Source organism: Xiphophorus couchianus, chromosome 6 (assembly GCF_001444195.1).
Source record: "Xiphophorus couchianus chromosome 6, X_couchianus-1.0, whole genome shotgun sequence".
NCBI classification, from domain to species: Eukaryota; Metazoa; Chordata; class Actinopteri; order Cyprinodontiformes; family Poeciliidae; genus Xiphophorus; species Xiphophorus couchianus.
Window position 1 is genome coordinate 27,804,295 of NC_040233.1, and position 144,179 is coordinate 27,948,473.

General features: G+C 41.4%; 2 protein-coding genes and 4 long non-coding RNA genes across 11 annotated transcripts in view; 4 read left to right on the plus strand and 2 right to left on the minus strand.

Moving 5' to 3' along the window:
* Window positions 1-3,105: 3,105 nt before the first annotated feature.
* Window positions 3,106-89,606, minus strand: adcy8 (adenylate cyclase 8 (brain)). Of its 3 annotated transcripts, none has more exons than XM_028020158.1 (18): window positions 89,402-89,606; window positions 51,535-51,684; window positions 43,201-43,331; window positions 42,917-43,028; window positions 42,612-42,739; window positions 38,639-38,797; window positions 36,634-36,904; window positions 28,786-28,983; window positions 26,051-26,151; window positions 25,224-25,425; window positions 23,929-24,018; window positions 22,003-22,175; window positions 20,642-20,720; window positions 14,129-14,287; window positions 7,802-7,948; window positions 6,763-6,855; window positions 6,393-6,507; window positions 3,106-5,500 (listed from the first exon to the last, which is right to left on the minus strand). In XM_028020158.1, exons 1-18 carry the CDS (start codon window positions 89,495-89,497, stop codon window positions 5,001-5,003), a joined length of 2,904 nt encoding a protein of 967 aa, XP_027875959.1. In that variant the 5' UTR covers window positions 89,498-89,606; the 3' UTR covers window positions 3,106-5,000. The 3 variants fall into 3 exon arrangements, with proteins under 3 accessions (XP_027875959.1, XP_027875957.1, XP_027875958.1); XM_028020156.1 differs by lacking the exon at window positions 89,402-89,606 and adding an exon at window positions 77,034-77,939; XM_028020157.1 differs by lacking the exons at window positions 28,786-28,983; window positions 89,402-89,606 and adding an exon at window positions 77,034-79,887.
* On the plus strand, window positions 53,638-55,859 carry LOC114146361 (uncharacterized). The gene is made up of 3 exons (XR_003595885.1): window positions 53,638-54,172; window positions 54,247-54,339; window positions 55,813-55,859. It is a non-coding gene; the product is annotated as an uncharacterized LOC114146361 (long non-coding RNA).
* LOC114146358 (uncharacterized) lies at window positions 89,393-96,046 on the plus strand. Its single transcript, XR_003595882.1, has 3 exons — window positions 89,393-89,524; window positions 93,330-93,448; window positions 94,460-96,046. It is a non-coding gene; the product is annotated as an uncharacterized LOC114146358 (long non-coding RNA).
* Window positions 96,047-100,226: 4,180 nt separating this feature from the next.
* Window positions 100,227-105,070, plus strand: LOC114146362 (uncharacterized). The gene is made up of 3 exons (XR_003595886.1): window positions 100,227-100,611; window positions 102,156-102,554; window positions 102,925-105,070. It is a non-coding gene; the product is annotated as an uncharacterized LOC114146362 (long non-coding RNA).
* Window positions 105,071-117,657: 12,587 nt separating this feature from the next.
* On the minus strand, window positions 117,658-121,374 carry LOC114146363 (uncharacterized). The gene is made up of 3 exons (XR_003595887.1): window positions 120,584-121,374; window positions 119,108-119,315; window positions 117,658-118,416 (listed from the first exon to the last, which is right to left on the minus strand). It is a non-coding gene; the product is annotated as an uncharacterized LOC114146363 (long non-coding RNA).
* Window positions 121,375-124,584: 3,210 nt separating this feature from the next.
* Window positions 124,585-144,179, plus strand: part of efr3a (EFR3 homolog A (S. cerevisiae)) — a 67,974-nt gene continuing 48,379 nt past the window's right edge. The window contains exons 1-2 of one of the 4 annotated variants that reach the window (XM_028020180.1): window positions 124,585-124,813; window positions 125,009-125,144. In XM_028020180.1, the coding sequence (XP_027875981.1) occupies window positions 125,135-125,144 (10 nt within the window). In that variant the 5' untranslated portion in view covers window positions 124,585-124,813; window positions 125,009-125,134. The remainder of the gene's footprint in view (window positions 124,814-125,008; window positions 125,145-144,179) is intronic. The other 3 variants (XM_028020179.1, XM_028020182.1, XM_028020181.1) reach the window with 3 other exon arrangements.

Here is a 144,179-nt window from a genome sequence, read left to right on the forward strand (position 1 = left end):
ACAACAGCTAAAATCTGACGCCTCCATCTTGTTTCCATTCGGTGAAGAAGGAAGTTGCTCTCAGTGTCTTCAGAGGTTTTTGTGTCGTTTCCTTCGGTGATTCTTGGTGCAGCGCCCCCACAGGCCAGGAGGGGAACAGGTTGTGACTCAGGGCAGTGAAAAATGTCAGGAGGGAAAACAGCCAGAAAAAAAGAACCTGCATGGCAGATTCACAGTTTTTCTCCACAAAAACCAACATGTCATCATTTCATTGACTTCAATCTATTACAAAAGCATTTCTAAAGTAACTTCATGTTTTAGTTTTTTCTAATGAAGGACAGGACAATTTACAGTTTACTGCCTTTAGCCATCGAGCTTGACATTATAAAGATTCGTTGTTGGTCCCATTTGTGCCTCAACATCTGAATTCCTGCTTTACAAATGGGTAAAATTCAGTCTTTGAAATTGGGATATTCTTCTCTGACTCCATCTTCTCGCTGTGATTTCCTGCTGGACAGTGAAATCTGATCCAAAACCGTTTTTCTTTCTCATTAAATCAGTCTCTGTTGCTATTCTATGATCTGCTTTCTGACGTTCAGAGATGCTTCTGCTGTGGATCTCAGTTCATCTCAGATGAAGAAGATCTGGGAAGTCGCTGCAGCCAAACTGAAAACAGCTAATAAAAAAATCTGTTGTGTGAAAGACAGATGGGGCCTGACAGGAAATGTAATGGCTGCTCCATCTGTTTTATTGATTTATTTTGGTTTAAGTTTGCAGTTGTTCCAGATTTAAAGTTTGATTTGTAAAGTAAATGAAACCACACAGAGAGAGCCGATCTGTTCCAGGAACCGGGCAGAAAACCTGCAGGTCGGCTGACCGGAGGATGTTTGAGGCCAGCATTTGCTCCTCGCAGCAGCCAGCAGGAGGTCATTTGTCAAACAGAGAACAACGGCTGGGAGGATTTAATGGGAGGATTTCCACTCTGCAAAGTATCCGAGGTGGAGGATCCACAGCAGAGATTTTCCACTCACTGTGGGAACTTCAAACTGCGGACAAAACATTTCTGATCGTCCGATATGAGAGACGGTGGTTTTTAAAGCTCAACTGATGCTTTAAGACTAAAATGGTTTATCCAACGTTTCTCTGTGTTCACTTTATCATCATTTTAGATTTTTTTCTCCAGGTTTTGATGCCTGTAATAGTTTGTCTGAATGTTTATATAACAGAATAAAAATGGCTGAAGTTTCTTTATACAGATCATTTAAGATTCAAGACAAACTGATGTGATGCATTTTCTGTTAAATATTTGAGTTTTTTTACAGAAATATTTAACTATATTGTTTAATTCATTCTTAACATATTTATATTTTAGTTTTGTTTTATTCTTATCAAAATCTTTATCTCTGTGCAAGTGCAAAACATGAAGTTAGTCCCATAAATATGAAGAGATAAAAATTAACCCACATGATGACAAACCATCTGTTACTGAGGGTCTGATTTTCACTCTGAGTAAAAACCTTTTGTTTTCGCTGATGTTTTCTGATGTTTACACAGAAAATAAGATGAAAAACAATCAAATGTAAAGATTGCTTAGAAAGGCCACAAAATAATAAATGTAGAGACTGAAAAATCATTTGAATATTTATATTGCCACATATTTTCCTTTCAGTTTTGTTGACGTCTCTCTGAGGATCTTTGTATTTTTTATGTGTTTTCTGAATCTCTGACTGCAGGATCTTTATGTGTTGTTGCCTGATTCTAATATTTTTATGTTTGTTTGTTTGTTTGTTTTGACTCATCTCAGTTATTTTTTTCTCATATTCAGCTCTTTCATGCAGAGTTTTTTTTTAAATCTTCATCCATTTTCCAGCTGCATTCAGCGTCTTTGTGTTTCTCTATGGTTCCTTCACATTGTAATGAAGTTCTGGACAGATCCTGGATCCCTGCCGGATCCCTACCGGATCCCTGCCGGATCCCTACCGGATCCCTGCTGGGTCGGTTGTTGGTGCCACTCGGCGTCGGGTTCTGATGCTGCTGCACAGATCCAACAGTGTTTTTTCCCCCTCCATTCCAGCATTTATAAAGCCAGTAGTAAAGACACAAACACTGCAGGCTCAACAGGCCGGCGTCACCATGGCAACCCCATCCTCCACATCTGCCTTTCCTGCTGTTTCCTCCTCCTCCTTCTTGTCTAACAGAAAATCCATACAGAGGGGAGGAAAGAGAGGAAGAATCAATTCCTCCTGGAAGAAGCTTTGTGTTTGTCTCTGCTGCGACACTCAGATGCTTTGATTTCCTGATTTACTCGTCACTGATGTTTCTGTTATCGGTCTCAACAAAAGGAAGTAGAAACCATTGATTTGTAAAAATGAATAAAATAAAAATAACTTTCCATCTGTTTTCACATTATTATTCGTGTAAACGCGGTGAAATAAGAGCTTAAAGCCTCAGACTCTTCAGCAACATGAACGTTTTCTGGAAACCAGGCGACGCGTTAGCCTGACTGGATATCTGCTGCCCCCTAGTGGATGGATGTACAAACTACAGGCCGCACCTGGTTTACAACAGTCACATTAAAAAGTTTTAGCAGGAAGCTGCTGAAATGTTTCTTAACCAGGTGATTTTCTTCAAAGAGCAGGAGAAGTTCAAACCTGGACAGAATCACCTTTAAAAGGTAATAAAGTTTATTTGATCTGTCCAGAATAATAACACAAAAGTTTTAACTTGTTGCTTCAAAAAACTAAAATTTCCTTCAGAATAAAATCTTTCCCGTTTAAACTTCCTGTTTACTTTTTGGTCCTCAAGTTTCTAAAATGAAAGTTTTATGTTGGAGAAACAGCTTGACGGGCGACATCAACACAATTTGTTTTAAACTGTTGGACACGTTTAAAACCAAAATAATAATTATAGCGCTGCAGGAATAATTAAAGCATTTTAATGATCTGAACACTGATTATAGTCTTTAAATGTTGCTGCTTGTAAAACTTTTATTTTTGTAAAATAAAGTTGGAAACTCTTCGCTTTTCTCACCTTATTTCCTTCAGATGAATCAAAGTTTATTTTCTCTATTTATTTGCTACAGTTTGAATGAAAGAAGTGAAGAATCAAAACCAGCAGACATGTTGCTTCTATAAAAAATTAGACCCCTTTTTATTGTGTTCCTTATATAAAAGAAATACAAAAAAGAAACATCGACACACCGGGCAAAGGTCAAAGGGTAGGGGTCAGGTGTGAACGGGTCCGACGCAGGTGAGATAAAAATGGGAAGGACAGCAGGAACGTTGGGGAGAGTCCCGGATAATCAGCCTGGAGGACGGAGGCGCGGCGCCACGTCCAGTCCTCCCAGTCCTCCCAGTAACACATCCGTTGAGTTTCAGTTCTACAAACATTCACAGAAAGCAGAGCTGCTCAGGACGAAGATCAAACCTCATTGGCTGGATTAAACCGAAGTGGGCGGAGCTTGTAGAGAACGTGAACACGGCGGAGGAACGTTCAGTTTTAGACATTCATGATAAAAACTTCAAAATAAAAGTCTCTTCTCCTGGATGTTCAAACCGCCGTTTGCATCAGAAATACTTTAATAAAACTAAACATGATTTACATTCATTTTCAACTGAAAACATGAAATAAAGTCGTGAGGAGAAAGAAAATCTCCAACAGTTTGTTGTAAAAAAGAACAAGTTACAGAACCGACTTCAGCAGCAACAACCTTCAGAGGACTTTAACTGTCTGACTGCAGCAGCTGCAGCTCATGCACACATTTGTTTTGTGAGGTCCTGGACTTTGACTAGGCCATCACGGCAGATTGATAAGTTTCTTTTTTAGTGATCTTGCTGTGAACAGTCGGCTCATTTCCCTGCTGATGACCCAGTTTGGGTCAAACCGATCTGACCTTTAATTCTCCTGTTACATTGGTACGTAGAGGAGGTCAAAGTTCATTTAATGGCTGACCAGGCCACCAGCAGTCCTCCACCAGCTCCACCTGCTGGACGGTTGGTATGAGGCGTTTGTGGTGAAATGATGATGTTTTACCAAATATTGCCACTTTAGGACAAAAGACTAAATATTTTTAAACCTTACTCATACTTAGTTCACCGAATGTTTATCATAATGAAGCGATAATCCTGCCGTGTGTTTAGACTGATCCGGTCCGCTCTGAACTAAAATCGTTGATATTCAACATGTTGGATCGTCAGGGCCCGATATCGCAGCGCGTGGCGTTCCCAGAGGTCAAACGAGTTCACAGCCTGCTGAATGTGGCGGCCAGCCAATCAGAGGGCGAGGCGACGGAAACGCCGAAGACAAAATATCCGCCATGATGCACCAGAAGGTCCGGCGGACGTCAGAGAGGTTTTATTCTCTGCTAAATATAATCCATAATCTGTCGCCGTTGCTTCTTCCTAGTCGGCCATGTTTGATACGGAGAGGTTTTCAGAAATTCCCCATCTGAATGTTGTCTGTTGCTGGATGAACTGTACGACCAAACCTGTAATACAGTAGATATTTTACTGTCATGTTTTGTCTGTCAGGTTTTGAAAATGTTAAAATCTGGATGTGTGAACCAGGAATTGACCAGTTGCTGCTTTTCCCTCGAACTGTTCTGCCTCTGAAGAACAATAGACTCAGAGTTCAGACATCATAACTCTTCCCAGACTGACGGGCATCAACAACCCGGCATAACATCAACTCACAGAATCAACAAACTGCCAGAGTTGCTGTTTTCTAGATGCATTTCTGCTCATGGTGATCATTAAATGAAAGGAAATGATCAGATTACCTGATCATGTTCATTCGACTCTGATGGAAACTTTCTTTTCTCCTCATGACTCTGAAAAGCCCTAAATCAGCCAAAGTTTAACGTACAATTAGCGCTTTACTGTTTCCAAACATCGGTCCGAGTTGAAGACCGATGATCGGACGCTTCACCCACCAAGGTTTAACTCCACCACAGACGGGATCTGTGCCTTCGGAGAAGTTCTGCCTGTACGGAATCAGCGTGGAGCCAAAACTCTGCGGGCGCCTCAGGACAGATCCGTCTTATCCGGAGCTTCGGCGTGATGGCCGCCGCCCACCTCGGCCCCACCGGGCGCCAACAACGTCCTGCGATTGTAGTGGTGGTGGCCTTTCATGATGCCCGAGTTGTTGTTCTCGTTGAGAATCTGCTTCTGCTTCTGCCGGTTGAGCGACTGCACCAGGCCCAGCACCACGGCCGCCAGAGAGTACTGGCCCGTGATTTTGCGCGGCTGCAGGATGAGCGGGTTGGGCTGCACCCGGCCCAGCAGGAAGTGAGTTCGGATTTTGCCCTCCTGCTCGCTGATGCCCTTAACGTAGATCTCGCCGCGGTACTCGAAGGCGAAGCCTCGCTCCTTCAGGATGAGGAAGGTTTCCTCGGGAACCTGGATCTTGCCGCTCACGCCGGTGCTGTCCATCCGGCTGGCCAGGTTCACCGTCTTCCCCCAGATGTCGTACTGCGGTTTCTTGGCGCCGATCACGCCCGCCACCACCGAGCCGTGGGCCATTCCTGAGAGAGAAACAACTCACTGTGGAATCTGGTTTTAAAAACACCAACATTTAAAATAATTAACAAGTTTCATTCCTTCAGTTGTGAAATCAAACGCTATGGAAATCCACTTACAGGTTATTAAAGCAAATAGTCAATTAATTTAGATTTTAAAGGAAGATTTTCCAGTTTTCTTAAAGTTTACTCTGCACTCAACACAAATGCTAACATGAAACATGAAACTCTGCTGAGCAGATTCCTTTAATTTAGAGTAAATTCATGTTACAGATAACAGATATATTATACTATATTAGGTTTAGAGATGCAAACAATCAACTTAATTGTCTTTTAGCGATTTATTAGATTAAAATTTGTTTCAATTGATTAACTAATATTGTCCGATTTAGAGTTGTAGTTTGTCCGCCATCCAGCAGAGGGCGCCGCCCTTACGCGGAATCAGAGACAAAGATGGCGGAGATATCCCAGAAAGGAGAAAATAAACGGTCCAAACAAAGTCCGGTGTGAGAGGCTAAATGCATTTTATGCGGTTTGAAATATAAAAACTCAACAAACTTCTGAGCTTCACCGCCATCTTTGATTCTGCAGGACGGAGAAACTTTAACTCCAAAACCAAAAGATACTGATGAAGTTTAACAATCAGAGAAAAAACTCACATTATTATTCAGTCAGTATTTAATGCCTAATTATTAGCATACAATAATGTTAATGTTTTTAATTCAGTGTATTATGAATAATATACCCCTTTATGTTATGGAAAGACGCTCCTTTTGATATAAAAGAAAACTCAGATTTTTTTAAAATGGCCTCCTTATAATTAATCTATAGTCAATCGATAAGATCAATCAACGTTAGAGTAACTCATTAATCCATAACTTCCACCAGATCTTCTCACCGATCCGCAGCTCGAAGTTGTTGAAGGAATGCTTGTTGATCTCCTGGATGCTCTCGTTCAGGGCGATGGCGAAGTCGGCCAGCGCACACAGGTGACCCCATTTATCTTCACATTGCTGTGGAATCAGAGAAAAACGTCTGAAAGCTCCAGCTTGTTTCAACAGGATCTTTCACTCTGACTTCCTGTTTACTTAAAGGCCTTCAAGTTTCTAAAATAGGATTCAGGGTTTTATGTTGGAGAAACAAACTGACAGGTAACTTTACTGGATTAAAACATTTAGCTGTTTAAACCAGAATGAGTAGAAATAATGACAGCGCTGCGAATAATTGGAGCATTTTAATCCAAACGGCTGGTAAGTTTTGACCTCCACCTGTTTTTCAGGCGACAGACCAGAGACGGCCATGTAGGTGCTGCCGATGGTCTTGATCTTCTCGATGTCCTGGAAACGGTCTTCACCGAGCAGCTGCAACAAAAACAGCGTCCACTTAGCTTTAAAACAATCTGAGACACAAAAACACGTCTGACTGAGTACCTGCTCTCATCTACGGCTCCCGGCCTCAGAGACAAACCCAGACGGTTCTGTTGCCTGAACCGTTTCTTAAACATGACCGACTAAAGCAGCAGCTGCATGGCTAAAGAACTGATCTGTCCATCCATCAGATTCTTTACTTCAGGCAGGGATTTATCTCCCAACTAGAAGAAAACTTCCCTCTTCCAGTCATTTCCAGTCTGTGAAAAATCTTTCCTGTATTGATTCCTCTGCAGTATTTCCTCCTCAGATTCTCATCCGTCACAGAGACGGGAAGAGAAACAACGAGAGCAACATTTATCCTGAAGTAGCATTTTTCCTGTGAAGCCAGATCCATCAGAACCACCAGAGACCCTTTAAACCACAGGAGTCAAACTCCAGGCCTCCAGTCGCTGTCCTGCAGGTTTTAGATGAGCCACAGGTACAAAACACTGGAATGAAACGTCTTCATTACCTCCTGGTGTAGATCAGATCTCTGGAGCCTTAAAGGCCTAATTATTCTGTTCAGGTGGTGCAGCAGAGGCTCATCTAAAGGTTTTCTGGACAGCGGGCCTTGTAAACATTTAAATTCAACCTGATCAGGAGAGAAAGGTTATACATCTAAAACTTGTTTTTAAATTTTTGCTAAACTTTTGCATCTTCAGAGTGGATGTAGAACAGGAAGCAGTGGATCCCTGTGGTGGTTCTTTGCCACCTGCAATAATTAGTTTTTGATTCCCTGCAAACAGAATCTGTCGTTTCTGCAGAGAAATTAATGGCTATTCAAGTATTTTCTAAAATAGGATGGATGTTTTATTTTGTATCCTGAATGAGTGACGGTGTTTACGTCTTAGAAAGTTTCATTAAGCCCAACAGACGGTTTGAACTTTCAGCTCCTCACCTCGTCGAAGTCGGCGATGATTTCGTTGAGCAGCCGCAGACACTCGACTCCCTGGTTGTTCATCTCAGTCTGGGAGTAAAAGTCGGCGAAGCCGGGGATGGAGGCGAACATCACGCCCACCGAGTCGTAGGACTGGGAGTACAGCTCCTGAGGAGACAGCGACACGACGAGGACGTTGAAACACGGCGGGTACAAGACGTTAACCCCTTCAGAACCACTGAGAACGGATCACCGGTTGAGAACAGATTAATAAATATGAGCAGTGCACAAAAGTATGAAAGTTTTTCTTAAGGTCTCAACATTTCAGTCAGTTTGAGGACTGGACTTTGTGTGCTTAGGATCATTGTCCTGTAATTGAATGGCATAGCCACCGTATGTCTCCATGCAATCATCATGTGAACTTTTAAAATCAACGAATCAACCAGGGTACAGAGGATGAATTCACCACATGTTGACGCTGCGTACGGCTGAAGAAAACTGGAAGCAGAGGTTACAAACTATCACGGAGAAAACATCTCAGAAAAATGGAGTTTTCCTCTCCAAACTGGAGAGTTTGATGCCTCTGGTAAGGCACAAATCAACCACAGGATGAATTTATCCGTTTGTTTCTCCCCTTCAGCGCATTAACTGGTTTTCAGAAAAGCACAAAAGGCCTGAAGCATAAAAACTTTAACAAACTTCAACATGCTGCGGTCCTGCCGCCACCATGAGGAGTTATAACATGTAGTTATGCAGAAATGTTTGGATTACTGTAAGGTCGAGGCACAGTGCTTGACCTTTGCTATGATGTGTTGTGTTTTCTCCAAACTGGTGTTCAGAATGACAGAAGAATGTCTCTATGTTGGTCTCTTTACTCCAGAAATCCACTGGTTCATTCAGATCCAACTTCATGATTTGTGCTGCTGTATTCAAACCTCTCAAATAATCCAAACATTTTCACTCCTTTGCAAATTTTCCTGTTTTAACCTCAAAGATGCAGATCTGGGAACATTAGCAGCTTCCCTAAATCTTTTTCCACCTGTGGATAATCCGTCCGCTCAGTGAAACTCAGGTAACACCTTCCCAGGTTGATGTGCAGCAATAATTACCAAACTAGTCATTGCTGATAAGTTTTCACCCGGCCGTTGCTGTGATTCATAATGAAAGCAGTGGTCACACATTTTCCATTTTGTTTTCATTTGTACTCCAGAAATAATGACAGTGTGGTTCTGTTGCACAATTATAATGAGATGTAAATCATTTTAAAACCCAGTAAAAACCAGATGAGCTTCATTATATCCTCACATGAATAAAATAATTTGCTCTGATCAAGCAGAGCATCCTCCTCAAAACCACTGATTAATAAACCACACAGTGCGGTGCATCCTTTCCTCCACTAGGGGGCAATGTTAGCACGTACCAAGCGCAGCGCAGCAGGTCTGCAGACATGAAGCAGCACATCCTTACATCCCAAATGTCACATTCAGTAATTCATCATGGCCTTATGGTAGTATTGTAATAATGGGGTGATAAACATTAACATCCAGCCACAGTTCAACATTTCAAGTTAATAATTCAGGAGACGCTCCGTCTGTCCGCAGGCTGCTCCCATTCTTAATGAAATTACACAGTTGTGAAAATGGGCCTCTGACCTGAATGGAGCTTCCTCAGCAGCTTTATTCCAGCTAATGAGCTCAGACAAACGTCCAAACTTCAAACGGAAAACTTGGTTAAAGTTGAACTAATTGAATTTCTTGGTCTTCTGCTGCGTTGCTGCGCAGAACGTCAGGCAGCGTTTTAAGGTTCAGTCGGGGTTCAGTCCTGCTGCTGACGCCTCTTTAACACGTTTAACTCTCTGGGCTTCACATATTTGGTGGAAAGCATCAGAGGTGGAGGGAGAGACGGAGGAAAACCAGACACCAAATATTTACAGAGTCGCTTTTATGCTCTGCTGTTTATTCCGACTTTAGAGATAAAAGTTATGCATTTTAGTTTCATGGGTACAAATGCCACTCAGTCTTGTTTTCACCACTAACCCTAACCCTAACCCTAACCCTATCCCTAACCCTAGCATATCAACACACACTAAATGTCACAAAAAACAATTTATGGGTTGGATCCTGGCTGAAAATAAATGGTTCCATTGATCCGACCAGCAGAGATTTATGATCAACATCAAATCTATAACCTGCCAATAAATGTTTTTGTCATTTTTATGTCTCTTAAGGAAATATAAATAAACATTGTTCACAATATTTCCAAGGTTTTCCTGCTGTGAGCTGCCATTGTTTCTATTTCGGAGCAGAGGTGACGTCACACTGTGTGTGTGTTAGAAAGCAGTTTCTGAAAACAAAGTTTGAAATAATAACAATGACATGAAGAGGGAAAAACTTATCTGTTCAGAGATTCATGTTAGTAATACAGACAGTTAGCATTGCTAACCATAAATAGCAATCTCTCTGCAAAACGTCTCCATGACAACAGCAACAAAAATAAAACTTCAGGTAAAACCTCTGAAGAAATCCAAAGAACAACTTTGAAAGATGTTAATAAGGATTTTTAGGACACGTTAAAAGTTCCCAGGAAGTTTCTCTACTTGGAAGAAAAGAATAAATAAGTCAGAGTCACAGAAAGTCGAGTAATAATCCAGATCTGACTCAGATTAAGCTGCTTTACTTTGTTGCTACAGCCTGTAACAATGAAACGTCTGCAATCAGCGTTTAGCCAAACTGAAATGTCCTTAATCAGGAGAAGAGAAGCAGAAACTCCAGACGTCTTCAAGGCGTTCTGCTGCAGCGGAGCCTGAATCACAGAACAATAAACAGTCTGATTGATGCTGCAGCAACTGATGGGGAGCCAAACGCTGCAATGCCATCCTTCATACCGAGCAGCGGAGGGAGGCGAGGTCGCCTCTGCTACCTGAACTCACCTGACCACAACGATTCACCTGCCAGAAATCCCTCTGCACAGGTTTCCATCCAACAGAACCAGGCAACTGGGTCTGGATCTGCAGATCATCTGGATCTGCAGATCAACTGGATCTGCAGATCAACTGGATCTGGATCTGCAGATCATCTGGTTTCCATCCTCCCTCTGCTGATGGAGACGTTTCCCACTAATATTCATCTCAGCTGGCAGCTCATTAAAGGGAAACTATTCAAATGAGATGCCGTAGTTTAATTATCCTCACAAGTCCTATTAACAGCAGTTTGGTTTTTTTTAGCTTTGTTCCAGAATTAAATATTGTAGCTGTAGATTTGTTGGTCATTAGAATCACAAAACACTTCCCATAATTACCTGCATCCCTGGTAAAAACCACAAGAAACCCACGTTGAGGAATAATTTTACATAAAATCATCGGTAACAACGTTGTTGACTGGAAGTGAGACAAAACTTTAATCTCTCCAGCTCAGCTGAGACGTTTTTACAGCATTTATGTCTCAGATAAACATGATTTTGGTGGTTTGGTCACAGAAAGTTTTGTTTTGTTTCACTCCAAACCGATCTTGAGTGTTTGCTGCTCGTTCTCCAACACACAGCTCCAGTTAAGGTCCCAGTTAAAGGCCCAGTTAAAGGCCCAGTTAAAGGCCCAGTAGTGGTGAGCAGATCCACAGGTTTATGTGTGAGATGGCGATTCGTGGCCAAGCGTGTGCCTGAGCGGAGCGGGTTTGGTCAGGATGAAAGATGCTCTGTTACAGACTTTATCACTTTGTTGCTACATTTAGTTTTTACTTTTCTGACTTTCTATCAACTTTTATTTTCAGAAATGCAACAAAAGTAGTTACTTTGTTCTGTTATTTTAGACTTTAATCATCTGAAAACATCAGTTGCTCTGCAGTAACGGCGAGTATCCGACAGACATAAACCGAGCTGCACCACCAGCAGTTCCACCGTTCAACCCACAGTGGGCAGCAATGAGGCAACTTCAGGCAAAATTCTGCAAAATTAAACAAATTTACATGATAAGGTCATGATTTGCATAGAAACATAAATATAGAACCCTTAAGGACATTTATTCAGCAAAACAAAAAGAGTTAATTTGCAGTTAAATAAGAAATAAAGTGACTTAAGAACTGTGTTATGTTTGATCAGGGCCTCCTTGGTTTATGATTTTTAAAGACAAAACAACATTGATAATCAATAGCTTCAATCAGCGACTAACAAGTGACAGAAAGGTTTTATATAATCTAGTCACCGAGATCCAACTGGACCTGAATGGATCCAACCTGCTGCTGATTGGCATCATGTCATTAACATCAAATCAAAAACAAATCAGGCTGAAAACCCAAAGCTCAGCCAATCCAGACAGCTGGCAGGAAGGAGGCGATCCGAACGCCGGGATTCGTTCAGGAGCAACGAGGCGAGCGAGTCGGCACCTCAGGAAAACGGGACGGGATGTGACCCGGATTCAGTTCAGCTGCTTCAGCTTCATGTTTGGATTAAAACAGGAAAAATCTGTAAAATAAACCTTTCAGTCTAAAGAATCCAAATCTGGCCTCAGATGTAGAGAAACACCTGATTCAGCTGTGAGATTATAATTAAACCAGGTTCGACCTGCTGCTTCCAGAGGAACGGAGAGGAAAACTACCAGCCTGATTAATGATCAATCACATTAATTTCCTGATCAGCAGCTCTGAAGGTTAATAACCTTACAGAACCAACAGTTTCTGCTCATCAATCTGGGAAGAGTCAGAAACTGAAAATCATCTCAACAGAAAATATTCCAGCAAATTGTCTCAAAGTCAGGAGCAACGACACAAATAAAACCTGGAGCTCCGATTTAAAATCTACAGACGATCAGATTAAAAATCAAAGTTCAGGACAGAAAAAAGGCCTGAGGGCTTCGTCTCTCCTCAGCAGCTGAAAACATTTCAGCTGAAACGCCTCACACCAAACCCAGCAGCAGATCTACAGGAAAATGACCACATGTTGGAACGGCCCAGTCAAAGTCCAGACTCAACCTGATTCAGATGCTGCTGTGAAACTTTCAGAGCAAAACTCCAAATAATGAGCTGCAACTGGAGATTTAAGAGAGAAAAGAGGATGAGAGCAGAGAGGAACGGTTCAAACTAAACCAAACTGCTGTCAGTTTGTGCTGCTGTTATTGTAATTATTATAAATAAATGTTTCCAGATTCTCCCTCACATTTACAAAATCAACTAAACATCAACTTTGCTGCTAAACCTTCTACTTGAAATTGTAAAATTGTGACGGCACAGATTAAATGTTTGCAGCACAAACGTGGCACAAACAGCTGACTGACAAAACGTTGTTTGTGGATCGGCTGGTTGACCTTTGGTGACCTCTGGAAATATTTATTAATATCTTTAAACAAAAACGTTTGACACGTTTTGTTTGGAGAAAATGGAGGACTAAACTCATTCAGGCTGGAAATGTTTGTGACGAATATTAATATTCATATTTCTCTGCTCTTTGTAATGAAGTAGCTGTTACTTTAAAAGATTTAAAAGGAATAAATAGTTTTTTTTTTAATCCTTCTTGGAGTGAAATCCAGCCTAGCAGAGGACAGAGACGGGATGTGGCTGAATGTTTCTGGCTGAATCAGGTTTGATGTTTTATTCATCCAGTGTGTCCGTCTGTTTCTGTTTCCGTCTGTTTCTGTGTCCGTCTGTTTCTGTTTCTGTCTGTTTCTGTTTCTGTCTGTTTCTGTCTGTTTCTGTGTCTGTTTCTGTTTCTGTGTCCGTCTGTTTCTGTTTCTGTCTGTTTCTGTCTGTTTCTGTGTCTGTTTCTGTGTCCGTCTGTTTCTGTTTCTGTCTGTTTCCGTCTGTTTCTGTTTCTGTCTGTTTCTGTCTGTTTCTGTGTCTGTTTCTGTTTCTGTGTCCGTCTGTTTCTGTGTCCGTCTGTTTCTGTTTCTGTCTGTTTCTGTTTCTGTCTGTTTCTGTCTGTTTCTGTGTCTGTTTCTGTTTCTGTGTCCGTCTGTTTCTGTTTCTGTCTGTTTCTGTCTGTTTCTGTGTCTGTTTCTGTGTCCGTCTGTTTCTGTTTCTGTCTGTTTCCGTCTGTTTCTGTTTCTGTCTGTTTCCGTCTCTTTCTGTCTTTTTGTTTCTGTCTGTTTCTATCTTTTTGATTCTGTTTCTGTTTCCGTCTGTTTCTGTCTTTTTGTTTCTGTCTGTTTCTGTTTCCGTCTGTTTCTGTTTCTGTCTGTGTCTGTTTCCGTCTGTTTCTGTTTCCGTCTGTTTCTGTCTTTTTGTTTCTGTCTGTTTCTGTTTCCGTCTGTTTCTGTTTCTGTCTCTTTCTGTCTTTTTGTTTCTGTCTGTTTCTGTTTCTGTCTTTTTCTTTCCGTCTGTTTCTGTTTCCGTCTGTTTCTGTTTGTGTCTGTTTGTGTTGGACCTCGTTGTCGCGGTCCTTCTCCAGGAAGTGGCGGGCCACGTGGCTGGGCAGGATGTTCCTCAGCATGTTCTCGTTGTGTTCCCGCAGCTCCTTCATCTCGTTGATCTCCTCCTTGGCCTGAACGCGCCACAGGAAGTCCAGCCGGGCCGTGTACTCCAGCTGAAACCACAAACCGAGTCAGAAAACCTGCAGGTCCGATCAGAACAAAACACGAAGCCTCGACGTGACAAACGGCTGGAAAAATGAACCACCTCGCATGGAAAATATTGAGCTTTTTTCTACTGTGAATGAATTTCCATAAACTCCAGAGTTTAATCTGCGCATTTAGAGAAGAAACAGTGACAATAAGAAATATCAGAAAACAGTTTTTAGAAATAAATCTACAAAAATGTCACTGATGTAATTATTAAAAATCTGTTTAAAATAAAAAAATTAAATAAAAGCTCTATGTTTTGTTTTGGCCCCTCAGACCAGGTCAGCACTGTAAAACAGAGCATGGCTTAACTTAAGTCTACTGGGTAATTATCTTGGTTTTTAGTCAGAAATCAAATTTTATCAAGTTGATTTAACGAGAGACAAAGATTATTTTAAGTTCTTTAATCTTCATTTGAGTTGTTTTAACTTTTTACTGTAATTAAAATTGAACTGAAAACTGTCCTCACTTATTAAAAAAGCAACATTTTTATATTTTCACTTATATTATCCAGTTGAAATAATGACTTATGTGAAGTTAGAAGCATTAAATTATATTTTAACTCACCTCAAGCAATCTGAGTAAACATTGTTCTCAACTATTGCAAACTGTCAGTTTCCATCAATGCCGAATATTTCAGCTGTTTCTCATCCAAGTTTATAACTTTTAATTAGTAAGGAATCTTCATGCGAGGCTAATATTAATAATAATAAAGTGATTTCTTCTTTTCAGTATGCAGATGTTTTACAGGCCGTTAAAAATAAAACTCCAGCTGCTGAAGTTTAGAGAATAAAGTTGGCCTGAGCTTCCTGACGCGTCAGCTGATGAATTTGTTCCATAAAAAGCTGATTAGAAGTGAAGTTCAGGGCAAAGTGTTATATAAATGAGATGATTGAATTCACAGCAACAGGCGGGCAAATTAAAATATTTAATCACCTTTGCGGTTCAGGACTATTCGATCAATCTGCTGTGCAGCTGAAGTATTTTAAGAGGTAACTCAATTAGCTTTTTTGAATGAACAATTAATACAAAGTCATATGAATAAATTAGAGCCAAACAAGCGGTGTGCGCCTGCAGAAGGGAGGGATGAGGAAAGTCATCAGCGAAGCTGAAAAATGATTTCCAGGGCAGGACGATAAGCCTGGAAGGATTTCTGCTCTTCTTCTGAGGCGGCCTGATTAATCAGGGAATCAATTAGTCGCCTAATCAGGAGAAAAACTTCATCCAGTTTTCTGTCCAATTAACGTTCAGCCAGCCTGAGTACAGCAGCGTCCGCTGGAAAGAGAAGCCAACAGCCGACACAAACTCTGCACAGCAAATCAACTTCCACATTTCAGCATCGAGAAATATTTAAATTCAACTTAATCACATTTCAACTGTAAACTATGATGAAACGGTTTCGATTCAAAAACTATTTTTGCTGCTAAATTATTGAATAAATAAATATTTGAGCTCAATAACAAAGATATTTATTGTTTTTAATCTGTTATTAAGGTTAGTGCGCTAATGCTACATGTTTAGCATTGAGATGCTATTTTAGGCTAGCGTAGCTTCACTGACAGGCTAGCTCCTGTTAGCACAACTTGACCACAACATTAGTTTTTTACAGCGTCCAATCAGATCAGTGGAAGCAGAAATTAAACTCATGGAGCCGAGAGAAACGATCAAACGTGCGTCAGTTTTACAGGCGCGCCAGAAACAAGTGAATATAAAGGTTCTGGCCCGATCTTCTGTATGTAAAAAAAAAAAAAAATTTCTTTTTAAACATGTTAAAATCTTTATAAAATGATTATTATTTATAAATTAAAGGCTGATGAGGCTCAGTCTTCATGGCCGTCTCAACTGAAACGATATTAGTAAAGAAAAGTATTTTCCCAAAATGGCTGCTTTATTTCTAAACTCTGTTATTTTGCTGATTAGTGGAGCGATATTCAGAGAGAAAGAAGTCTTGATTTAATATCCAGAATTTTGCTTTTTAATGAAAAATGTAGACAGTGTTTATTAAAGTTACAAATAAACAAGTGTTAAATAAATGAGTGTGATCGATGGTGTCAGCAGAACCCACTCCCAGCTGGTCACAACCATCTGCTGCGCTGCAGAGACGTTCACCGTCTGACTAACGTCTCTTCATTTAGGATTTCAGATGAAGAGCAAACAGGTTGACGTGTTGGAGACAATCTTTACTGCCAGTTCATTTGTTTGACAAAACACGGAGCCAGACTCCACTTAGCAAAGAGCAGCTGTGCAAAACATTTGAGACGAGGCTTTAAACAATAAATGTTTAAAAATGGGAGTTAGTCAGCTGATTGGGTCTTTATGGATAATAAAGTTACCTGGAGAATCCAGAACGCAAAGAAACATTTAGAAGATGTGGGAAAATCTCAGCTCTTCAATCCGGATTTAAAACATTTCTCCATTTGTTTGCCTCCATCAGAAAGAGGATCAATTTAAAAACATTTCTATGAACAGCAAACAGCCATTTTCCTCAAGACATTACCGGCAAGTCTCACGTTTCTCAAGGAGAAAATCAGAGTTAAGAGTCTGTAAGTGAAGCAGGTTGTGGAGGGAAAGGCTTTAATTGGCTTCTGATCTCCTCACAAACAGAATCACTCGAGTGTCGCTTCAACAAGGCCCTGAGAGGCGGCGCAGCTTTTCCTTCTGCATGCATCTGTTCCACAATCAGCAGCAGTACGGCGCGTTTCCAGCCACAAAAACACTAAAAACCATCAAACTAATTACAGAGCAGCAGCGATGCTTCTGCAGAGAGCGGTGGTAGACCTGAGCTCGTTTTAATTTAAACAAAATAACATTTACTCCACATTTTCAACAGTGAAACTGACTGTAAATGTCATCATATACAAAATGGAGTCATAAAAGAGTCTCTTGGATGTTTAGAAAAATCCTTTCTTCATGCAGAATAAGATGCATTATTACTGATTTACTTTTATTTGAATTAACTGTAAATTAATTTCTGATTGGCTGAAAGTCTAATTCTGCATTTCTAAAGAACTCAGATTGGATCCAACTGGATTTATTTCCAGTCAAACGTTTAGTTTGTTGTTAATTTGTTAACTAAATTGACATTTTTCTCAGTCTGAATGGATTTAATTGAATTTTTGGCCGTAAAACTGTGAGATTCATAAATTTCAGATCTTAGGCTGTAGTTTAGCAATAGACGCTAATTAGAGGCTAATCCTAAACTTAACACCTTGGAAAACATTCATTTGACCCAAAGTTTTAGGAAAGTAACTCTACCTGTGTCTAACAGGTTGATGATCCAACTTCACATTGAGCAAAGAGCTCTGACTGTTATTCAGCCAATATCAGAGAATCCAGCTGGATATTTATGATGAACGCTGACAGAAAAGCTGCAGATGTTTCTGTTAAAGTCGGTAAAAAACAAACGCGTCTTTCCCAGCCTCTGTTAGACAGATATTACTCTAACCGGACCTGTTCATCAGGACTGAAGAGGTTGAACCAGACTCTGCTAACTGAAGCTTCCTGCAGAGAGCCAGGCGTCTCCTCCATGCGCTCCGTTCCTGCCTGATGCGGCGAGTCGCAGGCCTGCGCTGGGAGCTGTCATTGTCTCCGGCTTCCCAAACAAGTGATCGAATTGACCCAGAGAAAATCGATGCTGTATGACTTCAAATGCGGCTGCTTTCTACTTTCATGAGGCCACAAAAGACCTTCAATTACGTCTCCCTGCCCAGCTCTCCAGCCGGTGATGAGCCGCCCCACTGCATGATCAAAGGTTGCCATAGAGAGAGCATGAAAGCAGCGGGCGACGACAGTTTCCTCACGGCCGCGGAGCCGGACTCCATCAGCGGCAGATTGGTTCATGTAGTGCATCAGGCCGATGAAATGAGCCGGCTTGTTCTGCTCCGGTTCCTGTTTACGGCGTGAAGATAAAAATAATATCCAGAAAGTCGTTTCTGTACCTGAACGGTTTACAGACAAACTGCTGCTCAGGGATACGGTTTAATTTACAGACTACGACGTACATCAGTGTACTTACAGCCAGAGGCCAGCAGAAAACCCAAAAACTGGAGAGGAGCAAAACTTAAACATGTTTTTACTCAAGTAAAACTAAAACGTAGAAATCGCAAAATCGTGTGCTGTGGTGGCGCAGGGGGTTTAGCACGCCCCACGTTTGGACGAGGACGTCGCAAGTTCGACTCCCGGCGACCTTTGCCCCATGTCCTCCCCTCTTTCCTACTATCGCAAAAAATATGAGCCACTAGCCGCAAAAACTCTTCGGAGAAAAAAACTGGGAAAAAAAATAAATTGCAAAATGACTCACGTCAGAGTAAAAAAGTATTTGGTGAAAAGTACTGAGATCAAATTATCAATCATTTAACATTTAAAAATTACATCAAAAGATGGATGAAAATGACAATAATTCATATAAGTAATAAAAAAATCAAATCAGGCAAAAATCAATAAAGAGAAACTTATGAAACTTTCACCAAACTGCAGGTTTGTGTTTGTCTGGTGAATTTCTGGTTAAAATCTGTTTGTTTTTTATTCAGAATCCACAATTTTTACTAAGAGAAAAAATATTACAAAATAAAATCACTAAAGTAAAAGTAAAAAGTAATTTTTTCAAAAAAGTAACTGAGTAAATGTAACTGGTTACTGCCCAGCTCTGCATGTGATCGATCTAACATGTCTGCTTCGTGGAACTGAACTGAAAACAATTATTATTATTCATAATTATGAAATGATGCTGATGTTAAAAATGTGCTGATTTCTCCCGATCAGAACCAGAACCAGAACCAGAACCCATCCTGGCTTCTCTTCTGCTGCTGCTTCAGTTTTCCGGGGTGCCACAGGGTTCTGCTTTAGGCTCCCTGCATCCCTGCAGTCACACATAAGCCTGAACGTTGGGCATCCAATGTTTAACAGGAAGTTTGAAGGGAAGTAATCCCTCCCAGGTATTTGTAATCAGAGTACTTGGTAGGTCAGACTGAGCAGATGTTCACCAAGGGAACAGATAAATTAGAAAACAGCATCATTTTTACTGTCTGTATTTAAAACTAGTTGAATTTGAATGACTGCACAAAATGTAACGTCTGTGTTTTAATGGTTGAACTAATTATATAGCAAATAAAATAAATATTTATGCTTTTATTGGCTGTTAGCTGTTATCATTGATTAATGAATTTATTCACCTGATCAGTTTCTCTTTCTGGACTGAATTAATTTATTATTATTTCCTAATCACCTGTAATTATGTAATAATGCTACATGTGTGCAGACTGAACTTTTCTGCCACCTTCAGGAGCTCAGAGGAATAAATCATTACCGATGTAACGTCCAAACTTTTAATTGTGAAAAAGTATGTTAGATTACTTTATGCTTTTTAATTTAATGGTCTGGTAGATCTGGTAATTTGTGGCATGATGAAGCTTTTTTCTCTTTCTAATTAGCTGCAGCACAGCAGGAGATGTTTGTCTGAAAGGAAAATGAATCGACTGACTTTAATTTGGTTGGCGGCTGCAGCACCTGGAAGCTGGAGCTGAAATGAAGCAGCGGAGTTCAGAACCACCAGGAACCAAAGGAACCCGATCGAATGAGGAGATGAACTGATTTTCCATCTGCAGCTTCATTAAAGCGTTGCTTAACGAGTCTAATCACTTCTTTAGGCCTCATGCTGAGGGAATGAAGTCTTTAACTGCTTCACTTTATGGTTTCATTTTGTTCCACACTTTAACTTCCACTGGATAATAAAATGAAGTGAATCTTTGTTCCTTAAACTCTGCATGAAGCGTAAACATGATTTCCTCCCTGGTTGGTTTCATTTCCATCGCGGTGAGCCCAGATCGTTCAGGTTGTCCTGATCGGCTCCACTCTTTCTTCTCCTACTGCTCTCCGATTTACATTATTAGTTGTTATTTAAACTGCTAACTTTCTGTTTTCTCAGCTTTTTCTCTCCGTAGAAGATGCACCTGATTGGCTGAGGCTCTTCCTGGAAGATGCCATCAGCTGGCCTGTTCTGCTGGAGGTTTCCTCCTGTTTTTCCTCTCCACTGTCGCTACATGCATGTTTGGTGTGAGGGATTTCTGTAAAGTCAACGACTCAACACAGCCGACTGTCTCCTGTCGCTTCGTCAGGAGGAATGAGCCTGCTGGGCTTCCTTAGAAAGAAACCTTTTCATCTGATCTGAATAATAAACTGAACTTATTTAATTGTCTGACTGAAATAAATTGAGATAACTTGTTGTAAATTCCTGTCATAAAAACAAACTCAATTGAAAAAGTCGAATCTGATCTTTAAAGTGAAAATGCAGAGTTTGTGTTTTGGAAATGATCCGGTTTTACCTGCTGACCATGGTAAAACACGGCGAGGAGGAACATGGCCATCAGCAGCAGAGACGTCTCTTTGGTTCCCAGGAAGTTTCTGGTGGAAGGAGAAGAAAAAAGTAAGATGCTTATTGTGTTTTTCCTTACACTCTGCAGGAAACATCCGACAGAACATATTACAAATGTCACGTCGTAATTTAATCTATTAAAAGATTAAAGTCATGCAACAAAATCCCATCAAAGAAAAACTTTGGTAGAAAAACCAATCACTTCATGTAAAGTTATAAACTGCAGCAAAATGTAAAAGTCAAATCTTATGAAAAAACTTGAGACAACAAGTTTGTTTCCAACTGAGGATTATCAGCTCAGATGTAGAAACTCTCAAAATAATAAATGTTTGAAGTGTTTTTACTGGTTCAGAGGCTAAAAACAGGAATCAGGTCTGAGACTCTGAGGTTTGAGTTTTTATGCATCGTTGAGTCAGTGGAGGTTTTATTCACCGCAGAATTTCATGATTCAACTGCCACACAATTGACAAAAAACCAAAAAACATCTGCAAAAACAAAACAACTGAAGCTGATAGAGAGCAGAACGTTCCTCTGGTCCTGGAAACCAGAAAAGAGAAACACAACGAATCATTCAAATTAAAGTCAGGAATCCTTCTTTGTGCTTTTTGCTTCAGATATGAAAACATTTCTGCAGAAATCGTCTTCATGTTTCTGCCTGGAGACGTTTTACACATTTAAAGGATATTTAACAGAAATGATTCTGACTCTGGGTTGAAGTGATGAGGACTGGAGGTTAATGAGGAAACTGTTAGTGTGTTTTTATTTAATTGCTTTTATGGTTTTTGATATTTTAAAGTCCTGAGTATTAAGCCACTTTTAATCATGTTATATTTTATAACTATTGTCAAAGTTTATATCAAATTTTCTGTTTGTCAAGAAATCTGACTCATTTTACTGTAACTAAATCTACCTAATGGAATAAATAAACCTTTAAATATCAGAAATGTAAAGATCTTAGAGGACATTAATCCAGGCTGCCTTTGTTTTTTCAATTTTCACATAAAAATAATGTCAGACATTTAATCCAGTTCCTGTCAAAGCCTGAGTTATCATCAGCCTGGAAACATTTTACTTCAAACTCTGTCGGTTTTTTACATTTCTGCTATAATTTTCTTACAGTAAATATCAAATATGATCAATAACAAACCCTGAGAGATTCATATTTTTGTTCATTTGTAGACGTGTGACTGTGGATCTTTCACATGGATGTGAAGACAAAATGGAAATTCAGAAACCAAATCAAGTGAGGCATCCAACATGGCCGCCACGACAAACGGTCCGGTCGGAGCTCCAGCTGTGCAGACGACTCACTCTGTGTTGTGGTGCACGGTGTCGTAGCGCACAAACAGCGAGGTGTAGAAGGCTTCGGTCAGCAGGGAGTAGATGGCGATCATCAGCAGCAGCACGGCCAGCTTCAGCACCGAGTTGAGCCGCAGGAACACGGCGCAGGTGACCATGGCCAGGACGCCCGTGAACACGAAGTACTGCGAGACAAACAAACACGTTTAGATGCACATCCATGATCCCAGCAGGCAGCGGCAACGAAAACATCTGACAAAATCCAGCCAGGATGCAGAGCCACAGCACTGAGGGTCAAACAAAATGAGTTTTATCTGAAATAAAAGTTAAAAAAAAAACCTGGTGAAGTTAAATGAGTTCCAGATTGTGATTTAATGGTTACTTCATAGTTAATTAAATGTGAATATTAACCAGCTAGCAGCTGGTTTCATATGAATTAGAGACTAAACTAATTGCTATCTAAATAATGACCAGAAATTAAATTCTCCAAAGTCACCAAACAGCCAATTATCAGATTTATTTACATTCTAATTAAGTAGAATAATAAGGAAATAAAACTAACCTGGATTTGCTAAATACTCATAATAATTAAAAATGTATTAATCATGCTTAATAAAGAAGTGTTTGGTTTCAGTCAGTGAGATTATCAGGAACAAAGGAGAAAACTAATTAAATATTAAACATATGTTAATAAATAAAGTAAAAAGAACAAGGAAACACCTGAATCTTTTTATAATCACAAATTAAACATTCATCAGAATTAAGGATTATTGGTTTGTTACTCCTCTGTTAGGTGAAATATATATATTATCATATATTTGTTGTTTCCTTTATAACAATAGTGTTACTTATATGATGTTCCTTGATTGTTTTCTTTTCCCTAAACATAAAGACAGTTTCTGTATGTTTTGATCTACTTTATAAGAGGGCCTCCCTGAAGAGAAGCAGTGATAACCGAGCTCACGGGGTTCATTGCTCACCAGGACTTCTTCTTCCTTTGAACTGTTAGATAGCTGACGAATCGTCGCCTTGAAGATATACGACCTGTTCTGTTTTTACTCTGTGTTCTAATGCAAGATAACATGTGTTTAGTTAGTGATTGTCATTAGCACTGCAACTAAAATGCTTTGTCCCCACCCCTTTAGAGTTGCAGTGCTCTCTGTGATAGGGACTCTGAAAGTAATAAAAAGAGAAGAGCGGACAAATGTGTTTCAGAGCGGTCGGAGATTTGTAACTGTAAAAGAATTAGCTTTTATAACTCTTTTATAATGCAGACACAATTCTCTGGAGGTTTTTGTTTTTTTCCTTCAGATTCCTGAACCTAAAATTCAACTGAAGATCATTTTAAACTTTCTGCATATAAACTAAACCTCCCAGTTTGTCTCATAAGTTTTCTGTTATTAATGTGAACTCTGGGCACAAACTAAAATAACTTTCATGAGCTCCTGATGGAATCCCCAGCTCCTCTGGCCACAAAGCACGCCCCCTGCTGAGCCGTAATAAACCAAAACTACTAAACTGCCCTTTATTTGAGAAGTTTCTGCTTTGCCTGCTTATGAAATATTAAATCCAATATCCAGTATTTTTTTTATTTGTCTGCAGCTAACAACAGACCCAGTGTGTGCACAGAGCAGGTCGGACCTGCGGAGCCTCAGGAGGAAATAAGTTTATGATGTATACATGCAACAACATGAGTCAGCCGAGCCTGCGGCTGTGAAACGAGCCTCGTTATTGGCTCCATCAATCAGCTGCAAACTGTGAGAGCAAAAGAACATGATGGATGTTTTCCACGTGACGCCCTGACGGCGCCGTCAGCTGCCGCGTCCGAGGCGAGACCTCCCTCGGCTGCCCGCCATGTTTATTTCATCGCTGACGCAGAGGTGAGAAAGCACAACAGACGGACCGGACCGCAGAACCGACAGCTCATCTCGTTGGTACCTCTGGGTAGAAGCAGATGTCCGGGATGGAGACAGACTCGTTGTACGTCTGGTTCCTGAAGGTGTTGGACTTGTCAAAGTCGCACCACAGCTGGCAGAGACACAAACAGGGCGGATCATTTCAACGAGCAGAATTACTCCGACTCAGATCAGCTGAGAAAGAGGAGAAATACTTTTTATCAACAATCTCAGTCATTGTGTTCGTTTTGCTGTTAGAAATATTTACTTGCATTAATGTTTTTGATGCACTGAGGAGATTCATTCACTCGCCTGTAGGTGGAGACAGATCAATGGTTTTATTTCCAACCATAAATTTATTTCCACCTCTATCTGCTTAAATCAGGTCTCTGTTTTTGAGTCATGATGGTGTTACTACTTTCCAATGTGAGTCTTGTTTTTGAAAACAGCCCAGGTGGTGAATGTCTACCATTAATGCCTGTTGATGCATATTTAACACATACCAGGAATAACACTGGAATCACTTCCCCATCGTCTAGTTTTCAGTAACGAAGCTAATTTGGATAAATAATGTATAAACTACCAATGTTGTATGTGGTATTATAGACCGCTTTTGGTTTCCTGATAATTTTTTGACGGACTTTTGGACTTGTTCTCGTCTCATTCTCAGAAATTGAGGACTCGAGGTTTTATTTCATAAATTACCAGAATGTTGCCCAATTTACCTGCTAACATTCTTTCATTAAACATACTGATTTAAATCCCAGCAACATCGTGTTTCAGTTGCCGCTGCCATCCAGCTACATAAATCAGAATATTTTTGTTAAACTTCCAGGAGAAAAAATATGGCGACTTGTAAATCCTGCAGTCCTTCTCTTTCTGAGACTTTGACTACATCTACATTCCTCAGCAAAATTATCCATATCGTTTAAAAATGTCAACTTTTGGCCAAATCTGTGTGAATTTAAAATTCATCAATGTTTCAATTAAAACACCAAAAAATGTTGTTTCAAAAAACAAAACAGTTTTTATGTTTAATATTATGCTGAAAAATTTAGAGACATAGAATGGCTTATCTAGGATTGATATTTCTATTAAGAATAGAATAAAGTAACTATCTTTAAACATGAGTTTTACCAGTTGTTTATTAATATAAAAGCGTTTGAATGAAAAGTTGCAATCTGCAGACATTTGACTGCAGAAAACCTTTCAGAACAAAAGACACAATTTTTGTCTTATAGGCAAACAGTCGATGGTGGAAATAAAATCATTGTCAGGCGTGGAAAATCTCAAAGCTAGAACAGAAGAAATTTCCTTTTTCTTTTTAATCACTCTTACAATGTTGATCATTGCAGCGAGGAAGTTGATGAGGATGGAGACGAAGATGATGACGTTTCGCGCTGCGTACGTCTCGTTGATCCAGCAGCAAGCTTTCCTCAGAACCAGAGGCAGACACTTGTAGTCCTCCGCCGTCGTGACCAGAACCAGGCAGGAGTGGAGAACGATGAGGACCGAGAACTGGATCACCATCGTCACCATTCTGCACGCACAAAAAACAGATTTAACTAAAATACTGATCATTTTAAACAGTTTGTGACACTTTAAGAGGGTCATATCTGAAGAAACTCTTCTATGTTCAGATTTTAACTTCAGAACATGAGAATCCCTCTGAGGGTCAGAAAAACAGGAAACAAAACCATTATCCAGCATCTCATTCCATTTCCTGTCCTGAGCTGCTGAATGAGCAGCGTTGTTCATAACGAGCTGCTTCACCTGGAAATGATGCAGAAAAATACCTGAAAACTGAAATCAGATTTTCTCTGAGTGAAAACTTCAACGCTTCATCTGAGCTTGAAAAGTTAAAAATTCGCTAAAGATTTTGAGATTAATCTCTGAAATCTTAGACAAAACATTTTTTTAATTTCTGACTTCCAAAAGTTTAAACTGTTTTACTTTTGAAACTCATAAATTTCCATGATCTTATGGTGGAAATTTACTGTCGCTAATACGGTGTTGCAGATTGTACAATGTGTTTAAGATACATTTGACAATTTTTTGCTTTTTTTTTTATCAGGGTAGGATAATTATCCAGTTAGATTTTTCTCTCTGAGTCTTATCGGTTTCGCCGCGCTGGACCATTTGTTGCTTTTTTGACGTTCCCTTACCTGGCAGAGGGAAGCAGGCTTTGAATAGCTGTGATGAAGATGAGCACGATGAAGGCGCAGACCAGGTTGGACTTGAAAACCTCGTCCCTCATCTGTGAGTACTGCACAGGGACAGAGAGACGAAGACGAAGAGAAAAGGAGGAGGAAGAGGAGGCGAGGGGGAGAAACAGGTTTTCAGACAAACAGAGAGGACTGGACGAGTCAAAATGTGCCAAACACACGGATGCACTGCCACAGATGCATGCGACTCGGTCGACCACAAGCGTTAGAGAGAGACAGGAGCTGGTGGGTTAGCCGTGGGTCCTGGGGAAGCTGACAGACACCATGCTGGCTGTGAGCGTTTCAGATGTTAGCCGAGACGCCAACAGAGAGTGCTGAGCAAAAATAAACCCTAAACCTGAAACATGGACTAAAGTAAGATGCAGGAAAATGAGTTTATTACATGTTTTTATTGCCCTTCTAATTAACAACTAAAAAATAAAGAGCAAAAAAGCAAAGACATTAATTTGGTGCCTTTTATGTTTTGCCTTCTGTACTTGTATTTTGTCAAACAGTAATAAACTAAACAGGAACAGAAAATGTATTTTCTGTTGATTCAGATTTTGTATTCAGAATTTGATAAATGTGGCTACATTTGTATTTAAGAGTCACATTTTTCTTTAAGCTAGTTATCAGGAACAACTACATGGATCAATACATTTACTAAATATTTTTAAAAATGCATTTATTTTCCTACAAGGGTCTAAATATGATGACTGATAAATAAAATTTTACTAAAAATAGATAAAAGTAGCAAAAAAACAAAGAAAAACATTTTAAAAGTCGCTAGCTAAACTATGCTAATTAGCCACAGCTAAACTTTAGCAAAGAAAATCGTCGAACTAAAAAAAACTTTCTTCTTTGCAAAACTGTCAAATAATAATATACTTAAATTTTCTGCTAAAAAAACAAAGGCCTGTTTTAAAACTTCAGAAAAATGTCTAAACATTGAGGAAGGTAAATCTGTAGGTTAGCCGTTCCTGAGGGAAGCTAGGTAGCTAGCACAGTATGGCTAAGATTATTTGCCCCTTTCCACCCCAGGGACACCTGCTGCCCCAAACACCTCTGTCTCTTTCTTCAAGGGTGCTGGGAAATTAGCAAGAGGATGCTTCACGTTCGGTCACAACTTTGGCAAAGAAAATAAATTAATTAAAGAAAAAAGAAATAAATAAATCATAAAGAAGGATGAAGGGAGCCAACACCAAATCACTGCACATTTACTGAGGAGGTTTACAGGTTAATCAGATAAACAAAATAAAAGTATTTAACTTAAGGTAGTTTTGGGGGATGGTGATAAAACACAAGTATGGAAGCCAATATGAACTCGACAGCAACAAAAACAAAACGGGAAATTATTAAAAAGATGTGCAAAAGGAGACTGCATTCAGCAAAGAAAAAACATTCATACTTTTTATTTATACTTTAATTCTTCATGATTAATGATCACAGAATCACCATAACAACATTAGATAATCAATATACTGATGATTTTCCTGATACGTCCTGATAAAACAGCTGTCTATTTAAAAAATATGTAATAAACAAACTGATTATAATCTGTTAATTAGCGTTTTTAACCATTAAACTACTGTCCTGAATTTTCTTATTACAAATGACAAATGTCTGTTTACTCAAGTCAGAATAACTGCAAATTACTAACAGCTTATTGCAAAAGCTATTCAGAAATTTTTTTTTTTTTTTAAATCACCATCTTTTTACTGGTTATTACTTTTACACTTTTAATAAAAATTCAATTTCAAACATTCAGGATTTGAAGATAAAAATTGTTTTAGACAAGGCTGATGGTTTTTAATTTTTTTTTACTGAATGCAGTGATCAAAAGATAAGACAAGAGAAAAATAAAAAATTATTTAAAAATGAAGCTGAACTGGTCAATTTTGTCCACAGAACTGTAAATTTCCCATAGTTCCATGGTACGAACGTTTTGGTCATGAGTAAACTGAAGGGCCGTCAATAGACTGTGGTAAAGAAAACAAAACATATCTGTTCTGTGATTATTAAAGTTAAAATATGAGTAATAATTTTTTAGGTGAACCTAAAATAAAAAGGAAAACTCAGAAAATCTGGATTTTATTGGGGTGAATTTTTACAGGCCAGTTTTTCTGTATGGAGTCCAAAGTGTGCCACTGAAATCACAAATTTATTATTTTATTCTAACAAATTCTAACCTAAACAAAACAAAATTTATGCTAAAATATCTTAGTATGGAAATAACTTCCCTCAAAGCAAAACTTCTCCAGCTTTTGTTTTCCGTTTGATTTATTTGGAATACAGAAACAATGTTTTTTCTTTTTATAGATTAATATTTGTTAGTGGTTCTCAAAGTTCAGATAAAAATGATTGGATTTGTTTAGTCATTACTCAAATACTTAATTTGTTCTTTTTTTAATAAAAAGTGACCAGTTTCTATAATAGAACAAAGATTACTGATGGCAAATTTATTTATTTTAACCCCAATTTTTAAATTTGACGGCTGTCCTCGTTTGGTTAGCTTGTATTTATTCAGGGATTCATGCAAAAATGGAGAGACTAATAAATAACCTCGATGTAAGTGCCTTTAGCTTACTCATGATTTAATAAAATTGGTGTCATTTTTTGGTTTTTAGAAATCTCAAAAGTAGGTATGAGGAGGGAGAGAGAGGAGAAAACATGGATCTATCTCAAACCCCAGCTACCTTCTCTTCCAGGCTGGAGTCTTTAAACATCAGTGAGAAAGGCTTGATATGCTCTCTTCTCAACTTATCGCCACTCCGTAAGTCGATGGCACTCTCTATTCGCTTGTTAATTTCCTCAGGACCAGAGTGGACATGCAAAGCTTGTGCAAGATGGTTTGGAAGCAGATTTATCGAATTTCTCGTTAGGGCAGCCAGAGTCTAGAGGGAAAGCACATGCACATAGAATGAACCTGCTTGTCCCCCGTTTCCGTTTCATTCAGGTTACAAATGAAAAAAGAAACAACAGACACACAATTGGTTACAAACACAAAATTAAATCAAAAAGGAGGAAAGACGGGAGACCAAAATGCAACATGAGCTGTCAGAGCGACAGCTCAGAGCAAAACATGCAGATCCCATTCGCTCCGGCGGCGCGCCGCGGCCGTGTTAGTGGAGACAGAGCTCAGAGTAACGCACACACCGTCAGAAAGATTAAAACACAATTACAGGGCTGGAAACCAAAATCATCAGGCAGGAAACGGAGGAAAAAACAGCTCAGATAAGAGTCCAGATGCAAAAACTCAAATTAGACTCTAACAAGCACAAATTTCCCAAAAAAATTAAAGATTTTCAAGTTCATCTGGTTTAATTTAATCCCTTCCCATCAAACTTTTGGAAACTAAGAAAAATACAACAAGTACCTTTGACTTTTTCCTCTATTATAAACAAAATCTAAAATATTTTCACAAGTTTAAAGCCAAAGAACTGTGTGAACATACGAGGAAAACCAGGATGCTGGTAAAGATTTGACCTAAGTCTGATGTCCAAAAACAGCAGCCAGTATCACTAAATCTAAGTTATCAGGTAAAATTCAGGTTAATTAAATCAATGATTCCTCAGGAATGATCATCGTTTCAGAAACAGTGCTTCACCAACTGAGTTAAAATTAATTTATTTATGACCAGACAACAAAGTGTGAATAGTTTGAAGAAGAAATCTGCACCAATAATTAATACAACTTGAAGTTGTTCACATTCTGTCACAAAACCTCACAGTATTTTGTTCGAGACGGTGCATTATTGGTGCTTTTTGGTATTATTTGTTATATTTTATAAGTTAAGCTAACTGTGTTGGCTAGTTTTCAGTTTCATGGCTCTGGTAAGGCACAGATCCGCCAGCAGATGGCAGCGTTCGCTACATCAGAGCTTATTTCGCAAACGCATTTCCATCTATTCTTTAGCGGTTAACTAGATTTCAGAAGAGCTAAACAAAATTAAGAAATGTTGCCGTTTCTAAAGCAATACTTCAAAATACAAACATAAAAACATTAAAAAACGGCTCATGTTTTTCAGCTATAAGTTTTCATTGTTTACTTTGTTTTCACAATAAATGCTACAAAATAAAATTCATAACTTTCTATAACATATCTACTAAAATTTATTGTAAAGTGACCAAGTGTAAAGAAAAATGGTTGAATATGAGAATATTTTTGTAAAGAATCGTAGATCGTTCCTAGCATGTGTCAGATCTCCATGCGGTGGTTTTTCTGCTTTGAAATGAAAACAAAATCATCCCTGATGAGAAGCTCAGCAGGTCACAGCAGCGACAGCAGCCATTTCCTCCAAACCGCTGCAGCCGCAGCATCAGGTTACAATCTGGAGCGTCAGAGAGCGGCAGAGCAGCCGGCCGTAAGCTGTGAGCGGAGATGGAGATGTTTGGAGATTCAATATCTCTGAACAAAGCGGCGTCTCACCTCAGCTCGCCTAATGCGACACGTTAACACATGAGATCCATCACGCTCAGATAGATCATTAAAAATTAATTTTCAGGCTCCACATGCATGGCCGTCCCCCATCAGTCCTGATTAATGGACGCTTTTGGCCCTTTGTTACCGGCCGGCTCCACTATCGCCAGAATTACACGCTAATGGAAACTACCTGGAAATAATAAACGGCCACGATTCAGACACTTATCACTCAGAGCCGTAAGATCCGGAGCTGCAGGGAGATTCCCTCACATCGACACGATCCAAAATGAGACAGAAACAACGATTCTCACTGCCGCCAGCATCACTGGGCCGTCAGTTTACAGATTTAACTGGAGAAACTGGCAGGTATCAGTCAGTCAGTTATTTGCTCATCCTTTGAGTTTAGGAGTCTTTTTATGGCTGAGTGAATTAATTGGTTTGTTACTCAGACCAAAGACAAACTTTCATAAAGTCTGACAAACTATTTAAAAAGATCACCAAAATAATATAAAATGTTAAATAAATGCCAGGACTCAAATAATTAATCTTCATTAATTGATTAGTGAAACAAACATCAGTTTATTTAGTAGCTGATTAATTGTTAACTACAGACTCTAAAAAGCCGCCTGTTGAAAGAGCAACAGATTCTGAACAGAAATTAACACAAAACTGTACAGAAATATACACATTTGTCATTTAAAATAAAAATAACTTCTTAGAACTTCTCTAAAAAAGTTTAACTTCTTCTGGTTCAGATTCTGTCAGAAAATCTTTTGAATAATCGTTAATCCAAAGACATGGTTTCTAATTGATATTTTCATAGTTATACCTTCACTATTAAGTTGTAATTTGTCACACAGTATTATAATGAAGAGGTACAGAAATTTTCTTTTCTATAGATTCAAATTGTGTTTTCAAAATTTGATCAATTTAGCTACATTTGTCTTTCAGTGTCACATCATTTTGTTAGCTTATCTTCAAGCTAGTTAGCAAAAACAACTAAGTAGAAAACTTGATAAAACTGCTAAAAATAAAAATTCATTTTATAATTTATATTCTTCTCAGGGTTTAAATGTGATGAACTACAATGTTGTTAAAGAAGCAAACTGTAAAAACAAATGAAAAAAATAGCTAGCTAAGCTATTAGCCATAGCTAATCAGAGCACTGAGCTTTTTATCTGCAGATCCTATAAACGATCAACCGTTCACTGAAGGATTGACTGTCAGAATAATTTATTACTACGTTCAGTTGCAGCTGAATTAAATCCATTTTCATGGTTGTTTTTTTTTTGTTTGTTTTGTTTTTTTGAATGAACAGATGATTGTAGCCGATCTGTGAGCATCGGAGCCGTTAATCACTGCGAGCCGAGCGGCTCCAGGCGAGGAAGACGAGCCGAAGCTGCAGTTGAACCGGAGCGAAGCTCTGTTGCATATGAATGAAGATCAAGTGGCCTGTGTGTCAGACGATTAGCATATCTGGAACCCAGACAGCAAACACACGAGGAGGGTCATAATGGAGGCCGCCAGAGGAGCCGCCATGACACGTCAGCCTCGTCACGGCTTCGTCTCACAGCAGCGCCAAGCCACATCTGACCGAACCGCTGCTAGAATGCAGCCCGGGTCAGAACCGGGCCAGAACCGGGCCGCCGGCACAGCTGCTGCTTCTATCTGGAAACATTAGAACAGGTTTGGGTCGTCTGTGTTTTGTTTTGAAAAGTCTTCGTGAGTCCAGTTTCCTCACGGTTTTCATTTGGAAATATTAAAGAATAAATACAAAAGTTTCACTTTGGGTCATTTTTCCACAAATGTTTGTTTGGTTGCTGTTGGTTACCAGATCAGAAGCGTTAAAAAATGGTACTGAGATCTCCAAGGAAAACTGAACATCACAGAAAAATTTCAGCATGGAGGAAAAAAGGAAACACTATTCTTAGTAATCTGAGCTAAAAAGCTTTGGATCTTGGATGTTTCCTCGTCCATCTATCAGGACTCCCATCCGCCGACCCGCTTGGCCCAGATCCTCCAGTAACCATAGCTACAGTCTGTCTGTCCTGTCCAGGGTCTTCGCCTGTCCAAGTCCTTAAATCTAAATCGTATTTCCAAATAAATATGAGAAGTTTCAAACCATCAGTTTGAAAGAAACCATCAGCATGTTCATCATCTTAGCATCAAGAGAAAATACAGATGAAAAGTTTTTTGCATGGTCAAAGACGCCGTTCTGTTAGAGCTGGACAATATGAAAACTTATCACGATATAAACGTCTCACATCAGTTGATATCGATTATCGATCCACTAGTTTTTTGTTGAAAATATATTTCATATTTCGGACTGAGTGAACTTTTCTTTTCTGTTTTATCCACAGTTTTCACTCCGTTGCTTTTAAAAATTAAAACTGTTGTGTTTTTTAAGCAGTTCTGTGCACAACCTGAAAATGCTGCGGCGCAAGTTACTCAGCAGGCTGTTGCTAGGCAACCAAAGAGTGAGTGAGTTAGTTAAAGTCACCAACCTAGCCTAGCCAGCCATGAGAGACTGAGAAGCTAAAGTTTTTCCTCTGCCTACATCACCCAGAATGCTTTGCAGTTCTGGATCGGAGTTCAGTAAAATTATTGACTATTCTATCATACTATCTATATCTCTATTGATATTATATATCTGTTGTGATATAAATGGTTGTTGATTTGTCTGAAGCTGAAGCTCCTCGTTACTCGCTTCACTTGGAGTGTTTCAGAAGCGAAGAGGGAAATCCCCTCAATCTAAATCAGAAACTGAAAACATCTGCAACAGACCTTTGAACATCACCCACCGCTAACTGAATCTTTCAGCTTCTGCTCACTTCAGAGGAGAAACTCGGCTCAAATATGAAACCGTTTGTTTCATCGAGCAAAGTGTTCACGCCCACTGCGACGTTTTGACCCACCATCTGCTGTCTGCGATCATCTAGACGCTCGGAATCCAAACATCCAGTGAAGCGGAGGATGTGACCTCAGGAAGACGCCTGGCCTCGGCCCAGAGACGCCGCCGCAGGGAAACGGAGGGAGCGGCGCTCCGAGTCCGGCCGGCCTGATCGTGTTTGGCGTGAAGGTCCCTGAGAGAGGATGGAGCAGAAAGGCCACCAATCCCAGCAGGCCTGATCAAAGTCAGACTGCTGAGCTCTGCGTTCGGATTTACTGCACATAAGCTGATCTATGTGACGCAAAAATAACCTCCATCTGTGGGAAACAGCAGCGCTGGACGTGGAGATGAAGATGTCTAAAAATGTGACCATGAAGGTTAGAATGTGATACGTTTCCAGCCTGCAGCTGCAACAGGTCTCCTGTGGTGCTCTTTAAAGGATCGCAGGCAAGCAGTTACATAAGCACGAGCCGCCGCAGGCGCAGCAGGAATAATGTCGCATAAAGTGAACGATCTTGACATTTATTAGGCAGATTGCCTTTTGACATGTGTATTTCCAAACATGTCTTGATGGACTCTCCTGACGCCCAAACATTCAGCTGAGCTCCGTTCACAGATGAAACCCGGAGGACGTCTCCCTGCAGCGCTGCAGAGGTTCTGGTGATGAGCTGAAGCTCCATGGCAGTGAGGAGCATCATGGCCGCCAGCAGGTACGCAGCGGAGCAGGGAGCCGGCGCCGAGCTGCAGGGAGTACAGGCTGCCGGACTCCTCAGTCCGTTTCTGAAAGAATCCTCTGGATGTGCAGTCAGCCCCACAGGAACCAGCTAACAATGCTAACACCGCTACCAATGCTATCACCGCTACTACAGCTACCAATGCTAACAGCGCTACCAATGCTAACACTGCTTTCACCGATATCAACGCTGTCTTTAAACATGAAAAAATATTTATTCTTATATTATATTTACATTCTTTGTAAGTGGGATCAGTTTTCTCTGTACTAGCTCTACTGGCAGATTATTTAGTAATATTTAATAGACATTTTTCCATATCCGACATAATCTACCAGTGGAATTAAACCTTTTTCATCAATATTGATGAATTGTTGACCTAAAAGAAGCTCCTATACTAAAAAGTCATTTGTAAGTTAGTTTGAAGTGTACTGAGATATTTACACTGTAAACTAGATTTTGTGTTCTTGCAAAGTGAGCACACAAGTTCAGTCCAATGGCCTCAAATGGCCCCCGGGCCGCACTTTGGACACCCCTGACTCAGAGCCTTCTTGTTTTTACCACAACGTAAGGATTTATTTTGCTGTTCCGTCTCCAGAGTTTCCTGCTGCTCTGCTCAGATTTTCCAGCTTCCTGCTTGCCGGCCGGCGGCCGTCACTCACCTGGCCTGACCCGGACAGAAACACACACCCTGCAAGCCGCTCTGCGCCGCATGCGCTGATGCAGAGACGTGAATCACACGGACAGCGCGGGGGGAGGGACCTGTAGGAGACGGGAAGCCGCAGGAGAGCCAGATACGGCGCTGCACAACTCCTCAGCGGAAGCTCTGATATTCACAAGTCAGGCTTTTGATCCGACAGGCGCTTTATCAGGCCAACAACAGCAGAAACAATATTCCTCTGAAGCTGGAAGCCTGACAGGCTGGAAACTACACAAACCTGAACAAAACACAATCAAATCACAGTTTACTGCAACAAATGCTTTAAAGCCAGAATATATTTACTCATTACACCTGGAAAACATTTCAGATGGCAGCAAATAGTCAGGATTCCAGTGAATAATCACAGAGACTCACAAATAGAGACTTTGAGACTCTGCAGGCCTCAGTTTCTGAGTTTCATGACAGGACTGTAAATAAATGTGACTGTTTATGGAGGATTGAATGAAAGTCAAACCTGCAAACCTCAGTAACTAACACAACAGTGGAAAACAAAAACACAACGATGTGAGAGACTGATAAAATCTAACACAGATCTGAAGAATCTACAAAACTAAAGAAACTCCAACTGATGAAACTCAATGATGATCAATAACCATGAAATATTACTAATTATTATTATTAATTGTTTTTATCTTGTAACCAGTTTGCTATTTTTTGCTCAGGTCCCTCTTGAAAATAAGATCTAGATCTCAACGAGGTTTACCTGATTAAATAAAGGAATATGAAATATTACAACCTTTAGTTTTAGCGCCAACGGGATCATGTAAATGGAACAAAATCAGATGCAATCAGATTGTTTTCAAAGTGTCTGCATTTCATTCAAATTTGACATCAATGCCTTTTAGGATTTCTCCAAAAACAAAACAAAAATAAAACATGTATTTGGACTCCATGCCACTCGGTGGCAGTAGTGCGCCAATCCGTTGTATGTCTGCTGCCAATAAACATGAGACAACAAGAAATCCCTTTGCTATTGGAAATTTCACATATTCAACCAATAACTATTTTGTTGCTTAGTAACAGAAAAGTTGTGCAAGTAACAGCAACTTTTGATGCTGTTGCATCATTCAGCAGTATGAACAAACACACAAAAAACATTTTTAAAAATCTGAATTTAGCATCAAGAGGTGCTGTGTGAACGCAGACACACGTTTTACTCCGATATGAAGCATGTAGCTCCGTTCTTTCACAGAACTGTGACTAAACACCAGACAGACTCGATGGGTGGCTCGGTTTTTAATGTTTTTACAGCTCAGTTGGTGAAGCAGTCTGAAACAGATCTGACTTTGAGGATGTTTAAGGTGATTAAATTACTGTTATTAATGAAACTACTGAACTACATCAGTAGTTTGATCCTCCAGTAAAAATCAGCAGATTTGTTGTTTCACACGGATGATTAAGACCAAAAAGAAAGAGGAAGATGTTAAATGACGCTCGTCATCCTCACACAGGCAGGCCGACACACACACGATGTTACACCTTCTCCACACACACACACACACACACACGCACACACACACACACACACACCCACACACACACACACACACACACACACACTGTCTGTTCAATCCGAGGAACTAAAAGGGACAAAACAACCAAGACAACCCAGAAGATCTCATGCACTGCAAAACTACGGCCCGTCTCCTCAAACAGCGCCGCCCTGCAGGAAGGGTGGTGCATTTCTCTGCTTTAGTTTGACAACCTGATTGAAGCCCAATAGTTCGGCTGCAGGACGGGCGTTCTTTCTCAGTGTGAAACAGAACCTGGCGGATCTTACGTTTTGGTTTCCCACGATGTTGTCGAAGGGCAGCTCGGGGCTCCAGGACGCCTCGTTGAAGGTGGCGCTGCTGGCCCGGCGGTCGGCCGAGCTCGCCGCCTCCTTCATGATGTCCTCTGGCAGCGTGAGCAGGCTCTCCTCCGGCTGCTTGACCAGGTACGTCTCGATGTTGTGGCGCCGCAGGAAGTCGTTGCGGTCCTTGCCGTGACCCTCCTCCACCTCGTAGTCGCCGTTCAGACAATCCAGAGCGGCTTTGGAGATGTGGATTCGTCTGAAACATGACAGAAATATCAAACAAACATCACAGTTACATCAATATGTTGGATTATTTATATAAACTATACAAAATAAACACAATCCTTTTAATATCATCCCTTTTTAAATGTTGAGTGCCAATTTATAACGATGCAAAAACATGAAATCTTACCAAGTATTTTTCCAAATTGTACATTTGAAATAAGACAAAACTAACTTACCAGTAACTTTTCAGAAGGATATAGGAGCTTGTTTTAAGTCAATAAAACTGGCAGATTAGTTCACCTATAACATGTGAAAATGTCCTGTTATAAATTAAATATATACATAACTTACTAAATATTTATTTAAACATGTCATTAACTTTTAAACTGGAAAGAAATACAGAAACATTTGATAAAATATAGGCATTTTCAAATTTCATTTAAAAAAATAATATAAATATTTCATGATTTAGTAAATAATTTTGTGAAATAATTTAAACTCAGTGGGTGGGACTAAGGGAGAGCATGACGTCTGATTGGCTGCTTCTTCCATGTTAGTTCTGACTCTGAGTTCAGTAATATCACTGCAATGTAAAGAAAAACTTCAATAATTTAATTAAATTAAAGTCTATATATCGGTCTGAAATATCTCTAATAAGTTCACAGTAGAGCGTTAGCTGGTGTTAGCTAGCGACTGAGCTAGCTAACACCGCTAGCTATTGTAGCACAGTGAGCTCTCTGAGATATTTCAGAACAAACTAAAGACATAGAGACTGGTGTTGCTCCAGAGTTTGTGGTAAATAAATGATTAATTTATTGAAATTATTTCCATACTTCCAGTGAAAATATTGACCCAAAATCGTAGCAAATATGTAAGAAAGTGACTTGACTTGAAGCAGCCAATCAGACGTCAGAGTCTCCCTTTAGCCCCGCCCACTGAGTTCCATGGGTTCCATAAGTGAATTCATGATGTGCTTCAGCACAGGAACATAGAATAATTCATTAAATTATTACCTAATTACAACTAGTTTTTAAAATGAAAACATGTATATAATTTTATATTGAATAAATTATTTCTGTATTTATTTTGAGATTAAACAAATAAATGACACATTTAAATATTTTTGTATTATTATTTGTTGTAATTTGGCACTATTGGCATTCCGTACAGAATAACCAGGGAGCAAACAATAAGCTCTTCAATAGTTTAAAGTCACACTAAGGAAATACGACAGATTTTAACGGGTCTCCACCCAAAGCAGCCAATCAGTGACCTGTGCAGGTGTGAATGAAGCAGCCAATCAGTGACCTGTGCAGGTGTGAATGAAGCAGCCAATCAGTGACCTGTGCAGGTGTGAATGAAGCAGTGTCAGGTCACTGGCTGAATGTTGCTGCAACCAAAGGTCAAGTCCGCCGTGTCGCTTCGCCGGTTACAGCCGGCGTCTGAAGTGTTGGATGTGACGAAAACATCACATCCAACACTTGGATGAGCCGCTTCTACTTTCATTCATCTCATGCAACAGATTTCACTGAAGAGCAAAGGTCAGAGGTCACGATCCGGCTCAGTGGCAGACGCTGTAGGATGTTCAGAAACTAAAACCTCTCTCTCTCTTTAGGCCAAACAGGAAAGTCGAAGAGGCCGGACGATGGCGGCAGTAAAACTGCCTGTTATTGTGTTTTGGGTTGGATAAACACCCCCCCCCCCCCCCCCCCACACACACACACACCCACACCCACACCCACACCCACACACGCTGCTCCCTCACCCAGGGATGCCTCCGGACTCCAGCTTGTTGGCGATGTCCACGTCCCAGGACCAGACGTCAAACTGCCACTTCCTGAGTCCCAGAACGCCGCACAGCACCGAGCCGGAGTGGATCCCGATCCGCATGTCGATGTCGTGTTTCGTACGAGATCGGACGTATCTGGACGAGAAAAAGTTTCATTATGGTCCGACTCTCCAGTCTCACGTCTTCACCCACCTGCAGAGTCCTACATTCAGAACCACATATCCACAAATCTTCAAATGAAAAAATGTTTTTGCTGCTGAATTATTGATTAAATAAACATTTGAGCTCAACAAAGACTTTTAATTTAAATATTAAAAATAACAGTAGGAAAAGGTTTTTTTGTGATTTTAAAGAGGAAACAGCAGAATTATGGTTCTGATCCAACCTAATGGATCCAACAGAGACATTAAACATGTTTCTGGGTGTAAACTGAAAAAAGCAGAGGAACGTTGGTCTAGTCCAAGCAAAGCGCAGCTGAAGAACTTCCCAGAATGAGTCAGAATACAACTAAAAAGTATAAAATTAATATTTTCTTCTCTTTCTGCAGAGTTTTCCTGCTTTTCTACACCTGCTGGTATTTTTGATCAGATATGCAGCTGTGTCATGAATCCATTTTAAACTGTATAGATTATACAGTGTACATTGTATAAATAAATGATATGATTGACCTAAAGTGAATAATGTTTCCATAATATTATGCTGTTATTTTAAGCAATATGGTAAGATATATAAGCCTTGTGCATTAATGCAGCAAATTAATAAACATGAATGTGACCTTTGGTGGGAGTGAAGCCGACAGCCCCGCCTGCCACACGCTGTTCAGAAATAAACACAATACACTTCACGCATATCTGCAGCTCTTAAATAAAACGGCTGAAAAATGTTCACAAATTTGCATCTCATTTCATAGTTTATTATCTGTGAAGAGAATGAAAGCAGGACTGAAGGCTGATGCCTTCACCCCACGCCTCATCGCTGCAGCGGCAGGTGAAATGCATCCTGGGAAGGTGAGACAGGTGCTTAATGGCAGCTGCAGGATATCAACAGCAGCAATCTGCAGTTTGACGGAAAGATGACGCAGGCGAGGACGGAGAGGAGGAGACGGTGTGATTGATGCGACACAAAGCCGACCAATCAGCTTCGTCCTCGCTGGCTTCACTCATCCTGCTGCTGGAGCAACAAAACGCACCAATCTTACAGCTTATCCATCACTAATCCCTCTTTTCCCGGCCAATATACGTTCTCCTCTTCACCCTCAATGTCACGCAGAAAGAGAAGCAAGAGGTCGACATCCAGCAGCAATAAAGACGATTATTGAATTAGAGTCGTCAGCGGACTCAAAAGCTCAGAGTCCAGAGTCGGCGAGCGTTTTCTGAGGATTGGAGGAGTAAAAGCATGCTGGGATGTTACTTCTGCTGCGTGCGTTCTTCTCCTTACCAGAGGGCAGAAGGATTTCTAAAGCTCTGCCGAGCAAAACTCACTTCAAAAAGTCGAGTTTTTTCTACCGTCTAAATTACAAAAAGCTTTCCTTCAGGTGGAACAAGAGGCAGACAGGAAATACAACAAAAGTAAAGAAATTAATTGTTAAAGGGGACAAATGTGCAAAATACACATTTTTCACATTTTTGTACTTTTATTTGGATTTTTTCTAAAAACAATCAGCCGGTTTTTGGTAATAGGTTTATGTTTTCTGGTGTCTGTTGTTGACTCACCATCCAGAAAACACTTGCTGCATTCTGGATGCAGAATGCATTGGTTGTGCAGGAGGCTCCACTTCTGCTTTTCAAAGGTTTACAATTGTATAACTATGCAACAGTTTGCAGGCAGTGTAGTGCTGAGTTGGGTGGGCGTGGCCAGCAGCAGATTCTTTGGATTTAAAATCACAGAGGCCCTAAAACAGCTCTAAAATTTCATTATCAAATTATGATGTTGTGCAGAAAAAGTAATGAACAGGTTTTGTATAGGCCATTGACCTACTCTCACCTGTTTAAGGAACAACGTCACCTTTAATGAAGACGAGCTGCAGTGAAACACTGCATGTCCTGATTCTCTAATTCAGTGATAGAAACTGAAATCAAGGAGCTCTTCAGATCAGAACCAGAGGTTCTGTTTAAATCTGCTTCTGACATCAGAATATAGTTTAAAATGAAATTGAAGTAGTCCTGGGACTTTAAGGTGGTCATTTTCATTAATTTAATTCCATAGATTTATTGCATCAAATATATTACAGAATAAATAATTTTTTTCTACATGAAAATGTTCCGTCCGGAACGTTTGTGTTGATGTGTTTCTGGTACGCCCATAAATTTGACGCACAAGTTACATCTGCTAACAAAGCTGCTCCTCTCTGAGCACTGGGGTTCATTTCTGCTTCTAAACTGATCTGATTGGTCGCTGGGAAAGACTACTGTTCTGCTAAAAGGAGTTAGCCTAAAATAGCATCTCAATGCTAACCATGTAGCAGCTAACGCTAATGTCAGCGTCCACATTTCTAAAGAAGCTCCATGAATAATCTGCAGCTCTGGAAAGCTGAAAGATAGAAAACACTTTGCTGCAATCAGATGGTTTAATGACCTACATGATGCATTAAAAACAAGATTAAAAACAATACTTTGATGTTGAGCTTATAAGTCTATTTATTAATTAATTTAGCAGCAAAAATGGTTTTTGAATTGAAAATGTTGCTTATTTTGTTGACGTATAGTTTGCTGAAAAATGCAATTAATTTAATTGACCATTAAAACTTTTAACTCCCAGTGCAAGTTAAAATCTGAACAATCTGCAAAAGCTTAACAATCTGAAACTAACACTCTCATTCCACCCGTTTACATGGAAATGTGCAGAAGGCCGTGTGTGTGTGTGTGTGTGTGTGTGTGTATGTGTGTGTGTGTGTGAGTGCGTGCGCAGAGCGGCTGAAAGGCGCACGTGTTTTTTCCAAACGTGTTTTTTCCAGACAACAGGAAGGTGGTTATTATAATCTGCTGGTGTATCATTAACCAGCAGCTCAGAGCCAGACCAGTCGAGGTTAAAACACTTTGCTTATAAATGCCTCACAATTACTTGCATGAATTATGCAGAAATATTTGCATGTAAAGTAGAGTTTGTTTTCACCAGTGTTAATATTTGTTTGGAGCATTTCAGGGACAAGTTCCTGTTTTATTGTGTTTTCAGCTGAATTTGGCTCAGTTTGTCCCATTGCTGCACATTTAAATTTAAATTAGCCGTTTATTTTCTATTCGCGCCCCAAAGCGGCTCATTTTTAACCGTTAATTTGTCTCAGTAAATATTTTAAATAATCTATTTTTCCAGCAATGCAGCTGCAACTTTCAGGACATTCAAGGTCTTAGCTGAAGTGAGACAGAAATGGAAAATATTTTTTTTCCTATTTTAAGAAAATTATTTAAATGAAAGCATAGCAACAATAACAAATGAGCTTTGATTGAAAAGTTTCTGTTTGATGTAGATTATTAGATGAATGATTTGTTTACTTTAGGAAGACTTTATAAAAATGGCAGTAATTTAATCTCAGGTTCAGGTTAAACGCTTCAATCATATTCGCTCTGGATTTTAACCAAATGGTTCATGTAAAACAAAAATCAAGGCTTTGAAACGACCTAGTTAAAGTCCAGGTTTAAATCCAAATCAGCTGCTGTGCCATACAGTTAAACAAGCTTTTCACGGTTAAAGGATTTTTCTCATAAACTGAAGACTTTGAAGACTCAGCATGTTGTAAGGCATTTGAACAAAATCTAGTTTTTCCAGAAAAGCAGAAATTGGATCAACATTCAGGAAATCCTTCAAACCTTTGGCTGGTTAGTATTTTGTCCTTCAGGTAATCTCTCTCTTTTATTCGCTCCATCCTAAACCCTCCATCACATCATAAACAGTAAATCCAGAACCAGTCCGGCTGAACGCAGTGAGGGAGCCGCTGATCTCAGGTACGTCTCACCTGATGGTTTTGAGCATGCTCAGTCCCATCTCCACGCAGCAGTGGGCGTGGTCCGGTCTGGGCTCAGGTAGACCAGACACGCAGTAGTAACAGTCTCCCAGGATCTTGATTCGCAGACAGTGATGCTCCTGGGAAGAAAATCAGATTCTTTATGCAAAAACATGACCACTGGACCCAAACACAGAGGGAAAGGGATACATGCGAAACTTAAAAAAATAAAACTCTCTGAGAATAATCTCAGTTTTCAACAGATTATGTTACCTTTACCCAAAATCTCCTAATATTTTCCTGGTTTGTGTACTTACGTGAGCCAGACGGTCGAAACGTGCAAAGAGTTCATTCAACATTCGTACCAGCTCCTGGGCGGACAGCGTGGTGGAGAGGTTCGTGAATCCTTTAACGTCTGCGAAAAGAATGCTGAATAAAATACGGAAATGTCACTTTCAGATCCAGGTTAGATAGAAATACTGATTATTCTCTAAGCTGTGTTTCTCTGACTGTGAGGATCATCAAACTGAAAGGAAATGTGTCTCAGTAAAAGACGCTGATCTGATGAGGAATCATGGAACCGGAACCGGAAGCGGCTCACCTGACATTCTCGTAGCGGTGGATGTAAATCCTGTGGAACTGATGCTGCAGGTGTTCGTCCTCTACATTTGTCATGTCGTTGATCATTTCCAAAACTACAAAACGTGGCAGCACGGACAACACCAGACGTTCCTGGAGAGAGGCAGGAAAAACCCGTAAATTAAATGAGCCGAACCTGACTGCGGTTCGGTTCGGGTCGGTAACGTGGTTCCTCCAGCCACAAAGTTACAGAGCGTCAAACTTTCTTTGGTTCGTAAAAGCAAGAAATTGATCAATAAGTTTGAAAATAAACCAGAACAGTTGAAAAAGTCTTTTCTGTTTTGTCTTTGGCTAAAAACCACGAGCTATTTCTCCTGCTAGCACAAGGCTAGCTCTTTTGTTTTGGTTGGATTTACCCAGAATGCCCCGCGCTGTAGTCTCCGGTACGCTTGGTATTCACAGAGGCATTAAAACCGAACCAGAGTTCACTTTGAACGAACCCAGACCGATGTTTGTACGACCAGAGTTTGGTTAGCATTCACACCTGAACAAACGAACCGGACTTTCTAGAAAGACGGACTGGAGTCGGATCGAAGTGGACTGAACTGGGTGCTGGAACCAATCAACAATCTTCTTGGCTAAACAAGTTCAGGTCCAACTACTTTATGGACATCCAACCAAATCTGAGCTAGTATGTATAATTATGAATCTTTGTTGATTAGAAAGAAACATTTAATCAAACTGGTGATTATGTGCCAAGATACACGGAAAGCATCAGATTCAGGTGATTAATGGAGCAAGAGAAACTGACTGTCATGTAAAGTAATAGATATTACAGAATAAAATACTGAAATCTCAGCGCCTTTTATACAGATATGAAAATGAATTTAAATGGACGAACAAATGAAAAGTCGAGTTCCAAGAAGCGTGTAGTCCAAACCCAGTAACTGTGAGCTGGTTCCTCTGCCCAGGCTGCTGCCTTCCCAGCAACCATCTGCTAAATTTATCTTGATAGTTTCTGCATATTTCTTCCTAACCGACCATCAAGTTAAGACAACGTCAAAAAACAAGCTTTGCTTTTGTCCTGACGCGACACAAAAACAAGAAACAGGACAGCATGGCAGACATGAAGCCTGTAAAAACAAATAAACGACATTAAGTGGCAGCCTGGGGCCGCAAGCAGCATCCTAAAAAAAGCCTCAAGGCCTGCAGAGAAAAAATAAAAAGCAGGAAAACAAGATTTGCTTTTATTGGTCTAAACAAGGCAGCGCCGCTGTGCAGATCCAGGAACAGATTTAGTGTGGGAGCATCTCTCAGGAGATCTGCATCAAATCCAAGCCACCGCTCTCCTAACATACTCAATATATGTGAAATATAAAGATCCAAATGGGCCGGCTACGCTTTTACAGCCAGAATGATTCCTTCCTTTAATATTCTGCTGCAGCGTTGGGACAGATTAGTCCCTAATAAACTGGTTTTATAACTCATCTCCAGACGCTGCTTCCATTTCAGAGCGCTTCTCTGCTTCTGTCACTTAAAAAAGAGAAATTTAGAAGAAGAAGAAGATGATCATCACATTTCCCCTGACTCTTAACACACGACACAAACTGAAGATATTTCTTATTCTGTCCAATCAGCTTTATTTCATTGAGTAGGAATTAGCCTGGAAGTAGGAATATTTTTTCAATCTAGAATATTTTCTACTAGAGAAGAAACTCTGAGCTACTTTACTTCTCTCAACATCCAACAAACGTGTTTTTCACGACTTTCCTGAAATTTCTCAGGAAGCCTTCAAACTTCCTGGAACTTAATAAAGACACAGATATTAATAACTGTATTGGTGCCGATATTGAAAAAGATTCTAGATCAGTGACAATGTGACTGATCTATTCAGTCTAATTCTATGTTTTGTGGTCTGAGCTTTATTTTTATTTTTATTTATTTAAATTGACTTTCTGAGGCATTTGAAAGGTTTGCTGCTGTTTATGTTCACATTTTTGACCAAAGCAGTCAGTTTTAATCATCTTCAGTTTCTTTATTATTATTTCTTTATTCCTAATTCCACCGACTGAACAAATTAAAGTTGTTTTTACACATTTGATCAGCTTGTGAAGCTACTGGTGTATTTAATTGTGCTGTTCTTGTGCAGAGTTATCAAATAAATTTGTAATTCATTACATTTATGTCTGTGCTTAGTAAAAGAAACATCGTAAATTCATTTATATTAATAAGTCAGTCATAAGAAAGATTATTAGCAAATGAAATACATTAGTGTCAATCTCCCAAAGAGTGGATGTTTAACACTAAGAAAGCAAAAGTCTCAGCCAGCTGGATGGTAAAGTTCACAGCAGGACAGTAGAAAAACGTCTGAACGGGTCTGGATTGGTTGGGACGGGTGAAGCCTGAACCAAACCAGGTCATCACCGGGACAACGACCCCAAACTCAGCAGCAAATCTACAACACAGGCTGAAAGAAAGGAGGAGTGGCAACGGTCCAGTCAAAGTCCAGACCTCAACCTGGCTGAGGAAGAGGGGAATGTATTTTATCGCGTGATGTCAAACAGAAAACAAGGTGGTTCCATAAACTGCAGGATGACTTACTTTTCCCATCATTAAAATATTATCCTGCATGTGGCCCATTCAGATTTATTTTAAATAATATTCTGTATTTTACTGGAAAATTTTACAAATCCAAAAAAGTTACAGAAACGACCTTAAAGAAAGATTTAACAATGCTCCTGTTGTTACCAAAAAGCAACATTTTCCTAATTTTATCCTTTAAACGAGTAATTCAGTTAAAAATCTGTTTGCTGTAAAGACAAAGGCCTGAATGTTCAACCATCAGAGGAGGAGCAGGTGTGGAGCTGAAAACAGTGAAGAATCCTCAGACGAAGGTTCAGACCGTCAGATATTCCAGCGGAGCGTTAATAACGCCTCGGTTGCTGAATCACAACCCAACGCCTCGGGGCCGGCCGAGCTTCACTGCAAGAAATGAGGATTTGACTGATTCCTCCTGAAACCAACCCACCGGAGACGTTCAGCGCTGCCAGGTTGACCAAATATCTACATTATTATTCTGGTTTATCAGAACCGCCAACGTCTGGGTTAAAGGAAACGGTAACATTTATTTTCATTCCAGGCTAATGAAATGCAGACTCCAGACACAAATGAAAAGCTAACTAAACTTTAGAAGAATATTTTAAAAACTATATTATTTCACTTACAACATGGGAAAGATGTCGTGTCGTACATTGAATAATCTGCCAGTGGAACTAGAATGAATTATTGACTTAAAACAGGATCTTATTTTTTTGCTGAAAAGTTTCTTGTAAGTCAGTTTTGTCTTATTTGAAGTATAAGAAGATATTTGATTAGAAATCAAAACTACTTGGTGAGTTTTTGTGTTTTTGCAGTGAAGATCTGGATCCTTTTTGATGAGAGTTTTGGTAAATTTGTAGGTTTCCACATGGAAACTGAGCGAGGTCCCGCTGAACCCGCTGCAGGAACGCTGCTGGGGTTTTGCCAGTAGAGGACTGGACCTTCCCAGCTGGTCACTTCTTGCAGTGTGGAGCCTTAATGGCGTGTCTGCTCGAGTCGACGCTGAACTCGGTTTGGACAGCCGAGAGCCAGCGGACTCAGTGTCAGATTAGCTCAGATGATCATTAGCGCAGCTTGATTTTAGCTGAGGGATGAAGGCCTGCAGCAGATCTCTGACAGCACACATTTCCCTCCCGCTGTGCAGGAAGTGCAGCACAAAACATCCGGCACGTCTGCTGAGGATTCAAAGCAGAGAAATAAATGTTTCATATTAAAAACTTTAAGATCCTGAAGGTTATGTTGTCTCTTTATGTTGGACATTTCTTCATAACAGTAGCTGCGTTTCCATTACAAATGAGAATTTTTTTTTATTTTATTCTGCAAACACAATTCCAAAATTGTTGTTTCCATTAAATAAGAAATTGGATTAAAATCACACGTGAATAAGTTTGTTCACGCAGTAAATCATTAAAAATCATGGCAGTAACAGACATAAACAGTTTATGAGATATATTCATATTTCAGTCATGGTGGCGCTCATCTGTCAGCCCATCAGAGGAGACGTTGGCGTCTTATTCAGGCGTTGGAGTGACAAGCCCCGCCTCCTTGGGAGCGTCTACGTATGCTGCGGTTTGGGGAAACTGTAGTTGGCCACTTTATTTTAGAGCTTTGGATTCAACATGTTGGAATGAAGCAACATTTTCTGAACTGAGAAGCTGTGAGTTCTGAAAAATCAAAAACAAACCATCATCCCACCACTTCCTGTCGTCTTCTTTGACGTTTCCACCAGTAGTAACATCTGGCTGATGATCATGTGACTCGTTTGATGCAAAAAAAAGTCTCTACTGCAGTTTTGCAAAATACATATTTTTTCATTAAGCAAATTTATTTCTGCTGTGTCTGGACATCGTGATTTGATTACACCAGTTACTCGTTTTCTCGTACTGAAAACCATCGATCAGGACTGAGCTCATTTGTTTCATCATTCAGCTTAAAATCTACAGATTTATTTCTTTTTTCTAACAATCCCTGAAAGACTGAAGGCTAAGCACAGAATGGCACAACCAAGAGTTAAAACTCACTAAGAATTATTTCTGGCATTTTTACTGAGCTACACATTAAAGTGAACGCCGAACCTTTAACCTTTGACCTTTAAGAATTCAGTTCACCGGTTTCCTTCTCAACAAAACAACCTGGCTCCTGCGTAACGTCAGTCTCATTGTGTTCGGCTTTCATTCTGATTGAATTCAGATATTTTTTATTAATTAAGAAAGTGTGAAACTGTATTTTTTATAAGATATTGCTCTGACTCAGCAGAGGTTATATTGGTAGCTCCTGCGGTGAACCAGAGGTCTGAATATGGCTTTGCATAAACTTTGACTATGGTGGAATAAATCATAGATATCGTCTCTGATCAAGTCTACGGCCCGGCGCTGCATTATTCACTCTCGGTGCGTTTTCCAGTCTCATTTAAATTTTATTTGCGTTTCTTATTTCTCTGGACCCGTTGAGTCCCTGGCACTTTAATTTTCAGGTTTTTATTTCACACAGATGGAGGAGCTGTGCTGCTGCAGAATCTAAATCTATTTCTATAAACAAAAACAAATCATGGCAGCATTTACCCCAGCAGGTCGCTGACCTCCTGGACGCCTGGCTGCTGGGGGAGAGCAGCCTCAGACAGGCTGAGCTTTAAACCAGACTTTGAGTTTTAAACCAAACTTTGTTATTAAATGAGGGTGGAATGAAGATGATGATGATGATTATTATAAACAGGGATTATGTGCACAAGTTTAATTTATCGTGGCTTTAGGCTCAAATATAAATCTTATATCCTCACTAATATCTGCTTAAACAAGTAAGCATTCAGCCACTCATCGTTAAGTTGCATCAAAATAAAAATCAAAACCTGTTTGCTCTGAATAAAACTAAAACTGGGAATCCACAGCATGATGCTGCCACTGCTGTACCAGCCTGGTGCAGATCCAGTGAAAAACGACCAATCGGGTTCAGATCAGAGCTTTGGTTAGGCCATTCTCAGGTAAGTAAAATCCCACAGAATGATGCTGCCACCACCGTGCTTCACAAGCTAGGAAAAGTTTCTTTTCCGCTTTGAACTTTTACCTTTGACTCCTCATAAAAATATATAAGATAAAATCTACAATAAATTCAAATGCTTAAACGATATGTAGCAGGAGGAAGCTGGAGTCGAACCCACAACCTTTGAAATGGATGGATGTCTGTTGCCATAGCAACCTGTAAGCAGTAGCAGAAGTCAACCTGCTCTCTTCATGGCTGCCCAGCTTATTGACTTCTCCTTCTCTCTCTCTTGTCTGCATTTTTTTATTAACCATAAGTTTCCACTCTAAGCGTGACATGGAGATAAAAAGTAAAAGTCTGCTGATAAAATGAATGTGTAGCCATGACAGAGCTGACAGGAAGCTGATGCAGCAGATGATCCAGTAACGCCGCTGCGTTTCCTCCTCCTGCAGCTCAGTAATCTCCCACAGCGCCAGAAAAACAAAGAAGGAGAAAAACAAAGAGGAGCTCAGTTAGTCCTCAGATCTGGCCTGAAAACACGCTGCTGGCAGTCAGGGATGCTGGGCTCTGATTGGTCCGTGTGGAGGTGTTGTGCTGCAGGCGGCGCCCCGACTCATCACAGCCCGGCCTTCCAGGAAACATGAGGCCGCTAAAAGCTTTCTGCGCCGCCGCCTCACAGCCGCGGTGTAAACAAAGCTCACTATCAGCCGTGTGTGTGTGTTTGCTGATGTGACTCAGCCTGTTTGCGTGTGTGTGTGTGTGTGTGTGTGTGTTGTTATTGGTCAGATGCTAACTGTCCCTGACAGCTTCGTATCGATGATGCGTTCATGTTTTTCTCCTGGAAGTCTCTCCGTCCTGTCGCTGAAACACTCCATCCGCTTTGCTTCTTTTAACGCCCAAACCGAACCTCACACACAACAACAGGAAGTAGAAACATGTCCGGTAATACGGAGGCCAGTGTTTACCGTTTCTTCCAGTCAGACGGGGATAAATACAGTCCCATTAAAAACCATTTTGGAGGCACATCCAATCTTTGACACTTTGCTCTTCAGAAAGCGCCGCACTCCAGTAACGTGCGGTCAGGGGAGACAGGTGAGGCAGAACCTCACCTGTCATCATGGAAAAATAATATATAATGATAAAATACTTTATCTCGCTATTTTCACCCTGTGGTTTGTACTCTAAAGTGCCCATTTTTCATTTAGCTTAACTAATTCTGATGATTTTTTCTTCAAAATCGCTGATTTTCGCATTTTCCCATTTAAATGCTCGGAAGCGCAGCTGGTGAGGCAGCAGCGAGTTGAGCCTCACCTGGGAGGCTCAGCTCCCAGGTGAGATTCGAGGTGAGGCAGGCAGTTCTCTGGCCTCATGGCAGGGGGCGCTGATGATCCCAGACATTGTGGCTCCACAGCTGCAGAGTAAGAGACAGTAACAGCGAGCTAGCCATGGAGCTAGCCATACAGTAAAGTGCAGCGATATATTTAGAGTTTTCTCCTCTTACCACATCAACCAGTTATTAATAATTGAAAAATAAACATTAAGCTTAAAACCAAACTGCTGCAACAGACTAAATGTTCTGCTCTGTGTGGGAAAAGCTTTTCGCTGCAGGTTCCTCTGCTCTGCTCCTCTTCTCATTGGGAGTTTCAGTCCTTCATGCTGGTTCTGGTTCTGGATGTTATTAAAGAAGGAAATTTATTAGGTTAGCTTAAATTTTGGAAACAGCATGGCTCTCTTTTCCTCCTGTTAGCCGGGTCCCGAGCGGATGCCGTCACGGCTGGAAAAACAGACGGCGAGGCTCAATGACGTCACAGAGATACAGAGTTTAATTCAATAGAAAACACCGTATGAATTTAACAAGAAAACTTCAGAGTACAAAGAAGTACATTCTTTACCTGAGACAAAAGAATTAAAAGAACAAAGGATCCTTTGGAGACAGCTGTTGCTTAAAAGCATAACAGGGCAGCTATCTGAATTCTTATTGTTGCGCATTCCCTTTTTCTAGTGAAGGCGTTTCTCTTTGTTAATATATGCAAATAGGGCGTACCTCTATTTTGACCAACCAAGAGCTACCTTGGAAAAAAACTTAGACCTTCCCCTGAGTTTTAATGACAAATATCAAGAGTCATTTTAGTTATTAAAGTTATAAGTTATTTTCACAAAACCTATCTTGCTCCTCTGCAGTCAGCTTCTCCAAAGATTTGACCCTTTGCTTTATCACAAACAATAATGAGATAGAAGTCTTTTTCAACCTGTGAAACATAACATTCAAATCATTCTCTTTTGATTCCGATATTGTCATAGTTAGTACATTTTCAAATACATTCCATTTACTAGATTAGTACTTGTAGCTTGGGTAATATACTTTAATCTAACACACTATTGCTACCAATATTAAAAAGGTATATCAGAAATTAAACCTAAGTGTTTCCAAGATTCCTAAGTTGTGATCAACTCCAGATGCAACTCTGAGCCCCTGGGAAACCCCCGACCTCTGACCTGTGAGCCGGGGAAGATATTCTTTATGGCCTACTAATTTAAAGCCTTTCAAGAGCATAGTGTTTTATGGCTGCTCTAAGTTACAGCCTTGCCAGGAGAATGTTTATCTCTGATCGTTTACCTTGCATCAGCTTGTCCAAATAGGAATGTTGATCTACTTAAACGCACATGGCATTAGCTTAACTATATTAAACAATCAAAAATAGCCATATTTCCTTAACAATGTTCAGGACTGATTTAATTTCATGTTTTCAGCAGGTTTCAGTCGAAGCCTCCACACACTGACCTGTCTCTGGTTCTCAGTCTCGAGTCTGAGACGAGCTTCGATGCAGCGCCGCGTCTCGAGGAAGGCCTGGCGCTGGGCCCGGTCGGACAGGTAGCTGATGAAGATCCCAGCGGTGTTCATGCACATGAAGAGCACGGCCTGCGCCGCCACCTGGAACACAGGAAGTCACGTTAAAAACGCTTCTGCAGTGTCATCATCCTACCAGAGGGAGCGCCAAACACCAGGACTCGACTTCTAGAGCCACCCGTCCCATTCAGCCACTCATCAACATTCAGCCACTCATCAACATTCAGCCATTCATCGACATTCAGCCATTCATCGACATTCAGCCACTCATCGACATTCAGCCACTCATCGATATTCAGCCACTCATCAACATTCAGCCACTCATCGACATTCAGCCATTCATCGACATTCAGCCATTCATCGACATTCAGCCACTCATCGACATTCAGCCACTCATCGATATTCAGCCACTCATCGACATTCAGCCATTCATCGACATTCAGCCATTCATCGGCATTCAGCCACTCATCGGCATTCAGCCACTCATCGACATTCAGCCACTCATCGATATTCAGCCACTCATCAACATTCAGCCATTCATCGACATTCAGCCACTCATCGGCATTCAGCCACTCATCGACATTCAGCCATTCATCGACATTCAGCCATTCATCGACATTCAGCCACTCATCGACATTCAGCCACTCATCGACATTCAGCCATTCATCGACATTCAGCCATTCATCGACATTCAGCCATTCATCGATATTCAGCCACTCATCGATATTCAGCCACTCATCAACATTCAGCCACTCATCGATATTCAGCCACTCATCGACATTCAGCCACTCATCGACATTCAGCCACTCATCGATATTCAGCCACTCATCAACATTCAGCCACTCATCGACATTCAGCCATTCATCGACATTCAGCCATTCATCGACATTCAGCCACTCATCGACATTCAGCCACTCATCGATATTCAGCCACTCATCAACATTCAGCCACTCATCGACATTCAGCCATTCATCGACATTCAGCCATTCATCGACATTCAGCCACTCATCGACATTCAGCCACTCATCGATATTCAGCCACTCATCGACATTCAGCCATTCATCGACATTCAGCCACTCATCGATATTCAGCCACTCATCAACATTCAGCCACTCATCGACATTCAGCCATTCATCGACATTCAGCCATTCATCGACATTCAGCCACTCATCGACATTCAGCCACTCATCGATATTCAGCCACTCATCGACATTCAGCCACTCATCGATATTCAGCCACTCATCAACATTCAGCCACTCATCGACATTCAGCCATTCATCGACATTCAGCCATTCATCGACATTCAGCCACTCATCGACATTCAGCCACTCATCGATATTCAGCCACTCATCGACATTCAGCCATTCATCGACATTCAGCCACTCATCGATATTCAGCCACTCATCAACATTCAGCCACTCATCGACATTCAGCCATTCATCGACATTCAGCCATTCATCGACATTCAGCCACTCATCGACATTCAGCCACTCATCGATATTCAGCCACTCATCGACATTCAGCCATTCATCGACATTCAGCCATTCATCGGCATTCAGCCACTCATCGGCATTCAGCCACTCATCGACATTCAGCCACTCATCGATATTCAGCCACTCATCAACATTCAGCCATTCATCGACATTCAGCCACTCATCGGCATTCAGCCACTCATCGACATTCAGCCATTCATCGACATTCAGCCATTCATCGACATTCAGCCACTCATCGGCATTCAGCCACTCATCGACATTCAGCCATTCATCGACATTCAGCCACTCATCGGCATTCAGCCACTCATCGACATTCAGCCATTCATCGACATTCAGCCATTCATCGACATTCAGCCACTCATCGACATTCAGCCACTCATCGACATTCAGCCACTCATCGGCATTCAGCCACTCATCGACATTCAGCCATTCATCGACATTCAGCCATTCATCGACATTCAGCCACTCATCGACATTCAGCCACTCATCGACATTCAGCCACTCATCAATATTCAGCCACTAGGCTCAGGTAATTCATTCATTTGTTTTAGCGCTGAGTGTTTCTGTTGCTGCTCTCTGATTGGCCATGTGGTTAGAGATATTAGCAGAGCAAGCAGAAAATAATCAACAGCAGAGAAGCAACGCAGTCCTTGAAAGTGACCAGAGGATGTGAATCTATGTTCACATAGCTGGAAAATCTGACCTGAATCCACATTTTCACAGCCATTCCAATCTGTTCGACCCAGAAAATCTGATTTGTTCCCCTTCCAGATGAATCGCTTTAGAGTTCGGTTAGGTTGTTTCGTAGCTGCTGAATCTTCTGTATTTATTCAGTAGCAGAAAGAGCTAACAGAAAGTCCGTCAGACTTTCTGTTAGTGATGCAGAAGTGAAGCAGCTGGACAGGACTCATCACTCTGACGTCCTGCTAACTGTCAGCTCTGGTTTTTACTTCACAACGACTCATCTGTCCGACTTCCTGCAGCCAAATCTGAATTATTCAGAGGCTCATGATGTGATTCTGTTCTGGGAGCAGGAGCAGAACCTCGGGCCGGTTCTGTGGCTCAACAGTTGGCTTCAGGTGGAGAGAGAGATTCCAGTTCTAGAACCAGGAATGCAGTTGTAGACCTGAACTTGTGTCCGTTTGGCCAACAGGTGATGATGAAACGCCAGCGGCCAGCCGAGCCGCGACGGGAACGCGGTCTGAAAGCAGATCCGACATCAGGAAGCAGCCGGAAGAACAAGCAGGTCACTGGTTACATGAGCGTCCAACTAATGATGATTTATGATTTGTTTAATGTGTGTTAAGAGTTAAACCTTCTTGTTGACTGAGAGTAATGGAAATGAATCTAACAGCAGCAGAAATGGAATAATATGTCGCTGAATCAGGATGTGAAATTTGTTTTCTTGTGTAAATAAATGAGATGTGACCGTCAGATTCCTCTGAAGGAAAGGCATGTGTCACATTTAAATAAAACACAGAGTGAGTCAGAAAAGCAAGGCCGCACGCCTGCCTGCTCTGAAACATGACGGAGGGCTTTTATCTGAGCGCTCAGTGAGGAGCAGCCTTCAGAGGGAGGCCAGATGATGCAACGGCGTGCAACAGGAGGGACTTCCTGCCTGCCGCAGCTTCACATGATGCAAACCTTGGAGCAGGTGAGCTGGAGCTTCAGTCACACACAGTGGTGCTCAGATGACCTGCAGCACCGAAACGCCCCACCCTGAGGAACAACTGTTCCTAGTCAGGGACGAGTCTGAACAGGTCCAGAGCATCTGCCCTCCTTTTGTTTCTGTTTCTATAGGAAGATTGTTTTTATTTTTCTACATGAAGCGCAGAAACCCAGGAGGAAACGTTTGGACCAATCACTGAGCTCACAGGGTTCTGATGGGGCTGCAAAACTGGACCCACAGATCTGTTATTTCTTTCTGCTCCAATGAGCTGAAATAGTTATTTAATGCCAGAAAAGTAAAAATAACTTTTATCAATTAGTGCAAAGCGAATTGAGTTGTGAATTGGGTGAAAACTGTGGTGGATGCTCCAACCACCAGCACCTTTAATTATTGTTTCATAGTTTACATTTTTAGTTACAGATAATATTATACATATTTTATTCAGACATATTTTCTAATGGCTTCACAATTTATTAATGTGTTTTCCAGACACAAAGTGCCATTTCATAACACAATCAATGAACTATGTTACTTTCAGTTATAAAAATGCTATATAACAAATATGACTTAAAATAAATTTCACTATGCAATGTAATAATTAAAATAATAATTTAATTGAAATTGGGCCTCTGCCTCTTTAAGAGCTCCTGCTCTTTCTGAAGCTCCGCCTCCAGGAAGTCATCCAACATGGCTCCTCTGTTAACCCTTATCGTTTTGTTAACTATTCTTTGACACTAAATCATTTTTTTTTTTCACTTTTGAACATCTTTTGTCCTCGTCTGTTTCGACTCACAAGCAAAGTGGGATCAAGTCGGTTAGATAAACAAGCTACAACATCATAAACAAGTTATTGTCTGAGTTTAATCACCTTGAATATGAGACAGGATTTTATTTATTCCATCAAAATCAATCTGCTAACGGTGAGATTCCAGCTGGGTGTTTCCTACATGAGGCTGATTAGCCTGAATCAGATCAAAGTGATGTTGATCAAACAGGGTTTCGTTGCTCCCCTGCTGGCGCTCTCTGATTTTATTTTCTGTTTTTTTCCAGGAAGGAGAAAGTGCTTTTGGACTGGAGGCAGAATGGTGTCACAGCAGATAAAAACCTCAAAGAGACAGTTGTGTCCTCCACCGGAGCGCGAGCAGCTCTGCAGTCAAACCGCCGCACTAAGAGCACATTTGGAGTGGGAAAAATGGAGCATGAAGAGGGATTTTCTGATTTCTGCTGCTCTCAACAGCATGATGATGCTCCACGGAGCGCGGGTTGACATTTTATTACCGGCTTTTCCCGCAGCTGGTTGCAGCGCTGCACACAAATGTACCTGCTGGACACAAACATCCAGAAACACCGACTGAGACCCGATCAGCAGCACAGCAGTAAATATGAAAATACCAGATTAATAACAGAGTCTGCTGTTTTCACTGCACAAACTAAACAAACTAGAAATCTTCAGTTCACATCAGACACATTCATATCGTCTGTTTTTAATTAATGACCTTCCATTAGTGTAATTAACCCTGTCGCTGTTACATATGACATCATTTCCTATTTAAATTTAATATTTCAGTCCAGAGGTTATTGGTTGAACATCCTTGGATTCTGATTGGTCAGCCTGTAATTCTGAACATCTGATTGGTTCCACTTTTTGCATTTGTATCAGAAATTCCAGACTTTTGACTGACAAAGTCAAAAAATCCCATTATAATACATTTTTTACCCATCAATTATTAAAAAGATCTAAATTATATATTTAATTGCATTTAATATTCATTTGGTTTAATTAATATTCAACAAGCTGAACAGAAAATATGTGTAACTTTTTCTCTGCATTGACAAAAAAAACCCTGACTGTTGAAGATGAAGGAATCAGAAGTCGGTAAAACTCTGAAGGATTCCTGATCAGCAACAAATCACTTTACAGGGAGAAAACCCCAGAAATGAACATATGTGGTTCTGCAGGAGTTCTGCAGCTTTCACCAACTCAAATTTAAGGATTTTTAAGACCTTTTTAAGACCATTATGAATTAAATTTAAGACTTATATGACGACAGAAATGTACAAAAGGAAACTGCATATTTTATAAAGTAGTAGAGCTAAGATATGGGTTGGTAACAGAAGTGAGCCAACGGTTGATAAATTTGCAATTACAAAAAGCTAGCTAGCTAGCGATGGTATATTAGCAGCTAATTAGGGGTAGCCTCAATCAAACAGAACAAAGATGTCTGAGTGCGACTGAAATGTTAGCCTGACAGAAAAGTCCAGCAAAAACAATAAACTAAATGAGACTAAAAAGTCACAACAAAACTTAAAACATATTTAAGGCCAACTTACATTTTAATGGATTTAAAACACTTTCAGGTTCTACGTTTAGATACATGAATTTAAGACTTTTTAAAAAATGTTTGTATATTTTTTCATTTAAACTCTATTTGGTGTTTTTTATGCTTATTCCCTTATTTTCTATCATTTCAGTGTTGATATGTATGCAGTTATTTAATAATGTTATAGAAACGGAGTTATTCATGATTTGCATATAGATTCTATATTCATCAAAATAAAAAAACAATCAGTTGTGTTTTAACTTTGAAAATGACGTCACCAAACAAACATAAGCCGTTATATTCTGTGGCGCAGTGTGCCGCTACGCCGGCCTGGTTTGAATTGAAAGCAGCAGCATAATAATTACTATTATTAACCCTTGCTAATTATTTTCCATGCAGCTGTTGACAAGCCTCTTCCTGGCTTAGCGCCTTTAATGAGGCCTTGTTAAAAACATTCACATCACTGGCATTTCCCCTAATGAGCGCACCGGCGGTCTCCATGCTGATGCCCTTTATGGCCAACCGCCGCTGATCTTTTCCAAAACATCACGGATGCCGCCACAGCTGCCGCAGCTTAGAGGCTTTTCATTTCTGTCGCCGTGGGAGGAGAGCAGGCCTTCAGGGGAGGAGGAGGGCCTCAGAAATTAAATCAGCGCTGACGGCGTCCCTGGAGTCACAACGACACAGTGGCACACCGTAATGCAGCGCTCTGGGCCTCAGGGGAAAATGGCCGCCTGCGAAAGGAAAATCCAGGAGGAGCAACTTCATCCTCCATGGCTGCGTGCAGACTCAGCTGCAGCAGCTGCAGCATCTGCAGCAGCTTTGCACTGGACATGAAGTCAGACAGAAAGCCTCTCAGAGCAATGGTTACACTTCTTCTTCGTTGGTTTCCACATTCATAGTTCCTGAGGTTTAAACTCCCGTTAAGGCAACAGAGAGTGAGAGTGACTGGAGTTTCCACATAAGGTAGCACAGCATTGCCCCTCCCACACCTGTTGCTGCTGCAGCACTACTCTGTCAGTTGCAGGAAAGTTTTAAAGTTTTCCTGTTTGTGAAAAAGCAGCTGTGGTTTGGAAATGAAAGGAGGTCAACCATCACTCTTAAAGTGTAGCTAACTGAGTGAGAAGGTTTTCTACCTGAACCGACGTGTGACGTCAACGGTAACAGGAAAATTCAGCTGCACTACCTGCTTTCAACCCAGAGGGGGCAGCCCTGAGACAATTTTGGGACAAAGTATTAATGTAAACAATTTTACATGAAAATGTCACAATTTGCTTAGAAACATAAAGATAGAACCCTTAAGGACCAATTTAAATTTTTATATGCAGAAAAACAGTTGATTTGGGGTTTAGTTAGTTTTAAAACTAGGACTTAAAGTGGTTAGCACTGTTGCCTGGTGGAAACAAAGTAAATCTACCACTTTGAGACTTCTTGACAAATAAGATGTTTTTTCATGTAAACTTCTGACTTTTACTGTCAGAGAACGTGCATCCATTAATCGTCTAAACCCGCTCATCCCTGCAGCTCTAAACTGATTGTTGAACATGGGAGGAAGTTGGAGTACCAGGAGAGAACCAATGCATGAACAGGGAGAACAGAAAGACCCCAGGCTGGGATTTGAACCCAGGACCTTCCAGCTACAAGACAACAGAGCTACCAACATCCGACTCTCAGAAAAACTTTGCGGTAATTTAGTAAATTTATGCCTTTAATCCTGAAAAATTATTATTTTTCTTGCATATTTTCAACTTTTGACATCAGAGAATATCCAATGTTTTTCCTCGAAAATATCAGGAATTGATCCATAAATTTCCTCACGTTCAGATTATTTGTTATTGTGTCATGATGTAGTGAAGATTTAAAGGTGTAAAGTCACACCTGCAGGATAATGAGATCAAAACTCAGAGATCAGCCGCTGGGTGTGTCCAGTAAATATTTAATCTCTATCAGTGACCCTCCTGCTCGGCGGCTGTTCTATGTTTTATAGATGAACTCCGGAGGAAGAGCCGCGGTTAGAGTCTGATTACAGCTCTATAGAAATGTGAGGCCGAGAGGAGCAGGAAGCCTCTGCGCTGCCAAACGGAGGATTTGTTCTGCGGCTCGGAGCAGCAGAGGACCGTGACTGATTAACTGGACCTCAGCGCCGCCATCGGACCGGGCCGCTGCTTAAACCCAACATGACGACAGTAACTCATCACCGGGATGTTTGCAGACACTTTGTGCAGCAGCTGAAGCTCATCGAGTTGTTTGCTGTCTTCACTTTTTACTTGTCGGTTTTTGTTTTCCATCCTGACCCGGTCCGCCTCTGAACGGGTCCAGTGACATACAGAACCAGCGAGCTGCTGCCAGGACGAGCTTTACACAGCATCGGGTTTCAGTAATTAGCAGCGTTAAAACAAAATGTTCCAGCAGCCAGAAACACACAGAGCATCAGATCCAATTCCTGCTATCGGCCCGATTAACGCTCGTTAGTCTCACATCCCGTCCTTAGCACAAAAAAAAAAAACTTTAATTAGTGAGCAGAAAACGTGACAAACATTCAAGAATCTGCTTTAAAACATAATCCTGCAGTCCGCTGACAAAGTATTGAAACCCTGTAAACGTTTTACATATTATTGAAGAGAGCGCTGCATTAGAATAATGAAGGGATTTAACGGATCTAAATAAGTTTTTTTTCCCTGTGATGTTCATTCTACTAATTAAATTCAACGGCAATCAGACTTCAGGGTGGACAGTTTGCGGCCCAAAGCGGCGCGCAGAAGAGCGTTGAGTGCAGCGTCAGGAGGAAAACCTGTCTGGATGTGGAGTCAAAGCTGAGAGGATGAGATGCGTTCACTGACTCAGACTGCTTTCATCATTTCCTGCCTTTTTTACAGTCAGATTTACTTCTGGTTTACTTTATTTCTGCTGGTGCATTATGACGTATATCTCAAGTCAATGATGTAAAAGTCGGATAAATCGCAACATGACAGGATATTATTTAGTTCTACATGGGAAGTGGGACAGATCAGACTTTTTCAGGGTGAAAAGGTCAGAATTAGACCAGTTAGGTGGATATTCATCACTTATGGGTTGGATTTAACTTCTCTGTGAATGTGGAACCTGATTTTTTCAGTATTATTTCATTTTAAATCGCTGGTACTGATCAGCGCTTTTTACCGTATTAACCAGAAACCATTTCAGCGCCGTCAGCAGAAACCGAACCAGAACAGAAATCTGTTTGCTACAGTAATCTGTTCAGAGGAAGAGGAGCGGCGTTCCGACACACGGAGCCACTTGGCAGGAGAACCGTCGACACTTTTCTCCTCCAGTCTGACAGTTTTCTGTGCGGCGCTGCCAGGACGGCCGCCTGGCTGCGGCTGCATGTGTGAATTGGATTTTCAGTGCAGCAGCAGCAGGTGGGGGAGGGGGGAGGCGGGTGCTGCAGCTTCACATCGCTGTCCATCAGAGGTGAGATGTTCACCAATATGTTCCCAATGTGTTGTCAGGAGCAACGCGGTGATTACCAGGTCGGCGCGGTGTGATGATGACTGCTGCAGATTAGATCAGATCTCATAAATCAGATTTACAGAATGTGAACGCAGCACAGCGACTCGTGAACAACACGCCTCGCTCATTTCAGCTCTGCGTCCCGGTCCAAAACATCACGGTAAAGAAATCACACAAATACCGCACCAACAGCAAACATTATATTCAGCACAAAACATTCATCATGGCGCCTCCATGGTCCTAATTTAATAAAAACGTTCAGTTTTACTTCCACAGAATCCCACTTATTATTCTTAAAAATGTAATTAAAGACCTCTCAGCTAATCAGAAGATGAAATGTTTTAAATGGGTCAGCTTCTTTATTTTACTGTTTTCAACTGGAAAATAACAGAAGCTCCAACTAACTGGATCCAGCTCCAGTTAGTGAATCAGGTGAATGACATCCAGCACCTACAGACATTTATAAAAGAACTGGTCTCCTGAAACCCAGCAGAACACCTTAGCGGCAAATTAAAGTTGGCGTTCCCGCCCAACATCAGTGTTGAACCTCACAGATGTTCCCATTAACACGTGCTAACCTTGTGGACAGTTTGCAGAACGCAGGCTAACTGAGTAAATATCTCAGAACCTCTGCTGATGCAGTGAACATGTTGGTTCTGTTTTATTGTTAGTAACTGCTCAGTATTCAGCTCAGTCTGTGCAAAAACACAAAATCTGACCAAGTATTTCTAGTTTCAAGTGAAAATATCTTGAAATAAGACAAAACTAACTTGCAAGCAACTTTTCATCAAGATATGGGAGCTTGTTTTAGTAAATAATTTCTTAATGCTAGTTACAGTGCCAGACTATTTTTCTTATAAGACATATTGAACCAATATTCAAGAATTATAACTTTAAAGACTTCTATATCTTACTAAGAAGTTACTTGTGAGTTAGTTTTGTCCTATTTTAGCCCAACACTAATCCTAGGTGTACTAAGATGTAAGTATGAGAAACTAGACCAAAATTCTTGGTAAGATTGAGAGTTTTTTTAAGTGCAGCTCAGCCTGAATGCTCTCCTGTTACAACATTGTTATAACATCATTTTATTCACACAGAAAGCAGGAATAAAAGAGGAAAGGTGAAGTTTGTTTAGCTCTGTGGGCATGGCTATAAAAACATGTTTGATTCCTCACGGCTGAGGCGAGCGCAGCCCGAATTTACAGGCTGCAGTGAACGCGCCATCCTGCCCCGCTGCAGTAAATCAGCTGCAGCCAGCTGATGCATGGACTCCGCTCCGGTAATCCTTCCTTCACGCAGGTTGTGCTGCTCCACCCCGAGAAATATCATTTACGTCAGCGAGGAAGTATTCATCTGCAGAATGCTTACAGGGAAACAAAAGAGGCAACATCCAGTTTTACAAATGAGGCGCGACGCAGAGAGAAGTTAACATCCAGCAGAACAGGAGAAACGTTCACCAGAGCAACACGAGAATCCGTCCCAACACAACAGAAGAAAACAAGAAAAGGTGAAGACGCCAGTGAAGCTTCTTCCTGTGAAAACAGGCGTCAAATGTTTGTGCAGCAAAAAATGTATTTTGTGCTGCTATAATTCTAAAGATATTAACAAATGTTTCCAGAGGTCATCAGAGGTCAACCTGCCACTTCACATTTACAATTTTAAACTAAATATGGTCAGTCAGCTGTCCTACATTTGTGCAACAAAAGTTTTTACTTGTGCCATTATATGTTGTAACCAGATATAACCGGAGATCCGCCTGCATTTATATTCACTAAATACAACAAAACTGGTGAAAATTTATTGTGCTGGTTTGTAAGATAAACTTTAGCAGTACAGTTGATTGACATCCAATTTGTTTGTTTTTTTTATTAAGTGGGAGAGACTAGTTGACCTTTGATGACCTCTAAACATATCTGGAAACATTTATTAGTTTCTTCAAAGTAACAGCAGCGCAAACATTTGAAATGTTTGACACCATATTTGTTTAAGTCAGATCTCTACAGAACCTCTGACCTTCCTGCTGTTTCTGGTCAAAAATTAAATTCTCTGTTAGTGGAAAATGACTCAGCATTCTGCTCCCAATAAAACACACACACCCCTACACACACACACACACACACACACACACACACACTCTCTACAAATGTTTCCATTTCAGTTTTTTACCAAACACATCTATTTCGATCCGGTTGAAAAATCAACTGATCTTAGCACAAATTTTTTTCCCAAAGACTTTTTTCTAAATTGCCGTGTTTCCAATAGTCAAAATCATTTTCACAATTTCAATTTGCATAGCTACATGGGTAATGGAAAGGCAGCTACCATGGAGAATCCATTGTGATAGATTATAGAAGATGGAGGGAAACCCGGTTGTATAATTCGAGGCTTGAGTTTTTGAAGCTACTGAAAGGTTTGATGATATCAATCAAGCTTCTGCAGTGACATAAATGAAACCTTTAAAGTTTCTGGAATCGGTCAGTGTTTGCCTGTTGTTGCATAATTAGAGGGCGGACAGACACTTTCTGCAGAGTTTTATTCTGAGCAGGCTGTTCGCTAGTCTGAATCTCATAATTTAGACACTGACACAAAACAGAGCCACAACTAAACGTTCCTTAAAGCAGGATCTGCAGTTAACCATGAAGCTTCACATCTTCGCCTACAAACTGCAGATCTGAAACTGTTTCTGTGCCTCTTCTCTCCATCCCTTTGTATGTTTCCTTTACTTCCTGATTTGCTGGTTTGATCAATAACATTCAATAACATTCAGCGGAAAGCCGAGCCGATCTGCAGGGAAAACAGGAAACCAGGCAGTGATGCTCTGCCGAAACCCCCAGCTGCCTCTCCGGCTGGTTCCAATACTGGGACACCAAGCTGCTGCAAATACCACAGTTAACTTTTCAAATGGAAATAATTCATAACCATTCTTTAACTATGAAGGGAAATGTGTTCAGCTAGTCACCACAGGTCATCGGGTCACTTCTGATGGAGTGGTTGGATGAGAGCAGACGTCCACTGGTCCTCACTGTGACGTTTTCCAGAGCTGATGGTTTTGCTGCTGCCGCGATGCGATCACATGTGACAGATAGTTGTTGCTGTGCAACAGCAGGGTGCCAGCCTGCGCTCAGCCCCAGGACAGCCTGCTGTGAGTGTGGTCATGTCACTGCCATGCAACAAAACGCTGCGGTTCAGCGCCGAGCGCCGCCGAATCTGCTCACCGAGTCAGGACTTCATCCGATCTGTTTTCTGTCCTGTTCTGACTGCAAAGCTGCTACAAGTAGCGTTGATCTGTTGATCTGCAAACATTTATTTGGGCTTGTTGGAACTTCTGTAGTTTTTTTAAATGAACAACAGATCATATTTTAGTTGAAACAACGTAGCTCCAAATAAATCTGGTTCTCCTCATTCTCAGCTTAATCTGATGGACTAGGCGCCTCTGATTTTCAGCCGGCTGTGCCAAACACAAACACCATTCTCTTCTTTCTCTGTATACCTGATGTTGTTTTGCACTATTTTAAACAGATAACCGCGATCCAACATTAATCTAGTTAAACGGTGACCCGAGCTGCTGGCCGTCGGCCCGGCTGTCTGGATAGATTACTGCTTGGAGGTAATCCCGTCTGAAAATCGTTCTTAGTGTGAAGAGTGAGCTGGAAATCGCCGCCACTCTGAGCTTAAAAGCTCTCAATATGTTCTCAGGTTTAACCAGGGCAAATGTTGCACATCAGACTCATATTTCACACAGTATTTGTGGATAAATGAAGAGGGAAGTTGTGTCCGGAGGAACGGACGGCCTCATGTTTGTCAGACAATACTTTAGTGAATAAAAGGGGATTTTAAAGCTTAATAAACATCATCCAAAGCTGCAAATCCAGGTTACCTTGTGAATATATTAGTTTATAATCATGGATAAATCATAATTTAGATGACAATGGGGAAATAAAAAAGTAAAAGTTGTATTACTGAACATCTCCGTCCCTAAAGAGAAAGAAATCTAAGATGGCCCCTTAAATTTATGCAACAACAGGCTTTATTTGAGAAACATTTATTTCAGATGTAAAAACAATACAGTAAAAATATTGTAAGCTGTTTAATGTTCATAAATAACTACTAAATATTCTCACACCGACGTCGCCATGCTGTTTACACTGCAATGCAACCTGGGTAGATGACGTATGCTAGGTGGTACAACGCTAGCTCTGTCCAGCCAGCACAGTAAGTTCTGCATCGTTCAGCCGCTTCGATTTGAACCAGAACACGTTTAAATGACGAAGGAAAATGAAGATGAAGAGAACCAAAAGGATGAAGAGGAGCGACTCAGCTGAAGAAGACGGTATTTGTGCTGCTGTTACCTGGAAATGCTAACCTGGAGAGCATGTGCTGCAGAAAGCTCCAGTTTCTAACCGAAGCTGTTTACTGTTAGCATCAAGATCAAAACATTTACTCAGATATACCAGGATGGAGACTCTAACTTTACACGCCCATCTATTATCTTTCAGTTTGGTTTTTTGTGTTAGTTCCTGCTACTGGTTGTAGCTTTAGCTTATGGTGTTAGCTTCTGCAAATAGTATTAGCTCCTGCTCTCAGCGTTAGCTTCTGCTACTGGTGTTAGCTTATGCTAATGGTGCTAGCTCTAGCTACTATGGAGTCTGTTATAACCTGCCTGCATCATCAGGCTCACTGTGCAGGTGAAAACATGATGATAGTGGAGATACACAATACCAGTGTTGTATAGTAACGAAGTAAAAATACTTCACTACTTTACTTAAGTATATTTTGGAGTACTTCATACTTTCCTCGAGTATGAAAATTTTTGATGACTTTCACTTTTACTTCACTACATTTCCGAACTTAATTGCGTACTTTTACTCCGATACATTTTCAATGTGTGGTTTAGTTACTCGTTACAAAAAAGCGCGAGAGAGAAACGCAAGTGTTTTGACCCCACCTACTGATTAGCAAGTAGCAAGCAGGCTACCGAACAAAGTCCGTAGCCTACTTGCCTGGGCTTGTTCATCACCACCAATAGGATACACCTGTTTCGCTTCTCCCATTAAACACAAAGCAAGTCTCGCAATCAGCAGCAGCCACATGGAGGAGGAGACGGAGACCACAACGACTGCAACTACGTCGGACACGGCTCCAGGGGAACCACCAGCTGGTGATGAGAGCCCATGGCCTTATTTAAACACAATATACTCTTTCGTGGGTGTTAAAGATTCGTCGTACCGCATGCAGTTTATGTTATTCCTGCCCGAAGATGTGGAAATTCTATCTTACAAAAACTCCCCGTCCAACTTGAAGAAACACATCGAGGTAACGTCTTATGAAATGGCTATAATCCTCCTGTTTCAGTAACTATAGCTTGGTCACTAGACACTACTGTATTGTGAAACGTTGACCATAAATGAACTTTGTTTGGCATTGTTTCAGTTCCATACGTGGTGTATTTAGCTTAGGCCTAATGTTGACTGTAGCAGGCTACCTAGACTCTGTTCAAGGGGGACAGAAGCCATAGCGATAGCAATTTAGACTAAATTTAACGAATATAGGAAAGGCATGCAAGTTCAAAACCAGGTTTACAGATGCCAATAAGCTGCATTTCCCTCCCAGTTCTTTTTTTCTTTTGCATAATGAACAGTTGTGTGCACCACCTACTGACTGTAGCATTGACTGATTCACTGATTTGTGAAGTAGAGTAATCGTAACAGATCTTTTTCTTCATGTTGGCCGCATTTTCTGTACTATTTATTTTTCTCATTTTCAGCACTGACCTTACTTGAAGGGAAAACTTAAGGCTTACAAAAACTTTGTATTTTCTGTCCTGGAGGGTTTACTAAGAAGCTGGTTCAGTTGTAAAGCAGGTTAAGTTAACCTTGTGCTATAGGTAAAGCACCTAATTTTCTTAACTAAATGATGCCTGCAGGTATATCTATTAGCAGGTTTAATTTTGCCTGCACTTGGTTGGGTACATTATTTTAAGTGTATTTGACAAGTTTACCAAAATATAAAAAATGTCATTCAAACTGCATTTGCTTTGTTTTACTTTTTACTTGTACTTTTCATTACATTACTTGAGTACATCCATTTTTACAGTAATTTCCATACTTAAGTACAAGAAGTTTCAGATACTTTAAGACTTTAACTCAAGTAACATTTCAGTCAGTGACTTGGACTTTTACCAAAGTCATATTTTGGAGAGGTACTTATACTTTTACTTGACTCTGAGATTTCAGTACTTTATACAACACTGCACAATACTGAAGTGATTTAGAGTTTTGTGAATTTGTTATATCTGGATTCTCTGGTTTTCTGCGCCGCTAAAAATAAAAACACTGCAACCCTCCTGCAGACAGAGGAACTGTTTGTGTCACATGAAGCCACAGGGACTCTAACTTGGTCTGCTCACCAACACATGATGCTGAACATGGTCAGCGAAGTCATAAACCAGCCATGTGTCATCCTCAATCTGTTTCTGCTCGTTAGCCGGCTTGTTGACCTTTGCAGAGCAGCCAGGTGAGGTCCACAGGTCCAACACCGTCAGCTAGCAATGAGCTGGAGCTAATCGATACGCCTCGTCCTTCAGCCAGAGCCAGTCACTTCTAACGCCTGATTCATCCTGTGGGGGAAACATGCAATCATCTGATTCTGGACATTTTATGTCCATTGAATGATGGACGTGTGTCAACTGAACAATGAAAGTAAAAAAAAAGGTCAAAACAACAAGCAGCCCAATCATGACCTAAAAACCTCAACTCAGACAACTTTATTAATCCCAGTGGGAAACTCAGTTGTAGCCTACCAGTCCACACATTCACTTCTAACAAAAATGATTGACTAATTAAACATAAACACAGCATAAGCACCAAACACAGGAAACAACTTAAAAACAAAACAAAAGACGCTCACCATAAATGGAGCATTAAAATTTGCTGCAGTCCTGAATGCGTCATGAAAGCGTTGAAGTGCTGACGCTCTGCCTGCATCAGGTGCATCAGGGGAAAAACTTAAACTAGTTTACCCAATTCATGTCCAGAAGCTCTTATTGGAGAATGTATTTGTGTCCTGCTCACCGGCAGAGACACAATGAGCTGTAATTAGGTTCTGTCAGCAGTTCAGTTCAGAGAGGAAGACGTCATGGCTTTCATTGAGATGAATGTGTTTCTGGCCGGCTGATAATAGACAAAGAGAACTGCTGAGTCAACATTCAGGAAGAAAATGAGAATGACTTCCAGGTAACTTTCTTTGGAGGTCGGTCGACGGCACTGGAGGGAAGCTGGAGCGTTTAAATTCACATTCAAGTTCCAACAAAAGCTCTGAAAGGAAGAACAAGGTAAGAACGTCCTCTTGATTCCCTCCGGCTTCAGGACTGACGGCGGTGCAGAGAGGTGATTTATCTGGTCCATACGCTCCTCTGGCACTCACAGTCCACAAAAAGCTTTAAGAGCCCAGAAGAGAGGAGGAAATGAGGTGCTGCGAGGGCTCCTGTTCATCACCTTTACAGCCCAGCCGCTGGGCCGTAAATCCTCCAGACAGACCATTTCGTTTGGTCTCAGAGGTCAAGGTCGCGGGAACAGACCAGGTGACCAACGGTGAGTCTAACGCCTCGCTGCAGTTCAGCAGAACACATTGGAACATCATTTGGTCGGTTTGTAGAGAGTAAAGAAAGCTGCCGGTGCCTCCATCACACCAAATGTTCCTAATATATAAATCTAACTCGTTTTCATTAAAGTTTTAAATCAATTAACTGCAGTCTGTCATTTATTAATCACATGTAATTGAAAACCAAACAAAATAAGCAACATTCTAAATTTAAAACCCCTTTTTGCTGCTGAATTACTCAGCAAATAGACATAAGAGCTAAAAACAAAAATATTTACAGTTTTTAATCTGATATTTAGGTCATTAAACCAGATTGGTCTAAAGTCTTAATCTAGTCATTCAGCTTTCCAGAGTTTCATGGAGCTTCTTTAAAAATGTGGACTGCAGACATTAGCGTTAGCTGCTACATGGTTAGCACTGAGATGCTACTTTAGGCTAACATAGCTTCTCTGAAAGGCTAAATGCTTTTAGCACAACTTCAACACAACAAAAGTCTTTTCCAATCAGATTGTTTAGAAACAGAAATTAAACCTCCTATGAGCTGAAACAGTTTAGTCATCTATCACTGCTGTTAGCAACCGCAGCTATGTGTTCATGAGCGTACCAGAAACACAACACAAAGGTTTCCACTTTCAAACCAAACTGCAAATAACTGCATTAAAATATATGTAATTAATTAATCACAACTAATAAGTCACATCTCTGGTCCTAATTATAACTTATTTAAACTGAATTTATTGTCGTTAAGAATGAATGTTGACGTTGGACTCTATCTGGTCCACCATGCAGGCCGGAAACAGATCTACTGGGTTTACATACAGTAATCCAGTTTCTATCAGGCACTCAGGACAGCTGCTGCAGAGCGACTGGAGCTCTCACATGTTGTTGAAAAAGTCACCAATAACAGAAAAACGGCTCCAGGTTTGGCAGCAGTCACAAAGTCGACAGAGTGGCACCACGAACCAGAATGATTAGTAGTAAAGTAAAGATTGGTCGCCACTGGTGTTAATGATTCAACACATGAATAAATCATCAAAAGAAGCTTCACCAAGCACACAATCAACCAATCGACCTTTGACCTGTAGACTCTGAGAGGAATCAGGCTGTAGAGGAGGAATGGTCTGAACGCTCTAAACTTCTGAAACTTCTTCCACTAAGTAAATGCAGCAGAATTAAAAGTTTGCCTTAACTTAGAGGATGGCAGGAACACAGCATAAGATCGGCGCGTACCAACATGAGGTTCTGGCACAACAGTTTGCAGCGTTTTAATGCCAGATTGTCCTCCACAGTTGCTGCGCCAACAAAGCCCACCAGCCGGCTGCTTTCCCCTCCAGCTGGACTTCTCCGTATCTCCGCTGAAAGCCCCGCCGATGCAGGCGTCACTCTTACATAATCAGCAAATGATCTGGAAGAAGCTTTAAGTTATTTCTCAGCCTAACAACTTGCCCTGTTCTCACTGAAAAACTGAATCTTCTGGAGAAGCTGGGGAGTAATTTCACCAGGTATAAAAAGTGTTTACTTCCTGATGTCATTTCCTGTCTTCACCCATGAGATATGTATGAAGACGATGGACGAATGAAGCTTTCAGACTCTGGTAATTCTTGAAGTCTGGGAGGTCGCGGGCAGAAATGTCACTGGGAAACTCGGCCTTTTAAAGCACAGAAAGCTCCGTCTCTGAGATGTCATTAAATATTAAGAGCGACTGAGTGCCGTGTCTGGTAACAGTGAGATTGTCTGAGATCAACCGCATGAAACGGGTGAGATGGAGGAGGCGGAGGGTGAGAGAGAGGTGAGAAGGACGGAGCTGGAGCTTCTTCCCTCCCAGGGGAGCCGCTTTCATCGGGCCGAGGCAGCGAGCCGCCGGGCCGGCTGGCCGATCGCCGATGAAGCGTCGCCACGCAGGGAAGAGAGTTTCAACATAAACGCAACCGAGCGAAACGTTGCCTGGACAGGCAACGGCTCCATAAAGGTCAATCTGACTCCAGTGAGCAGAAACTGCCAAGATCCACATGGCTGCCGAGTTCCTGAGCGGTACCGAACGGTTAGGGAAGCAGAAACTGAGCAGCAGCTGAGGGACGACCAATAAGAGGTCCAAAACACCAAACAGACCAGAACCAGACAGACCAGAACCAAACAGACCAGAACCAAACGGACCAGAACCAAACAAGCAACACCCAAATGAGTCTGGACTCAATGGTGGTCAACATGAGTAACATTAGCGGCTCATTAATTCAGATTTCCAGAAACTGGACCAGAAAACCCAGGAATGTTGAAAAACTCACTTCAACAAACTCCTGAAACCGAACCAGAGTTCACTTTAACTGAACAGGGACGGAGGTAAGTAGGAGGACCAAGACTGAGTTTTTTGGTTCGAATACACATTCACACCTCACCCAACCGAACCAGACTTCCCAGACAAATGGACCGGAGTTGGATTAAAGCGGACTGAACAGGGCTGGTGCGAATGCAGCCTAAGAAAACTTTTATGCTGAACTCCTGTTGTATTTTGATGAGGCATTAAAAAGAGTTACAAAAACCATTTCAACCTTATGAAAGCTGAGGTGATGTGAAACATTTTCTCTGCTAGTTTGGTCTGGAGCCAAGATGAAACACATAAAGGAACCACAGCAACACATCGTCTCCATGCGGAGATAAAACAGACGGAGACGTGAGAACTTTTACATTTAGAGTAAATAATTCATTTCCCATCTTCAAACGAGGCTTCCTTGATCAGCTGCGGTTGTTGGTGCAAACAGCTTCAGGAGGAAATCTCTGAAGACGTGAGCCGTGCCGAAATGTGACGCCTGTTCAAAGCAAACGTCACTGAACAGACGTTAAAAAAACCCGTTTGATTGGCTGCAAGAGGCGAACAGGAAGCTGTTAGAATGCTAAAATCTACAACACCCTCCTCTCCTGAGGGCTTGCTGAAGGCAACAAGATTGAAAACACACACACCCACACACACACGCGTGTTGTCTCCGTGTCAAATCCACACTTGGCTTTTTTGTGTTATTTTCCCGCCTTTATCTCCTCAGTGCAGCCGACGCTCCGGTAAGCCCGGTTTGACCTTGAACGAGGAAACGAGAAGTACAGCTAATCAATGCGCACACAGCTCAGGGTGTGTGTGAGGAGAATACACACTGTCACTAGTGCCTTCATGATGCTAATGCCGTACTAGCATTCACACAGGCTCCTCTTACTGACCAGAACAACCTCATCGCTGTCTAATAGCAGAGAGGAGAACCAGCAAACGAGAAGCAAGGAGGAGAGAGCAGGCAGTATTAACAAGGGATGCGGCTCTCTGCACAGGGCGGCATTTTGCCAGGGAGCGGCAGGAGAACAGACTGTCAGTTCCAGAAACCACACAACAAAAAAGCTTCATGAAAGCACATACAGTCAGTGAGACCCCACTGGACCAGCAAAGAGTAAAAGAACTCCTGATTTTTGGAAAAATATATTCTTAAGATGTTTTCACACCTGATAGTCCAGCAGACTCTGTTTGATTTGAAACCAAACTTCGTCATCTGCTCCATCTGCAGCTGCTGTGGTTCTCCTTCTCTCTGCTCTGAATCAAGCCAACCAAACCCTTTGAGCAACCTGTTCCCCTCCTGGCCTGTGGGGGTGCTGCACCAAGGAAATGACACAAAACCTCTGAAGAAGACTCTGAGTGCAACTTCCTTCTTCATGAATGTAGTGGCGTCAGATTTTAGCGATTGTAGGACTTGTCTTTTGTCTGTAGTAAAAGACGAGTCATTTCTCCTGCTAGCGCTAGGCTTGTTTACCCAGAATGCCCTGCGCAGTAGTCCACTTCCTGCTTTTGGAGTGGTCTCTGATCCGCTTGGTGTTCACATATGCTTTCAAACCGAACCAGAGTTCACTTTAACTGAACCCAGAGGGGGTTTAGTAGGCGGACCAGAGTTTCCTTTTGATCCAAGGCAAACGAACAGCATAAAGTAGCACAATGTCTGATGCATCCCTGTTTCTGAGATCTGAAACAATAACATGTGAGTCTGTCCTCTCAACCCGCTGCAGTCCTGGCTGCAAAACCTTCATCCTGTCCTTCAGCAAACACAGTTAATGAGCGCAGATTAACTCTGTTCGAGTCCGGGATGTTTCAGTCTTCCTGACTCCACGCGTTCAGCCTGAGCTGTCCTAATCCCACCGCCGCCGCTGCATCTGCAGCCACACCTGTCCCACTACAGCCACACCTGTCCCACTGCAGCCACACCTGTCCCACTACAGCCACACCTGTCCCACTGCAGCCACACCTGTCCCACTACAGCCACACCTGTCCCACTGCAGCCACACCTGTCCCACTGCAGGGACAGGTGGGCTGAAGGTAAAACATCCTCCCCCCTGCAGAGCTTACAGCAGGTTAGTGGAGACACAAGCAAAGACGTATCTCAGCCCGGCTGGATGCTAATTAATGCTCTCATCAGCCAGCGCTCCCACAGATCACCGACTTATGCAAAACATGACTTTAATTATGATATCAGCAGGCAGGCGTCTGTCAGCCATGACAAACTCAGCCCTGGGAAGGAGACCTTTACCGATAGACTCTCAGTTACATGTTTGCAATCATCTTCATTTAACATCTAGGTTAAACTTTCTTCTTGTTCCACTTATTTTTCCTGCTCTGGTAAATTCAGACTTACTGTAAACAAAATAATAATAACGATCATTTAGATTTAGAATTCCTAAAATGTCAAGAGATGCTGCAGAGTTTCCATCATAAAACTCCAGTTTTCCGTGTAAAAGCTTAATGTTCAGGCAGAAAGAGGAAAAAGCTTCTCTGCTGCAGTCTTTGGTTTAGTTTGGTTTAGTTTTCAGACGTTCCCCCTCAGTCCCAACGCAGACATAGTCAAACCTTTTTAATTTTTCTCTCCATTAAGCCGTGATGAAGAGATAATTAGAGGTTTTTACTGTTAAAGATAAATTTCTCCGTTAAGGTACTGAAACCTGAGCTCAGATAAACCTGAGTTCCAGTAAGTGCCAGAGATTTGACTGTTTGTTGTGTGAGCAGTGCAGCATGCAGTCGGCTGCAGCACATCTGCTGCAGCTTCAGACTGAGGACCGGCATCATGCAGTGTGAAGCTGCAGCGCTCCCGGCTGCACTGAGCATGCTCAGTGAGTCTTACTGTGGGCGGCATCGTGAGGAGCCCAGCAGAAATCTGTCAGGTATTCCTGGAGTTCCCCTGATGCCTGTGAGCTGCGTCAACACAGGAGCTGAAAATAAGTCCTGGCTGCAAACTGACACGGTTTTTTTTACCGGTTCTGCTGCGAATAAAAAGATTACAAATGAATTTATTATATGACTAAGATAAACTCGTCTGACCTGATGTAAAACTTCATTTGCTTTACATTCTGCAACAAGGTAAAACTGCAAACATGAACATTATGTTGGGGTACTGTCCACATTCACTGGCACCTCTGGTAAAACAAAAAAAACCTTAAATATTAAATCTGTTTTATTTTCGTGGTGTAATCTAATACTGGAAGTTTCAGAAAAATCCAACCTGTAGTTTGAGAACAGAGGTGATTAAAATCCCACATTAAGAAGAAACCATTGGCTCTCCCAACACTTTCTCTAAAATAAAAATAATTAAAGCATTTTAAAGTTTAAAGCTGATCACAGCGTCTGTGACTTTCTGTAAGTAAATCTGCAGCACAGAACTCATCATACTGTCACCAGAACCTAACATTACATAGATGCTCACAACTATTTCTGTTGTTTTTTGTTATCAAAGAAAATTGATTTTTGCACAAAATTTGCCAATATTTATCCCAGATGAATATTTTTGTTGGATTGACAGAAACCATATTTATTTTTATTACTTCTCAAGATGGCCATAAATAGCTGCCATGGAAAATTATTTTTTGCACTAAAATTACCAACCAGATAAATGTGTATAGTGTCAAATCATAACCTACATACTTTGAACCATAGAAATCATTAAATATGTTCTTCATCTTACATTTCCTTTTTATGGTGGACATTTTTCAAAATGGCCGCCATGGTAGGAAAGGAGAAAATAGGTTTGGAGTGCGTGCCGTGGTGGCGTAGTGGTTAGCGCGACCCGTATTTGGAGGCCTTGAGTCCTCGACGCAGCCGTCGCGGGTTCGACTCCCGGACCTGACGTTATTTGCCGCATGTCTTCCTCCCTCTCCTTCCCCGTTTCCTGTCAGCCTACTGTCATATAAGGGGCATATAAATACCCCCTGGAGGGGTAAAAAAAAAAAGGTTTGGACTAAAATTGACAGTGTGAGCACAACAAAGCAAACATTAGGTTCACTAGTTCACTGAACAAGAATCTTTGAGCTAAATTAGCAGAAGCTAACGCCAAACCGCTAACATATAAAAACATTACAGAAGTTATTGCTTAACCACTAAACAGATATAAAAAACGTAGCACAAGCTAACGCTAACCATTAAGATGACAGTCAGTCTGTCTCACTGGTGTGAAACAGCAAAGTTCTCAGTTTCTGATTTTGTTACTTTAACGTTTTATAAATATTATGACCAAAGTTGAAAATGTACGACGTGACAAAGTTCATCCACGTCATTAAAATGGGAAACATTTTATTACAATAATTGGTTTAAAAGGCTCAAAAATCCTGAAATTCAGTTGCTAAAGGGAAATATGAAAACAAGACCTGATGGGTGAGGATACATATTTTTATGTCTTTATACACATTTGAAAGATTTTTACAGTAATAATTTGCACTGTTGGTCCAAAGAAAACATCCAGGTCTGACTGAAATCTCCTGGACTCTGTGGGATGATGATCGACGGTGCAGTGAATCCAAATGGTACGATCCTTCCTTACTCTTTGTTTTTCTGCTGAATTGCACATTAAATACGTTGCAGCTCAGGTAGAAAGTTTGGTCTCTGTTTTATAAAACAAGCAGCTGACCCTCCTACCAGGGCCTGTAAGCCTTTTAGACCCTCTCTATGTGAGTTATTGCAGAATCCCGGCATTGATTTTGGTATTCTCAGCATCGTGGGTCGTGTTTCCAGCTGCTTTTGTCTCCGTTTATACTGATGTCTGATCCATCAGGGCTCCAGATTAAATTTAGACCCATTTTGCGACCGCTCCTGGAGAGAGCGCGGTTAATCTCATGAGAGAGAGAGAGAACATTCGGGTCCACGCAGACTGATTTGTTACAGATTCCTCTCGACAATAAGAGGAGGAATCAGCCGGTGTTATCAAGCTGCAAAAGGCAAAAACCAATTCCACAGCAGACATAACTCCAGCTGAGATATTAGAGGCAGAATGAATGCTGCTGTTATCAGCGTGTCTGAGGCTTACATTGGACCAGCTAACAGCTTCTCCAAGAACGCTATCCACTAATTGATCTGCAGAAGATGCCGAACTTACAAAAAAATGCAAGCTGAGTCTGTGAGTCGAAGGTGTTAAAAAAGAGCAAAGTTTCTAAAGATGAACAATCAGTGTGGCTGATTGAATCACAGCCGCGCTGTCAGGCAACTGGTGAGATTTTCACCTTTAAGAGAGAAAATCCAAACAAAGTTGAGAACCAGCCTCCAGTCCACTGATGCTGCAACAACCACTGAGCAATCGTGAACATTTTTATTCCTTCGCTTCATTTCAGAACATCAGGAAGCTCCGTGTTGATGGATACTCTGCCGCTCCGTCAAAACTTTTCTATCCAGAGTTTTAGGAAGTCCTGATCATTGTTGGAGCTTCTGTACAAATATGGACGCTGACGTTAGCGTTCGCTGCTACACGTTTAGCACTGAGATGCTATTTTGGGCTAGCAAAGCTTCCCTGCTAGGCTAACTCCTTCTAGCACAACAATACTCTTTTCCAGCATCCAATCAGATCATTTTATGGTTTTTAACAGTTAAAATCTGTTTAACTAACCAAAACATGCAGTAAACATGTGCAAAATGAAACCTTTTTACTGCAAAACACTGTGAGAAGAAAAACAGGATGGTGGCAGCATGATGCTGTGGGGAAGTTGAAGGAAACCTGAGACCTGAGCAGGTTCAGCTTCCAGCAGAATAACGATCCTGAACACAGAACAGTTCAGATCAAGGCTTACTGTGTCAGAACGGCCTAGTCAAAGTTCAGACTTTAGTTCAGTTGAGAATCTGTGGTGAACTGAAGGTTTACAGACATTCTGGGTTCCAGGAAGCCGGTAGAGACCTACTAATGAAAACATGGGTTCTACAAAGTATGGGCTGAATTTAAATATTTCAGAGATTTCAGCTCATAAAAACTCAACCTCTGGTGACGGTCAGTTTAAAACTAAATAAAAAGGAGTGGAAACGCCTCTGTAAAGGACTGGAGCAGAAATACAGGAAAAACCGAGTGAAGACAAACCCACTCAGCTTCCGTACAGCAGCAAATGTTTGTCTGCCTGAGTAAACAGATTTGATCATAAAACAACAAAGTGCAGCTCCGGGTCTGACGCTCCACCATCAGGCCTTCAGCTGCAGCTTGATGCAAATCAAGATTCATTCATTTGCTAATGCGGATCTGTCTCTAGTACACTCTGATCCGATCCAATTTCCAGTGAATACAGTTAATAAAAGGTTTTTAAATGAGATTTAAGCTAATGTTGCGAATTGCGCAGCTGAGAAGAAACCTAGTGCTGGCCGGTAGGGGGAGCCACTCCTCTGACAGCGGGTGGTGGACAGTTCCCGGTGCTGAAAGCTCAGCAGCCGGAAAAACTGCAGACAAACAAACTGCCACATGTGATTAGGAAAAACAGACCGCAGATTCCCGCTCTGCTGCTCCACGGACAAATTCAGGAAAATCACAAATGGAAATCACAGTTTCTGAACCTGAAGCAGCAGCGAATGAAGGGGAGGTGACAGGTGAGGCGCTGAGGACTCACCTGGTTGGTGAAGAAGCGCGCGCTCTCCGAGATGAGCAGCTGGACCAGGATGTGCAGCCCGGAGGTGAAGAGGCCGGCCAGGATGGCCCAGGTGAGCGGCAGCGGCAGCATACTGTAGGTGGCGAACAGCGTGAACAGGACGTAGCCCACGCCGTCCCCCAGCAGCCCGTAGCCCAGGCCGGCCGCCAGGATCTGCGTGGCCATGGCCACCCAGGTGACCACGCCGCTGTACTGCAGGTAGCTGTGCGAGGTGGTGTCCTTCCGCACCACCACTAAGGCACAAATGACCACCTCTATGCCGGTGAAGAAGCCCAGCAGCGTGCCCTTGATGGGGTCCATGGGGGTGGAGGCCAGGGTGAGGTGCAGCACCAGCAGGGTGAGCTTGGTCACCACGTCCAGGATGTTCATCACCACCACGGACTTTCGCCGCTGGCCCAGGAAGTAGCGCTGGTAGAGCCGCTCCAGGTCGCGCGACTTGAAGGCGTTCCGCAGCGTGGGGAAAATCACGCCCCGGTACGTGTAGCCCCAGTTCAGGAAGAAGTCCGAGTTGCTGGGCGCGCAGTCGATCTGCAGGAAGCCCAGGTCGCTGCTCGCGCGCTCGGGGAACACTTTGGTCCCGCCGTTGTTGTGCCGGTCCCCCACCGAGGTCCGGCCCGCGGACTGCTTCCGCGCGCCCTGGATCGGGTCGAAGGGGTCGTCTTTCGCCCCCCCGCCGCCGCCGCCGCCCTGCTCGTGGATGAAGCGCTGCTCGGTGATGTGCCGCACCGCGTTCTGCCACAGCAGCCGCTTGGGCCGCGCGCTGCCGCCGCCGCCGCTGCCGCTGCTGTTGCCGCTGCTGCTCGGCGTCTTGTTGATGGTGTACAGCTCCTCGCTCGCGCTGGAGCAGCGCACCTCCGACAGCTCCATCACCGCCTCCGAGCTCCGATCGTCTGTCTCAGTGTCTCCTCTCCTCCTGCTCCTCCTGCTCCTACGGACTCTCAGTCGGATCAGCGGTTCTGGGGACACGACGTCTTCTCGTGCGCATCGAACCGAGGGCGCGTGCTTTTCTTTCGGGTTGGGGTGGGAACGGCGCGGGGCAAAGCGCGGCTGGAGGTCATTGTCAAGACAGCGGATCCCTTACAGAGCCTTTCGAACCGATCCTGCCTCTACCGGACCAGCCATCATGATCCCCGCGTGGGAAAATCACCGCGTGGCGCGTCCGAGCAGCGACCGCAGCTCGAGCCACTGTGACCGGACCGCGGGCACCATCAGGGGGTCGCGGCGCCACGCAGAGCCGGGACCGTGGAACAGAAAGAGACTCTGTTTGGAAGCGGGTCGGAGGATCCGGGTCCAACCGAACCGGAACCAGAACCAGAGCGGGATCAACACGGTGCAGGAATTCCCAGTTTTCCTTTAAAGATTCCCAAAAGAATCACCAGGCATGGAGGAAAAAAGGAAAGCAGAACAAGAACTCCACAAAATCCGATTTATGGATCCAGAGGAAATTCAGAACCTCAAACTTGTTGCTGCGCGCGAGCCTCCACCTTCAGGATCCTGCGTGGATCAAAGCTCCATCCCGCGCGCTGGTAACACCTGTCTGGCAGCGCGAGGCGAACCGCCACGCTCCAACCCAGTAAATAAATAACGCGTCCCCGTGCAGCGCGAGCCGAGGCTGATCTTCCTCCTCCTCCTCTTCCTCCGGTCTCCCCCTGTCAGACCTCCGCGGTTCCTCCTCCGCGCTGTTTCAGAGCCGCGGCGGCCGCGTGCAGAGGCGCAGAGAGCGGCGGCTGGTCAGCTCCGCTCCGCTCCGCTCGGGTTTGACGTCACCCTCCGTGTGTCTGCGCTCCCTCTCTCCTCCTGCTAACCCACGGTGTCATCCCACGCGCCTCAGCTCATCCTTTTGTCTGCTAACTCTCCTCTTCTCTCCGCTCCGCGCGCCTCCTTCCTCCTCTCCGCCGCTTCGCGCCTCCTTCCGTATCTGGGTCACTTTTGGATCAGGCAGCCAGCCTACATTCTGGATCCGTTCCCACGGATTTCCTCGGGATTTTAGCTGAAATGCTGGAAACTTGACTCTACTTACGGCAACCTGGCATAACATTATGACCACTAACGGGGGATCTTCTGTTTTTCCCAACGCGATGTTACAGTTTAAACATAACAGACAGATTTAGGCTCTGGACTTTGACTAAGCCGTTCTAACACGAATACATTTGGAATAATATGACTGTAGATCAATAATGGTACAAATGGAGCTGATGCAGATAAAAACTTTCTAAACATCCTAAATGGACATTTAAAAAGTCGGTCCAGGAACAGGGCGGGTTGGCCAGCCCATCGGGAGGTTCGGTCGGTTTCAGGCCGGACCAGTCAGCGGTCAGAATCTTTTTGTTTGCCCCTTAAAGTTCATCCCAACCTCCATGTAGACTCAGGTATTTCAGACGGTAGCAGCTTTTATTCGGCCTTCATGTTTTCCAGAGAGGATGGAGGAACCAGGTGAGTTTGGTATGAAGGTCAAAACGTTTTGACTGATCAGAGGAACTTTCTCCTGCTGCTGTGTCGCCTCTGAAGTCCTTCTGGTTTTTCTTTAAACAAAGTCTTTCTTCTTCCCATGGAGTCGATATTAAAATGACCAAATGACACTGAGGTTGGCTCTGTTTTGACCGTTAGGTAACTGGTGGCAGTGGATTTAGTTTCTGGGTATCCGAAGGAGCAGACATCTGAAGTTTGGCCTACTTCACGCTGCCAGCAGGGATCTCCTGATTTGGAATGAGGAAACGCAGGTCTGGGTGTGAAGGGTGAAACTGAATCTAAAACGTGTTTAATAAAATTGAATTTATGATTTAATGAGAGGGATTTATATTTTAAATAGCCTTTTCCCTTAATAAATGAAACAGTAATGTAAAAACTGCTTTTTGTATTTACTTGAGTTATTTTTAAAGTTTATTTGATCTGAAATATATCAGGGTACATTTCCACCTTTAACCTTTCAGTTTCTGATCTTAGGAATCTGAATTTTTCCTTGAAATCACTTGATAAATGGAGGGAAATGATGGAAAATGAAGTATTTCTTACTTCTCCTTAATAAGCAGCATCTGTTTTCTGACTGTAACTTTAGTCCGTCTGAATCCGGATGTTTCCGGGTTTCCCAACTCATTTCAGTCAGGCACTTCATGGTCTTTGATCTTATTTTTTATTTTTCTCTGAAAACAAAAAGGTGCCTGCAGATTGAAATGTGCCACATATCATCAAACAAGCAGAACTTAAGAACAGAGGTTACATAAACAAAAGGTTATTATCTGTATAAAGTCAGCAGAAGGTCAGGTCCAGATTACAGTTCATACATCAGTTTTTGTGAACATGTTTTCACTCAACCGTTTTTTGATCTTTGCTCTTTCTCATTTGACATTTAATTTTTTGCTGCTGGCTGAAATCATCCCAACTGTAAGTAAAGCTCAGAGTGATAAAGACGGAGTCTAATCGCGGCGCTCGCATGTTTATCACCACCGGTAAACTAATCACCCGTAAAAACTCCCCAGAGATGATTTTACAATCATGCCCAACAGATCTGTTTTCCCCGCTCTGCCGCAGGGAAGCCGGTTAAAGACGATTCATTCATCAAGACGCCAAAATGGAGGTGAAACGTTCTCCAACGAGGCTCCATCATCCTCTGCTCCACTTCTCCTGGAGCAGGAGGAGACTCAAAGCGAAGGCGGTCAGAGCTCGCCGGATTAAAACGACTCCCTCCTGAACCTCCAGTTCCTCCCCACGCACGGCTCCAGGCAGAAGGGAAAGCCGCCTCATTGCTATTCAGTCTATTTTTACCTCCGCTCCTCCGCCCTGTCTCTACTGTAGCTCTTCCTTCTGCTGATTCCCGGGAACAGAGTTACAGAAATCCAGAAAGAGTCGGATGCTTTTCAACATTTCCTCTCCCCTGACGGTGGGCGGTGTGACTGATGGGAGGGAAAACCCACCAGAACGCTTTCAGCAGAAAGATCAAGAGCTGAGTTTCAATAAAAACCTGCATTAGTGTACAAAATTAAAGGAGGAAAAACAGAATACAGGGATAAATAAACATTCACAGCCCAGGACTGCAATGAAACGTTAATTAATATGTAATAAATCAATAATATCCTGTAATAAGACAACCTGATGTATCAAGGTTACAGGTTTGAGCTGTTTTATATGACAGGATATATATATTTGCACATTTATATTAACCATAAATTTAAATGTAATTTATTTTGAAAAACCAACACCAGGCTCCTTCCTTCCTGTCTGGCTGCCAGGCTGCTGTGCGCTGCGGCGCTGCAGGAACCGGCGGCAGTTCGAGGAAGAGAAAGCGACAGAAAGGTAAGTAAGGAAGGTTTTTACATTAGCATTAGCAATGGAGTGAAAATGACCCTCATGTTAATGAATAAAGCATTTAAATGAGGTGGTGAATAAATCTGTTTGTCCTTTAATTTACGAAATGTTTCACATTTAGAACTTAATGTCGGGTCAGTTTTCTGTTGAGACCCATTTCTGGTTGCTTTTTCAGATGAGTTTATTAAAATACTTTCAGAGGAAGACGTGAGGTAACGTCTATGATGCCGAATGTGAGACGCAGTTCCCTCAAGATAAAGAGGCTGGTTCTGTTGTGGTTCTGCTTCTGTTCTGGTTCTGTTGTGGGGACGACTGTGGAACCTCTGGAGATGATGATGCAAATCTTCATCTTCATAAAATCAAGAAATTTATGGACAACCCTGATCATTATGAATCTGTCTAGAGAAAACAGAGCATCTTCAGTCAGAGGCTTCTTCAGACTCACTGCAGTACAGACTGCTACAGCAGGTCTTTCCTGCCAACAGCCATCTGTAGTAATGGGTTCACCTAAATTCCTCTGCTGCTCTAAATATATCAGCTCCCTCATTCATTTTGCCACGGTCACATTAAAGCAGCATTCATTATTGGAAGTGCATCAGTCTGAGCGACGCCTCCTTCTAGAACATGTCACGGCTCCCTCAGAAACGAAGCCGTTTGCCGTTCGGTGCGCCGCTAATTTCGGCGTGTCAGCCTGCTGAAGGCCCGGCGGGGTCACAAGTGACAGCTCATCAATTCCAGCCGGCCGTAATTCAGGGTTTCAGTGACGACGTGACAGATGAGCGAAGCATGGAGGCACAGCCTCAGAGGCTGCTTTACCCAGGAGGGAGAGCAGAGGGACCGAACGAACCAGGGCCCTGAACTGCTGGGGCCCCGAACCACTGGGGCCCTGAGCCACTGGGGCCCCGAACCGCTGGGACCCTGAACTGCTGGGGCCCTGAACTGCTGGGGCCCTGAACCGCTGGGACCCAAACTGCTGAAGCCCTAAACTGCTGGGGCCCTGAACCGCTGGGGCCCAAACTGCTGGGGCCCTGAACTGCTGGGACCCAAACTGCTGAAGCCCTAAACTGCTGGGGCCCTGAATTGCTGGGATCTTTGCTTCTTGCTTATAACAAGTTGTTTCCACAGTTCTTAATGTAATTGTGACTCTCAGGTCCGTTGTGACTCCAAGGTGCCGATCTTTATTTTTTCAGTCGTCCAGATCAACAGTTTTCTTTCTCTGTAATTTGGAGGTTTTTTCCCTCATTTCCATCATCTGACCGTTTCCTCTTCCGTCCATTTGATTCTCCATTTCCTCTCATCCATCAATCATCCAATCAGAAACAAGAAGCTAAAGCCAATTAAGCTAGTGATTTTCAAAGTAAGGGCCTCAAAAAGTTGGATGGAAGATGTGGAAAAAAATACAAATATATATATAAAAATATAAAAAATTTAATCTAATAAATTTTTGAATCATATATTTTTAACTATATTCTTTTTAAATCTAATCTGTTTTACATCATAATAATAAAATATTTTTTAAGTCTTTCTACTCTGTTGCACATCTTTTCAAATGAAATACTATTTCTGACAACTTCACAAAATTTTCTCTAATAATATACAGAAATTTAACACTTTTAGGTTCAAACTTTTGAATTTTCTCACACTGCGACAATTAAAGAGACTTTATTCTCTTTGTGGACTTCAGCTCAGCATTTAATACTATACTTCCCCAACGTCTGGTGTCCAAGCTAGCAAACCTTGGGCTCCCATCAGCCACCTGCAGTTGGATCCTGGACTTCCTAACAGGTCGCTCCCAGAGGGTCAGACTGGGCCCCCACACCTCCACTGCTCTGAGCCTGAACACCGGATCGCCACAGGGTTGCGTGCTCAGCCCACTTCTCTACACCCTCTACACTCATGACTGTGTCTCCAACCACCTCAGCAACAAGATCATAAAGTTTGCAGATGACACGACTGTTGTTGGTCTCATCTCAGGCGGGAAGGGGGAGCTGGAGTACAGGGATGAGGTGCAGCGGCTGTCAGAGTGGTGCAAAGTCAATAATCTGCTCCTCAACACCTCCAAAGCAAAGGAGCTGGTGATCGACTTCAGGAAGAACAAAACGGACATCCAGCCTCTCACCATCAGTGGGACCTGTGTGGAGAGGGTCCCAGTGTTCAGGTTTCTGGGCATGGAGTTGGAGGACAAGTTAACCTGGAGCACCAACACCAAGGAGCTGTTGAAGAAGCCACAGCAGAGACTGTACTTTCTGAGAATACTCAAGAAGAACCGTCTCCCCTCAGACCTGCTGCAGGCCTTCTATCACTGCTCCATAGAGAGTGTGCTCACGTACGGTCTGTGTGTCTGGTACGGCAGCAGCACATCTGTGGCAAGAAGGTGCTCCAGAGGGTTGTTAGGGCAGCAGAGAGAACCATAGGCTGCCCCCTCCCCACTATGGAACAGATTTACACTTCCAGGCTCCACAAGAAAGTTTTGGACATTTTAAATGACTCTTCACACCCTGGCCATGGTCTCTTCCAGCTGCTGCCATCAGGCAAGAGATACAGAGCAATAAAAACCAGGACAAATCGCCTAAAACACAGTTTTTACCCGATGGCAATCATGGCACTAAATTCAAAGGCATAAGAACTTCTGCTCTTGACACCACTTTGTTAAAAATGTAAATTCTGTTGCGACACCTCCAGGCGCTGCAACCATCTTCTGATGTCTATTTATTTCTCATTTTGTACTATTTATTTCTTTATCTTGGTATGTTACGTATATACACATAACCTGCATCTTAACTCAAGTTGAGCAAATCTCAATCTGGTTGTAATCTGTTGATGACAATGACAATAAATCTCATCTTATCTTATCTTAAAAAAAAAAAAAAAGTTATTTGCCATGCTCATGTTTCTGACTGGCTGAATATCAAAACAGAAAATGGAAAAGTTCCTGAGAATAAAAAGACCAAAGGAGCCACAGCAGCCAGCTGTGGAGGAACCTGCTGCTAAAAACACTGAGATAAAAACACTGAGATAAAAACACTGAGATATAAACACTGAGATAAAAACACTGAGATAAAAACACTGAGATAAAAACACCGAGATAAAAACACCGAGATAAAAACACTGAGATAAAAACACCGAGATAAAAACACCGAGATAAAAACACTGAGATATAAACACTGAGATAAAAACACCGAGATAAAAACACTGAGATAAAAACACTGAGATAAAAACACTGAGATATAAACACTGAGATATAAACACTGAGATAAAAACACTGAGATAAAAACACTGAGATATAAACACTGAGATATAAACACTGAGATAAAAACACCGAGATAAAAACACCGAGATAAAAACACTGAGATAAAAACACCGAGATAAAAACACCGAGATAAAAACACTGAGATATAAACACTGAGATAAAAACACCGAGATAAAAACACCGAGATAAAAACACCGAGATAAAAACACCGAGATAAAAACACCGAGATAAAAACACCGAGATAAAAACACCGAGATATAAACACTGAGATAAAAACACCGAGATAAAAACACCGAGATAAAAATACCGAGATAAAAACACCGAGATAAAAACTCCTGGCCAACTAAAACCAGAGGGTACGAGGAATCATTTACGCTAAATGAAGGTAGTAATTATTGAAAAGTTGGTCTCCAGTCTGCTCTGCATCCAGAACCAGAACCAAACACAGAGAAGCAGCTTTCAGCTTCTATGCACCACAAATCTGGAACAAACTCCCAGAAAACTGAAAACCAGCTGAAACACTGAGTTCCTTTAAATCCAGACTAAAACCCTCCTGGCCAGAGCTCCGTTTGAACCATAATAAATGAAACACTGACCCACATTTGGATGTGGAATGACAGCATTTGATCAAATGTAATGTTTGCTGCTTTACTGTGGTGTTTTTATGACTTTGTATTTTTATAATGTAAAGCACTTTGAACTGCTGAAATGTGCTACATAAATAAACCTGATCGACTGATTGAAGTTGATTTCGTTACTTTATATTTTAGTAATCTTGCTACTATGACATCCAGTATATTTATATTTCTTAAAACCAGAGCTCAGCGATCAGCAGGTCAGATGTCGGCTCCAGTGAATGAAACCCCCTGCCGGTGAGCGCAGAGCGGTTCTGTGGGTCATTCAGAACCGGACCCCTGCAGACTGGTTCTGTGCCTCGTTCAGCCCAGTCTGAGGCCGTGAGTGAAGCTGAGCCTCGTTGGGCCAATCAGCAGAGGAACAGACTGTACCGATGCAGTCATCTGGAGCAGCGCCGCGGAGCGTGAGTAACAACACAAAGAACTGCTCTGGGATCAGCCGTGATTCATCACGGAGCTCTTCAAGTAAAACGCATGGCGCTCGTTATGAGGCAGAAATGACTCAGACACTAATTAACTCATTACGTGACTGATGAACCACCTGCAGGTGAGAGCGTCCAATTAAAGACGTCCAGGTCTGGGACGGATATTTCTTGGACACGTTACTGTTTTAATGTCACGACTCAGAGAAAACCGACTGAACCAAACTTTATTTCCTTGGAGGTTCTTCGAATCTGAAGTGGAAAAATCTCCTCCGTTTATTAATATAGCATCCAATTGAATTGTTTTAAGGTTCGTTAATATGCTTTACTGTCCTCTGACCACAGCAGATATTGTTACTAAACGTCCACTAACAACTAAAACCCACAGACACTACTCATTTTAATACTTCAAATATGTCTTAATATTTATTGATACGCACTGTCTTAGCATTAGCACAGAAGCTAACGTCTCCGGCCTTCCTTATCTTGGGGTTCAGCCAATCAGCAAAAAGGAAAATAAATGGCGCTCCTGGATTGGCTCCTTTGCAAACACCAGTCTGTATTTCAGCTTCTCAAACTGCTTTCTGTTTTTATCATATAATATATGAAATAATCAATAATCAAATAAACGGATTATTCGGAAACAATTTGGAGTAACGTTCCACGGAAATATCTGTGACAACTGAACCAAATAGGCTTGGAATGATGATAGGAAAGATGTTTTATCCATAAACATCATTCCTTCAACATGCACCACAAATATTAATCAATTTTCTGAGTTTCCAAAGCTGTAAATGTTGACGTCTCTTTATTTTCCATTTATCTGAGAATAATCTTTTATTACTTTTACTCCACGTATAGCGTTTGTTTTGTTTTTTCTCTCACCTCTTAAAAATGAAACTACCATCATAAGTTGCTTATGATGCTTAAAGCTATTAAATTGTTATGCTGCCTACTGATTCTGTGGAAAGAAACAATTTTTACACCGAGTGGGAAGAAAAAAAACCTTCAATTCAAAAGTTTTTATGGTTCATCTTTCTCTAAAGACAACCTGTGCAAAATTGTTTCTTTCTAATGTTTTTCATATATTATTTATGTAATTTATTGCTGTAGCATTTTGCCAAATGATGCTTCAGGCTGGAAGAAGTGTCCTGAAAAGCAGTGAGGAGTCAGACGATATGAATAAGTTATAAACGTAAAAAGACAAACGGTTGCAGCTCAGATGTGAGCCGACCAGCCGCTGTAACGTCACTCCGAACTGGAATGAAATCCAGCTTCCTTCCACCGCACCGTTCCAACAAGGACGCTCAGATCGGCTCTGAATCTGCAGGGAATGAAGAGGCTTTCCTCACCATTCACTGTGATTCATCTCCACCTGAAGGCCTGGTGAGGCGGCGTTCAGCTCGCCGCTTCCTGAGGAGCCTTTCTGTGTGATTATTAACCTTTATTTGCCTCCACAGCAGTGGCTGAGCATTAAGTGAGCATTTAGTCCTGGCAGATGGCCAGCAGGTCAACACTTTGTTTAAACTGCAGGAGGATCAGAGCAGCTAAGGCGGAAACATTTGGTGAACACACACACACTTACAAGCTTGTTGAGATCTAAAAAGTGAAACATTAAAGCAAATGGAGCTCAGGTGAATCACGCAGCTTCAGTCAGTCGTGACTTCAAACGTTTTCAACATTCATTTCTTTTAACTTTAGTGCTAAAAAACATTACAACACATCGAAAAGTCTGTTTACTCCTGATATCAGAGCCACAAAGATGAGAATCAGGAACTATGGAGTCATTTATAAAGTTACACTGTAAAACATTAACAGCAACATTTTACGTTTTTTTAGCCTGATATAAGAAAACAAAATACTGGGATTCATTTTTCAAAGTTATTTTGCAATCGTGTTATTCTGACATTTATAAATGTCATAATTTTAAACTAAATAATTTAAAAGCAAAATATTAAGCTTAGAAAATATAAAATTATATATTTAGTTAGGAAGATAAATATTTAGTTCCAAACTTAACATTTAGTTTGTAAAATAAATCCTTCATTTGGATCCAAATATTTAGTTACTAAATACATAATTTACCAAATAAATGTTCAGTTTATGAATTAAATATTTAGTTTGGAACTGTGCCATTTATAAATATGTGAATAACTTTGTTAAAATATGCCAGAATTGATGCACTGAATTAATCAAACATTAATATAACTCTGTAGAGTCCTGCAGATTGGGTTCAGCAGGAATGACACCATTTATTATCCCCAACAGAAAGTCTCTTTGCTGCAGTTAAAACTTTTCCTTCAGCAGAACTTTTCCATTATTACCAGACCACTATTTTTTAAGCAAAGTGATGATTTTCTTTAGAGTTAACATTCTGTGACGGTTTCATGTTGCCTCCAGTGCAGAGCTTACTCAGCCCTGGCAGCAGGTTGGTTATAAAGCGATGAATTATTCTGCCCAAGTAGAAAATATTAGCATCTGATCATCTTTTTAATGAAGTTTCTGGTTCTTTAAAGGAACGGTTCTGTTTTACATTCAGGACTTCATCTTCAGATGGAGAAATGGTCCAGAAACATCGCCGGAGGAGAAGATAAAGTTATTACTCACACAAGTCGGACGCAGTTTGAACAAACAAACATAAATAACAGAACAAATCATTATGCAGGAGGGAAATTGTAAGTAGTGAGGTGTGAAACGTAGGCAGACTCCTGACAAATGAGGTGGCAAATGACCTTCACCGCAGTCTGAGCAGATGAAGAGAAAATGTTGCTGCAGATGACAGAAAAGGAAATATGGCTGCAGAGGGAGGAAAAATGGAAAGTTTTACTGCAGCAGGGTTCACATGAGGAGACTCGTAAAAATGGTAGATGGGTTCTGATGCTTGATGTTAACATCGACCCAAAAGTTATGAGCTTCAATTTCAAACTTTCCAAAGTCTTCAGGCAGACTAGAAAAACCAGAAGTACGCAGGACGTCATCCTCCTTCACGTCACTGAACAGTTCTGTAAAACTTCTGCTCTGATTCTGTTGGTCAGAAACCGATGGACGCTTCCTGCATGTTGGTGTTTAACACATAAAAATAAGTTTATGCTGTTTGGCTTTTGACAAATTAATTTGTTTTAGACGAGAAAAATCTGAACTAGACCGATAATTTCTGACTGACGGAGGAATGCGGGTCCCGTTTGTAAAGGTACACAGTGAAAAATTTAATGTTTGGGGTTATTCATAGAAAAGTAATATTTTCTCCATGTTATTCTCTGTTTGGTACCTGATCCACCTCCAGGAACATTCAACACTTCAGTTCACTGTTGCACCAATTCACAGCAAGGTCGACTCAGATCGATTATTGGATTATTCCTCCCTACGTCCTACGTTTTTGCTTTTACGAAGCGGTAACAGAGAGAAAACGACTCCGTTGCATTTCCATCCAAAAGTGCCATTTAACAGTCAGAGTTATTTAGTGAAGAATCATAGAAAATGTAAATAATACCTACTGCGTAATTAGTAGGTATTAATTACCCACTTTCTGCAGATAGTTTTTCTATCTGAAGAAAAACTACCTGGTTTTCCTGCAGATAGAAAAACCAGGTAGTTGAAGCGGAGTAGTTAAAGTAGATTATCAGCTTTACTGTTTGAGCGCATTTCTGAAAAAACACGCCACAAACGCCTGACCAATCACAACACGCCTCTCACATCTCTGGACCGGAAGGAGTGGCCTACCTCGGCTAAGCTGTAGCTAGCTTGGCCCCACGTATCTCCGGTGTTCCCGAAGTTCTCCATCTTCATGTCGCGGACCTTGCACACGGTGAAGCTCATGTCCAGCTCGGTCTTCCCGGGAATTCGGTGAGAAAAACCAAATGAGTCCAAATGTTTGCCTTCGACGAAGAAGGGCGGTTGAATCTGTCTTTCGTTTGTGTAGTTAGCTTACTGTTAGTTCTGGTGCTTCCCGCGCATGCGTAAGTTCCTCTACCGTCTCCATGGCGACAGTAGAACGTCGCGCTTAGAGTTAGAAAATGGAGACCGACAACCAGCAGATTTACTTAATTATGTATTTGTTTGTTTGTTTGTTTCTAAAATCGATTTTGGGACATTTTGAAATCGATTCTGATTCATAGCAGTAAATGTAAGATAGCGTATTAACGCCATTGTAGATAGAGTAGTACATTTCCACCAAAAAACTCAGAAATTGATTCAGCTCAAATATTTCCTAGAAATGTAAGGAAATTTCTGAGTTTCAACAGTTGAAAGGTTACTAGAAAAAACTCAGAAATTTGAGATTAAGCTCGAGGTATTTAAAAAAAAAAAATCTGAATTTGAAAAGTAGAAAATTGTAACTTTTGGACATTTCTGACTGTTTTGTGAACATTTCTGATACTTTTAAGCAAATTTGTCATTATTCAAAGAATTTCCACTGGTTTTTCAACAACAACAAAAAAAAAACAACAGATTTTTTACTTTTCCCTTTTTTCGATCAAAGTGCCTCTCAGTTGTTTTAGAGGAAACAATTTCCGAAGGGAAATGAAGTAATTCATACACTGTTGTATAAATAAGAATTGGAATTCTTATATGTCTCATTTTTTGGGACAGAGAATTTCTTTTCTTTCCCCCTGGTAAGTTATAGAAATATTAAGCAAACCAAAAATGTGTAGTTAAGCCGCTCGGCTCACATCACTGCAGACTCGTCTATCTCTATCTCAGCTCTACTTCCACTCATGAATTCGACCCCCTGAGGTTCTTAAACTTCAGGTCACTTCCATTCGGGAATGGGAATTTAATCCCTTTTCCAATTTAGAGCCATGATCTCAGAGTTGAAGTTGCATGCTGAGCTCAGGGAGAAGAAAAAATTTATTTCCATGAGAACATGCTCCCAATTTCCATCATTACGACACGCCGCTGTGACTCAGCTGAGCAGGTTGCTTGTTTGGGCAGCTGAAATATGTCCCCAGTTAATCCCTGTCTTGTATGATGCATCACCAGATGAGAACTGAAGTCTTGAGCCAAGCAGAAAAAGCAGAAAGTGGGCTTGTGTGTTGAGCATTCTGCAGCTTTATGTTGGAGCGTTCTCTGCAGACGGATGCATGTCAGAGAGATCACGATCTACAGTAACGCAGCGATCTGAGTCTGCAGCAAACAGCCGAGTGTGCTGGCATGGTATCTGAGAGGCTGCCTGCCTGGCTGGGGAGATGACTCATCCATACGTTGTGTTTTTTATCCAGCCTCTCCTCCTGCCTCCTCGCTCCTCCTCGGTAATCTGCTGCTCTCAGCTCCCCGGCCCTCTGGCTGCTGATAGTTCATGTTTGGCTCTGAGCTGTCGTGTTAATCGTCTGTAACATCGCCGGGAATCACAGAAAACTGGAATTAAACCCACTGGTTCCCCACTTTGGAGTTAAGGACACTCAGGGTGTATTCACACCGGTCACGTTTAATCCGCTTTAATCCGACTCCAGTCCGTTTGTTTAGAAAGTCCGGTTTGTTTGGTGAGGTATTTGCCAAACTAACTCTGGTCCTCCAAACCTCGGTCTGGGTTCTGTTGAACTGAACTCTGGTTTGGTTTGGAAGCACATGTGAATGAATGCCAAGCGAACTGGAGACCGCTCCAAAAGCAGGAAGTGGACAACAGCGCAGGGCATTCTGGGTAAATTCAACCAAAACAAACGTGCTAGCCAAAGACAAAACAGAAATTCTACAACAAAATTTGATGCCACTACATTTTTTTACATTTGGTGAAGAAAGAAGTTGCACTTAGTGCCTTCTTCAGAGGTTTTTGTGTCGTTTCCTTCAGTGGTTTCTGGTGCAGCGCCCCCACAGGTGAGGAGGGGAACAGGTTGCTCAGATGTTTCGGCTCGGAGCAGAGAAAGAGAACCACACTGAGTCTCTCACACTCAGACCCATAACTATTTGACTTTGTTTTTTTAATAATTGTATTGTTTAATTTATGTTTGTGTTTATAGACAGAATCTGTAAGTTAAGTTCATTTTAACTTTGTTTTGTCATTGTTTGATATTTTGTTCCATCTGTCCAGGGACTATAATGAAAAGTAGAAAACTGACTAATTCTGGTGATTTTACAGGAATGTTAGTTGCTGTTCCTGCCAAATAAATCAATAAACTCCACATTTAAACCCTGTGCAACCAGCTGGGAGGTGGTTTTTTCTGTCACCTTTTGCTTTTTGGCTTCTTCTTTGTTTGTCTGATAAATAAAGACAATGTGGAAACGTTTAAAGTTAGCAAATCTAAAATCTGGACCTGATATGTAAAACTGAAGATTTGCAAGAGGGAGTGTTTTCTTTTAACCAAACGTTTTCTTCCTTTTCATCCTCAAATGTTCAATGTGGCAGCATTTGCTCTTATCTCTTGTCTCATTTGGATTTTTTCTGTTATTTTCATTACTGCTTGTTGCAAGAAACCCTTTAAACATCCAATATAATTATCCAACAACACAAAGGATTAAGTGGGAAAACCCAACAGCTGTGGACGTGAACAGGAAGTGTGCTGAATAAGTTTCTTGTAAAAATACTTGAGGGGTTGGACGCACCAGGAGACGTCTTCTTCCTTGTGAAACTGTCCCTGTGAGAAAATGTTTGGCTTTAAGAGAGCAGAACCGTCTCAGCCGAGTTTAATTTTGGAGGCTAAGATACTGAAAGTCCTCAGCTGTGTTTGCTGCAAAGCTGAAATATTTATTTCCTGTTTTTCTCACTGGTGTGAAAAGCAAAAAGCTGCAAAGTCGACACTCTTGATCAACTCAGAGTGAGACTGTAAGACGCAAGGATGAAAAGATGATGGAGAGCATGCTGAGAGAAGGATGGAGGGACAGATGGATGGATGGATGGATGGATCTACTAATGTTTGAGCTCTGATCATTAAGTTTTTACCTGTTGTTAAACAACCATTTTCAGTTTATTTCCATTAGTTACTAAGTTATCTTTTTCTGTTCTGTTCATTTTTGTCTCTTTCTATTTCACTTCAGAGGTTTTAAAAGAGACGTTAATAGTTGTACATATCGGCCAAAATATGTTGTAATTTTCTTATTAACCTAAAAAGTTGTTAGTGATACATAAAAACTCATAGTTACTTTAAAAATGTACATCGATATCACATTGTTCACTTACAGAGGTCGCCATTTTTTCACCTGCACAGAGCATGCCGGGCCGATGACGCGGGCCGAGCTACAGTCGACTGAAGCTAATAAACAAAACACAAACTGTCCAGGATGTTGAGGTTGACTACAGAAAGTCTGGGTTCAGGAAAACTGCCTCAAAATTTTCATGTGCTGTTAAACTCAAGAAAGAAACAAACTAACGTGATCGGCTTATGAGCTACTCGCTAAAGCTACCGCCACAAGCAGGAGCTAATGCCGTTAGCAGGAGTTAGCATCAGTAGCAGGAGCTAACAAAATCAAAACAAATTGTAAGATAAGTCTGATGTTCTGATTCCTTCTTGCCATTAGTGTAAGTTCATAATTACATTTTTAATCAACATCAGTCTATCTGCTTTGTTCTGAGAAAAATAAATTTTTCCTTCACATGATAAGAAATGGATAACAGTTTCTCGGATATTCTGCTAATTATGGTAAACTATAACAAAACATTTTGCCATATTTATTAGCATCTAGTTTGTCTCATGTTTTTGTGACTTTTGCTCTTTTTCAGCGTGAGGAAGGGCTGAAATGAACGCAGCCGGTGGAGGTATTGACCCGAGGAGCCTCTCTACTGCCGACTGTTACAAAGCTGAGCCTGAATGAATAACGACATATTGATCAGAACTGAAGGTAAAAACAAAGTGAGCTAAATGTAGATTTATGTGTTTCACTTCAGTCGTGTTAAACTCGGATCTCATCGCTCTGCAGCGTATTTTCATTGGCTTTCTCTGTTTCTCCGTTTGGTTTTCTTCTCTGGCTTTGTGAAAAACAAAGTATTTTCCTTTCTAAGAAAATAATGTTGGTAATAATTTTGCCTTGGTTAAAAATAAAAAGTCTTCATCTTCTTCAACCTCCTATGCTGGATGAGCCAAATTTGCATCATTCTTTGACTGCAGTTAGGAGGCCGCACAAAATCAGTCCAACGGCCACAAATGGACCCAGAACCATACTTTGGACTCCCCTGATTTAACATGACCTCAGTCTGAAAGGATCCTCCTCCGTCTTTTGAAGATGGTATTTATGTTCAGACAAGACAACAATTAAACCATTTGGCCACAAATTGCCAAAAAGTATGTTTTGGATCTCCTGTAGCAGTCTGTATTCCTGCCAATCTGAAGAAACCTCTGACTGAAGACACTCAGTCCCACATAGAAAGATATTTTTCAGCATAATTCATCAATAATGATTGACTATTATTGTGTAATAACTTGTGCAGGAATGAACTGTATGTAATTCAATCTAAATGATTGGACTCAATATGAAGTGGTTTTGTTATGATTTGGGTGAATATAAATGAACTGAAACTGAATAATGCAGAAGTTTTCTTCAGGTTAGATTGAAGGAAGGAGCGATGAATGGCTTCATTTAGTGAGAAAATATCATTTCCACTCAGCTGAATTAATTTTCCACTTACTGTATTTATGCAGGGAAAGAAACAACAAAGTCTCACAACAAATTCCTAAAATATTGAGTTCCCCATCTGTGTGCAGCGTAAATCCACCAGCGTGTGTTTACAGCGCCTGAACAATCAACACAGATCAGTCAGAGTGAGACTGACTCCATCTGTGTGTGTTTTTGAGGAGGGCTGGGCGGGGAGTGTGTTTGGAGGAGAACTCGGTTAATGAGCCGCGGTTTTTCCAGCCTCTGCAGGACAGGAAGTCGTCACGTCTCACATGAACGCGGACAGAAACGGGACGTTAATGAGGCTCAGAGCCGTCCGCTGCAGAGCCAGGTCTGCCGGCGTTCAGCTCACTTCTGCATCTCCAGCAGCATCTCAGGCTCAAGTGGCAGCTGCAGCATTAGAGAAGCACTTGATGCTGCAGCAGCTGCTGCTGGGAGAACCACTCCAACACCTGCCGCGGTTAGCAGGTGGAGGGAGGGTCGGTGACGGTACGCCTCCATCACTTCCACCAGTTTGATCCTTCAAATCAGCAGCAGAAATTCCTGCTTCCCGTTTGGTCCTTCAGATTGAAACGTCTCTTCTTTCTACAAACAGCTTTACTTGGAAATCATCTGGTACCTCCAACAGCAAACACTGACATACGACTGCGCATTAGTGCCATTGGTATAAATATATGTATGAAAACAGTAAATTTCTGCAACAAAAAAAAAATCTCAGAATTTTTATAGAAAAAACATCCAAATTTTCTGAATTTCAAATGCTAAAAAAAGTTGAAAATGTTCTACTTATCCAGACTGAATCCTTCAGTGCATCTCTGTTGCTCTATCTGTAAACGTGTCGCCTTTAAAACGGCTCATGCTTTAAGCTGAATTGTTGTGCAAGAAGAAAAAGAAAAGAAACGATGATAATGAGGTGACAGGAAGCGATTCGAAAGCAGAAGGTACTTTTCAGAAGACGTCGCTTTTATTTTGGTAGTCCACTTCCGGTTATCGGCCAGTAAATTCGCGTTAGGCACGTATGAGAATATTTTGCTTCGAACTAAATATTTAACATGTTAGCTAAATATTTAAAATAATTGTTGACTGTAGCTTCACAAACGCCTCCCATTTATCAGCTACCAAGTTTGTGTTTGTTGAGGAAGAAAAGCACCAATAAAACCAGATTAGAAACAGATGGACATTTCACAGACGTGTTTTATTAACTTTGATAGGTTCAAAAACAAACCAAGGATCAAATTCAAGCAAACACCCAACAATACTAAATGACATGTTTAGCATTAGGAGCGTGACGGCGGGTTAACCAACTTCAGCTCCTCTCCATCTGCAGTAGTTTGCCTGTTTCTCCCCTCAGAGCTGCTGGAGCAGGTTGGGCCACGCGGCTGCAGAGTCCTGTCATGTTTAGCAGGGAGGGACGAGGCGATGGCGGCGCGGTGGCGCGGCGCGGCCGGTGTCGTGGCCCTGCTCTGTGATTAAGCTGACAGTTGGGATGTCGTGGAGCGCCGCGGCACTGCTATCGAAGCTGGGAACTGCCTGCTATAATTAACGGCTTCTGCTGCACCAGGAGCAACGTGCCAGAGCAGCTGAGAGGGAATCAGACTCACAGCCAGGGGCCGGATGGCCCCGGCTTTAGATTCAATTTACTACCAGACACTTAAATTTTAGCAAGAACATATTGTAAAAAATAAATATCTCACCTAGAAAGATTCACTATTTGCAGCATCAAGACCAGGAGAAACAGATTGTTTTGTTTCAGGACATTAAAACATGAATATTTGCTAATTTGAAGATATTATACAATCATGGCACTAAATTCAAAGGCATAAGAACTTCTGCTCTTGACACCACTTTGTTAAAAATGTAAATTCTGTTGCGACACCTCCAGGCGCTGCAACCATCTTCTGATGTCTATTTATTCTCATTTTGTACTATTTATTTATTTATCTCTGTATATTATGTATATACACATAACCTGCATCTTAACTCGAGTCGAGCAAATCTCAATCTCGTTGTAATCTGTTGATGACAATGACAAATAAATCTCATCTTATCTTACCTTATCTTATCTTGTGAAGAAAACATCAACAGGTAGAAACTGAAATATGCAGTAGATGCTCTCTGAACACTTTGGACTGAAATAGTTTTATCCATTTCACACAATGAAAGTGATTAATTTAGAATAAATGAAGTTTTGCTGAAACATTCAGTCCTAAATTCCTAAACTCATAAAGACGTGATTCTGACCTGCAGTATCTGAACTCTGCATTTTTCTGTTTTACTTCCACTTTGGCATCAGATCATTTTGAGCTCATTCTGCAGAACGAATCGAATGTTTCGTTCGTGTTCATGAACAGTTTTTGCTCATCAGCCTGAAGGACCAAAGTAAAACTAAACCTGGTTTAAAGCCACGCAGCGTTTTCTGGTTTCCTGACGTCACTTCACATCTGAAAAGTGATGCAGCGCAGCCAACCAGACGCTGATGCAGCTTTTCTCATCAGTTAATGAATTCAGATCTGATGTCTGCATCACTGCTTCACCACCTGCCTTCACTTCCTGTTTGACCAAAACCTGAGAAGTGATTTTAACTCAGAAACTCTCCTCTTCAGTAGTTTTACACTGTAAATCTAACCAAGTACTGATTAAAGGATGAAATAACAGCAGATCTTAAAGTATTTATTTGAATCTAAACAGAAGATGATGTTCCCTAAAATCAAAAATTTATTTCTCATATGGACGATCGCAAGAAACAATAATATTAATATTAATACATTGTTCGTTCTCCCTGCAATAATTAGATTGGTAAAAACTGTAGATATATTTTTTCTGAGTTTTTACCTGCCTGACAAAAGAAATGCAGTGATTAGTCGGCTTGGGATCAACTAAAAAGTTGATCACAAGCCTCAGTGTGGATGTTGTAACTGAGTGAAGAAGACAAAAAAACAAATGGTTGGGATTCCAGGTTTGTGTTTTGGGAACTTATTTATTTTCCAGGACCGGATCAGAACCTGGCTCCTGGCTCCTCCTTTGTTGTTTGAACAAATTATGATAAAATGAATCAAAACCTTCAACTCAGTCTGTATTTTTCCATCATTTTAGAATAAAAGTGAAACTCTCTTTGACTGTGACTGACTTCTGCATTGTGAATCTTTTAACTCTTTATTTTTCTTTGTGTTTTTGGTAAAAATGTTTCCATTTTGAGTCGATTTGCTTTCATCATGTTTCTGGTAAAACAGGCGACTTTCTGCCTGGAGACCAAAAACCTGAATCTGGATGTTTGGAGTTTCCACCAGGAGCAGCGGGACGGCGGCGGGTCGGCCGACTGTCTAGACAGACTGCGCTGGTTCTACTTCCACAAATAGAAAATGACCTGGAATATCTGCCCAGATCACACACACACACACACACACACACGCGCACACACACACACACACATCCAGGATTCACTCTGCTTCACCAAACTGTCTGCAGCAACACTCAGGTTTCAGCCTCAATGCAGACATTATTCTGACATAATGGCTTTACACATGGATGAGTTCTTTAAAATGCAAAACTAAAGTTATTAATTAAACCGAAGAGATCCAGGCAGATTCTCACATTACTGCTTCACTTGAGAAATTCAAGAAACCCGAGAAAAATCAGGTGATGATGAAATATTTAAGGCAGAAGTGTGTTTCTCAAAGGATTCCTGCTGCTGCAAGATTTATTCCTCCCATAAATTAAAGAAATTCACAAGCAAAAGGTCTCACTTCTTCAGAAAGATGCAAGTTATAAAAAAAACCTGTCTGGTAAACATTCAAACCTGATTCAAGCAGTTTTAGGAATTCCTATTAATACTTTATAAAATCACCAGAAAAAATAAATGAAGTCAGAAACAGCAGCAGGAAAAAAACACGACGCAAATCAGATCCGCCATGATGGTTCTGATCGGGAAGCGTTCTTCTTCATGGGTTTTTCTCAGTCCGTCGTTCATCCCTCACCTGTTTGTTGCTTCGGTTTTGTTTGTGTTAAAGTTTTGTTTTAATATTTTCATTGTTGCTGAATGGAATAAATTCTGGTCAGAAGCAGAAAGGAAACGTTCTGTCTGCCGAAGCCGTTAACTCTGATTGATGCATTAGCAGAACTGATCCTTTAACTCTGTTTCACACCCCAGTTACTTCAGAGGACCTAATGGGAGCGCGCACACACACACACACACACACACTGATCACCTGAAATAGCTTTAAACTCCCATCTTCATCAGCAGATTCATTATTTAATGTGCTAACGTGTTAAACCTGCTGCAGCGGCCGAGTGAAGCGTCATGGTGAAAACTGGAACGCTCCACTTTTGAAAGGAAATCTTTTGGGGATGCAGGATCTTCTTTTTCTTTATTTCTGGTTCCCAACAAATTAAAATCTTCACACAACTTAAATGTTGGGTACAAAACGAAGCATTAGTGTGTTAATAACTCTTTTTACATTCTCTTTCATTTCTAGTAGACATGACCACATCGACCCAGTTGGACCCTCTAACAGTTTTTCTCTGCTGCATCTTTTGGGTGAAAGCTGCTTCGTTTTGCCTCCTGCCGTCTCCCACCGGATCGTTAAACTTTACGGTTTAGTGCGGTCATTCTCTGTCCAGCTGCAGAAATAAAGTCGTCTCAAAGACTAGACAGTAGCCGGAGATTTGGTTAATATTTTTTGGTATTTTATCTTTTATGTACTTTCATTCATCGTCTATCCTGTAAATCTCACTGACTGGTGGTTTCTTCAGGGTTGTGTCGTTTAAGAGCCTGAGCTGCTGCTGGGATCTGGGTTTGAGGCTCAAAGTCTCTTTTTGTGTAGAAGTCTCTACTCACTGCTAACGCTAGCCCACAGTTAGCTGGCACTGGCTGGACGTCTCCACAGTGGACAGATTCCCAGTCCAGCCCTGGATGAGACAAAGATGGAGGTGATATAATATTCCTCTATAATATTCCTCAAATCCCCCTGCAGCTCTGTCCTGGTTGTGCTGTACAGTTCAGTTCAGCTTTGCCTGAATCATCTGCGGTTAAACTAAAGTTACATGAAGGTTTTATCGTCCGTTTCCTGGCAGCGTTTTGAGTTTCTCTGGGCTGTTTCCATCAGAGAACGGAGGAGAATCCGCCGACCTGAGCCAGGTGACAGCGCGGCTGATTGAAGATGATGTGTTTACTGACACGGGCCATGGGTCAGCACCGCCACCGAGGACGGATGACACCAGAACACGGCCGGCTGCTCCTGGTTCTGAGTCCATTAACTGCAGAACAAGGCCCTTCATGCTGGTGTTCACTGAGACACCATAGAAAACAGAAAACACGGCTTCACTGGCTGGAACCTGGTAAATATTTGACCTCTAACAGGATTTAATGTGAAGCTTTGACATTATTAAAGATCCGATGAACGCTGTGGAGATTTCTCTTGCTAACTCATGACAGTTTATGATCATATTTAGACTGAGTTTCCAGTAAACTGTCTCCTCATCAGTAACTGGACAGGTTGACGCAGCAGCTGATCTTTAAGTGACTGATGCTTCAACAAATGTAGGATTCTCTCAGGCCGCTTTAATCCAACTCCGGTCCGTTTGCCTGGAGAGTCCGGTTCGGTTGGGACGTTGTGGTCCGCCTACAAACCTCGGTCTGGATTTGGTCAAAGTGAATTCTGGTTCACTTTGAATGCATGTGTGAACTCTAAGCAGACCGGAGACCGCTCCAAAAACAGGAAGTGGACTAAAGTGCAGTGCATTCTGGGTAAACAGAACCAGAACAAACGAGCTAGTCTAATGTTAGCAGCAGAAATGTCTCCTGGTCTTTAGCCAAAGACTAAAGAGAAATCCTCCAACACTAAAATCTGACGCCTCCATCTTGTTTCCATCTGGTGAAGAAGGAAGTTGCTCTCAGCGTCTTCAGAGGTTTTTGAGTCGTTTCCTTCAGTGGTTCTTGGTCCAGCGCCCCCACAGGCCAGGAGGGGAACAGGTTGGTTTGACTCAGAGAACCACAGCAGCTGGAGGTGGAGCAGATGATGGAGTTCTGGTTCCAGTAGAACCGGGTCTACCGGACCATCAGGAGGGAAAACAGCCCATAACATGACAGAACTGATTAATTTACTAATCATTTATTAACAACATATGTCTGTATTTGACTCATGTGACTTAGAATCAAGTCAGACTTAAATCACAAATTGAATCGATTTGCATTCGACTTGATAAAATGAAAAGACTTTGGACTGAACTTTGACCTCCACACATAAACTGGTGACATTATGTGAACTTTAACTGTTCTAACTTGATATTTCACACCAGGTTCCTCCGTCTGTCTCTCTCTGCTGTCCTGCAGCCCAAACGAATGGCTCCTCAGCTTCATCAGACGTGATGGGATGTAACTCCATCCTTTGATTCAGGTGCGTTGAAGCATTTAAATTAATTGAGTTAAAACTTGTCTTGAATTACAGATCGCCACACAAGCAGTCCCTTCTATAACACACAGATCTAGAGGCATGTAAAAACTTGATGATGGTCACCAGCTAATATTATCTGCTTTGTGTGTGTAACCTTTAAGGTTGAAATGTTTAAAATAAGCTTGTTGCCATGGGAACCATCTACAGTGGAGATTAAATTAACTTTGCAGGGTTTTTTCCTGTTAGATATTTTTTATTTAGAACAGATGCTTGTGGAGGTACCAGAACTTTCTCCAGGAACAGAACTGGAGAGGAACAATCTAGAGTTATAGATCTGGAGTTGTAAATCTATTTACAGATCTAGAGTTGTAGATCTAGAGTCAACATACAGTTTCCACCAGAGATCAGGATGAGTGTATTTTACGTGTATTTATTTGCTTGATTTGTATTATGGCTTTATACAAACTTTAATGTTTATTGCTTGTTTTATAAATGGTTATTGTTTGATGTTTTAAAGCACTTGGAGCTGCTGAAATCTGCTATACAAATATGAAAGCTCTAACTCTGCATGCAGAAACCTTTTAAACTAGTTTAAATAATAATCATTTGAGCTTAATGTGCTGTTTGACAACAGGGTAATTGGAATATTATTGGATTGAAATGACATTTTGTAATAACAACATTTCTTCTGAATTGGCGCCGTATAGATAATTGAACTCTGTACGCCTTTTGCTTCTCCTCCAATAAATCTGATAGATTTTGCTTCTTAGGAAATAAATGTGGAAGTTTCACTGATGTGAATTAAATAACGTTTTGAGACGACTGTTAGTGTTTTTGCTGTGGTTAGAGCCGGTCTGCAGACGTCTCTGTTCAGCATCAGTCAGGCTGATCCTGCACTGAGATTCAAATTTCACAAAGTAAAAATATACATAAATATCTTTCAGAACATAACATCCAAACCTGATTCGTGAGTTTTAATCTGTGAACCCAGAGCTGAGTGAATATGTTGAGTTGATCTGATTGTCCTCTGCAGAGCGTCGTCTTCGCTAACGCGGCGCCTTGCAGGGACTCGGTGACAGGAGGTTAAATGAAACGACTCGACCTTTCTGCCTTTAAATAGCTGGGCAGGAAAACTGGGCTGTCCTGCAGCCGTCTGCGGCTCTCAGTCTGCCTCCTCCACCCAAACTTTACCCTTTACCCACAGGGTGGTGTGTGTGTGTGTGTGTGTGTGTGGGTGTTAAACCTCACAGCATGAGCAGTTTGCTTAAATTAAACCACCATCATCGCTTTACTTTCCAGATTTCCATCTAATAAGCAGTTAGTTCCTAAAATATTTTTACATATTTTTCCTTCAAATAAATACCGTAATCCCTCCTCCCTCTTTGAGCTCTACTGTGCTGCAGCTAGCAGCATAGCAGGCTAGTTGTGAATGCTCAGGCTAGTTAGCATGCACGCTAACTTAATGCTAATTAGCCGCCACTTGGCCACAGATGACGGCACATAGACAGTTTTCCTGTAACAGTAAGTTGTTTCTCTGCCTCATGTAGGAGGATGGAGTCCTGCATGAGGATGCAGTCATATATTGACTGCATCCTCATGCAGCAGTCAGTACATGAGGATGATTGACAGCGCTAAGCCCCGCCCCGAGCCTCCACCAGGCTCTTCTCTTCAGGTGTCACTTCCTTAATCAGAGCCGCGGCGGCGTCTCAGCGGGTCAGCCAGGAGGAAGAGTCTGATTGGATCAGGAGTATCGACCAGCTGTCCTCTGATCTGTTTTACAGTCCGACTCCTCCACAGCACGGTTTCCAGGTTTTCCAGTCTGCCTGCCAACTAATTACAGTTAATTACTGTCCAGGCTGCTCTGCATTCATCTCCCTCAGTCTGCAGGAGGAATGTGGGAAAGGTGCTGCAGACGCTGACAGATAAACACTGACTCACATTTAAAGGTATGAAAAGGTATTTTTGGGGCAGAAACTATAGTTGCTTCTTAATTTTAAACTATTAATTTCATCCAATATAGATTACAAAACAAGATTCACAATAAACTCAGTGTTCTAGAATCTAGAACAAAGTTCTTAATTTAAAAAATTAGAAATATTGCTGTTGCATGTTTTATTGTAACTCCAATGGGGAAAGTGTCAACTTTATCTTCTCTTACAGGACATGTATTATTGTCATTTAAGAGAATAAATGACAATAATCCATGTCATTTACCTCATAAGCTGTTGAATGATAATTCAACAGGTTATTTCCACCTGAACACACTGCTGCTGGTTTGAACCTGCAGCTGGGATGAGTCGACCTTATCTTTCCCAGTTTTCCCTCCTGGTCCGTTGGTGGAGTCAAACCGTGACTCTGGTAATGTGATCATCTTTTCTGCCTAATGAATGGAGCAGAACTACTTCCTGTGACGCTGACATGGTGATTCCAGTGGTTAGGGGGCGAGCGCTGAGTTCAGCCACAGACGATGAAGCGTTTATTCCAGCCGCTGAGTGACTCAGCTCTCTGCCGCCGATGTTATTAAAGCAGCAGAATCAATATTGAGTCTTGATTGGTCCGACATGATGAATGCTGATTCGGTCCAGGACTTCTGATTGTAAAGCAAACTGCAACCAGAATGAGAAACTGGAGACGAGAGGTAGACGGTTTTAGGATCTGCAGCTGAAACTAAACATTAACTTTCACTAAACATGTTTCTTTTCTACACTTGTGAATTCAAATCAGACAAAACCTTTTCTGTTTTAGAAAGATATTAATGCAAGAGTAATGAACATTAAAAATGTTCCTTTAAACATTTATTTCCTTTGTATTTGGTATAATTACAGGGCCTGTAATAAATTAATCACAATTTAATTGAAAAACTCATGCTTATGCTGCTAAATTATAGAAAAGACATCTGGGCTTAAGAACAAAGATATTTACTGTTTTAATCTATTATTTATATTATTAAACCATCATATTGAAGCAAAGTGTTATTCTATCCATTAAGCTGTTCAGTGTTTCAGAAATAACTGATGATTCATGGAGCTTCTTTAGAAATATGGACCATTGATGTTAGCATTAGCTGCTACATGTTTAGCATTTAGATGATAGTTTAGACTTGAATGGATTCACTGATGTGCTAACACAACAATTGTCTTTCCCAGCGTCCAATCAGATCCGTTTAGAAGCAGAAATTAACTCCAAGTGGGCCGAGAGAAGCGGCTCCGTCTTCCTTCACCGTTAGCGGTTTTTTTTCTTGTGCGTCAGATTTATGGTTGTACCAGAAACGTGAATACAAAGGTTCCGGATTGGGACTTTTGAATGTAAAAGAAAAATAAGTGATTAACTGCGCTAAAATCTTTAATGTGTTCAAATCTACGTAATTAAGAAATCAAATTTAACATGTTAAAACCCCGGCTGTGGTTTATGCAGATGTTCATAAGTAAATTTTCCAAGTCAAGTCACTGACTGTTTGGATTCTTAATCCAAATGGTCCAGGTTATTACCTAAAGACAAATACTTATCTTAGTACTTATCTTAGGCTATTTGTTCTTTGACCAAACTTACATTAACATTTTATTATTATCTTTAAATCTCTTAATTTTTATGAATAATTATGTCTTAACCTTCTAATATTCAGAATGCAAAAAATGACAAAAAAAAGTTTATGTTTATATTATTTTGTAAACTGATCAAATATAATATTTACCCTATTGGAAATACAAACAGGCATTTTGTTTCTTGCTACTTATTACATGACATAAAAATTGGTGCTTAGATTCGAGTCTCTCGCTACGAGTCCAAGTCAAATCTCAAGTCTTTCGGGAACAAGTCGAGTCTGAAGAGTTTTATTTTTACAGGTGGAGACTAAGGAGTGCCATGGCTCTCTCATAATGAGGTTGTTTTGAGTAAAAGCAGTAAGATTAGGTCTATATCTTCTTTTTTTAGTTTTGGGAAAACATCCTGATCCAAAAAGAATCTCACGCTGGTCTCTCTAATTGGGTTGATGTCTCTCATTGGTTGTGGGTTCGACTCCGCACATCCTGCTGTTCTTCCTTCATCCACTGATGTTTACATGGAGCCTTACAGCAGGATGATCTGCTGGGGAACAATCCTCTCTTCTGTGATCAGAGCCAGCAGCACGCTTAATGAGGCAGCGGCGGCGCCATCAGCGGACTCCCGCAGACACAAGTGGCTCTGAATCAGTGGGACAAACAAGTCTGAAACCGCCGGTGATGTTTCATGAGAAAGTTGATTCATGCTGTAATTAACGACACATAGATGACCTTCCAACATTTCCATGACGCCTGCGCTTCAGCAGTTTGCGGTTCGCTCTTGAACTTGACCACATAGAGAGGCTGTTTGCCTCAGACGTCGGATTAATGTGCAAATTCATCCGGAAGAAACACAACATCATGATGTCAAGATCAGTGTGGAGCTGCATGACAGTTTCTTTATAAAAACTGAAGAAAAAAGTGAATTACTGTTTCTATGTTTTCTGTAAAGAACAGCCTGAAGTTGATCTTTCTTCCTTTATTCGGCATTTCTTGGCTCTCCAGAAATATACAAAACCTTAAGCTGTTTTCCCCTGATAGTCTGGTGGACTCAGTTTGATTGGGAACCAAAATTTCAACACCTGTTCCATCTCCAGCAGCTGTGGTTCTTTTTCTCTCTGCTCTGAGACAAACCAACCAAAACCTTTGAGCAGCCTGTTCCCCTCCTGGCCTGTGGGGGCGCTGCACCAAGAACCACTGAAGGAAACCACATGAAAACCTCTGAAGACACTGAGAGCAACTTCCTTCTTCAAGAATGTAGTGGCGTCAGATTTTTGGAGAATTTCTTTTTAGTCTTTGGAAAAAGATGAGTCATTTCTCCTGCTAGCGCTAGGCTAGCACATTTGTTTTGGTTGTCTTTACCCAGAATGCTCTACGCTCTAGTCCACTTTTTGCTTTTGGACATATGGATTCAAACCGAACCAGAGTTCACTTCAACCAAACCCAGACCAACATTTGTAGGACCAGAGTCAGATTAGTGTTCAGACCTCAACTCCTAGACAAACTGAAGTCGGATTAAAGTGGATTAAACAGGACTGGTGGGATTGAACCTTTACGGAACTCCTCCTTTCCTAATTTCACATTTCTTCATGGCACAAATCTGAACTTAACGTAAAGCTGAAACTTAGCAAAACATTTTCCCCATGTTATAAATGGTAAAAAAAAACAAGTTCCTATGTCTTGTTGAAAAGTTATTTCTATGTTAGCTTAGTCTTATTTCAACTGTATTAAAATTTCTGCAATGGAAACTTTACAAACTACTTGGTAAGATTTTTGTGTTTTTGCAGTGGAGAAGCTTAAAGCAGGATTATGTTAGAAAACATCCCAAGCTTTGAACATCTCTGATCGGTTCATCATCTGGAACTGCAGACGGATCTCAGGTTGGTCTCATGGCTGTGAAACTAAACTGGGAGCCAGAGGATTCCCATTTCTAACTCCCAGTAAACACGTTGTCCTTGGTGGAAAATACAAACGTCGTTCCAAACTGTTTACTCCAGATTTTCATAGTGACATGTTATGGATCAAATTTTTGTTAATTTTTGGTCATGAAAGCAATCAGAGAAGAGCTCAGCGCTTTGCTAATGACAGGCAGATTTGGAGGCTTTTAACCGAATCAGTGCAGCGAGAGGTCGCGAAAGGTCACGAGGAGCAGGAAGGGCTTCGGTCTGCTCCAGTGGTCTTTGGCACTCCAATCAGGTCAGGAGCAAACACACCCAGAGCCACAGCTCCGGGCTGATGGGGCCACGCACCGCTGATGGGTCCAGGCTGATGGGCCCAGGCTGATGGGTCCAGGCTGATGGGTCCAGGCTGATGGGTCCAGGCTGATGGGCCCAGGCTGATGGGCCCAGGCTGATGGGCGTCTGTCTACCCCCCACAGGTGCTGGGATGAGGGATAGTTACTCTGACCTGCAAACAGAATTGAAAGCTAAGAGCCCTGGAGAAAAATAATAGCTCTTTCTAAAGTCTATTTGTTTGGAGGGAAAACAAATAGCAAATGGAGAACAAACTTTATTTATCGAGAGGATTGGCTGTGATAAGGTTTATATAAAAAATGCTGAGGTTGAATACAACAAAACAAAGCTTGACACCTACAGGATGTGAACATTTTCTCTTCTGTCTGGTTCAGCTGAGGAGCAGCAAACAGTTTCATCTGGAAACTTTCTGCAAAGATCCTTTAAACTTCAGAAGTAGAAAATTCCTCCAATCAGCAACATTTTCCAGCTCATTCAGGGCTGGCGGTGCTCTGATGTCTCCTCCCAGTGAGACATGAATGGACGTCTGAATGGACTTTGGCGTTAGTGCAGCTGAGATGCTGCAGGTTTTTCCTAAAAGCTGGTCGATGCTCCAGCCTGCTGTGCTAAAGAGTGAGAACTAAATCTGGACAATGCTGAAGGATTTTTGGAAGATAAACTCAGTAAATCAGTTTTCTGATTGTCTGAAATACCAGAATATGAGACAAAAAAATAAATTGTAATTTTGGGTTTGATGTGTTTTACTACAACATAATTTTAAGATGTGTAATTTTAAAAATTTGCAGAAACTGGATATTGCATCCAGTGCTACAAGATTTCTTTAGGTGATGAATAAATAACAATCAGTTAAATTACACAGTAAGTGATAACAAACTACATACAGTGTGTAGTGCACTGTTTTCCTATTGGGAATAATGGGAAGTTATTACATTTTACTGTTGCGATTAAATGCAACAGCATCTAAGTGTTAATGGTGATAAACTGATCAGAACTGAATTTGGATCATATCATAATTCATATAGCTGCATATGAACTGGACCTGCTGGTAAACTCTGTTGTTTTGGTTCTATATTAAAAACCAAACCTGAACTGAATTTTGTTTCCTTTTTGGAGGAAATCATCCTGCAGCCAGTTTTCTCTTTTATCTCCTGGTAAAATACGTTTACTGCTTGACCTAATTATAGCGTCTGACGTCACCAGCTGAGGGCCTGCTGCTTCCTGCCGCCTGTAAACAGAGGAGCCCACCTGAACGAGACCCACAAACACAACACGGCCCCGATGTGCTCCGATGACCAGGAAGCGTCCGGACATGGAGCCTACAGCTGTCTGCAGCTTTATGAGCAGCTGAGTCTTTAATTTGCTCCAGAAGGTCCTGGACTTTACCGCCGTGGCGCCTGCTGCCTTCATCTGCCCCACAACCAGCGCCTGCCGCCGGCAGAAGAGCAGGAGGTGAGAGGAGGAACATGGAGTACGAGGATTCAGTTTGGTGTTTGTTTTTTTTTACTTTGTGTTTGTATAACTTTTATTTAAAATAATAATGATATAAAAAAAAGAGAGGTTAGGGACCTGAACTCACATGTCAGGAGAAAAGCAGGATCAGAAACAGAGAAACTAAAAACCACCAAAGCTGCTAAACGGCACAAGAGCAGCGCGTTGATGGAAACGTTTCAAATTAATTCTGTTTTATTAACAGATTAAACATGGACAGCTGTGTAAAACTATGAACTAAAATTGGTTTTTAGAAAAGGTAGAAAACTGTTAGAACGTGCTGCTGTTTTGTAGAGCTCCCTCCATCCTGAGGTTTACCAGTAAAAGATAAAAATGTCCAGTTCAGACCAGCAGAACCGCATGTGGTCCTGCTGATGGTCCACAGTGGTTCTGAATAACTTTGGTCAGAGAGCAGAGTTTATAAATATGAACACAAGTTTAAGCTCACATTTTGTTTTTCACTCTAAACTGACAGTAATGCTACAAAAACTAAGAATTCTTTAGTGATTAAATTAGAATTAATACTTTACTATTAGGCCACAATATTTGTCTTTTTTCTTTTACATTTTCCTGAAATAATGGTCCATTAAAGATACATTTTTTATGTTTTTTTGGTAAATTTGATGTTTTTCTTTCTTTCTTTTTTACTCCAAATTGTAGTTCATCATAAATTCCTAAAAACATTCAATTTTTATAAAATTAAAAAGTGTAAAATGTGGTAAGCTATGTATACTTCTGAAAGATTTTAGGAGTGACTGATTGTAATTTTCAAGCCGATCAGTATTTTTTGAAGCCTGGCCTGATGACTCCAATCTTTTTGTCTGATCAATTGTTCGGGTCTCTAACAACACGGACAGCGGCTGATTTTCAGACCTTTGCAGCAGCAGATAAGATCAGTTTCTCATGTAAGCATCGGCCGATCGTTGATCTCTGATAATTAAAGGAAATAGATTAATCGGTGCCGCCCGTAAATATTGTTTAGGTTTCGGGTTGCTGGAGATGAGAACGTTTCCAGAATCAAATGTGGAAACAGATAAAACTCAATGCAAACTGGGTCATTAACGGGACAACGGTCCAAATCAGCATCAGATCTACAACAGAACGGTGGGAAAATGAAAGAATGAATGTGCTGCAAAGGCCTAGTCAAAGCCTGAATGACTAAAATGATTATCCCGTGACCATGAGAGGGCTGTGCAAGCATCAAATGCTTCATATTTCTTGGAGGAGATTAAAAGAAAAAAGAATAACATCCAGTTTTCTTCTTACTCTAACACAGTGTCTTCCATCTGAGAGGTCAAAGGTCAAAGATCCTCTGCAGACGTTGTTGTTAGCAAAGAGCAGCTCTGTGAGCCGTTCTCGTTTTAATGTCTTACCCCGAGCGACTCTTTCATTTTCATCTTAAAAATGACTGGTCTCCCGTCGGAGAGCCGCTAAGTTATATAAAAGGTAATGAGGGAAAATTAAAACGACGCGGCGCTTTGATGGAGTGGCTCAATTAAAGCAAGAAAGATAAAGAGACCCGAGGGGAGCCGCGTCTTTGTTCGCCTTTGTGTGGTGAATTACGGCGCGGCTCGGTTTGAACCGTGGGCCGAATCGTCGGGACGCCGCCCGAAACCGACCGGCTGGCCGCCGAATCAAAAGGAGAAATGATGAAAGTGCTGCTTGTTCTCCCAGTTAAAGAACAGCAGCTTTACTCTTCACAACGCCAAACGGCGATCAGCAACTGCAGACTTTCATAATAAGTGAGTTAAAATGGCCAGCTGTTAGGGCAGGAGGATTTACTTTATTATGGATGTAAATCCCTAATCTCAGAAAAAAAACATCCTGGTTTTAAGGTTAAATGTGTTTTTATGGAGGAGATTTTTGCTGGTTTAACGAGCTCCATCCAGACGCTTCGCAGCTCCAGTTAGAAAATAATCTTTGGTTTGTTGAGAGCAGGACGTGAAAATCAGTTTTACTGCATTTTAACTGATTTACAGACAGAGATGCATTTAAAACGGCTGATTCAGGTTCAGATCAGGGCGGCGTCTGTTAAACAAAAAAAACGTTTTATTCAGTGAAATGATGGAAAATCTGTTGAAAAACGATGCAAGTTCTCGTTCTGCGCCTGTCGGATATTTACTAATTATTATGCTGTAGTTGTAGTTATATTTAGACAGCTAAATATTTAGCTAGCTAAATATTTAGCTGGTTTTTAGAATGAATATTTTGTTTTTTAAGCTTAATATTTAGTTAGCTAATATTTAGCCACCTCAGATTTAGACAGCTAAATATTTAGCTAGCTATTTTTTAGCTAGCTAGATGTACATCTAACTAAACATTTTGTTAGAATATTTAGCTAGCATTTAGCTCACCAACTAAAGTTAGAAGCTAAATATTTAGTTTGCTAATAAAACATTTAGGTAGGGATTTGTAGCTAGCTAGCTAACATTTAGCTAGCTAAATCCATAATCCATATTATTGCTGTTAATTTTTGACTGTATTGTTACAAATGGCTCTCCATAGGTAAATATTTATCACATCCTGCATACGAACCGGCCGCCATGTTGGCTACAAGCTGAAGGCTGAACGCTCACTGGACATCTGATCAATTCAGAGAATGAATTCAGTTTTCTCCAGATATTCTGCTTGGGTTGAACTATAAACTGCAGTTTAACGTGGGAAATGTGAGTGTAATAAAGAAAAGCTACATGCGCTGAACTCTGGAAGACGAGTTTTTGTTTGTTCCCGACTCCTCAGGCTGTGACTTCCTCCGTCTCTCCGTACGTAAAGCAACAGGCCATGCAGCAGGGGAATGGGAAACGCACAAACGTTTTATTATCCTCCAGTGAAGTGAGTTTATCACCTGACACTCAGCTTGCACTTTGTCTGCCATTCGCTTTGCACCTGACAGCCATTATCAAGACTTCAAAACTCCCAACACTTAAAAGCTCTCTTCCTGTATCGACCTACTTTCTGCCCGTTTTACGTTGTTTTTTTGCAGCGGGTTTGATTGACTGGTCAGGGGTCCAGTTGTTCGGCGTGTCGGTTCTCTGCCAATTAAACCCGGAGGGAGCGCGGAGCGAAGCGGGCAGGTGGTCTATAACTAGATTCAGCTGGGAAGCGTTTACGTCACAGAGGTGACTTAGAAGGAACCTCACCTGTCGAATCACAAAGTCTTAAACCTTGTTGCCCTGAAGCAGCAGAAGGTTTGAGAATGCTGCTGCCTTTTGCCCCAGATGCAGGATCGTTTAAGATGCATAAAACATCAGTCAGTTTGCCCTCAAACGCCCAGCTAACCTCTAACATGTTTTTATTTTAAAGTGGAACTTCTGAAAAATATAAATCCTCTGACACAAAAGCAGAAAAATGTCAATTTAAAGGGGCGGTATCATATAAAATGGACTTTATTGATCTTTCCATTATGCTCTAATTTAATTCCTTCATCAAGTGTTGCTTTGATTCTTTCATGCATGTTGGAGAAATCCTGTAATCTCCATGGCAACCATTCAGCTGCACTAAACACCTGGGTGGACCTAGCCCCGCCTCCGAGGACAAAGCTCCTCCTCCACTCAGCTCCTTCAGACTAGCCAGCAGCAATTAGAAAACATCCACTGAGCTCATTATAGGAGCTCCTTCTTTCTCAGGCTATGCTGGTAAAGCAACATTTCTTTAAAGTCATATTTTATTTATATAGCATTTTTATAACTGAAGTTACTGTGGTTACTGATTGTGCTGTAAACTTTCACCTCTTTACCTCCGTATTAAACACAAAACAAAATGCGATTTGAGTTTGAAGCAGTCTGAATGTTATCACTGTCCTGCTGCTTTGCTGATTCTCAGAGGATTTCTCAGTGAAACACAGATTTCTCTGAGCCGTCGTTTTGTGACGGAGAGATGCTGCGTTGTTTCTTCATTCTCTCCGTTCAGTGAAGGAGGACGAGTGAGAGCTGCTGGCGACCCGCCACGCTTCAGTTAGCTTCATTTCAGCTTCACATCAACGCCGAAACACAAGCAGGCACAGATACCAGAACCAAAACCACACACACATACACACACACACACACACACACACACACAGTGGATTATGGGCGCTAATCTCCTTTCTCTTTCATTGTCCTGCTAACTTAAAAAAAGAAAATATGGAAGGGATTTGCTCCGCGCTGTGCCAGATGTAATAACACAGATCCAGGAGGGCTGACCTGATGGGACCGCATCTGTGTGTGGGTGTGTGGGCAGGGGTGTGTGGGTGTGTGTGTGTGTGTGTGTGTGTGTGTGTGTGTGTGTGAGCATTGCAGCAGCAGATGCAGGAATCTCACAGCATGTGGCCGTCTGTGTTTCCTTTCTGTAAATGAAAAGAGGAAATCTGCTTATTGTCTGTGTGTGTCGAGGCTCCAGTGGAGCCGCAGACAGATTAGCAGCATTAGCAACATCAAAAACAGCGCCGGGGTCAGAGGTCAGGGTGGCTGCAAGCACTCGGCGGTGGGTCTTATACATGAAATGATGAAATAAAGATGAAGAAACATATTGGCAGGCATGGAAGAGTCAAAACACAGAGAGGGAGCTAAAATCTAATCAGAGAAGGTTTAGGCTGCAGGACGGCCTGAGGTTTGACTGAAAGGAGAAAATGTGGCCACTGAGGTGTAAATATTAAAAAACTGATACATCTTCAGATTAATTTCACATATTTACAGAAAACAAACTGCATATTTTCTCATGTCAAAAATTGTGTATTCTGCCACATAAAAATGATAATTTGCAGAGATTACAAAGTGAGTATTTTGCAGCTAAATGTCAGACGTCCTCTGGGATCGGATGGTCGCTCTGGAAACGCCGTTCAACCAGAATCCTTAGAAATGATCCAGATGAGAATCTCATCAATTTACCACTTCATTCTGAGAGGATTTCTGGCATTTTATTAGTTTTACGTTGACTTTTTATCAAAGAATAAGTGCAAGATAAGTATTTCTAGTCCTGTTTTTAAGTGAGTCCTTGTTTTTAACTGCACCTGAACTTGGTGGTAAAATGTTTCATCGCCGTTTTTCGCCTCTTTTCTTGAACTAGCTAAATATTTAGTTTGTAAAAAGTATTTGGTTGAAATGTGACATCATTCATTTAATATTTAAAAATTATATCAACAGATGGACCAAAATATAAAGTTATGTGACATTTTAGTATTTTAAGGACCAAAATGAAAATAATTCATAGAAATAACATAATTATATGGAATAGCTAAATTTAAACTCCCTAAAGATGACAGAGCTGCATCTAATTGTGATTTTTACTTCCAAGCAAGATGTGTGCAAGAATGAAGAGTTTGTTCTCTCGTGGTTTTAAAGCATTTTTCCATAATTGGTAGAATCTTGATTTGAATGTCAAATCTGACAACAGAAAACACAAAAATGTTCAAAGAAACATCTTTTATAGTTTAGGAGTTGGTCTTTTTCTGTTGTTTTTGAAATGTGTGTGTTTAATTTCAGGCGAACAATTGATGCTGCATGAATATGGAGCAGAAGAAGAAGAAAAACATTTGAGTGAATCTGATTTCTCATTTATTTCAGAGAGAAAACTATTCTTCCTCGGAACATTAGACATTCAGACTCGGCTCTAACTTTTCTCTCTGCCTGCTGCGGTTCGTATTCCTGTGATTTATTTGTTGGCTGTTGATTATTTTGCGCTACAGTGAGCAATTTATTATCTCCCTCCAACATTTATTGAGTGTCCGGCTCTTCCAGCCACGCATGCAAACATCAGCCGCAGTATTTCACGCTCGGTCAGGTCTGGAGTAAATCACTTTGATTTAAAATAAATAAGTAAGTAAACTGAGAACATTTTAAATCATAATAAACAATAGAAACATTATAAATGTTCTAACCCATAATATGTCTGAGATGTAGAGGAAACTTGTACCCTAAATAAGTTCTTATCTTGATTTTAATTTATTGAATTTAATTTGTTGCTTTTTATTCTGATTATTTTGTCCCTTTATTTTATTCATGAGTGGAAGCGTCAGTGAAAACTGTAGCACTGCTTTAGACCTGGATAGAAATAAAATCATATTTGTTATAGAACCCAGGATTATTACTGCAGCACAGCTAACTGATACAGGAAGTTAGATGCTTCAAGACCTGAAGCTTGCTAATTGCTATATTTCTAAATTCCTGCAGCAGCTATCTATGCAACAGTGCTAAGGCTAACTGCTATTCTATTCTCTAGTCCTGCAGCAATGTGCTGTGCTGCTAACGCTACTATGTTTCCAACTTCCTGTTGCAGTCAGATGACCAGCAGTGCTAACTAGCTGCTCCTTTGCCAACTACGTGTACCACTTAGCTATGCTAATGCTAACTGCTAATTTTCTAAATCCCAATGAAAGAAAACTGCTTTGTAGCTAAAATGATAACTGCTATTTAGCAGTCAGCAAGCTAACTAAATAAAAGTTGTGATGCATTGCTAACAGCAACTGCTGCTTTTCTAACTTCCAGTACAAGCTAGCTGTGCTAAGGTGCCAAAGCCAAGCAACTGCAGCATTATTCCACATTGCTAAAGGTTACTGCTACTTTTCTAACTGGAATGTAGGGAAGCAAATCTAAAAATGAGAAACGTTGACTTTAAGGAAGTCAGTTACTGAAGTCAGTTACTGACAGCAGCACAGATGGGTTCGTTTACAGGGACAAGCTAGATGTCCTGATGTCGGCTTTAAGGAATGAAATGCAGCTCAGCTTTAGTTTCCTGCCGGCTGCGTTGCCTGCTGTCCTTCCAGCTCAAGAAGATACGAGGAAAAACCTGGAAGAGCCTCAGATCTGCTGCTTTCCTCCAGCGGCCCCACAGCCAGCCAAGGGGAGTTCGGCCACACGCAGGAGCCGGGTCCGCCGGGGGCCGCTGCGGGCCACCGGGGGCCGCAGGAGGTTGCTGATGGCTTCCTCTCATTGCTGCCATTCATTTCCTGACCCCAGGTTTTTTACCCAGGAGCCGCTCCTCCTCCAGGCTCCTCCTCCTGGAGGTTATAACTTCATTCTGGCAGCTTTATTTCCTTTATAATTGATTTCCAGACGGCTGAAAGCCTCAACCACAAACTGCTTTTTACCTTCCTAAATCATTCCTGGCATTTTAAAGTAGTCAAGCACAGAATGAAAAAATAAAAGGTAAAAAAAAAACATGAAAGAAAATTATTATTATTGTTTTAAAGGCATTTACTGTCAAATCTCTGGTTTGTTTTTATCGTCTCTAACTGCGTTTCCATTACAAATGTGAACAAAACTTCAATATGAAACACAACTAAAATCACATGTGAATAAGTTTGTCATTAAAAACATGCGGCGCCATCATCCTCCTGCCACTTCCTGTCGTCTTCTTCGTCGTTTCCACCAGTAGAAACGTCTAGCTGTTGATCATGTGACTCATTATGTGTTTCCATTGCAGTTTTGCCCCAAACTCAGGAGTTTCTTCTAAATTGATTCGTCTCCATTGAGCAACTTTATTTTATGGTGGCAACGGGAACGATAACAGGCTCCTTCACTTCTTCAATGGCAACAAGGTTCAACAATTGTTTATATAATAGAAAAAATAATTTCTTTGAAACTGTTTATTTCCAGACTTTAGGCTCCAGTCTTTCTCTGCTGGGCGTCTTCAATCGACGTTCTAAGATATTTATTTCTATCTTATTTTGCTGGAAAGCCGTTCTTGATGCATTACCTGTTATTTGATTTTTAATGTTTGTGAAGGAGAAACATTTCCTGAATAAACATTGTTAAAAAAAATGTACATTCACTTACACCACATTTTTTAAATCTTCTTTTATTTCAGTTCTTTTGGATTTTTTTTTAAAGCTTTGGGTTTATTCTGCCCATATTTCCTCCTTCAGTCAGTAAACCAGTAAAACCACTGAGTTCCAGTCTGCTGGCTCAAACTGGTTCAGGTTTTCTGCTGTGCTGGTCGGGTTAGAAACGGTGAATGGGATCCAGATGGGGACTGGGGCGGCGGACCGGACCGGTCCGGCAGCGGCTCTGACTTCAGGCTGTTGGAGGAAAGTTCATCACCATGAGCTTCTGGCTGCCGTGTCGGCTCGCCTGCAGCCTGCAGCCTGCAGCCTGCAGCCTGCTGCCTCCCGCTGTGTGTGTCAGCTCTTATCTGAGTGTGTGTGTTTGTCAGTGATTATGGAGGAAGCAGATCTGAACTGAACCCTTCAGCTCCGGTTCTGTTCTCACAAACCGGGACCAGGACTTTGCTCCTGGACTCTGCAGCTCCTCGTTTTTCCTACAATGTCAATGTACAATGTAACACAGATAATCTGTGAAAAGATCAAACTATTATTGCCATCTGAAGAAACAATCAATCAGAGCCAGGAGGAGGAGCTTAGTGCTGTCACTCATCCTTATGAATGTGCTGCTAAATGTCCTGATGGCAGCGAAACAATAACTTTGCAGGGCATTCTGGGTAAATACAACCAAAAAAAACAAGCTAGCCTAGCGCTAGCAGGAGAAACGGGTCGTGTTTTTTTTACCAAGGCAAAAGAGAAATCCAACAAACATTAGAGTCTGATGCCGCTCCATCGTTGTTTACACTTCTTGAAGAAGGAAGCTGGACTCAGTGTCTTCAGAGTGTCGTGTCCTTCAGTGGTTCTTGGTGCAGCGCCCCCACAGGTGAGGAGAGGAACAGGTTTTTCAAATTGTTTGGTTGTTTTTGACTGAGAATGGCTGGAAATGTAAAACATGTTGCAACTCTGATCCCAGATCGATCCGAGTCTCCTGGACTATCAGAGGAAACATCCTGAGAGTTTATTCGTTTTAACTGCCTTTTCCTCATTGAACCCATTTATTACAAACTTCGCAGTTTTTTGTATGAGCATGTTTTCTGTTTTCTGCTTCTGAGGAAACTTTGTGCCGTTAATCACTCCAGACTTCTCATGGGACTCTAATTGGATTAACTGGGCTCTATTCAGATCACATGCCATGTGATGAACACACACATCTCTAATCCCACCGTCCCGCTGCTGGTCTTCACATCCACCCACAGCTGGACCTCCAGCTCCGATCAGCCGCTGCTGTCCTGCAGCTTCATGCTGCTGTTTGCACCGGTCTTCATCCGACACACACGCCCACACACACACCCACACACATGCCCAGTCGTCCTCACTGGTTGGGCTGCCACACGCCATCTGCTCCCATCAGGAGAGGCTGATTGATGCGCCGCCCGTATAACGGCTACAGCGATGAGTCATCGGCTCCCGCAGTCAGAAACTCTGTTAGTGTTGCCTGAGAAACCCACTGCTGTTGTCTGAGCTGCACAACAACCAGCCACTCCTTTACAAGAGGAATCACTGATTTACCTTCTCTAACCTCCAAGAACGTTTATGGTCCATACAAAACATGTTCACTACATTTTGGCACAAAGTCATTCTCAGATCATCAGATTTTATTCTGCTCAGTTCTGCCTGTTTTAGGACCACTGTCACTTTAAATGCAAGGAAGCTGCTGCTGGCCACGCCCCCAAACTCAGTGTTTACACTCACATATGAAAATGGCTGCAAACTTTTGCTATCTTTGAAAAGCAAAAGTAGAGCCTCCTGCACAACCAACAAGAATGCAGCAAGTGGTTTCTAGATGATAAGTCAACAACGAAACACTTGTCTTTTCCAGCAGCCATTATACAGCGATAAAATAATAATGTTTTGATTGTTGATTCTATGTTGCATGACTTCGTGTTTTTATTATATAAAGCACCTTGAAATGCCTTGCTGCTGAAATGTGCTACACAAGTAACATTTGATTGATTGATTGATAAAACCAGCTGAGCAACCAGGCTGGAACTCAGTTTGGGTTGCTAGGTAACAGGGTGGGGTTGCTAGGTAACAGGTCATTTCAGAGGTTTTTAAAACTGCTTATTTTCCAGACACCATAAAACTTATTGGTAAAAGACAGCCTGTGGTTTTTTCCCCTTTGTCCAGCGGTTTGTTTTTCAAAAATGTTGAAACCCAAACAGACGTACAAACTGTGTATTATGTGTATTATGTGAATTATGTGTATTATGTCTGCTTTATAGCTGCTCTTTATTATCAGTCAGTGAAACACGATGCTGTTGGGAGGAGAACATCTGAAAAGATCAAATGTTTTGAGGTTTGCTCTTTCTGCCATTGTTGCAGATGTTTCCGGATCAGAATCATCCGTTCCGGTGTCGAGCGTTTCGCCGCCGCCGCTGAACGCTGAGATTCCTCATTGACATGCAAATGAAGCGGCCGACCAGAAGCTCAGGCTGTGGTTTGAACTCATCATGACCAGCAGGGTCTCCTCCTCCTCCTTCCACTCACAGCTGTGAGGGAACCGGCGCTGATCCGAGCTCAACGCAGAACACAGCGCTACCCTGCCGGTACATAATGTTTCTGATGGAAATCAGGGCCTGCAGGGTGGAGGAGGGCAGTGCAGGTGTGGAAAAACGACATGCCAAGCTGTGAAAGTCTGAGAAAACGGTGAGACTTTACAGCAGGAGAGGACGAACTCCGGGTCCAGTTCAGGCGGAGAGGCTTCTCTTTTCATCTGAGATCCATCTTTCACTGACATCTGAGAAAATGTGTGGGATAAAACAATTAATGTTTTAATAATCATGCTTTTCGCTTTCTTTAGACTTCTACCTGTAAATCAGCTAAACGGTTTTAGAGGGCTGGTATCGTGTAAAAGTAACTTTTTTAAAATCTTTCCATCGTGTTATAAATTTATTCCCTCATCAGAAACAAATCTGGAGTATTGATTTGATTTTGTCATGAGAAATCCTTTAATTTCCATGGCAACCGTTCAGCTGTGCAAACGCCCGGGTGGACGTAGCCCCACCTTCAAGACACAGGTCCTCCCCCACTCAGCTCCTACAGACTAGCCAGCAGCAATTAGCAAACAGCTGGTGGAACTGCTGAGCTACTTCTTAGATAAACGCTGGTAAAAACGTTAAAGGGTTAATAGAGGAGCCATGTTGGGATGACTTCCTGGAGGCGGAGCTACAGAAAGAGCAGGAGCTTCTTAAAGAGACAGAGGCCCAATTTCAATGTGAATCACAAAGTAATATTTCAATTTAAATCAGATTTATAGAGTAAAATGGCTCCCTGTGCTTAAAGTACTGTCCCTTTAAGATCACTGAAGGAAACCAAGCAGCCCTGAAGTGGATAAGAGGAAATCGATCAGACATCCAGATTCATGTTTGGACTGAAAGCTTCAGATTTTCTGCAGAAAGCATCAATTTGAGAGCGGAGCGGGTCCATACCGTCCAGCTGCTCGGTACAAAGGCCGGCCGGCGGGACGGCGCTGCGCAGAGGGGGCTGCAGGTTCCTCACACAGGAAGACAATTTTCAAATGTCAAGTGTTTGTGGAATAAATGTCAACTGGCTGAGCGATGGGAAATCAAAGCGTCCTCAGCGAGACTGCTGCAGATATTACATGAAGAAGAAAAATGACCCGGCCCAGTTGGAGTTCTGGAGAACAGAGAGGGGAAAACAAAACAGATTGATTTATTGTAAACCAGTCTGGAGGAGCAGACAGAGCTGTGATGAAGAGGAGCTGGAGGAAGATGCTCTGGCTCTGAGCTGAATGCTTCATCCTTTTACTTTCAAACTGATTCTTTTTCTTTGTTTTGATTTAGCAAGAGTTCTGTAGCTGAAACCTGCAGAGAGTTGGACCGACAACCGATCTGCTGATGGTTTCTGGGGGGAAATGTTCCCGTCATGCCTCGCTCTGAGCCCAGTCCGTGTGATGGAGAGCTGGACTGCAGCTCGACTCTGCCCTCTGCGGCCAGAAACAGTTACTGCAGGTTCCCGTTTCCTCACCTGAAGGGTTTTTACCTTCTAACGAGACTTCAGCAGCTACCTTAACCTGTTATTATAATACATAATATACAAGCTAAAGCCAAGTATGAAGAGGGATTATTGCTGCGGGGTTTGGATATTTTTGTGAGGCAGGACTCAGGAAGTTTTTGTCTAGATTTTTACAGACTGTAGAAAAAACATCTTTTTACTGTCTGACATTTTATCAGTGAAAACTTTTCATCAGTTTCCTGTTTACTCAATGATCAATTCTTTTACAATTTTCTTCAAAGTCTGATTTTCACACGTTACCTTAATATTCGAAAGGGTTAATTAATTACAGCAGTAATGTAATTGTCAGTAAGTTCCATTTTATAGCATAATGAAGTAACTATGTTACCTTCAGTAGTTATGAAAATGCTGTATATTAAATATGACTTAATTGAAATATTACTTCCTAATGTAACACCTTGAAATTGGGCCTCTGTCTCTTTAAAAACTCCTGCTCTTTCTGAAGCTCCGCCTCCAGGAAGTCATCCCAAAATGGCTCCTCTATTAACCCTTTAATGACGTTTTGCTCTGAGGAGGAGCTCAGCTGATGAGCAGTCCCACCAGGTGTTTGCTAATTGCAGCTGGCTAGTCTGAAGGAGCCGAGTGTCTAGATGCAAAACAGGCTCATCATCGCCACCTGCTGGAGTGGAGTTTGAAACTCACATCTGTCCAGTGAAGGTTGTACATCCCAACTTTACTTCTTATTATTTTATTAAACAATCTGAAATTTATTTGCGTAAACTTTAAAATGCTGTATTTTTATCTCATTAACTGGAATAAAATCTAATTATACGGTAAGTTACACAATAAAAAACTGTCATCAAAACCGCATCATCGCTCCTCTTCCTCCTCCTCGCCCCGCTCCTCTTCCTCTGCAGAAGATGACTCACTGTTTGGGGTTTTTGGGAACACAGACGTTTTGATTGATGGCCGCCAGTTTATTTCCGGCTCAGCTGTGCCGCCGTCACCAGTCCTCTGCTGCTGAGCTGTCAAACCTCCTGCACCGACTCCTCCAGGAAAACTCAGGTTTCTCTGTTACGCACCCAAAACAGTTTAAAGTCAAAGTTTCCAGATCTAACTGTTTTTAACACTACAACATTCTTAGCAGCTCTTTACTGCTTGGACGGTTATTTAACACATAACGCCTTGTTCCCTTTAGCCAGTTAACTACAGACAGAATTACAGTTTTTTAATTTTGTTTATACTGTAAATGTTTTCATATTTTAGCTGAAATTGATAATAGAACCGCAGTGAAATACATAAATACTGTAAATTATCTGTTAAGTCCTTCTCAGGATATAAAAGTGAAAAACTGTCGTAGATTTGCTCAGTGTTGCAGTGTAGATGTCACAACGCCGCAGATTTTAAAATCTTGATTTAAATATCAGATTATTTTGAGATATAGAAAACAATCCTGGTTGTAGATGTGCTGTTTTACGTGGAGTCAGAGTCTTTAGGCAGCAGAACAGGTTCTAACTGATTCATAAGGTCTGACTGTGATCAGAGTTGATCCGCTGGTCTGCCGGGTCGAGTCCAGACAACGTTTGGGCCGAACCTGAAGCTCAAACTCCTCAGTCTGAACAGAGAAGGTGTTTACTTAATTTATGTTTGAATGCAGCAGCCAGTCGGAGCAGGAAGGAGCCGTTAGGGAGGAGAGGAGACGAGTTTCCTGCTGTCCTGTTTTTGTCTTTAGAGACATTTTGTTTTCATTTTGGGATTAAATACTTTTGTTTTTATTATTAAAATACTACAATTTGGCCCAATGAGCAATAAATCAATTCATCGCATTATACATTAAATAATTTGCATTTCCATGATTTATCATTTTTTTTCTCTTTCTACCAAAAACTGGATGATAAAAGTTTTCAGTCGGATGTCGGGTGATCTTATCTAGACATTTTTTGAAGGACAATTTTTCTTCATAATTCAGTTTATTTGTTGTTTCTGTTGTTTTGTTTGTTTATTCTGGATATTTAAAATGTCTTCCAGTTCCAGTGTTAAAAGTTTGTTATAATTTAAATGTATTGATTTTTGAGACTGTGCATTATTTTACCATCTCTATTATATTAATGGAAACCGTCTCAAAACAACAATATTGTTGTTTATTGCAATAACTTCTGGGACAATTTATCATCCAGCACACTGTGTTATTGTGACAGGCCTGTGGAGTCATAATCATTTGGTTTAGTTTGTGCAATTTTAACAGTTACATATATATCATTCTTTTTTTTAAAGTGTTTTATGACAAAATTGCAATTTAGAAATAAATAATTTAAAAAATTGCAATAAATAATCTGTATTTTGGCTTTTTATCTTGAACCGGTTGAAGCCACTTATTAATGTTTGTCTTTTGAAAAACGTAACAAACATAATGTTGTTTATAAGCCTGTGAACCTTCAGCATCAGGAAATGCTTCAGACTCAGGTGGTGACACTTTATTCCCTCAGATGGAAACTCGTCACTGTTCTTATAAAAACAGAATTTCCTGTAAATCTTTGGCCTGTTTTGCTTTAAAAACACATTTTAAGTCTCAAAGCGACTCAGTGGAGCCCAGGAGACTCTGATGTTCTCTCCTGAACATTCACCTTAAATTTTATTGTATTTTAATACAATAACAATATTATCTGAGCTGAAACTCGAAGGACTAAACTCCTCATTAGATTGTAACTATGCTGACACAGCAAACAGCAAAGACATTATTTGCACTTTAACAAAGTAATTCCTTTGAATCCTAACTTTTAAGCAATTAAAAACCTTTTGTTTCATCTTTGCTGAAACTCAAATCAAACTTCATCTTAGATGTCCTGAACATCTAAGATCCTGTTGAAAAGGAACGTTGTGGTTTCAGAATCCGCTCATTTACACCTAAACTGGTTCCAACGAGCTGCATGAAAACATCCCGACGCTGCAGCCAGACAATCAGCAGTCAATTCCCAGAGTAATGAGAAAACTGCGACTGTCTGAACGTTTCATTGACTTCGTCGTTTTACCGCTTAAGATCATCAATACTGAGCTGAGGGTCGCTGCACATGGCTGCCTGCTGAACACAAAGAGGAAAAACTGAACAATTTCCCTCAATGAGGCTGGATTTTCTGCTACACGTTGTTTACTCTGTTCTTCTTAAACTGGAACAGAAATGAACAAAGAGGCTCTTCCTCTGCAGTCAGGAGGGAGCTAACTGGAATTAGCATCCAGCTAGCATGGCCAACAAACATCCCTAACAGGAGATGACAAAGTTAGCTTAGCATATGTAAATCCCTGATTTAGAAGGTTTTTTTATTAAATCTCTAAAAACAATCTGTCTCTTGGCAAACAGAAATAATCAACATTAGTAGTTTTTTATACAGCTGACCATTCTGGCTCTGCAGCAGTTTTATATTAATAACGTTGGCGTTAGCATTACCATTTACAGGACAGAAAATGTGAAGAAAGAAGCATCTGATTCTCAAACAGCAGCATTACGTGTGTGTCATGGTTCACATGTAGACCGGGGCTGGGACTTTAACTTGTTATTTTAATAACTCATTAACTCAGTTAAAAATTGTGTGCATTTATATATAATGTATTCAGTAAGTTCAGTTATTAACTGACCCAGGTCGTATCACACCTCAGCAACACTACAGGCAGTGGCGACCCCAGGGGTGGGCACCGGGGGCCAGGGGCCCTCTGGAAAACTGTTGGCCACCATCATGCTCAGGCAAACAGAGTCATCTACTTTAATCAGGACATAAATGTAAAAGCAGATAAATTTATGCATTTATTTTTAAAATAACAAAAACTATGATAACTTGAACACTGTTACCTCGGCTGTGATGTCATGCTGCAGCTCTGTGACCTCCTTCAGGAAGTCAGAAGAAAAGCAATAAATTAATGTCTTTTATTGGTTTTTAATATGCATTATGTCAACTTTAATAAGTAAATTATTAGTGGACTCGCACTGTACCTGACTGCTCTACTAAAACCTCTAAATCTGTTAATGTGTTCAGTAACCACATGTTGAGATAAGCCCCGCCCCTTCCAGCTCCCTTTTAATCCCACTCTGCACAGCGATAACATGTGGATGTTTGTGCATCAGAGTAATTAAACAAGCGGGTTTTTTTATTATTATTTTCCCAGCAGGCCTAGCGGCGGCGGCGCTGCCACTCATTTGACTTCAACACGCTTGGGACGCCATCTGTGAGGCCAAAGCCTTTAATCAGCCTGAAGTCCAGCAGGCGGAGCAGCAAAGGTCCTTAAGAGCTTAAAAAGCAGCACAAACAGAAAACTTTCTCACATTCACACATCAGATGTTTTCACTCCGGCTCCAGATAATTACCGGCTGCGGGACGTTGGTGTCTCTGCTGACTTTAATGACAACCAATAGTGACGCTGAAGGACGGAGCTTCACCTCTGCAGCATTTATAAGGAGTTAATAAGGATAAAATGACACTAAGCTGCATTAACTACTGGAAACCAGCAGCTAGAAGAGAACAGCAGCGGTTAGCGACATTAACCCTTTAAATGTTGAGAAAGAAACGATTTGAAATGTCTTGAAATATCCGCCATCTTGCTTGCGGCATTGTTTACATGTGTCAGGAAACAAACAACCAGCTCAGGTTGATGTTTACCTGAGCTGGAGGTGTACCGCCTGGGGGCGTGGCCTAAGCAGAGTACTAATTTTCTAATCTGTCTCTGACTGTAGAAGGAGCTAAAACATCCAACCATGGAAACATCCATCTGTTATGGATAAACACATCTGTTGACCTCCAGGTGTGTCCCTGCCTGGACACACCTGGAGCTCCTCTGATCTCAGCCCAAAGTTTCAGGTATTTTTCACCAATAAGAGGGAAGAAAATCTGTCACGAAGCAGAGACAGGTGAAATCTGGGACAATGTGTCCCGTTAGAGGACAGGTTCCTGCAGACCGCATGTGAGCTGGACGTGTCCCCTCAGAGGACATCCGAGGACATTTCTCCGCAGACACACCTTGCTGCTATAATTAGCCGCCTCTCTGGCTGCTCAACCCGCATGTTTTGGCTTGTTAGGCTCCGCTGCTGCTCTCACTTCCGTGTTGTCTGTCACCGTAAAGCAGGAAGCCAGGCAGTAATGTGTGGGAGTTAATCTGCGGGTGTTTACCTCCAGGTATGTCCCTCTCTGCGCTGCTTTTAGAGCTAATGTCGCTGTTAAAGCTCCGCAGCGTTTCAGCGGCAGCTCGGTGAAAGCCTCCCCGGACAGGAGGAGCTGTTGGTGGGGCTGTAGCTCCGTGTCAGCGGGCAGCTCCAGCCCGGAGCGGGGCAGCCTGGCCGGCCGTTAATTCTGTCTCTCGGCTCCGAACAGGTGATCCACGGCGTCCAGACACTCTGAACCCGGATACCAGGTGAAGCGGAGCGGCGGCAGGAGAAGCTACATGGAGGCTAACTGACGGGGCTCGGCTGGAACGGTCTGCGGTACTTTAGCTCCACAATGCCCGCCGGTAAGTGGTCTGTGACCGTGGGACTGGGGCCGTGGGTGTGCGTGGACACGCTGGGGGAGCAGGGTTCGTGTTTGAGTGTGAAACTTCGGTGTTTATTGAGCTAATTACGACAACGCCACCAGGGTTCAAGGTAAACGGTTGAGTGGTGCGTTCACGGACACGCGTCTGTATGGGATACCTGTTGACGCAGAGGTGAAGAGAGGGGTTTCCTAAACCTGGGGTCGGGGTCCCACTCTGGGCCGTGAAATGGGTCTTCAGCTGATCGCTTTGTTTCTTCTGCTGTCATTGTTAAATGAACAGTGGTAAGTTTCTGAACCACTGGATTAAATAATATATTGACATGGATGAAAATGTTGATTAATCTGACAATAAATTTTTAATCGGTAAAATATTTACTGGCGTTTTAAACCAAAGTTAAATTTTGGAAGGAAAATCTTTAAGTTGGGAGGAAGAAATGTATGTAAATCTAAGAACACAAAACTTTATTATTAATAAATATTAATATATGAGATTTGTTTTCTTTCATTGCTTATGAGCTTTTACTTTATTTTTTCCCCTTGTACAGTTAATATTTTTGTTTTATTTTAGCAGCAAAGAAGTTTGTAAAAAAGCAACAGTTGTAAAAAAAAGATCAGGAAAGAACAAATATTACATAATATACTCAAAATAGTAACTATATTTTAAAATAAAAAGTCAGGTAATAAGAAAACTAAGATGGTGGATTTTCTGAAAAAAGTAATAAAAAAATGTGACATGAAATTAATATAAAAAGGTAGAAGTCGTAAAAAAAATTTTTTTAACATATTAAAGAAATTAAACATTTAAAGTAACATTGATTATAAACTGAAGCCATGAAGGTCGTAAAATATCCTCAAATTACAAACAGGTTGAACATCTTAGTTATGAAATAAAATGATTAAGAATAAACCTGGACATGGCAAAAAGAAACAAATATAAACTGAAATGACTTATTAGCCACGAAAGTAATACTATTGTAGTAATTACCAAAATATGCCGTCAAATAAAAGCCTTGCAACCAAAAGGAAACAAAATGAGTGGAAGAACTGCAGCTCAGATTTTAAACTTCTGATTGAAGCATTAAAATACATATAAATAAAAAATCCTATTTGAATGCAGGTGGTTCATCAACTCCTGTTTTATAAAGGAAGTACATTCACTTGGAGCCATTTGGAAAACAAATTACTTCCTCACAGAATAAAAATGTCAGTTTGTCACAAACATTCAGTTCTTGTAAAAGTGTCTAAAAATGATTTTAAACCCAGAGAAAAACTTTGATGTAAAAACACCAGAACCTGTAGATTATAAAATGTTTGAATTATGGTGTCCGCTAATGGTTGCTGTTACTGTGTTGCGTTTAAAATGGTCAGGAAATCAGAGTGTCTTCAGGTCAGGAAGCGGGCTGAGCTGGCTGGGTTTAGAGAAGCAGAGCGTGTTGGAGGCTGGATCCGCGCTGCGGGACGCGCTGCGGTCTCCGAGGAAATTTAACAAATGGGTCACTTCAGCAGAAGACACCAGAGAGCTTTTCATCTTCCTTTTATCCTCTTTAAGAAGAGCTGAAATTAGGAGGAAGGAAGAGGAGCCATGTTGAGGCTTTCAGGCTTATTTTATCCTGCAGGTTTCTGATTAAAGTGACTAAAGAGGGAAAATCATTTCTGGGTGTTTTTCTGGTTCCTTCTGCTGGTTTTTATAAAAGGGAATTTAAAGGATTTGCATGAAAATGTCCAAGATGGCCGCTCATCCAGGTGTTTACCTCAGCAGATGTGGTCGGATTATTTCAGGGAGTTTTGTTGGATCACAGGTTGGATCAGAACCAACGTCCTCAACTGGGCTTTAGGTTTGTCTTTGATGCTCTTTCATTTCAGTTTTCTGGGTCTTTCATGCAGACAGGAAGCGGAAATGAAGATCAATCAGAGAAGTTAGAGCATGAATAAAAAATAAAACTTGGAGATGAAATATTAAATCTTCAGCTTTGGGTTGAAGATTTTCTGGGTTTTTCCTACATGGTGATGAAAGTTTCAGATCGTTTTCTGAAGCAGAAATTAAGCGGAGAGAAGCAGCTTTGTCGTCCATCGCTGCTGTTTGTCTGTGCATCAGATTTACTGGCGTACCAGAAACATGCAGGATGATGAAGCATAAAGGTTCCGCTTGGATCCTTTTACGTTTTTTATTTTAAAGTTATGTCTGTTTTTTTTAATTCTTTAAAGTTTCAGCTCTAATCTAAAGTTTTTGTGCATCAATCTGGACTGGACTGGTCCGGTTCTGTGTGATGGATCGGGTCCGGTTCTGTGTGATGGACCGGGTTCGGCTCTAATCTAAAGGTTTTTGTTTTGTTCAGAGTTCCTCTTCGTCTCAGAGGGAAACCCGTTCAGCCGATCTGCAGCAGGTCCGGTTCCGAACACGCTGCGGTTCCTCCTGACTGTTTAGCTGCGTGATGGTTTGGTTCAGTTTGGTTCTGAGTGATGGACCGGGTTTGGTTTGATGCTGCTGTTCCTCCGCACCGTTCAGCTACACCTTCACCGTTTCCATGGTGACGGCAGAGCGCCACAGGAGCTTCCTGTTGGCTGTTCAGAAAACATGGAGGAAAGTTCTCTGATCCGACCAGAACAAAATGAACTTCTGGACCGGGCTGTTCAGAACTCATCCGGGTCTTTAATGTCCGACTTGGTCTGGAGCAGCAGCAGCTCAAAGCTGAAGAAATGATGAACAAACATTTATTTAGGAAGAGTCTTAAAGTCAAACATGGAAATTCATCTTCCGGTTCTGAATTTCCAGTTTTCGTTATTAAGCTTCAACAGTTTTGTTCTGATTTTCGTCCTGCCGGACCTTCTTTAAATCCTAAACACGTTCTGGAAGAATACAGGAACAGTCCCAGGTGTGTGTGTGTGTGTGTGTGTGTGTGTGTGTGTGTGCTCTGTCATGGCTGCTGTTACTCTGGGAGTGAATAACAGCACTCCCATAACTGTGTTTCCCGTCTCTCTGCGCTCTGACAGGAAACCAGCTGCTGTTTAATGTTTGTCCTGTTAAATCCCGACTCTGATCCAGAAACGAGCCGAACAGGAAACCAGAACCTGGAGCCAAAAAAACCAACAGCAGGAACATCTCTCTGCAGATAGAGCATCTTTGTTTGCTGGAGGTGATATTTCAGCCTGCTGATGCGCCTCATGTCTGCCAGATAATCACTCCCTGTGGTAAAGTGCTGATTGCATTAGCGGTAATGTGACGAGTGCAGTATTGATCGCTGATTGGTTAAAGTGGCAAGAGGAAGAAATGGAGAAGCAGAAAGTCTCTGCAGACAGAAGCCAAGAATAACTTTTGGAGTCATTGTTGGCTTTTTATATCAAAGGTTTATCATAATCCCAGAACCATTATCTGTAATATCAGTAACGGAGGAAATGCTTGGACTACATTAGCATCTCTGCTGCTGTTTAAGGCAGGAGAAAAGATCAGTAGGAAACTAAAACCAAAGTTGTTTCATTGTGATTACAGTAGATTTGGTAAATGTGACTTTTATTACAACTATCTAGTTGGAAATGATTATATTTTCAAATAGTTGGTAGTCTAATAAATGTAGTTAGGATCATGTTGCGTTAGTGTTTGCTCCTTCAGTGACGGACCTCAGCGTCATCTCAGATCCTTCCTGCCAGCCGCCGCCGCTGCTCCCAACAAACTGCTACGTATTTTATAGTCTGCTGTCTGTTTATGCACCAACCTGCATCTTGGTTCTTTAAATGATCCTATCCAGTTGCACATTTCATTAAATTTTAATATGCAATTTTTAATGACTATAGTTTCAACTTTTGTATGTTGCAAATTTGCTCACAATATACAGTCTTATTTTTCAGTTTTTATCATTTTTAACCATCTTTGAATCTGTTTCATTTACTTTTAAGCTGCTGCTGACACACCTGGCTCCTTGAATGACCAGAGAAACTCTGGAAAGATGAATGGATAGAAAAACACGTTGCTCCAATCTTATGGCTTGGTAGATTAAAAACTAAAAGTATTTTTGTTGCTGAGCTCATATTTCTATTTATTCAATTATTTAGCAGAAAAAACGGGGTTAGTAGTGAAGATATTGCTTATTTTGCTAATATATATATACTTAAAATTTTATTTAAGTCCCACCACTAAATTGCTCCTGAATTTATTAAATTGTTCAATTTTAACCTTTAGTCAGTTTTAAAAATGTAATAATTTCTTAACATTTTTACACCTGCAGATTCTCTTGCTGGCTCGTGTTGAGCCTGCAGGTCCAGAAACAGAAACACCAGAATCATGTTTTCTGGTTCTGAATCCAGAATCATGCAGCGCTCATCATGAAGGAGGAAGAGCAGGAGGAAGAGGAGCGTTTAGCCGGCCGCCGTCTCTCTGATTGGGTCGTTTGTTTTTTCCTGCAACATGCAGTAAATTGCAGTGTGAAACTCTCTGGTGCGTTTCACACCAGAGCCACAGAAAACCACGTTCTGCATGTGAGGAAGAGGATAAAAATAGTTTGTAAAAATGCATCTGATGTATGGATGCAGCCGTGTCTCTGTGTGAGCTGCAGCATCCATCATGGTCTGCAGGCTCCTGAAGAGTTGACGCCGCAGTTAAACCAGTATGCAGCAGAAAGCTGCTGCTGCGCAACCTGATGAGCTCATATGTGATCAGTTGAGATGCATGATGGGATTCCTGCTGGGAGAAACTTTATTTCCTCCTTTATTGGGTCGAGGCCTTCATGTTCTCCTGAGATTTCCAAACAGCGATCTGCTTCAGGAAGAAGAGAAGAACTTTAAGTTTTTTCCCCACGTAAACCTGAGGAACCTTTTAGTTTTCCAGTTAACATTGAATTGGACTGAACTGTTTTCTGTGTTGTTTCCTGGCTGTTTTTGGTGAATGTGGCCCAAATGGAGCAGCTGTAGGCTGATGCGTCCCGAACCGGATCAAACGCGGCGCGGCTTCCTGTGCTCTGAGGACGGTTCCTCCCTCAGTTGTTGCCTCTGATTAGTATTCATAGAATAAGACGGTTTGTTCTGCAAAGAAGGATTTTGTCCTAAATATAACTTCAAAGGAGCGTGGGCGTCCCTCTGTTTTCCTCCGCCGGTCGCATCTCTGCCGCGCTGAGAGCTTTTATCTCCGTCGGCTGGTTGTGTGACGCTCTGCTTGTTGCTTTTCAGCACTTCTGTAAGGATTTTCTCTGCAGATGTTTGCTCAGCATCAGGCTGCAGAGACGTTGGGCTGGAACATGTGAAATGTCTGCAGCGCAGCACCTCTGGTTTCTGCAAACACCAAACTTCTGATTATGATAAAATAATCTGGATTGGAGGGGGAGAACTTCAGGTTGAATCCATCAGAGCTGGTCATTGCAGTTCATTTCTGAAACCGAAACCCTGTTGGATCGGACACAGTATGAACCTTGTGAAATAAGGTTTAATGGGTGGAAGGAAAATCTTAAAATTTTAATAAAAATGTTCTAGTTATAAGAGACATAATATACCAGTGGAAGATTTTAATTTAGAATCTGGGAAAATGGCAGATTATTTAACTTTAAACTAGTATTTTTTCTTTATCAATGTTATAAAATTGTTTTGCTGAAAAGTTATTCTAAGTGAGTTTCGTCTTATTTCAAGTCTACTGAAATATTTTCACTAGAAACTAGACAATAAAAATGCTTGGTAAGATTTTGTTTTTACACTGTAGCTAATCTTAATCTTTTTGATTATCGGATTATTTTCCTGCTAAGTGTTTCTTAAACGAGTCACTGAAGCAGGTACCTACCAACATGGCTGCCAATTGTTAAAACCTGCCTACAAAATAAAAGCACAGATTTCAAATGGTTAAAATCAAAACATTATCAGAGATAATCAGTTTTGTGACTAGTGGTTCTGTTTGTAGCTTCCTGCTCCACCTGGTCCAGTCCAGGTTTGTTTCCTGAGTCTTTCGTCTCATAATGAAAATTAAATCCCAACAGATTAATAATCCCTGGCTGCTCAGAAACACACAGAGCTGAATTTAGACTTCATGAACATCTGCTTTGTGTCGATCTGAAGCGAACAGGTGAAGGCCAGTGGAGACCTGCCGTCGGACTGAGAGCTTTTACCTTTCCGATGGAAATCAGGAGGCGGGGTTTGTTCGGCAGACTGCGGACCCAATCATGTGAGCTGACATTTACACCCCCACGTTTCAGCTAAATGGCTGAGTTCCTGCAGCATGTCGGTCTGACCTGTTGACATTTTCTCAGGGAAAAATCCAAAGTTCTGCTGTGCTTCACCTCTCCGTGGTTAGTCTTTGTTTCCTGGTAAACGGTCGTTTTAAGGATGTCTGAGATGAACCTTTAAACTGCATGTTTTGGATGTTTAGACATGAAAAGCCTTCGCTGGCGCTGAGGCTGAATTTCTTTTCCTTTTAGAGAATGGTTGACTCCATGTGAGCCGTCAGTTCTGCTGTTTGTCCTTTTTAGGACATCAGTGGATGAAAGTATGAGACGGTGACCTCAAACACAGACCGGGCCTCCGCGCTCCGTCTCGGTTATTTACGGCCGTGACCAAAGCTCTTCAGTGATGCACATGCTGTCACTGAAACTCTGTTATTCTGCAGAGGAATCAGATGCCTGATGATCAGTTAGAAAGACGTTTAATCAAAAAGAAAATTAAAGTTTTGTGCAAAACAGTCATTTAATTTGAGCTTTCTGGTGTCGGATGAAGTTGCCAAAACAAACGTGCTAGCCTAGCGTTAGCGGGAGAAATGTCAACTTGTCTTTAGCCAAAGACTAAAGAGAAATCCTCCAACCGCTAAAATCTGACGCCTCCATTTTAGTTTCTGTTTGGTGAAGAAGGAAGTTGCGCTCAGTGTCTAAAGAGGTTTTTGTGTCGTTTCCTTCAGTGGTTCTTGGTGCAGCGCCCCCACAGGCCAGGAGGGGAACAGGTTGTTAAAGGGTTTGGTTGGTTTGACTCGGTGTGGAGTGAACGAGAACCACAGAGGCTGGAGATGGAACAAATGTTGCAACTTTGGTTCCCAATTGAATCGAGACTATTTTACAATCTGGTGTGAAAAGGACCAAAGATTCTGCATGAAGTTCAAGACATTAGAAAAGTGGTGCCAAGTTACGATTTGTGTTAAATCCTCCTGATTGTTTGACATCTGAAGAAGAAAAGATGAAGGGAACATAAATCCTCTTTACTAAGATCAACAGACTGGAGCTCAGTGCTACTTTTTATAGTCATTCAGAAGAGACTAGACATTTTCTGTTGGACTTAAGGAAACCGTTGCTAAATCTGTCAAATGCGCCTGCGTCGGGTATGGAGTCCCACAGCGTTCAGATCTTGAGTCTCTTTACTATAAAAGTTGAAATCTTGGATTTGTGGTCAGGAAACTCTCTGGATCGTTCAGGACAAGATGCCTCTAAAGATGACACAAACGGATCCGGTCAGGATTAGCAGACCTCCATATTGACCCTTTCCAACCACGTCACCTGAACGGAGTATTGAACTGATCTACTGCGATTGAAACAGCCATGGTTTCTACTTGTTGAAGTTGAGCTAATTTATCGCTAGCTGAGAAACCAGCCCATACTTCTCCCTCCATGTTTGTTGATTTCTTTAAATGACTGACTTTGCCACATCATTGATAGCAGTTTGTCAGACACGGTGTTTCCCTTTGCACCAACGCAGATTTAAAAGTGTACAAAAGTCTAGATGCTAACCGGTTTTTTCATACATGCTAACGGAGCTTTTTCTCCATAGAGACTGATGCGTAAATTTGCAATAATGCAATATTTGGTTTTTATTAATTTTGCCTCTTGCCTTGTAAAATCGTTAGCTGCAAATCTGAGGGCTGCTGGTCTTTAGGATTAACGGCTGCCATCCGTCGTCGTCTTCTTTCCTCATCAAAAGGTTTACAATAAATGACAAGTCTGGTTTACATCCTTGTCATTTGACTTTTTTTAGTGAAATCAACTAAATAAAAGCGATATTGGATTGCTAACAGTTTGGTTTTTGACTAGCTTACAGTAGTTAGCATGGCGTCAAGGCGGAGCGACGCTTTCTGAAGACGTCTCATGCTGAGGGTCAATGTGTTTGAGTTTAGGAAACTGAAACTTCCCTCAGGCTTCAGGTTTAGAGTCAGTCTGCAGATTGAGCTACTTTATCTGGATCACACAACCTCAAACCCACACATATTTACACACACAAGAAACGATGGTCATGCTTTCTAAAATATTCAAACTCTTCACCTTCAGGTTGTGTCCTGTCAGGTAAAATGCTTTTCACTGACATAATCCCAGCACACAAACCCTCCCTGCTCATCAGGGTCTGTTTCTTGTGTTTTCCTCTCAGAGGAATAATTAGAGAGTTTAGGAGAGCTTCAGTTGCACACGCCGGGCTCTGCAGAACGGCTGCTGCTGCCGTCGGCAAGGGGAAACACAAACACCGCAAGGTCAGCGATGACTGCCGGTGTCTGAGGCAGGAGGGGGGAGAGAGAGGGAGAGAGGCTGGCCACGGAGACGGCAGGAGAGACGGAGGAGTGGAGGTCCGCCTGGGAGGCCGTTCGCTGCTTCACCTCCAACAAGATGGATTCAGAGAGCAATGAGTCCGGTAAGAGGCTGTTTCTTCATTTCTGACTCTGGCAGACAGAGATGGAGGCCGAAGGGTCAGTGGACGAGCCCGCTCTGCCGCGGCCATCGATCTGCTCCTCCACTGAGGCCCGATAGCCAATCAGCAAGCTGGTTCCGCCTGACTGGCGCACCTTGAGACCAATCAGAGAGGGCGCTGAGGCCAGGTAGCCGTAACGAGGAGGGACGAGCCGCTGCAGGCGCTGATTGATGATGATGGTGGCACTAACTGCTGTTTTATGGTCTGCCCCCCTCAGAAACTCCTGTCTTAAGGATTTACTCTAAAGGTTAAATAGGGAAAAAAACATGGCGCCTCCGTTTTGTCACCTGAGAAAAGCAGTTTAAGCTTTTAGAAAGGATTGATTTACTCCCGTCTCTTTCAGTGGTTTATGTTTACTGTAAGATTATCCAGATTTTACCTTATTAATTTCTGGATATTAATATTTTCAGAGGAAGAAATGCGGAATCGTTTGTCTGATAAATGAGTTAGATCTGCTGTATTTGACATAACTCATCATTATTTATATTTTAGTCCCATTTGACCTGTTTGTGCTTTAATGCTAGAGGCTAATGCTGCTTTGATTTGATGTTTTTCTTTAGCTGATTAGTAGGAGTTCAAGGCTTTCTAGTCTTAAACGTTAATGTGACGAATCTGTTGTAATATTTGCCATTTATGTGAGGAAAGTATTTCTCCCTACAGGTTCTTGAGTTTTTATGTGTAAATGTTTCAGATCATGAACCAGAGAAATAAATCAGGTTAAAATTTATATTTCTATCTAGAGAGGAGTTATCCAAACCAAACTGATTCCAGTAGTAAGTCCCGTCAACGCAGCAACATTTCTGCGAAGTAGAGCGGGTCAAAATACCTGTGGTTGAATTTTGACATGTTCTGTTTTTCAGAACCCGTTGAGTAGCAGAGTCATTATAAAACCAAACCGGGTTGGTTTCAGAGAAGTTTGTATCCACTTGAACTGGCACAAATCAACGCTGTATGAAACATGCCAAACCCACAGGGGGCAGTATAGAGCAGAGCTACAGCCCAGGTCAACCAATCAGATTGCTTCAAAGCAACTACTACTTCCTGTTACAAAGTAAACGTGGTGCCGGGAAGTTCAGATGGACGGGTTGAGCTACGTTTAAATACCGAATATAAAGTTAATAAAACACAAAGTGTTGGTTGGGAATCGTTCAGGTCTTAGCTCCTGTTTGTAAACAATAATTTAATTTATAATTAAATGTAAATCACTTAACAGTTTGTCATTTCTAATAATTAATACTACTACTAATAATAATAATTAATGTGACAAAGAAGAGGACGTCTGTAAGGGAGCAAATGCTTTTTCACAGATGTGTTTGTGGAGCGTTTCTCCTCCTCGTGTTGATGTGGTCAGCGGCGTGTTTGCAGGGGGAATCTGAGCATGAAGGACTGCGCGCTTGTTTGGACGCCGTCCTTCAGCTGCAGGCTGACAGATGTTTGATTGGCAGCGCGGCTGGAAACACCAGAGGTCATCTGATGCCTTTCACGCTTAATTAAGTCCCTCCCATCCGTCCCGCTACCTCACTGAGAGACGGACAGATTTCCTTTCCTGTCTTTGGGAGACATGGCGTGTCATGTTATTCCAAAGCAGAAGCTGGGTTACATGCCTGCAGATAGAAGAACTTGATGTGGTATTTTTAGGATGGAAACAAAACTTGGATTTGTTCAACAGAACCTTTTTCTGAAATGATGACATATTCACTGGTATTGTTTTACTACTCTGAATGGTACACAGAAGTCTATAAAGTCTCACGATTTTATCTGGTGGTGAGTTTAAGCTCCATTATTGTTTCCAAAGCTGTTTTCAGTGATCTTCTCACTGAAGCTGAAAAGTTTAAATATGCTCAACTTTTGTTCATAACTTTATGAAAACAAAAAACAACATGTAAAATATATATTTATGTGAAATAACTGAACACAGCCAGTCCTAGGCTGACGCAGCATCCAACATTAGCTTGGCTACAACGTTAGTTTGACATCTCTTAGACTTGCATTAGCTCATCTACTCCCAGGCAAAATTTAGCTAGGTTGTTTCTAAGCTAACACTAGCTTGGCAGCTCCTATGCTAAAATTAGCTTGACCTCTTCTAGTTGGCTAGAATTAGCAGGGATGCTCCTAGCTAGCTTCCAAACAAGCGTTAGCTTCACCATTCCAAACCAAAATTAGCTTAGCTAAATGCTAAGTACACATTTACGTCCTGGACTAGCTGAGGATTCCTTCTCTTAGCAGCTAAGAAAATGACATTTCTCTCCATTACAGTTTTGTTTTTTATGTTGAACATAATTTAGAGATTGATTATGTTGACTGGTAACGTGGTAGCTAAACTATCATGATTAGAGTATCAGATTAGCATAGCTGCTAAAATATAGTTTCTGTTCACTATTTGGGTATATTGATGGAAACATAAAACTTCTGCTAAATGACAGTTGAACTTATCTTGTATTCACTTGTTGTGAAGCTAATATTAACTGGTTACCATCATATTTTGCTGAACTGCTCTAAACTGGAGTAATCTTTTTCGGGGAAGTGGATCACAAACGCAAAGGATTAATATTTTTTTTGCTTTTATGGTTTGATTTATTTTTCATGTGGCATTAACCTGTTGAAACTAGATGGAGTCTTTCCTTGGTTATGGCTTTACTGTTCAGTTCTGTTTCTTCCTGCTGTTTCTTCTTTGCCATATTTTAATGCTAGCTGCTGTTTCAGGTAAATTGGACATAAGTCATAGTATTTATTGTTTGCTGAGAAGCTCATATTGGTTTATTTACCCATTTCTGTCAGTACCAGTCTTACTGTCATTGCTTTTAGGATTTAATTTGTATAAATGATGGACATAGTCACCATGTTGGTTAAGCCTTAAATTGAAGCTTTTAGTCATAAACATTCAGTTTTTAACTTGACTCATCCATCATTTTCCACTCAGATTGTCAGAATCCTAGTTTAAGGTTAAAATGAAGAGGTGGGAAGTTTTGTAGATTTCCAAATTAAATTGGTGTAAATTGAGACAACGCTGGTTCCCAGAATCCCCGGCTCCTGGAATCGGTCTTCCAGGATTAATTTTGTAATTACTCAGTGTGTCCTGCTCATTTTCATGTAGTCTGATCTGAATTCAGAGCTTCTGTCTGGAGTCAGTGGACTGTTTCTCCTGTTGCTGATCAGCAGTCAGTCGTTTGCTTTCACAGCAGAGTCATTTTCTCTGCAGGTTTATTATGGGATGGCTTTATTTTGCACTGACTGATCCAGTCTGTCTTCCTCTGACTGTTTCTGCCTCACTGCACCATTAACAGACGCAGAAGGTTGACTTATGATATAAACTCAAACCCTTTTAACCTGGATGTGATAAAAAATTAGCAGAACAAAATTATAGAGCGGCACAAACAGGATGTGTTGTTGCCATGGAAGCGGAGATGTTTTTGTCCTGATTTGACACTTGCTCAGTTTTTTTCTCTTTCCAAGACGGCAGGAGATGCATTTTTTATTAGTTTGTAACAAAAATGGGAAAATTCAGTCCGTAACATCAGATTGTGCTCAAAGTGGCTCAGAGGGAAACAGATTTTTCTCTGATTCTTTAGAAAGGAGAGTCAGAGGTAAACGTGTTTTATGTTATTTATCCAAGCTGCGTTTCTTTTGAATATTAGTTCAAATCTGCATTTAGGTAAATTTTTATGTTTCACAGAATAATCCATAATGTAAGAGAGGAGTCATCTTTAATAAGTTTTGATTTGATGTGTTGCATCCTGATTGGTTATAGTTAAGTGGAAGGAAAAACTCCAGAAAATGTAAGAATGTTTCTGGTCTCCATTACAATGAAAAAAGATGCAGAATAAATATTGCCCTTTATTCTACGGCTGCAGCCGTGATTCCTTTAGTTATCAGTTATTCAAATGTAATTGGAGGAAAAAATGAGCCCATTCTGCAGATTTTTCTTCTAATCATTTAAGCTTAAAAAAGGGAAATAATTATTATATTTTGAATAAGTACTATTTTTTTAAAAAAAGAGCATTTTTTCAGTGAAAGGTTGATCTTTTGTAGCAAACGATGCTTCTGCAGATAAAAAGCTCACCTTTTGATCTGTCATTATTTCTGGTTAATAATTGGATGCAAAAGGAGATTAGTAGATTATTTTACAGAATCTGAAGCAGGTGAATCTAAAACTGCCACAGGAGGAGCTCAGATTTACAGACTAATGTTTTTTTTATTTGTTTTTTTTTATCTTAATTGTTTATATTTTGTGCAGTTTTGGCCTAATTGTTGGTGTGAGTACGTTGTTCTTAGCAAATTTTAGAATCGATATTCTCCGGTTAACAATTAATTTATTACTAAATTAGTCGACAATTTTGCGTGTCGTGGTGGCGTAGCGGTTAGCGCCACCCGTATTTGGAGGCCTTGAGTCCTCGGCGCGGCTGTCTTGGGTTCGACTCCCAGACCCGACGATATTTGCCGCATGTCTTCCCCCCCCCTCCTTCCCCGTTTCCTGTCAGCCTACTGTCATATAAGGGACACTAGAGCCACAAAAGACCCCCTGGAGGGGTAAAAAAAAAAAAAAAATTAAATTAGTCGACAATTGTTTAATAAATAACCAGTTTGATCATTTCAACTGTTTACATCCTGTTTTTTTTTTGTCCAAATGTTGGTTCTGCCACCAGAAAAGTGAGGATTTAGGGTCGGTCTCTAATTTTAAAGGTTTATGTCGCTTCATCTCGTCAGGTTAGCAGCCGTTCTCCCCCCTCCCCCACCAGTTTCTGGCTGTGCTTCAGTTTATCTCCAGTAATTCCTGTCGGTCTTCAGGGTTTGTTGATCTAATCTCATTATTTTGGCTGCAGTCGTCTGCAGAGACTCTCTGGATGGAGAAGTGACTTAAAATTGGTCTCATTTGTCTCTCTGCAGCCAGCCGTCCCTCTGTCCCTCCGTCTCCTGGCTCCCCATGGGCCTCTTTTCATCCTCTCCTCCTCCTCATCCCTCCATCCATCTCCTCCTCCTTTCACCAGTAGCTCTGCCCTCATGGTGGCCGTAATTTGCCGGTAGATGGATGGCCGCTGTCCGCGCCTCCTGGCTCTCTGGCTCAGCCGCCTGCGAGGCGAACGGACCGCAGCTCTTGGCTTTAATGCGTCTGAAAACCGGATATCGCCAGGATTGTTATGAACCCGACCTCCCTGATCCGGAGCGGCAGAACCTGCTGGTTCTGAAGCTTCTTTACTGACCTGAGCAAATAAACATTATAAATCCAGGAAACTTGCAGAGAGGAGTTATCATTAGAAAGTTTGGGTTTTTTGTTTTTCCTCTTTTTAAAGGGACAGTATCAGATATTGTCCAGCCACACAGAGCCATTTTATAACATTATCAACTATCTTAGCTTAAACTGTTACATAAATGCTATATAAATCAAATATGATTTAAAAGAAATTTGACTTTGTAATTTAATGCCTTGAAATTGGGTCTCTGTCTCTTTAAGAAGCACTTGCTCTTTCTGAAGCTCCGCCTCCAGGAAGTCATCATTAATCTTTTAGCAACGTTTTTACCAGCGTTGCTCTGAGCACTAGCTCCTATAACGAGTTCAGCAGCTCCACCGGAGGTTTGCTAATCGCTGTTGGCTAGTTTGAAGGAGCTAAGGGGAGGAGCTGCGCCTCGAAGGCGGGGCTAGGTCCACCCAGGCATTTTGCACAACAGAATGGTTTCCATGAAGATTATAGGAGTTCTCAAACATGCATTAATTGCTTCTTTCATCAACTTTGTTTTTAGAAATGATCTGTTGGATTAGTTGAATTAGTAATTTGTATTTCAGTTTGAGAAATCCAGGCATTGTGCTGTGGTAACAGTACAAGTTAGCGAACAGGTTTCAGTTTGAAGTTGGTGAAAGTTTCAGAAGCGGTTGATGTTTGCAGAAACGTGCGGTCAGGATGAGCAGCAGCAGATTTATGCTCCATCATCTCGGTTTGCCTCCAGGCGATGAAAACAGGAGCAGCCATTCCAGCCGAGCCGGCGGATCGTAAACGTTATTTATTCCTTCATTTGTTTGGCTTATTAACTCACAGCTGTTTCAGATTTATTTGTTTGGACTAAATATCATAAACTCTCTCTGCTTATAAACGTTGTGACCTGTCACCTTCGTCTTAATAAAGCAGCAGGATGAGATGATGATGATGATGGGTATGAAGGTCAGACTGAGGCAGATTTTGGACCCTGTTTATCTACAGGAACAATCTCAGCTTTCATAATATTAGTTTATTGGTGAAACCAGCGGATCTCATCAAAAGTCAAAATTTGGCTCTTCTATGTTTGGTTTTGTTCCACGTAAATCATCGTTCCTAAATCTTTATGGACGACCTGCAACCTGAAGCCTCCTCTCCAGTAGCTGGATGGACGTCCGCCCACCGAGCCGTGGACAGAGGGGCTGTTTGGGTTTTTCTGGTCCTGTCGGAGGCTGAGGTATTAACCAGCAGGGGACGGAGACACGTTTAATCTTTTAGATTATATGCCTCTGGTGGTTTGGGTGAAGATTAAAGCACACGGCTCTGCTGAGGGAGCTTTACTCCAACACTGTGCTGAAGTGTTTATTTAAAACTGGTTTCTACCAGGAACAAGCAGGAAATAGTTTTACTCAGGATGTGAGGAAGTTGCACAGGGACAGAGTTTTAGTCATTGTTTTGTTCTGACAGTAAACCTGTGGAGCATCCAAAGCAAAAATCCAACTCCAAAGGTTGTTGAAACAAAGAGTGATTCTGTTTTTTTTACTTAGTTTGTTTGGCTGTAAACATCACAAACTCGCAATTTGCAAATTCCACATCAACTTTTAAGCTGGAGACGTTTTGTTCTGGTTGTTGCCAAACACTGCTAAGCTGGACATGATCCTGTCCTGAAGACAAACACAAACATAATTTCAGTATGTGGAAACATCACCAGGTGGTGAGGATCTCATTTTAAAACATGGGTGGTGCTGGGCGGTAATCCAACATCTCCTTAACATGACAAGTAAACAGTAAAGGCACCAATCGGCACGATTCAATTCAAAGCCAGGCTTTGCATTGACTGGACATTTGGATTAAAAGGCGACGTTTTGCTGCAGAGGCGTTCAGGGTGTCCACCGTTAGTGGAACATTGTTTGCTTTAAGTGACTCCACTTTGGTGTCTGCGCTCTGTAGCGATCGACTTTTCCCCATCTGTGATGTTTCAGCACAATTTTAATTTACTCTGGGAAGGAGGAACTCTTTTTAAACCCTTTGAGGTTTTGGATAATTATTTTAATTTTGGGTGTAAAAGTCACTAAACTGTACATGTTGAGACCAGATGCATTTCCAGCATTGATTAAATGAATAAACCTTCTTTTTTTATTATTTACACGTAAAGGAAAAACATCTCAGCCCTGAGATCTTTAAAACTACTTTAAAACTTGGTTTTAAAGTAGGTCAATGTTGTGAATTTTTGAGATTTTTCAGGGGGTCAGGAATTAAAACTGAAGCTTTGTTACAGTCGTTAATAAAACCTACATGCTCCTGTTTGCACCCGGATGTGAGTCGGTCACCATCAGATTCGAACGTTTGTCATCATTTGTTTATCGTTTGCATCTGATTTGCATGGAAACCCGGCCGCTCTGCGTTCAGGTGAGGCCCTCCTGGAGCCTCTCCGGTTCCAGAGTTTCCCTTCGCCTCGTGTTGGGTCACATTTTCCTGTGAACAACGCGGCCGGTAACCTGAGCCGCCGCGGCCGGGCCGGCGCTACCAAGCAGAGGCTCGTCTTCCGCCTCACGAAGCGAGGTAACTCCAGGTGATCGTGGTCACGCTGGCCACAGCTGAAGCTGATTGGCTGAACCTGCCGTCGGTCACACAGGTGAAGCCGGACCTGCAGCAGAGTCTGAAGGTGTGGCAGATGGACACATGGTCTCACCTGGGGAGGTAGAAACAAGTATCTGCATGTTTTTAGATGTTACCGTCTTCTCTGCAGGAGAATTATTTTTATCGTCCGCCTGAGGAGTAAAACGTTTTCCCATCATGCCATCTCTCTGTGACGTTCTGAGGAGATACAGGCAGGTTCCTCAAACCGAGGCGGACGGAGCGTTCAACTACAACCGGGCCTCCAACAGACGAGGATTCCTGAACGCCGGTAGGTCCATCAACCTTCAGGCAATGCACAAATTTCACTGACATCCTGGAAGGTCGGCGTCAGGTCGCGCGTCTCTGAGTCACCTGAATCAGATGATTAAGTCATGAAGGAGGAGCCGATTCATGTGTTCACGGCCTCATCTGAAGGTTTCACTGTTTGACAGCCCAGAGTTAAAGCTTCAGATGAAGATACGATACTTCACCTCAACAGAAATGCTTTAACTCAGTCAGACCAAAAACAGAACCATGAATGGTCCAAAACGTTAAGCAAACCGTTAGGAATCGTCAGTGAACACAACCTGCTGCCTTCGCTTTACCTCAGAAAGATTCACGCTTCCTGAAAGAAAAGTCTTTATTATCAGATACATTCAACCCATCTGGTCTCCAGCTGGTGACTGGATGAAGGACGAAGAGGTCGTCTGTGTTTCAGCATGCTGGTCTCTAAAGTTCAAAGGTCACGGATGGGTTTTATTTGTTTAAAGCTATTAATTCAATATTCTGATGGATATTATTTGTGAATTTCTCTGCAATCTGTAAAGAAACATTCAGTTTGTGTGTAGATTTTGAGCTAATTAAAGCCTCTCTGCTCTCTACAAACTGAATTCATCATCCAGAAAAATCAGGATTCAGTTTCTTCTTCTACATATTTAACGTTAAAGACAAACAACCAAACTGGTCAGCCTGGAATCGTTCAAACTGGTTCTGTTGGTTTAGTTTTTAGTCTTTCCTGTCGGGGTTTTTATTCGTGACTTGTTGGAGATTTTTTCTGGGTTACCTTGGTAAGAATCAGAGCAGCGTCTGAACGTGTAACTTATTTTACATTTTGGTGCGTTTTCCCCCTGACCGTTGCAGATGTTTGTATCTCCGTCCTCGCTGCTCTGCGTTGGCTGATGATGGATCCGACCGGCTGTAATCGTCTTCCCTCGGCCGGCTGAGTGAATCTCGTCGGTGTAATTCATCGGTCTCCTGCTGCGCGTCGGGATTATGCCTCCCTCTCGTTGCAGATTCGTCAGCGGACACTAAACCTGATGCATTGCCTCGGTTACCGTATCGAAGGCATGAAGCTCTCAGCCAGAATGAACTTAAATGTCTTTCATTTTCTGCTGCTGGCGCCGCCTTAGAAACAAACAACTGAATCCAGTCGTTTATTTTCATTCAGCTCCCAGTTACAGTCAGAAGGTCAGATCTTCATCATAAACGCCGTATGGACTCAGATTACTGACAGTAATGTTGGCCTGAAAAATGTGATGTGCTTTTAAAAATCCTTGGAAAAATTTCCACTAACATTTTTCAAGTAGATATAAGTGCCTTACTTTTTTATATCTAGTAAATTATATTAATCACACAGCTAAAGATTTTTAAATAAATTAGATACATTTTACTTAGGTCTAGATCTAGTACTAGACCTGAGTCTAGTTTGATTAAATTTTGCGTATTTAATCAAAATATTCAAAATCGGTGGACTTCTTTTCACAAAAGATCAATTAGTTTCAAATATTAAGTAAATATTTTACTTTGTTTGTATTTAGTTTTATTTTTAAATATTAGTAAATCTAACTGAATTTCTTTTTATTTTACCAGATAATATAATTAAGACACATCACTTTCCAAATTAATTAGAATTCATTTTTACACATAAAATAACAAAATGGTTGGAAGCTTCACTTTATTATCCTTTACAAAACCAGTTTGGATTCTTTAAACCAACCAGTTCAAATGGACTCAACCAGTGTTGCCAGGGAAACGGATCAGATGTCAAATAAATGATCCCAGAATCTCGTTGATCGATGGAAACGTTGAGTTTTGGAGCTGCAGCTTGACGCTGTTTTGTGCTAGCTTGACGCTGTTTTGTGCTAGCTTGACGCTGTTTTGTGCTAGCTTGACGCTGTTTTGTGCTAGCTTGACGTTAGCGCCTGCATGGTAGAAAAACCTCCCAGATGTTCCCATCTCATCCTCTGCAGGAGCCTCATCATGTATGACAGGAATTCTCTGTTTCAGGTCAAAAACAATAAATAATCTTCATGAATATTCAACATTTCTCACTCCTTCAGCCGTCTGATGTCCAGACTTTTACTTCCTGCTGAAATCCCGTCGGTGTTGATGAGGCGTTGACTCCCGGCTGCAGTCATGAGCAAGCTCTGCTCTGGCGGTTCTGCCTGAACGGGTTTTTTATGAAGTCATCTTTAACGAATCTTTTCTGGAGCAGAAAGTCGCTGAGCGCCTGCTGGGAATCGAAGCAGAGCGATTCTTTTCTCCCGCCTGGCGACAGAAATCCGTTTCTTCCTGTTTGGTAT

What these genes read in the sequence shown, in the direction of transcription:
- adcy8 (XM_028020156.1), bottom strand. Translation starts at nt 77,939, where the DNA reads ATGGAGCTGTCGGAGGTGCGCTGCTCCAGCGCGAGCGAGGAGCTGTAC. An exon ending in AGACTGAGAACCAGAGACAG is followed by an intron (nt 43,332 to 51,534) that starts GTCAGTGTGTGG and finishes GCCTCTCTCCAG; the next exon opens with GAACGTCTGGTGTTGTCCGT. An exon ending in AGCATGCTCAAAACCATCAG is followed by an intron (nt 38,798 to 42,611) that starts GTGAGACGTACC and finishes TTTCTCGTCCAG; the next exon opens with ATACGTCCGATCTCGTACGA.